Consider the following 144,179-nt stretch of genomic DNA (forward strand, 5'->3'; position numbering starts at 1 on the left):
CCCTCTAAAAATCCATAGGAAACTAAACTTGCCCAAATGTCTGGCAGCTTCAGACATTTGCATGAGAATCCATGAAGAAAGAAAGAAAAAGACCCTTGCTAATGTGCTTTTTCCCTTAAACCAGGATTCATATTTGTGCCATTAACAAGCTATCAGCCTGCATGTGCAGTAAATATTTCTGCATCTGGATGTAGAAAGCCCAGTCTGCTGAAATGCTGGCTTTAATTATTTATTGGGCACAATGAAACTGATTTCAACCGGTGAGCAACTGTAGAACTCCATGTACTTTGGAAGCTCCTTCCAGACAGTCTGAGCTGAGTACATCCCATTGCCAGCACTCTTCAGAGAGCTTGGCCTGCCTTGTGGGGTCCACCATTGTCTTCCCTCTTGAATTGAATCAGTCATGCCTTGCCCCAGCCTTGAGCTATATTCTTAGACCTGATTAGCGCACTCAGACTTGCATCTTTAGGAATTTTTAACTTTCTTTCACTTCATTGGCACTTAATTTTTTTTTTCTTGTACAACTTTTTGGAGGTCATAAACAAAGACCATAAACTGATATCCTGGTATGTTTCGTGTGTGTGTGTGTGTGTGTGTGTGTGTGTGTGTGTGTGTGTGTAACATTCCAAATGCTTTTTTCTTTTCCACTGTTTGAAAGTGCAAGTTAATATTTCAAAGGACTTTTTTTTAATAGTTCCTTAAAATCAATTTTAAATTACTTCTGTGCAATCCTACACAGTACCAACATTAGAAACTTGATATTTCTTACTCTTATCTTCCATCCTACTCTGGCTGCTTTTTGCTGCTAGTTTCAAATTGCCAGTATTTTTCCCTTTTTTTTAATTCTTAAGCAGTTACAATAGCTTTCATTATAGCCACAGTAGTGCCACAGTTTATTATAATAAAGGGGTTTTAATTTGATTTAGAGCATTCAAAGTGTTTTCCATCACTTTTGTGTTTATATTATAATCTTTGTGTGTATGTTGTGTGTATGCGTGCATGGGTGGTTAATACGTGTGTTTATAGGTTAATGCCTTCCTGGGACTGTGTTAATGTTCTCTCAGTTTATTCTGCCATCCAAATGGTGAATGAGAACACTACAACTGCAGTTAACTCACAATGTTTAAATAAAGGATACCACAGTGCATGGTGTGTGTTCCATCTTCGTACGCTCCTCTTCTTTCCATACTAATTGTAGAGTCTGTGGATTCATCTTGTAATTACAGCCAAACATTGTGCTGCATAATTATGAAGAATTGGCTTCTAGAGCTGGGGAGATGGCTCAGATGGTAAAGTGCTTGCAGCCCAAACACGAGGAACTGAGATTGGATCTTCAGCATCGGTTTTAAAGCCAGGCTCAGCAATGGGCGCGTGTCACCCAGCCTGTGAGGGCAGAGACAGGCAGACCCCAGGAAGCTTGATGGTTTGCCAGCCTAGCCAATCAGTGAGCTCCAGGTTCGATGAGCAACTATCTTAAAAAACAAACAAACCAAAACAGAACGGAGAGCAACTGAAGTAAACAATGCATGTCAACATCTGTCTGACATACAAATATGAACATGCACACACAAGCAAACCTTGCTTGACCTAGTACCAAAATGAATTAAGATAGCTCTCGTTTTTTTCACAAGTGATCTGATTTACCTTTTTACAGGTGATCTGTTATTTCTAAGTCTCTCTCAAGGATCAGTTTAGTATCATTACATTAGGAAGGATTTTTAGAGTTTTAGGACCTTATTACTGTTGCTGCTTCGAGATGTTAAGAGTAGATCTCACCTACATTATAAATCCTTTCACATTGCAGAAGAGTCTCCATAGTAGAGGCTATAGTCCTGTGAGTTTCTGTTAGTGACCACTGATAAATTTACACCATTTGACTATTGAACTAGATTTTTCTCTTTCATTGGCCATAAGTAAAGAAGGGAGCTACAAATTTAGTCATCTTGGTCATTCACATTTATTGATGTCTGTTAGGCAGACATCTTGATCTCCAATTAGGAGGTAGGTTGCTCTAGGGCAGTAATTCTCAAACTTTCTAATGCTGGGACCCTTTCCTCATGTGGTGCATAAAATTATTTTTGTTGCTACTTCATAACTGGAATTTCCCTGCTGTTATGAATCATAATGTAAATATCTGGTATGCAGGATATCTGATATGCAATCCCTGTGAAAGGGGTCACAACCCACAGGTTGAGAACCACTGTTCTAGGGCTTTTCTACAGACTTGCTTCAGGAGTATGTTAGCAAAAGATATTCTCAGATCAAGTTCATCAAACATTTATTATCAAATAATCATACTGTCAGCATGGTGGCACACACCTTTATTCCCAGCACTCAGAAGGCAGAGGCAGGCAGATCTCTGTGAGTTTGAGGCCAGCCTGATATATACATGGTGAATTCCAGTCCAGCCAGGGCTACATGTGAGACCATGTCTCAAAAAACTAATAATCATATGGTCTCTAGAAAGAGTCTTGCATGTTCACTAAAGCCAAATGCTTGTAATACACTATGTAGGATTTATCTGGTCAGTCAGCCAAGTGGAACTATTTTCCACATGGACTATCCTTAGAACTTAGGCGTCTGACTCACCCACGCATTCTATTCATTCTATAAAAGCTGCTACTTACTATAGCTGGTAGCTTGTACCTCAGTTTCACCATCTAGTAAATTAACATAATAATATCTCCTCATTCATAGGCTGAGTCTGTGAAACCTCTGCTCTGGCACACAGGTACTGAGTTTATGCCAGAAACCCTCTCCACCCTAAGGGAACTGCTTGTAGACTTGCAGAAACAAAATGGATATCTGAAAAGGTTATAAGCTATGAAAGATGCGAAGAATTACTTAAATTCTGCTCCAAAGAAGGATCTTTGACATTCAAATCCCGAAAGAAGCGTCATTGACATTACCTATTGTGCTGGCGAGTTTTATGTCAACTTAACACAAACTGGAGTCATCAGAGAGGAGGGAGCCTCAATTGAGAAAATGTCCTTAAGACCCAACTGTAGACAAGTAAAGAAGTTAAATTAGTGATTGATGGAGAAGGCCCAGCTCATCGTGAGTGGTGAACCCCTGGCTAGGTAGTTCCGGGTTCTAAAAGAAAGCAGGCTAAGCAAGCCAGTTAGCTGCATTTCTCCATGGCTTCTGCTCCTGCCTCCAGGTTCCTGCCCTGCTTGAGTTCCTGCCCTCACTGCTTTTGATGATGAACTGTGATGAACTTTGATGATATGGAACTGTGAGTGAAATAATCCGATCTTCCCCAAGCTGTTTTTGGTCAATTTTTTTTTTTTTTTTTTTTTTTTTTGGTTTTTCAAGACAGGGTTTCTCTGTGTAGCTTTGCGCCTTTTCCTGGAACTCAGTTGGTAGTCCAGGCTGACCTCGAACTCACAGAGATCGCCTGCCTCTGCCTCCCGAGTGCTGGGATTAAAGGCGTGTGCCACCACCGCCCGGCATGTTTTTTCCATCATAGAAATAGTAACCTTAACTAAGACATTTACGCAATTGTATAGAAACAAAATAATTCCTAGAAGAAGCAATGCTACAATTTCCCTATTAAAGAAAAGTCTTAACTTCCTGTCTCAAAGCACTTACTTCTTCTTCGCTGAAGGATTAGCGCATGTCTGACCTTAGGAGTCTTACTTTCCAATCAGTGGTTTTCTCAACCTAACTTTTTGTTTAAAGATTTATTTATTATGTACATAGTGTTCTGCCTGCATGTATGCCTGTGCACCAGAAGAGGGCACCAGATCTCATTACGGATAGTTGTGAGCCACCATGTGGTTGCTGGGAATTGAACCTCTGGAAGAGCAGCCAGTGCTCTTAACCTCTGAGCCATCTCTCCAGCCCTCAGCTTAACTTTAATCACATTTAACCTTTCTCCCAAAAAGTTCCCTGTTTTAATCGCTATTTACAAATGCAAATTCACATTCATTTTCCTCTGTCTGCATATTAACCACAGAACAAACAGCTTACTGGACAGAGGAAAAGGCTAAATGCATATCTTTTCAAAGTTGTCTAGAAAGCTCAAAACAGAGACCTCTGTTTTCTAGGGCACTGGAAGATGAAGAGTTTCAGAAATAGGAAGTCACCAGAGTAGGGAGAAGGCCAGACATGAGCTGCTAAATATAAGCAGTTACTCTATACTTCCCAGAACTTCTGATTGTCAAGCTAGAATCCCTTGAGATATGAAATCCATCAGGAGTCTGGAAGGTGAAAGTAACTTTGTGCAGAGAAAGAAGCCATGCTAACGAAAATGAGTTCACCAAGCATTTCATCCCCTCTCACCTCTCCCAAGCCAGGCAAGTAAATTTGTCCTGAAGAGTTCACAAAGGGCAAGAGGCTGGTGGAGCCAGGTACCTGTGAAGGGAGGCTCAAGGGAATGGACAGTGCAAAGCCAAGCCTCCAAAATCAAAGCCAAAGATCCAATGAGAAGATCAAGTCAGAGGAAAGGATTTCTGGGAGTTGGGGCAGACATGGTAGAGAATCTGGGTACACAGCTTGAACACTTTAACAGCATCCATGTGAAGGACAGGAAAGCGCTTCGACCTAGAATCATGGCAATTGCTTGATGATGGAATTTTTTTATCATTTATTTTATTTTATGTGCATTGCTGTGAGAGTGTCAGATCCCTGAAAATGAAGTTACAGACAGTTGTGAGCTGCCACGTCGCTGCTGGGAATTGAACTCAGGTCCTCTGGAAGAGCACCCAGTGCTCTTAACCTCAGAGCCAGATGATATTTTTAAGACAGGTTGACTTCAATAACTTGGACGTTCCAGAAGCAGAATCAGGTATTCATAACAACAGACGAATGTCATATTCATGTACCTAAAGCAGAGGCTGTTGGTCTCCATTTACCATAACTTGCTGTCTTAAGTGTGATCTTGATTCTCCCTGTACAGTGGATCAGTGAAGGGCCGCGTACTTCTGTTCCCATTAAGTTACATGTATACCAAAAGTCAATAGGTTTGTTCATTGACTTCTTACGCCATTTGTACATGCCAGTGTAGTTACATAATTTGATTATTGCATAAAGCAACAACAACTGTGCTGCTGAGGAGGAGGGCAGTTGTTTCTGTGGGAGCTAAAATGAGATGACTGTTGCCGCCTGACACAGGAATGCCTGTGTGGAATACCCTTTCAGACCTCCCAACACCTTATAAAACGAAAGCAAAGGCACAAAGGGCAGAAACCCACAGGGCAAAGGATGAAAGGCGTGATGACTGTTAAATAAAAATCACAGGTCATTGGTTTGGACTAAGTTCCAGCACTGGGTCTCTCACAGGCCAAGCTAAAGAGCAGACTGGGGTCATTCACCCCCAAATGCAACCATACCTCAACAAATCTATTTAACTGAGAAGTTGAGCTGGGGATGTAGCCCCACGGTAGAGCACTTACCTAACATGTGCAAGGTTCTGGGTTCAAACCCCAGAACAATTAATTAAAATGTACCTAAAGTAAACCGATGTTAAACAACCCATTAATTTCTGTTGCTCAGTCTTCTTCTCCCTAAGTTTTTTTTTTTTAAGTACATTTTGCTTCTGTTTCTACTTTCTTCAGCCTTTTTCCATCTATAAACCAGTCTCCTCTGCCCAGCCTTGCTCAACTTTAGACCTAAAGGTAAAGCCGGTGGAGAGCCATAAACTAACCTAGAATTCTGTACACATAGAAATTCATACATATGTGTGTGTACCTATGTGTATGGAGGCCAGAGGTTGATGTTATGTGTCTCCTTCAAATGGCTCTCCACCTTATTTGGAGGGCAGAATCGCTCACTGAATCTGGAGTTCACTGACTGGCTAGACCTGTTGGTCAGCAATCTATGGGCTCCTCCTGTCTCCACTTCCTCAGAGCTGGGATGATAAGTCCACATCACTACATCCTGCTTTTTGTGTGAATGGTAGTATTCAAGACTCAGGTTCTCTTGCTTGTGGAGCGAGCACTTTACTGACTGAACCCTCTCTCCAGCTTCCTGAATTGTAGGTTTCTATCGTTAACACAATTACAGGATAGACAGACTGGGAATTAGTACTAAATTTCTGCCCTGCATTGTCTACAGAGAAAAAAACCATTCCAGAAAGCAAAGTGATTCCAACCACAGAATTATAAAAGTAGGGACAGTGGACATCACCACCTCTTGCTCATATGGCAGATGGCAGTGCCTTCCCCAACTGTGGCAGAAAAGGGGACAGAGAAAGGCAGTGGACTGGCAGACAATAGTCACTGAAGGGGCAAAGGGACCACAGAGGAAGCATGGGGGTTGGGGAAAGGTTGCATACCGAAATTTTGAACTGTAGCCCTCTCCCACTGGGTGCCTTCTAGAACTCTGACTACCATGCAGGACTGGATACAGAACATGTAGGCTCGTGTACAAAATGAAAACATGGGGCCCTTGATGGTTTTATTTTGTTTTCAAATTTCAAGACGGGGCTAAGGAGATAGTTCAGTCAGCAAAGTCCCTGCTTTGAAAGCATGAGAACTTAAATTCAAACCCCCAAACCCACATTTAAAAAGCCAAGTGAGGTACCTGGGAGAACTGTCACAAACGGTCTTACTCAGCCCTCGGCCCTGTGAGCAACAACTCCATGCAGCCAGGCAAGATGAGCCCACTGCTGGTACAATAGTAACAAGAAAACTGCTTGTTATAAGCTGCAGTGATTTTCTGTACAGCCAGCTTTCTGCTCTTACAAAAGCATAATAGTTTAATTGGGTCAAAAAAACTTGTGATATTTTTCTATTATCATCCCTCAACATGTAAGTATTAAATTAGTATATTTTTAGAATGTATTCTGTTAGAAAGCTTGATTTTTAAAATTGCTATTTGAGTTGCTAACTTGCATTTCCTCTTTTAAAATGAATCATTAAATGAATTTTAGCTGAAGATTAGGACAGGATATTCAACAACACTTGAAATGACCCTAAGCATGCTTCTGCAGTTTTTTACTATGCATTGATAAAATGCAGCATTGGCTGCACTGATGGTTACAAAATCAAAATATCAAGCAACCCTAAAAAACTGTGTTAATGCTCTATATCAGCAGTTCTCAACCTGTGGGCCACAACCCCTTGGGGGTCAAATGACCCTTCACAGGGGTCAACCTATGACCATCAGAAAACACAGATATTTACATTGTAATTCATAACAGTAGCAAAGTTACAGCTATGAAGTAGCAACACAAATAATTTTATGATTGGGGTCATCACAACATGAAGAACTATATTAAAAGGTCACAGCATTAGGAAGGAAGGTTGAGAAACACTGGTCTAGAGAGGGAGTCCTTATCTTTTTATGTAAATATTTCAGGAGATTGAAACATTTGAAATGTGTTGTTTCTCTCCTGTAACACACCATGTGTGTGTGTGTGTGTGTGTGTGTGTGTGTGTGCGCGTGTGTGCGTGCGCACGCGCGTGTGTGTGTGTGCACATACACGTGCATGAACTCAAGGTAAGGGGATTTTCTGTGCTGTAACTAAATATCCTCATACAATTTAGAGTTTCTTTTGGCTTATGGTTGCAGAGAGATATAGTCTATCATGGTAAGGAAGACACGGCAGCTATAACAGAATATCAAACTGGGTAGTTTGTATAAAAGAAAGGAGCTTATTTGGTTCATGGTTCTGAGCATCTTCTTGGAGGAAGTGGGAGGACAAGTAGGCATGTGTGGAAGAAAACTGGGATCTCTTTGAAAACCTCTGCTCTCTGAAAGTGAACCCAATTCTTCTAAAAAGTCATTAATCTCCCAACAACCTAATTAGCTCACCGATACAGTGACAATCATGTACATGAGTTTCAGAGAGGACAAACCAGATTCAAACCATAACAAAGGACTAGCTCACTGGAAGTTTAGGGTGAACTTTGGAGCCAACCCGGTTGTCATTCCTCCTTCCCCTAAGGTTTTAGAGAAGCCAGATCTCCAACCAACTGGAAGTCTAAATGGTAGCTGTCTTCGTGGTTGACCAGGCAACCCAAAACACACCACTGTAGACCCTCTCCTGATACTCAGGTGGAAAGTGACACTGGGGTCCTTTCCTAGCCTCTTGGATGGACAATAGCTGCCTGTCCCATACCACAGGATTCCTCTCCCTCGCTGTCCTCATCACAGCCAAAGATAACTGGACAGGAGCAAGAACGGTGCTCTGCCAAGCAGAAGAGGGAGCAGCCCAAGCTCCCTCTCACTTCAGTGACTGCCCAACCTTGTGTTCCAAGCAAAGACAAGGTCCAGTGACTCCTCCAGATCTTAAGGAATTATATTGCCCAGTTCTCTTCCCCTTGGATAGGCAGGAGCCAGATATGCTTAATTTTGATCTGCCCCATGATGCTCTGTTTATTTTATCGGGGCCAGCTTACCACACTTGCTATTTGGAGCGTGTGCCCATAACGAGCCTCCAGTGTAGCCAAACAGTCATTTCCCTGATTCCTTCATCTGTAGCATTTGGATATATGATCTTCCAGTCAGCTGATACTACTACGTAAGGCCTTGACACTGGAGTAACACAGAGGAGAAAATGGCAGTCTGGAATCTTCCAGGGTGACAGGAGAAGCAGTTCAGTAAGGGCAGCATCCAATGTCCAGTGATGGCTGTACCAGTGACAGAAACATGGACACCAACCACATTCTTCCTGTGCATTGATTTGGTCTCTATTTAAGGCTGCTTCATTTCCCTGTGGTTCCTGTCCATGTCCCAAACCTCATCCTTCAGCTTTCCCACCAACTCTATGAGCTAGCCACTGTCCTTTTGATAAAGTCTTTCTCTCTAACTAAGCAGAGTTAGCCCCCATTGTTTAGAAACCTGGAAAATGGGTTAGGGATTTAGCTCAGTGGTAGAGCGCCAGCCTGGCAAGCAAGGCCCTGGGTTCGCTCCTCAACTCAAAGAAAAAAAAAAGAAACCTGGAAATCTACCTTGCACATGACAACTTTCATGCAGAAACTTGCCCTTTTGGGGGAAGGAAAAAAGATAAAGAAGAGGGTTCTCTGCTTTGTTTGGAGTCTTTTTTAAAGTTGTTGTTTTTTTTTAAGATTTTATTTATTATGTACACAGAAGAGGGCACCAGATCTCATTACAGATGGTTGTGAACCACCATGTGGTTGCTGGGAATTGAACTCAGGACCTCTTAAAGAGCAGTCGGTGCTCTTAACCTCTGAGCCATCTCTCTAGCCCCTGTTTGGAGTCTTACTACATCTATGTAATATGCAGTCAGAATGATGACCATATGACACAAAACACAGGGTAAGTTGGAGAAGGCTACATATAGTATGACTTCAAGTATATCATATCTGAAAGAAACTAATATTGCTGTGGTTTGACTGTCTTCTTCAAAGTTCAGGTTGAAATGATATTGTCATTGTCACAGTGCTAAAAGGTGAGACTTTGGGAGCTGGAGAGATGGTTCAGTGGTTAAGTCTGTGTACCCCAGCCAAGCAGTGATGCTTTAATCCTAGCACTCAGGGGGAAGGCAGAGGCAGGCAGATCTCTGTGAGTTCAAAACCAGCCTGGTCTATAGAGCAAGTTCCAGGACAGCCAAGGCTACATAAAGACCCTGTCTTGAAAAACAAAACAAAACAAGAGACTTGTGTACTCCTTCAGCAGAAGATCAGAATTCAGTTTGCAGCACCTATGTTGGGCAGCTCACATTGCCTGTAACTTAAGCGCCAACAGAAATGATGCCTCTGATGTCCACAAACCTTGCACTCTCCTATACATACCACATACATACATATATACATACATACATACATACATACATACATACATACATACATATTTTTTTAAAGAGGCAAGGCATTTAAAAGGTGATTAGGTCATAAAAGTTCTTCTAATGAAATGATGGGTTAGTTATTATGAGAATGGGTTTTTGCGAGTTGGGGTCTTACTCTTCCATACTTCTCTACATCACATGTACTTTCTTATCCTTCTACCATGTTGTGCAGCAAGACATTTCTCATTAGGTACAGCCCCTCAGTCTTGGAATTCCTAGACTCCAGAAGTATGAACAATATAAACTTCTATTGTTTATAATTTACTTTTCTTTCTGTGGTACTGGGCATCAAGTCCAGGGCCTTGGCTATGATAGGTCAGTGTATTATCACTAAACTATATCCCCAGTCCAAGTTGGTATATTGAAGGACTCAGTATGGTAGAGATGATGATATGCAATGCTAATAAAAATCATCATTTTTTTTTGTTGTTTGTTTTTGTAGAACTTGACAAATAGATTAAACTTTATATGGAAATATAAAGATCCAAAAATTGTCAAGGCACTGGGAGAACTTGCTTTATAATATATCAAGATTTATTATAAACTTTAGTAATTAAGACACTGTGATATTGATGTAGTAATGGCAAGAGAACATTGGGACAGAATAGAGAGCCCAGAAACAGACCCACATTATACTGAGGTATGAGAGAGATTCAGTAGGGAAAACATGAGCTTTTTAATAATCACTGCTGGGGTGGTTGGGTATCCATATTGGAAAAAAAAATCACAGAATACCTGAGACTGAGCAATTTATAGAGAATAGAGATGTATTTCTTTTTTTCAAGTTTTGTTATTATTATGTTTAATTATGTATATTTATGTGTCATTGTGTGGGTATGTGCCCATGAATACAGGTGCCTGTGTAGGCCACCCTTGGGGTGAAGTTATAGGTCATGAGCTGCCCAGCATGGGTGTTGGGAACCTAACTCAGGTCATCTACAAGAGCAGGGCTCACTCTTAAATGCTGAGCTATCATTCCTGCCCCAAGATGTGTTTCTTACAGTTCTTGAGTCTGAAAAGCTCAAGGATGTGAGACCTGCATCTGGGGAGGGCATTCTTGCTGTGACATCCTGTTGCAGAAATGGGGAGGGCCAGAGATCTCACTCAAGAGAGGTGGGGAGGCAGCCCCTCTCACTAGGAACACATTCTCTTAGCCCACCTCTGAGATGATCGTGTTGACCCCTGAGTCTTCATGGCTCTACCACCTTATGAGACTTCCATCTCACCTGTGTTACACTGGGAATTAAATTTCTAGTGTAGGAAAGCTGGAACGCATTCAAACCATAGCACACATTTCACAAAAATCATCGTCCTATTTCAACATGGAAACAACATTTCTAAAAGATAACTTTTAGAAACTGGTTTAGGAGAGTAACTTTACCATCTCAAAGATAAAAGAATTTTAAGATTAGATATCAAAGTTATCCACCAGGAGTGGAAAGATAGTTCTGTTTTCAGTAACAACAATGAAGTTTTGTTATCTAAAAGATAAAATAAAACAAACAAAACCAAGATACAGAAGGCATTTGCCACATGTAAAATAAAAGATTAATATGCAGGGTATGAAGATCCCTTCATTAAGTAAGAATACTCATATTAAAAGCATGAGCAAGACTTAGCAAAGCAGGACTGGAAAGACAGCTCTGTGGAGTGAGAAACCAAGAGGACCTAAGTTCAAATCTCCAACATCCACGTAAGAGCCAGGGATGGTGTGTGTGAATTTCAAGGGTCTACAGTAGAGATGATTCCCTACAGAGGATGTTTATATGTCTGTGCTAGGAACCAACCAGCATCTAGACCACCAGGACACCTTTAGGGATCCTGGAGGTCCAACTTCCTCTGGTTACCATGGCCTCCAGGCCTTAGTTCCCCAGTCTCACTGATATTAACATTTGTCCTCAGACTGATCTTGACTTTTTCTTTTCCTAATTGATAATTATTCTAGCATCAGCTTACCATTCTTTACTACTACAAACTCTTATCCCACTTTCATCCTTCATCTTGGATATATCTCTTATGGTACAGAAATGGTTTAAATACTTGTCATTTTTCCAATCTTCAGGGTTTTGGTTTTCTGGTAATAAAATGTGATAGGCATAATAATGTATTCCTCCTAAACGTGCCCATTTCTGTTTCCCCACCCTATGGTGGCTTACTGTAATCATGAAAGTCATTATGAGAGACAGGCTAATGGATTAAAATCAGAGAATAGGTAACAGCTGAAGTAGAGATTGGAGCAAGGTAGCCATGAGCCAATGAATGCTAGCATTCTTAGAAGCTGCAACAGGCAAGAAATGGATTCTCTCCTGGAACCTCCAGAAGGAACTACCCTTGCTGACGCTTTAGTTTTGTTCCGTATTAATCATTTTGTGCTTCTGACCTCCAGAACTTTAAGGGAGTAAGTCATACTGTTTAGCCCACTAAATGTGAAGTAATCTGTTACAAAGGCAATAGAAAGTAATATGTGAAGCACATTTTTCTTTTGGGATAATACTTCCAATAACTATTTAAACTTATAGTATTTTTGTTATCATGTTTTAGTTCAAATTTAAATTCCCCAGCCTAGCACTCAAGCCCCTGCTATTTACTAAAAATCATTTTTGTCATCTCATTCTGGTTAGCTTTCTATAGACACAGCTGTAGGCGGAGTTTCCCCATCCCATTCTCCTGCTCCACATCCAGGCAGCTGCTTCCAAATTACCACACAGAGATTTAGTGTAATTTATAAATGATCAGCTGATAGCTCAGGCTTACTACTAACTAGCTCTTATATTTAAATTAAGCCATTTCTATTACTCTATGTTTTGCCACATGGCTCGTGGCTTTACCTGTCCTCTAGCACATCTTGTTTCCCCGGCAGCTGGCTGGCATCTCCCCCAACTCCACCCTCCTTCTTCCCATCATTCTCAGTTTGGCTTTCCTGCCTAACTTCTTGCCCAGCAACCAGCCTGTCAGCTTGTTATTAACCAGTGAGAGTAATACATATTCACAGTGTACAGAGGATTATTTCACAGCACACACCACTTACCCTGTAGCTCCTCTCACTACCTTCTTATAACACTTCATCCCCCTCTTTATCACTGTGTTCAATACCTTGTCTGCAAGCTTTTTATGACTTATCTTTCCTCACAGTAAGTAATAACTGCTTCGTCGTCCTCAAAATATTTACATAGATCTCCCAAATGTGCTTATCTTCTGTTGTACTGTCACATAGCACCAGACATAGTGCTCAAGATATAATGCTTTCCCTGCTGAATTTATATGTTATGTTGGCCCAGTCCTCCAGGCTATCCTCCCATTCCTCTCTTTGAAGGTATGTAACTTTTAAATCTTATTTTATAAGGGTTATAGTCAAGAGTTTGCCTTGAGTCCCAGAAGAGACTCTGGAATTTTGGACAGTGTGTTAATTTGGGACTCTTATAGTTAGACTAAATAAAATTTATACCATGATGTGGTACATGGCCATGAGCCTATGGGCATCAGGAGAAGAATGTTATGGTTTTAGTTTGAAATGTCCCCCATAAGTTTATGTTTTGAATACTTGTCCCTGCCTAGGTCTGATGTTTTGGGGGGTTGTTGAGCCTTTAGGAGGTGTGGCCTAGAAGCTAAAGGAGGTTTCTAGAGGTGGGTCTTTGAAGGTTATGGCCCTGCCTTTAGTTCCAGGTCCACACTGCTTCCTGGTCCCTTATAAGATGAGAAATTTTTACCATATGCTCCCATTACCATGGAACCTGCCATATCTTCCCTGCCATTGTGGACTAAGACCCTCTGAAATTGGGGGCCAAAATAAATCTTTCCTCATATAGTTGTTAGCTGTTTTGTCACAACAACATAAAAAATAACTAATACAACCATGTCTGTTTGCTTTTTTTTCTAGTAACAGTATCTGTACACATAGAAGAGAGGGTAGTTACCAAAACACTCAAGACTGCATCATTTTTAGCTATCCAAGCAAAAACTACAAACACTATCTAAGCATCTATAAGTCAATTTCATATTAGGGCCATGATCATAGTCCTAAGTCTTCAAGTAATTACTTTGATTAGTAAAATCAAGATTAAACCAGACTATATCATCTTGACAGGTTGGTGTGTTGAGCAACAAAAGAGAAACATAGAAAAACTCAAGTGAGCTCCCACCAACAAAATATACCACTGTTTTTGTCTTCTAAAACATGTAGTGTAGTGGGAGAGTGTATTCATATGAATAAGTGTGATATTGCTTTGGTATATATCATGAGACGTAGGTAGACACCACAGCTGGGAGATTAATTCATTCCAGAAGTTCAAGGAAATGTCTCTTCAGAGTGTTACTGAAGAATTTAGCTATGCAGACAGGGACAAAGGCCATTGTAGGCAGATGGAATAGCATGAGAGAAGTCATCTTGGCAAAAAGGAAGCTGGCTCACTAGAGGAACTAAGATAAAGATGCAATGGCTAGGCAGAGCAGGGTGTGAAGTAGACATTCAACAAAAACTGCTTTTGCTAAAAAGCTTCCCACATGGGGCCACGAGGTAACTAAAAGCAAGATAAAACCCCAGCATGTCTGCCTTCATTTTTCTTATCTGTTTCCTTTACTTTGGGTCAGTTACCTGCTTCATTTTGCTCATGGGCAGATTAATCAATCAAAGAATGTCTAGCTAAATAATGCTGTGGGGGTTTGAATAAGAATACCTCCCCTACTCAAATATTTGGATGCTTAGTCACCAGGGAGCGATATTATTTAAAAGGATTAGAAGGATTAAGAGATATGGCCTTGTTGAAGGAAGTGTGTCACTGGGGGTGGGATTTTTAAAAAAAGATTTATTTAGTATGTATACAGAAGAGGGTGCCAAATCTTATTACAGATGGTTATGAGCCACCATGTGGGTGCTGGGGATTGAACTCAGGACCTCTGAAAGAGCAGTTGGTGCTCTTAACCTCTGAGCCTTCTCTCCAGCCCCTGGGGGTGGGATTTCAAAAGCCTATGCCAAGTCCAGAGTCAGTCTCTCTCTCTCTCTCTCTCTCTCTCTCTCTCTCTCTCTCTCCCATGGACCAGGATCTAGCTCTCAGCTAAGCAAGCCCCAATTAAATGATTTCTTCCATTACAGTTGCCTTGGTCATTGTCATGTCTCTTCAATGCAATAGGACAGTGATTAAGACACATAGGAATACCTGTCTCAGTATCCTTTAAAACTAAAGTGGCAATAAGAATGGTAACTGTGTTATTCTACTGTCAGCATTTTACAATATCATGTTCCAGAAATCCTCAAAGTACCTGAAAGTCTCCAGTCATTGTCCTAACACTGTAGTCACTGTGGATCCAGGAACAGCAGAGCCTTGAAGATCATCCTACCACAAGAGTACCCTCAACCAGGAACAACTTTCTCATAGGAACCAGCTTATCCTCTAAAAAGACGAGACTTCTTCCAGCAACTTTACAGAACTAGAACTGAGATAACAATCACACATTGGCCAAGACTGCTTACCCATGAATACTTCTTGCCCCATGTTCCAGTTCTTCTTCTGTTTATACCTAAGGCTTGTGTCTGTGCTCCAAAAATGAACTTGGATTCACTGCACCCATTGATCTGTATTTCCCAATGTAGTCACACTGATTAAATCTCTTTTCTCTGCTCTTCATAATTATTCATTATCATTATGTGTGTATTGGAATGAGTGGCTGTGAATAGAAGATTGGCACTTGGATCCAAGGCTTATTACCTAAGGCTCCAGTAACAAGGCCAAAGGGGCAGGTTGAGAATAAACAGATTATTCAGATTATTGAAGATCACATTGAACTTTTTACACTGTATCTTAACTGTCATTAGAAAGCATTTAAATGTCACAAGGGAACAGGATGAGAAAAGTAGTAGATGTGAACAAATTTGTACTTAGAAAAGATCACTATACTTTGCAGAACTGATGGGGTTGGATACAAATGACTACAAGAAGATACACTGAGTTTTAAATTGATTTCCAATTTTATACATTTGTAACTCCTACTTCCCCATTAAGTATATTATATTGGAAAGAGAATCAATTAAATGAATGAGAGAAGCTTTTAGGTGAATGATTATTTTGCAAAATAGTTTATTCCTTTATGAGAAAGGGGGAAAAGATTTTGTTGCAATTTTGATCTTCCTATTTGTTTTTGTTACTGCTGTTTTTGTTTTAGGATTTATTTATTTTAGGAGTATTTTGCCTGCACGTATGTGTATGTTCCAGGTGTGTGCTTGGTACTTTCAGAGGTCAGATGAGGGCAATGGATCCCCTGAAACTAGAGTTAGAAATGGTTGTGAACCACCATGTGTTTGCTGAAAACCAAACCTGCTCCCTCCTCTCTGACTTGTTCTTTAAGGAAGTCAGAAAAAACAAGGCCATAGGATGTCTATACCATCGTGGAGGGCAGTAAGGGATGAACATTCAACAATTGCTCAGTTTCTACCTCTCAGTTTTTGGGGGCTTCGTGATTTTAAATCTTATAATCATCTGGATGCTCTCAAATCTCTCTCTCTAGCCTTCCAGTCTTCCTGAACCTCAGGGCCTAAATTTAACTGTTTATTCAATATCTCCACTTGGACTTCTAAAAAGGATTTCAAACTGAATATATAACTCATGGCTTCTACCTTCAAAATAACTTCTTTCTTTACAACTTGTTCTTCCAAGATGTCCCAATGTCTCTCTTGCCTTCCATTAAAATCTAATGCTCTATCTAAACATTTTATGAACTCTATAATATATTCTGAGAATTCAGCATTCAACACTTCAATTATCATCACACTGGCCTAAATCACTATCATCATGACCTGGGCTATTGTAATAATTTTCTAATTGATAACACTTTTCACCAACTAATGCATATTTATTCATGTCTGGCTCCTTATGTGTAATCTCTAGGAGATTGAAGACTTTTGTCTCTTTCTGTTAGTGTGATAAACTCCAATACAACCTTGTAGATGCTCCATAAATACTTAATGGAATCAATACTTATTTTTATTGCATTACATAAATAGTAACTTATTTACGGAGATGCCTGGTTTCATGAACAGTGACAGCAAGGTACTTTTATGAAGAAACTCCTAGAAAAAGTAGTGAGTGGGGTCAGCAGATAAAAGCAGCTTCCAGAAGTTGTTTCTGTTTTAACTCGGTAGGAGGATTTCCCTGTAGGTACAAACACCACTTTACACTACCTATGGCCATCAACTAAGCATTGAACCACCTCTTCCTTCACAAAAATCAGGCCCATGAATGGAGAGAAACTGCCCAACTCTCAACAACTGTTGGGAGTCTCTATAGAACAGTGCAGGTTAATTAAAAATCAAAAGACAAGGAAGAAACTGTTGAAGGCTGGTTCCCTAACTTGGCTACAGTTTGAAGAAAAAGACGAGTGCTGCAAAAATGCTGTTTCTTGACAGGATGGGAAGCTTAACTGACATCAATCGCCCTCATCTACAACGACAAGCTGCTTGGGCAGTTGTGTACAGGGGTGAAGACATGGCCCCTGGGAGAGGCTAGGAGAAACAGGCACTCGGACGTATCATTTGGATCCCGCAGGAAAAGATGGTTATAAGACACAGAATGGCCAGACCCAAGTCATCCCCCTAGGTGGAAGAACAGGCCTGACATGTGAGGCCCCAGGTTCCCATTAACCTAATCAAACTTGGGGCTGGACGCCGAGACGGGCCGCGTGCCGGAAGTGGGGAAGGAATGGACCCTCCCTCCCCCCAACCAAGATGGCGGCGGCGACCCAGACCAGCGCAGAGGCCGGGAGCGCCTGGAGCGTCTTTGCCCTCATCCAAGATGGCGGCGCCCGTGGGCGCTGTCCCGGCTCCGCCCCGTGCCGCGGCCCCGCCTCTCCTCCGTCCCTCCCTCCGCCCCCTCGCAGTACCCAGTCGGGGCTGCGGTGTGTGCACTAGCCGAGGAGAGCGGGCTGCGGGCGCTTGACATGGCGGCAGTGGCGGCGACTGCAGCGACCAAGGGGAACGCGGGCGGCGGTGGCGGCCGAGCCGGGGCTGGCGAAGGCAGCGGCCCGCGGAAGAAGAAGGGCCCCGGGCCTGTGGCCACGGCGTACCTGGTCATCTACAATGTGGTGATGACGGCCGGGTGAGCCTGGGGCAGGCACGGGGAGGCGGGGAGCGAGCCTCTGCGGCCGGGCGCCGTGCAGCCGGCGCGGCCGAGGCTGGGCAAGCCGCAGCCCGGGTGGCCGCGGTGCGGGCTCGGCGGAGCGCGGGGAGGAAGGCTGGCCCGGCGCTGCCCGGCCCGGGGCCTCCTCGGCGGGGCGGGTGGGCTGGCCACAGGTGCGGGGAAGGGCGGAGGGGAGCGGAGCCCAGGCCAGCCCGGGCGGGCGGACGGGCGGACGGGCGGACGGTCACGAGCGCTGGCTACGGAGACCATTCATTTCAGCGGTCGTTTTCAAAATCCCGGGCAGAGCTTTCCTCTCCGCGGGAGTGGGAACGCGTTCAAAGTTTGTGGCCGGCCACCCGAGTCGGAGCTGGGCGACAGGCGGGATTTGGACTTGGTAGCGAGGACTGGGGCGAGGTGGGGTTGGGGGAGAATCGACCCTCCAAGACGGTTTTTACCTCTGTTCAGTCTGTCCCTTGATAGCAGAGTTGTAGTTCTTACACAAGTTGCTGTGTGACTTCGAATAAATCCGCTGCTTTCTCTGGGCCTCTGGTTTTTTTTTTTTTTTTTTCCCAGTCGAATTGGGCTAGGTGAATCCTGTTTCGCAATCCGGTGGTTTGGGGGAGGTGAATCACAATATAATTTGTTAGGAAAGTTCTAAGCTGTGAAACACGTTTTCTTACTTTCCTTTTTTCCCGTTCCCCTTTCTCTTTCTTTCTTGTTTTTTTCAGACTAGAGCTCATTACGTAGTTTTGCCTGGCCCAGAACTTGTGATCCTCCTGCCTCAGTCTGCTGACTGCTACAATTAGGGACCTGTGCCGCCGCTCTTGACTCCCTAGCATTCATTCCTTTGTTTATTTACTGGTCCTGGAACTGAACCTAGGGCCTTAACACTTGCATGCACTCTACTTAAGCTACATCCCTAGCACTGTAGCCTTTTTCTCCAGCTATTGTTTTTTTAAGGTAAAGCTTTCAAATATACAGAAAAAAAAAATTAAGGAATGTATATTGAAAATCCAGTTTTAATTATTTTATAGAGTTCAAACTTTAAAACATACACAAAGACATGCATACAGTGCTCCACCCAGATCACCTTACTTGAGTCAGCTAATTTTGTATATCCTTCAGATGCTGATATTAGCACATGCTAGTATAAACCTACACAAATGCTATAGATTTATAGTTAGTATGTAGATTTGTAATGAAGAAATAGGCTGGAAGGATGGTAGGCTTATTGCTAGTATTAGAAGTAACAGGTGTTGAAACATAGGCTCAGGCTGGGCATGTTAGTTCTGAGTTCAAGGACAACCAGAGCTACACAGAAAAACCCTGTCTCAAAAAAAAAAAAGAAAGAAAGAAAGAAACCTAGGCTTAAGAAGTAACTTGCATAAGATCATACAAGTTCTCAGAGTCCCTGGATCTAAACTCAGGTCAGTGAAAACTATTGCAGATACAAATTGTCTTTCACACAAATAGCCCCAGATCGATTTTTTAGGAGAACATTTAGGGATCTCTATATCCTCATATGTAAAATTCCTGTACTAGCAAAGGTGTTGGTAGAAGCATTGAATTGCAGAGGCAACTCAGAGTTCTCTGAGGAAGAAGGAACAGTCGTCTTTTTCTGGGTGGTGAGCATGAAATAAGGGTGAGAGGAGTGATATCTTAAGCCAGAAAGAGAAGCTGGATTTCTGAGAGGGACGATATGCTCTGATGAACTGATAATAAACTTGAGCATTAATTTATAAACTCTTATTTAATGTCTTTCTATGATAGTTTGTGGGTATAGCGCACATATCCCATTGCCTGGTTGTAAATTTAGTTAAATCAACTGCTCTCTCTGTGATGTGCCTTAATAACTGAGTTCCATTTGCTTCATTATGGGATCTAACAGGGAATCCCAGGGCCTAATATTTATTTTTGAGAAGGAAAGTAGAGCAGAAAGGTAATGTTCACAACTGTATGATCCTGCACATTCTTGTTTCATGTTTTTCTAATCAATAAGCCTATTGATCTCTCTTCTCATTTGGTTTTGGGAAATTTAAAACTGTTCTTTTTCAAAGCCAACTTTTTATTCATATTTCATATGTAATTTCGATAAGAAAGATGGACATGCCCCACTGAGACACTTGTAAGAAAAGTTTAAAATATTTTTCCAGTCTTAATATTATTAGAGACACTTTAACAGCACAAACAATTAAAATTGAACCCTTTGTTCCCCTTAGACTTTCTAGGATCTGATTTACCTGCACATAGACCACATTAGCTTACTCGGTTTGTATTGTTCTCAGCAGACACGTGTACCGAAGAGCCAAGTTCCAGACGAGTGAGGTGCCACTGTACAATTTTATTTTAACAGGATGCTGTAGGGGGGTAACACTTACTTGTGCTGGAACTCGGCCTTTGTGAGCTATAGTCAGTGTGCCCGTCACTTTTGTACCACACTTGGAATAATCCACTTGCAAATGAGGAAGGTTTTTTTGGTGCACAGTTCTGGAAGTTTTGTCCTATATAGCTGAAGGACCTCCTTGTTGTTCAGTCTAGTGACAAATCAGGAAAAAAACTGTTTACCTCATAACCAGTCCACAAAAAGAGAGAGAAAGAGAGAGAGAAAGAGGGTTGGTATCTCAGAGTCCTCTTTGAGGGCATGTCCCCAGTGACTTGAAGACTTCTCACTAGGTCTCATGTCTTAAAGGTTCCACCACCTCCCAATAGTGTCACTCTGGGGACTATGCCCTTCATGTAGGTGTGGGCGGGGTAGTGGCATTAGAACAATGGTCTCAACCTTCCCAATGCTGCGACCCTTTAATACAGCTCCTCAAGTGGTGACCCCACAACCATAAAATTATTTTGTTGCTACTTCATAACTGTAATTTGTTACTGTTATTAATTATAATGTATATATTATACCTGTGTTTTCCAGTGGTCTTAGATGACCTCTGTGAATGGGTTGTTTGACCCCCAAAAGGTGTCACAACCCACAGGTTGAGAACCACTGTTAGAGTCACACCATAGCATTTGGTAAATCTAGGTGTTATTATTATTATTATTATTATTATTATTATTATTATTATTTTTAAACAAGCTGTTCTTTTACTATATCTTTTTATTAATGTAAGTCCAACTTACTTTTTGTTCTCTCTCCTAATTGTACTTTCTCTTTCTTACTAGGTGGCTGGTGATAGCGGTTGGGTTTGTGAGAGCATACCTGGCTAAGGGTAGCTATCACAGTCTTTATTACTCAATAGAAAAGCCTTTGAAATTCTTCCAAACAGGAGCCTTACTGGAGGTATGTTTGAGATTTTTGTCACTAATTTTAAATGTTATAAAATAGAAAACATGCTGTTGTGATAAAATATTGCTGGGAGCCATCTTTGGTGGTAGACAGGCCCAGCAGAGGGTGGAAGGAGTTGGTGAGGGAAGGAAGTGAGCCAGGTCATGGTGGTGGTGAGAATCTTTCATGACTGATTAGCAGCTAGGGTGCTTCTTTATTTATACAGAATTTAGTAAGAAGGGATAGATTCGTGTTGTTCCAAAACATAGATCATATAATTTTTGTCTTTGGACATGTGTTTCACTTCCTTTTGCTCATCTTTTAGTTATCATTAATAAACTATGACAGAACAGTTATCCTTTCCAATCATTTTCCCTCAAGTTTGACATCATTAATAAACAGGAGTTATCATTTTCATTTTTTACTCATTAACCCTACAACCCAATTTTTAAGAATCTAGAGGCATATGACAGACTGTTTTTAGGCCAGTAGCTTTTGTGACTACAAGGACACTAGACAAAACAAAATCTTTAAGCCAGCCTGTGCATGTTGCCATGTCCCAAGCAGTGTATTATTAACTCTTAATGGTAGAGTGCCCAGGAAAAACACTCAGGCCAAAGCAGCTGCAGTTATTATTTAAATTCTGGCTTAATACAATGTTTACATTTTATATCTTTATAGAATTTGTCTATATGTCTAATTCTGGCATTCTGTTGTTCCTTGGTCATATGATACCACAGTGGCTCTGCATGTGCTAACTTTTCTAAGAAAGGGAGGTTCTGAAATCTCATTTTTTTAAAATCATCTTTCCATTCCATACTTTGCTCATCAATATAAGTCGCTGTGTAGGGCAGAGGTAACTTCAGCTAATCTAACTTTGTTGCTGTATATGCCATGTAATTGCCTGAGTGTATAGTGGGAGGAGGCTTGCAATCTGAACTGTGATCAACTCCTCTAGCCCACTGAATCTTGTTGACCTTTTTGAGTTTACTTTGTTTGGAATATCTTGTTCTTGAGTAAGTACAGGGACAGATGTTTCAAGAATGTCTCATAGCCTCATGAAGAGACCTCTGGCTTCTTCTTTATGTGTCACAACCTCCAAGGTGTGAGGAAGATCTTCAGGTAGATAAGGATATCTCTGTAAAAGCTGGAGGGGTAATATATTTAGGATTTTACTGGGGAGGCTTAGACGTAATACTCCTGGGAGAAGGCATAAATGATTCATAAGAAATTTCTCATCAATCCAACATCCACGAATAATAGAAATATTAAAAGTCCCCCAAGTGTGCAACAGGTGGAGATGATAACCACAGGTAGCACAGCGGTCATCGTGCGGCTGCGGCTGGATCTTTGTCAAGCAGCTGTGCTGGCTTTATGACTTCTGCTGTTCCCATCAGATATGGCCGTGCCAAAATATATTGAAATTGCCTTATCCTTGTTGGATTTGCTTTAAATTTGGAAATGTTGCTTTATGAAATCAAAGCCTCAACTGTCTTTGAAATTCTAAAAAAATTAAAATTCTACTTAATATATTGCTTGGAATATATTGTCTATCCAGTTTTTATAGGAAATCAAATGATGCAAGCCTATGTTAAGATTTTGAGAAATTCTAGGAATGCCCTAGTGAAGTGTTGACAGACTCATACTTTCAGGGCCCATATAACAGGGATTGTTATAACGGGAATGGTGAGTGTCAGTGGACATAGCGTATTAGTGATAGATAGGAGACACAGCAGAACCTGTCCAGAAGTATTCCAAATTTAAAATAATTAACAAAGACTTGGAAGGACAGTAGAGATTCTCAGTGAGGCTGGTGGTTCTGTGCTTATCTTGGTCCTCTTTGCTGATCAATGTAGTTCGGGTTCTAGTATAATTGGATTTTTGAGTTATGTCTGACAGAAAAAAAAAATCAAAGAATTGTAAGAGTAAAGAAGTTTTCCAGTCTGAAGCTGATAAAGATACAAAGTTATGGCCTAAAGGGATGGTCCAGCGATTAAGAGCCCTGGCTGCTCTCCCAGAAGACTTGGGTTTGATCCCAGCACCTGCATGGTGGATCACAGCTGTCTGTAATTCTAGTTCCAGGGAGTCCGGCGCTGTCTTTTGACCCCCAAGGGCACCAGGAATACATCTAGAAAAATACTCATAAAAATAAGTTAGTAAAATAGCGTTTTAAAAAGATAAAAGGTCAATTTACAAGATTTAAGGAACCAGCTCAGGATTGAGAACCAGTGGCTTGATATTAGAGCTCTTTCTCCTCGGCTCTTCTATTGTAGACATCCTTTACATGGTGGGAGGGGTCTGTTTTTCTGAGCATCTGTGTCAGACATAGGTCTAGGAAGGATTTGGGTTGGCCCTGTTAGACCAATTTGATCAGCATTGTGTGCCTGTTCTTCTGTCCTGTGTTCTACAGATTTTGGTAGTGGAAAGTGGCTGAGGTTATTTAGGGTCATACAAAATCAAAAGCTACATAGTTGTAATGAAAAACTTTTGGGTGGTATAGAAGATACGATGCTCTGTTTTATTTCCCTCATTCTCCAGGGCAAACCCAACAGAACATTTGTGTCTCAGTGGCAATTTAAAACCTGAACTAGGGACTAATGTTTAAGATCTCCAGTTCTCACCCTCACTTTTAAAAGCAGAAAGTTGTAGCTTTTGTTTCTGCTTTTTTTCTGTTAGAAAGTAAGCACTCTCCACTCTTAGGACTCGTTGGGAGTGCTGTGGTGACTTGAGTATCCCCCGAGCACCTATTCCAGCTGTGTTGCATTTACCAGCTTAGCCTGTGGATTGGTCTTTTATCACCTTGTCCACCTTTGTGATTTGGAAAAGAATTAGGCTAAAGCCAATTCCTAGTTTCTTCCTGCCCAAATAGTTTGAGTCCTCAAAAACCAGTAGATTCTTTTAGCAGGCTTTCTTGGACTGCCAGCCCCTAAATCATGACACAGAGACTTACTAATTATGAATGCTCAACCTTAGCTTAGGCTTGTTTCTAGCTAGCTTTTTTTTAAAAAAAACTTAAATTAACCCATTTCTGTTACTCTATGTGCTGTCTCGAGGCTCATTTACCTCATCTCATACTGTCCATCCTGCTTTCCTGCTTCCTGTGTGTCTGGCTGGCTCCCCTTTTCTCTCTGCCTGCCAACCACGCCTGTCCTTCCTCTGCTTAGCTATTGGCTGTTCAGGTTTTTATTAGACCAATCAGGTGCCTTAGACAGGCACGGTGAAACAGCAACACATCTTTACATAGTTAAACAATTATTCTGCAACACAAACAAATGTAACATATCTTTACATAGTTAAGCTACTATCCTATTCCACAACAGATTCTAGTGTGAATTGTTTTTTAAGCTTAGAGCGGGGGTTTCCTGAAGCGGGGAAGAAAGAAGTAAGTAGCACTTGTCACTTTGTCACACACAGTCCCCTCAGCTACAGAGAAGCACATCTGAGATCAGGGCCATCAGAAACTGCCTCCATGCTGGATGTAGGAGGGGTTACTCAGGGTTGGAACAATCAGTGATTTTAAGGGGATTTCCTTGCAGATTTTGTAATATAGAAATATAATTTTAAAAATTTAAGTATGTCTTAGTGAAGGTAAGTAAATTAAACAGTGTATTACAGAATTCATTCCAGAGACTTTGAAGGATGATTGCCCTGTTTATCTCTGTTGAATTTTTAATAGGGATTTAAGAAATTAATTTAAGGCTGGGCGGTGATGGCGCACACCTTTAATCCCTGCACTCGGAGGCAGGCGGATCTCTGTGAGTTTGAGGCCAGCCTAGGCTACAGAGTGAGTTTCAGGAAAGGCACCAAAACTACACAGAGAAACCCTGTCTCGAGAAAAAAAAAAAGAGAGAAATTAATTTAAAAAGTTTTGCTTTATCTTTGTCAATCTCCCTAAAAAAATTAGTGCGTGACAAATCCTGGATTTAGTTTTAGGAAAAAGCTGTGCCCCCAAATGGAAAAGTCTTTCAGCCACCCACCCCTAAGAGAGAAAGACAATCAAAAGGACTATGTGTAACGAAGCTATGACTCCTGAAGACAAGCAGATGGATATTGCAGAGGTCCATGGTGGCTGCCTGCCAAGACACTCTTCTGTGCAGTGCTTAAGAAAGGTTCCATCACCTGCACAGCAACTTTGTGTAATCATTAGATGTGTGCGGATTGGTTAATTACAGTGTATCCCCTTAACAGGATGAGAAAACTAATCTAGATAAGTAGCCTGTAGACGAATTTCTAAAAAGTCTTGTTAAGAAACACAGCCAAATACAGAGGTGAGAGCCGTAGAGATCAGAGCAGTAGTGATAGCCACCAGCTAACCTTAGCCCACCATGCCACCATAGCTGCCCCAGCAAGAGAGCTTCTTCCTGTCTAAACTGCCCCTTTACTGCCTTGCTGTTCTTCTGCCTTCCCATTGGCTCTTAGCCCAGCTACCTCACTTCCTTGTCATTGCTTGTCTGTACAGACCTCCAGGTCTCTATGGTTGGTACTGGGACTAAAGGAGTGTGTCACCACACCTGGCTATTTCCTAGTGTGTCCTTCAACACACAGAGACCCTGCCTGCCATGTGATCAGAATAAGGGCCTGTGCTACCACTGCCTGACTTTTGTTTATGGCTCGCTGTGTCCTCTGATCTCCAGGCAAACTTTATTAACATACAAATAAAATATCACCACATTAGCCTCTCATTTACCTGTGTGCTGACCAGTGTTCTTTAGTGGGGCCTTTTGGGAATTGGCTTAAAAAGGAAGTTGAAGTTAGTTGTTCCCAAGAAATTTCAAATCTTCTTAGGAATATATAAAAGAATATATATATATATAAAATATTATAAAAACATTTACTAAGTAAGCCCAAATGTTTATGTAGTGATATGATAAGAAAATGAAACAAAACTCAAAGTAATCTACTTTCTGAAGAAATGTATTTATTTCTGCAGAATGGACACATTGAGTTGATGGTACTTGATATTGGTCTTTTTGTGTATGTGTCTAGGAGCTATTGGGCGTTGAACCCAGGACCTTCCACATACCAGGCTAATACTCTTAACACTGAACTATGTTGCCAGCCTAGTGGTAAGGGATTTTAGTATGATTGACAGAAAAATTAACTTTACTCTGCCTAGTTATCCAAAAACATATTGAGTATTTTTTTAAAAGATTTATTTATTTATTATGTGTACAGAAGAGGGCGCCAGATCTCATTATAGATGGTGGTGAGCCACCATGTGGTTGCTAGAAGAGCAGTCAGTGCTCTTAACCTCTGAGCCACCTCTCCAGCCCCATATTGAGTATTTTTAAATGGATAAATTTCCAAATTATTCTACAGGTATTAATTTAATTGGTTAATGAATATTGTGAAAATTGAGTCCTTCTAAAAAGAAACTAACTTACAGCCTGGGGAGGGGCTCTGTGGCACTTCACTCACCTAGCATACACAAGGCCCGGGTGTCACTCTACAGAAAAGAAAAGATAAGGAGCCTTTAGTCTTGTTGGGTAGCTGATAGTATCAGGGCTGCTGGCTGGAGATCATGGAAACCTCCTCACATAACCATCAAGAGGGACTTCTTAGAAGTAGAGTAGTCCATAAAGCCCAAAGACAGGAATGTAGCTGGGCCGTAGGAATGGCCAGAGTCAGGAGCTGAAGCAATGTAAGTGTACTCGGAAGTTGGTGCTCCATCACTTAGGGCTGCTCTTCTCTGTGTGCGGTCTGAACCATTCTCTCCCTGCAGACTGGTTTTCTGCTTTGTGTGCCAGTGACAGTAGCAGTTAGTCTCCTGATGTAGCTCTCCCAGCCAGGATGAGAACGGCTAGTTAGGAGCAGAATCTTATTTCTGTCTTCCTAGTAAGGAGCTAATAGATCCAGCTTGAATTAGTTGTGTTTCCTGGACTGGGCACTTCTAGACAGGGGTCAAAGCTGCAGTGATGATCTAGAAAGATAGGAGGGAAGGGACAGCTTTTAGAGTCAGATACTAGATAAAGCCAAGAAGTACTTTACTTAAGTTTTTACAAGACACACAGCAAAATGAAAATGTGTTGTATTTTATTATTATATATAATAATGTTATATATAATATTATGTATTACATATAATATTTAATATTTTATCTATGAAGTTTTGCTTTATGATTTTTTTTTAAGTGGAGGAGTATCCCCATATTTTCCAGGCTGGTCTCCCCATCATGGGTTTAACCAATCCTTTGCGTCAGCCTTCCAAAACACTGAGCCTACAAACATATACCACCATATCTAGCTATAATATGATTTATAAATTGAACTATGTAAAATGTTGGTAATCAGTATTAGAGGCCAAAAGATCAGCGTGCAAATAATACGTTGTACCTTGAGTCAAATCTTGAATAATTCTGTACCAATTAACATAAGCAGACAAACATACTTTTTAAAATGCCCTTCATAGGTAACAAAGTGTATGTGTTCATACCAAAAACATGAATTATTGGTGGCATGTCCAACCTGGATGAACCATAAATACACACTATGTAAAAAGAAGGCAGACACAAAACATCAACAGATAATGTGACGCCTTTGGCATGAAATGTCCAGGACACAAGCCTGTAGAGGCAGGGGAGTGACTGTTAATGAGTACAAGGTTTCCTTTTCAAGGGATGAAAATGTTCTAATGTAAATAGTAATGCTGACTGTACAACTTTGTAACTATACTGAGTAGAATCACTGAAGTGTATACTTCTAAGAGGTGGATTTTGTAGTCTTGTAAATTATATCTTGGTTTAAAAATGCTATTTGTCTAAAATGTGTGTGGGTAAGTTCTTTCTCATTTTTGCTTTGGATTCATGATAAGGGAAAGTTTTTCTAGTTTGAGCAGAGATTGAACATTAGGCTGGGGATATAGCGTGTATGGTAGAGTCCTAGGTTCAATTCTTTGTACACACACACACACACACACACACACACACACACACATACACACATACTTGGTTGATGTTACAGTCATGGTAGTTTTGTTGTTGTTTTAAATCTTGTTTTGTTTTTTGGACTGGGGATGATCCTAGAGTCGCATGCATGCTAGGTAAACATTGTGCTACTATATTATATCCCTAGCCCTCCCTTAACAAACAAACAAAAGCCTTTTATTGGACAGGCAGGATGGCTCATTGGGTAAAGACATTTGCTGCACAAGCCTGGGGACCTGAGCTCATTTCCCTGGAACCTACATGACGGAAGAAGAGAGCAGACTCCACAAAGTTGTTCTCTGACCTCCATACATATGTACGCCCAACACACTTGAATAATACATAGTTTAAAAAAAAACTTTAGTGTCTTGTTAAGTTGCCCAGGCTGCCCTTTAACCCCTTTTATAGCCCAGCCATACTGTGAACTTGAGGCCCTCCTGTCTCATCCTCATGAGTAGTGAGGACCATAGACCTATACCTGTAGGCTGGGCCAGAATGGCAGTTTAAAGTGATTTCTGAGTACAGTTGGATTTCTGCATGCTTTGGGTTAAACTAGGAGTGCGTGTTGGCTGTGTCCCAGAGAGTGAGGTTTCCAACAGGTTGAGGTTATTTGCACAGACCTGTTGGGCTGGTACAAGCCATGTTGTAGTGGGTAGCCATCCCAGCCTTGGCCTGGAAGTTCCAACCCCCATTGAGGCTTTGGTAATGGTCACGCTCACAAGGCAGGGCTGAGGGAGGAAGCTGAAGACCCAGGATCGAGAGGAGAGGTTTCTGTTGGTTCTGGGACCCTGGACGCTGGAGGTAGACTGAGCAGAGTTCTCCAGAGAACACCACTAGACTGCGTCATACCTTTGCCAGACCCTGCAACCTATCCCTTCAATTGTAAGTTACGCCACAAAATAAACCTCCCTTTTAACTACGTGGAGTGGCCTTAATAATTTCACCAATATCTGGCGCCCAATGTGGGGCCCGAACCCATGACCCTGGGATTAAGAGTCCCATGCTCTACCGACTGAGCTATCATGTAGCTTGCTATGTACCTCATTTGTCTACCTCTGTCCTTCTGTCCTCATGGCCCACAGCAGCTCTTTCACGTCCTGTAGTTAGAGTTTTTCTGCCTGGCCCACAGTCAGGACAAATCTCTCTTACCCGCCAGTCCCACAGTCGCTCAGACCCAACCAAGAAAGCACACAGAGACTTACATTGTTTACAAACTGTATGGCCGTGGCAGGCTTCTTGTTATCTACTTTTTCTATCTTAAATTAACCCATTTCTATTAGTCTATACTTTGCCACATGGCTTGCGGCTTACCAGTGTCTTTACATGCTGCTTCTCATGGCGGCGGCTGGCGGTGTCTCCCCAGCCTTCTACTTCCCAGAATTCTCTTCTCTCTTGTCCCGCCTATACTTCCTGCCTGGCCACTGGCCAATCAGAACTTTGTTTACACAGAGCGATATCCACAGCACTTCCCCTTTTCTTTTTTTTTTTTAAGGAAGGTTTTAACTTTTACATAGTACAATTGCATATAACAAAACAATTATCAAGCAAGAATTACAGTTAAATATTAAAAAAGATATCCTATCTATCTTATATTTGTGAGTCTAAGGTTTTATATCTAACTTATCTTTTATCATAACTGAGGAAATTATAACTATCTAGTCTTCAACCACATCAAAGACCTCAGAAGGATATAATATTACCCGAGAACCGGGAGAAGGATGCAAGCATTTTTCGGGAGTCTTGCAAGAGTAGACAGAGACAGCTGGCAGCCTGGACAGTCACCTAATGTTCCTTTGTAAAATTGGGGCATTTGTCTTCAGCCCACAGGGCTAGAGTCTCTTGGTCACTTCTCTCAGTGTCCTGTAGAATGTCTGGCAGTTTCCTCTGCAAAGCAGGAACCTGAAGGACCATTTTGTCAAACAAAGTTTAGTGGTCACCTTTCTATGGGTCCTGCATGTCTAGTTGATCAAGCAGTCCAGACAAGAACAGTTTCTTGCCCAAATGGCTATTTTTGCAAAGGTGAAGATAAGATATGACGTGTCTTGAATGCCCATTCTCCTCTCTGAAGTAAATCGGTGTTCCAGGAGCAGACATGTCTCACTGTCCAGAAAGTCTAAATTTTAAAAATATTTTAAATGCCATATTCTGTAGACCTTTGAAGTGTTTGAAGAGTACCTGTCTATCTGAATTATCTCTGTGTATACCTAGAAGACTTAACTAACATGGCTATGAGTATGATTATCATAGATGACCAGTTATTAATCTATTTTTAATTATCCATTACAATTTTAAATGAGCTATATAAACATAATACCTTAAACACGAGTAGAAATATATACATAGTATAACAAAATTAACTTTAAGTTTGTATCAATAGACTAAAATCTAAACCAATGTAAAACATTTTAAACAAGTTGTTGCTCTTTAGAAGTAAGTTCCTTCCTTAATCTACCCTTTCATCCTATTATATCTATATCATATCCCCTTTTCTTCTTTAGAAAGAGATCACATTTATAATCAAACTGCTTTAAAGAAAAATATTGTTTTTTTTTTCTGTCCCACACCAGAGGGCTCTTCTGATTTGGGACACAAGAATCTCTTAACCTTTTCTTTTAGCAATATGTCTGGGTTTAGAGAAGGAGTGAGCCAATTCCATCTCCAAAGCCAGCTGGGAATTTGGGCGTAGTTTCTCTTACTACCTCCTGCTGGAGGGGGGCGCTGTATCTTATGGGGACACAAAGAAAATTTTAGGATTATGGAGTAGTCCATTAGGGTGAACCTATGAGCCAGTTGCCTTGAAACCATTCTGGATGTCGGATCATCTGGGCCATGGTGTCATTGGAGACCTTTCAGGTGGTCTTGGCTGATCAAACCTGATGTATCTTAATCTGGAACAAATCCATAGCTTCTGGCTTTCTGTGGAAACAAAAGCAGAGACTCCTTTCCAAAGCAACATATCCTTATATCCAAATTTTGAAGTCAAGGTACCTTTAAAATTTACATATTTGTTTAACTCAACAGCTTTTATGATCAAATCTATTTCTGCAGTTAAAAATCCCAAAGACAACATAAACCAGATTCTCTGTGTAATATCCATCTTTGTAAGACAGAAACGCTGCTGTGGCTGCTGACTCCGCCCACCTCTGCTTCCCAACATGGCGGCAGTTACAGTACCGCCAGCTCTGGGTCTGGAGCCATGTGTACCATCAACTATCAGAAGTAGTTCTATCAAAGTAGTGCATAGCCGAGAAACTTTTTTTTTTTTTTTTTTTTTTTTAACTCGCAAAGGCTAAATCTACCATGCAGCAGAGTAAAGTGCCGCTTGTAGATTCCTCATTCCCGCCACACTGCAGGTCAGACGCACACGCCAGGAACCCGCCATAGTAGCTCAAACCGGCACGCTGCCGCTAACTTGAGAGAGACAATTAGGAAACTGTTTTTACCTCCGTCTTAGAATCTTTTTTCTCAGATTTTAGGTGGAAACTCTTGCCAACACGTTGGACGCCATTTGTAGTTAGAGTTTTTCTGTCTGGCCCACAGTCAGGACAAATCTCTCTCACCCGCCAGTCCCACAGTTGCTCAGACCCAACCAAGAAAGCACACAGAGACTTACATTGTTTACAAACTGTATGGCTGTGGCAGGCTTCTTGTTATCTACTTTTTCTATCTTAAATTAACCCATTTCTATTAGTCTATACTTTGCCACATGGCTTGCGGCTTACCAGTGTCTTTACATGTTGCTTCTCATGGCGGCGGCTGGCGGTGTCTCCCCAGCCTTCTACTTCCCAGAATTCTCTTCTCTCTTGTCCCGCCTATACTTCCTGCCTGGCCACTGGCCAATCAGAACTTTATTTACACAGAGCGATATCCACAGAACGTCCCACTTCCCTCCAGATGGACTGTGTAGAGAGAACCCTTATCTACGCTATCCACTAGCACCGTCTTGGCCCTCCCTATGTGTTCTCGTCAGAGTCTTCATTCCTGCTCCATCCCTCAGATCCCTGATGGGTAGGAGGTGCTTTTTAAGTAGAGGGCAGTCTAACCCACATGTCTTTAAGAAAAAGGCTCCCAGCTTATGCCCCTGAGCGTTTCTGGCCCTTGGCTCAAACCTTGACTACTTCCCGTGTTAGTGTCCAAGGCATTACTAGTAGAGCCGCATGCTCTAGGCACATTACCAGTCCAGTTTGCTTCTGTGAATGGTGTGGGGAGAGTTGACAAGAGGCCAGTTTCTCCTCCTTTGGGAACCTATATATTTTCTAATAACAGTGTTATGTCTTAAGGGACTTTTGAAACAATCTACATGCACTTGTTAGACTCCCTTTATTCTGAAGATTGCTCTTGAGAGAACAGAGTTTGGAAAGGCTAGCAGAGCCAGTCATGTGGAGACATCTAGTACAAACTCGATGAACGACAAAGCCCAGAAAAACCAGCTTCAGGAACTGTGTGAGAACTGGATGGGAGAAAACGAACCTGGATGTAAGAAGTGTCACAACATTTGACAGGAACAGGGAGTCTGTAGGAAACAGGAACCCGCCCACACAGGTGTCACTGCTTGACAACTCAAGCAAATAGAAGTTAAATAATACAGTGCTCAAAGAGGTGAGAGAGCTAATGATTTTAGAACAGAATGTGCTAAAATTAAAAAACAAGTCCCACACCCCCCAAACTAAATCTATTGGTAGTGACTGTAGGGCAGGAAAGGGACCTTCGTGACACAGGCAATGACCCAGAAGGCTGAGGAGACAGCTGCTCAGTCAGAGAGCATCTCAGGGAAAGCAGATGTGGAGCAGAAGCCATTGAGAGAGCCTTGCAGAGTTTGCCATTTAAGACAGAAAAGGAGCTACCTGGCACAGCGGAGGTGCAGGATGCTGGAGCGGCTAGTGGCTGCTGCAGGTACTGGAGCAGGGAGGCCCAGTCTGTGGAGAACGGAGCTCACTGGGCTGACCAACCGTTAGTGTTAAAGCCAGTGCGTCCACAGAAATGAATGCAGGCATAAAACCTTTCAAGGAATAATAAGGCTGTCCAAGGAAATAGAAAATCTGGAATGTGTAATTCAAAGTAATCATGAAGAAAAAAAATACAGAGACTTTTTCTGAACTGAAAGGCTGGTTATTGACAGTTTATGGCACACCACAGAGGAGCTTTTCTGCCAGCAAAAAAATTCTTCCTCCTTTGGATTTCTCTTTAAGTTCTTAAACTTAGAGCAAAGATCTTAATTCCTAGAAGAAAAGAAACTTGGAAATGAAACAGTAAAAGCAACATAGGGCCTTAGACTCAGACCTTCGGAGGAAACAAAATCCACATGGAGCTGGGTGAAAGCATTAGGCTACTGAGGAAACAGCACCGTCTCCTCCAGCTAGGGGCATTCCAACACCCCCAGAAGCAGCAGAACTTGGGAAGAGAACCAAAGTGCATTTAGCTGTTCCATAAATGATAAAGTCTTTATCTCAGTGTGATTAAACTGTCTGCTTAATAATGTCCCAGATCTGTGCTGTCCAGGACAGTAGACACTAATCACATGGTCGTGGAGCCCTTGAGACATGGCTGGTGGGCCTGAGAAACTACATTTTCAATTTCATTTCCATTTTGGTAGGTACACAGGACTAATGGCGTCTGCACAGCCCAGGATAGATAGACAATGATCCAGATTGCAAAGTGCCCACCTGGAATTCCACAAGGTGGTTCAGATTCTGCCAGAAGAGAGTGAGTAAGAAGGGTGGTGGGTGAGTCAGGCGAGGCTGACATGCTGTAAATGTTCTATCACTTGGGGTTTGGGAGCTTCTTAATTCGTAAGTTTAGAACAATGAGACTAGTTACTAAGATAATAGGTGCTTTCAGATCAGGGAAATGTGTAGACCAAAGCAAAGCCTATGGATGTTGGAAAAGGGCTCAGAGGGCATTGCCACTGCCAGTGCTGTGCATGGGGAGTGCAGGGGTGCTGGGTAAGAGCTATCTGCTTCCACTTCCTTTGCTTTAGTATACATTAGTGTAACCCTTATATGAGTCTTGAAAGACACAGCAAATTATATGTAATAGCATGTGATAAAAAGCAGGATGGGTGAGGAAAATAGGATTAAAACTGTTTTAAATAAGGAAAAGGATAACTTCTGGCAGAAGCCTCAGCTAGAGAGCCTGGAAACATACCTGAGCTCTGTATTTGCTGTGCAGAGCCTGTCCAAGTGGAAAATGAGAGCGGCGGGGGCTGCAGAGATGGCTTAGGTCTCCTCCAGAGGACCCAGGCTCCCAGCACCCATGACCCACCTAGCTCACAACTGTCTAACTTCAGTTCCAGGTGATCTGATGCCTCTCTGGCATCTGTGGGCACCAGACATGCACATGGTAGACATACATACATGGAGGCAAAACACTCATATGCAGAAAATAAAAATAAATAAACCTTAAAAAACAGTGTGTGACAGGAGAGTTACTAGAACTTACAAGATGTAGACAAACAACATAAATAAATGCTCTTGCGTAGCATATGTGAGGTCCTGGTTTCAACTCCCAGTGCCACAAAAAGTGAGTAGAGAGAAAAAGAGTATAGAAAAACTGGCTGAGACTAGATGAGCATGGTGGTACATAACTGTAATCCCAGCTGAGGCTGGAAGACCCGGAGTTTGAGACCAGCCTTGGCTAGTCTTAGTAGTAAGACTGGGCCAAAAGTGGAGCAGGAAGAGGGGGAGGTAGAGAGATCGAAATATAAGATAAAGCTGATTTCACAAAGCAGACTCAGGAGTTCAGTGTGTCTGTAGCAGGAACATGGGAGTTGATTTGATAAGTAAATGTTTGTCTGAACAGAGAAACAAAATGTGTAGAAAGGCTGGCAGAAACACTTGAGAGGCGAAACTGGAGTGCTTAAGGTTCATCATCGTACTGTATATGAAAACACTGCAGACAAGAAGTTTGGGTCCTAAGACAGTTTTTGTCATTGATTAGCACGGTGACCCTGCTCTCTCTTGGGCCTTCATTGATTGTGAGCGGTGAACACACTGGATTAAATTACTTCCCATGGTAAGTTCTGTGAGGCTTTAGCACTTCACTCTTAGAAAATGAAGCATGCTGTAAGAAAATAGTGCTGTAGGAGAGTGAAAAAAAAGTAACAATGAGAAGATACTGGTAATTAGGGAAATTCCACGTGTTTTCTCCTTCAAGGATGTAAAAGGATTTTATAGAAACATTTGGTGTCTCTGAAGGTCATCAGTAAATGGGCTTTTTTGTTTTGTTTTGTCTTTTGCTTAAGTTCTAAACATTTGGAAAGGAGTTGGATAAGAATGTTAGAAATAGTCTATGTAGTGAAGGCTAGCCTGGAAAACATGCTTTGGTTCCTCTCTGAACCCCAGAAGCGGTTTCACACACCCCATCACAGCTGGTAGCAGCCAGGATGGCCTGGAAGAATCCATGAGAACTTAGGGTTCTTTTTTCAAGAACATTTATAAACACATTCATTGTACAAGATAGTAGGTTTCACTATACATTGTCACATATGTGTATCACATATGGTGGTCACATATACCCCACTTGCTCTCTCCCTGCCCCACTGGTCCCCTTCCACATAAGGTAATTTATGGAAATTGTGGGTTAGACCTAGTTCAGCACACCCTATTTATTCCTTCCAAGTTTGACACCAGGATGAGTCATCCTCTTTTCCTGAGGTAAATCAATTAAAAGGTGGAGAGAGACCAGCAGGGTTTGCCAGATACCCTGCTCTTGGCCACCCGACGAGAGAGAAGTTCTTCCCTCTAACAGTAAATGCCCGGTGTCTTCACTGTTTGAACTGCAGATGATGAAGTAGGTGATGCATATTGCTCATAAGTGCCGTGCCTCCGAGTTGCCCTGTTACATTTTGGTGTCTGTCCCTCAAGACTACATGCTAAGGCTGGGTGTACTCAGTGGTAGAGCATCTACTTAGCATCTGTTGAGACCCCGGATTTGGTCCTCAGCACTGGAAGAAAAAGTTACATGTTAATAGGCATGGATTTTAAGCAAAATGGGCTTCTCTGTGTATGGTATTTTCTCAATTGAATCAGGTTTTGGTTAATGTACACGGTTAATTATGAGCCACTATGGGTCCGCACAGTGCCAGCAGCTGTAGTAGACATGACTTGAGCTGCCCAGCTCTGATCTTCACCCTCTCTGGAAGTTCTTGCTGTTCCTGAGACTGAAGCCACAGCATCTGCATCTTTTACCAATGTTTCACCTTCTTGAGCCATAGCCAGTTGAAGCAGGGTGCATACCTGACCTGTACTGGGCTGGTCAGGCTTTTTCCTCCCACGGGGGTTCCTGTTCATCTGGAGACTTGTTAAAGTCTGTGTGGGTGCTTTGCTGTTATTTCCTTACCTTAGATCAAAAACAAAATTGGAGGAACTGGAGGGATGGCTCAGTGGTTAGGAGCAGTGCTAATCTTCCAGAGGACCTGGGTTTGATTCCCAGCACCCATGTGGTGCCTGATAATCCTTTGTGACTAGAGTTGCCGGGAATCTGGGGCCCACTTTTGGCACCAGGCATGCACATGGTATACAGACATGTCTTCAGGCAAAACATCCTTACACATTAAATAACAAAATTTTTAATGAAATTGGAAAGGTTTGTTGATAACTCACTCAGTTTCCTCAGTTTAAATCATGGAAGCTTTTTCAAAAAGGGTGTTTCTAAATAGCCATTGTACAAGATGGCATTTGACACTGAGGTTAAAATTTAAAACCAAAATCAGTGTACTTCTGGTAGATAGATGTAGCATTGGGATCCACTGGGCAAGATCAGAGACTTAGACTCCACTCAAATTTAGATTAAATGAGTTTATTCTTACTGCTAGCAGAAAGATGATGGCCTTAGAGTCAAGCAGCATGCCATGCCAAAGGGGGCTGAAGGCAGGGTTTATAAAGGTGGATAGCAAGGTGTACATTACAGTCATCTATGGAACCAGAGCTGGGCAAGAACATTGTTTTACTTCCCCGGTTCCTTCTCTTTCCTGTTGTATAGTAATACAAAGACCACTTCATCCCCAGTCCCACAGTGATAAGTGGTTTCCAAAAACAGAAAGCAGGAATGCTATTACCCTATTCTTATCTCATCTTCAGGCCACTGGGGTCTTGCAGGCATTCCAGGGCAAAGGGCAAAGGCCCTTAGGGCGTGTCTGGTACCATATTAGTTTCTTTGGCCATCACAGAGGAATTACGTGTAAATTATTGCACAGGTCTGAGCACTCTGGGGGAAGTGTCAGTGGAGTAGAGCAGGCAATAAATAACACAGTGCCATCAAGTTAGGGCTGGCTGTCACATCCCCAGAATGTCAAGGGCTCTCGAGGGAAGGATGTATGGTGTTTTTGCAGGTGGTTTGGATATGGCAAGTTCGCACTGTTTTTCCTATCAGGTATGCTGTTCTAGTCCAGTGATTTTATTCTATGGATCCCAGAGTACTGGCACTCTTACGACAGCGGTTCTCAACCTATGGGTCGCAACGCCTTGGGGGTTGAATGACCCTTTCACAGGGGTCACCTAAAACCATCAAAAAACACAGATATTTACACTACAATTCATAGCAGAAGCAAAATTAGTTATGAAATAGCAACAAAAATAATTCTGTGGTTGGGGGTCACAAGATGAGGAACTATATTAAAGGGCCGCAGCATTAAGAAGGTTGAGAACCTCTGTCCTAGAGTAGGGAACTTATAAGGGTGTTTTCATTGTACAGTCACTAGGGACACCACTCACTTGATGCCCCATAGTGCATGAAAGTGTCCAACTCAAAAAGAAGTCCAACTCAATGAAGATCTGTCCGTCCCACTCCCCTCGCCTCCCCAGGCTAGCCTTTTGTAGTCTGTACTAATACTAAAACCTTCGTAAGGTGTTAGAGAAAAGGCTTAGAGGGTTGCCGTCGGCTTGGCTGCTGCACCGCGTAGTCAGCAGCTAGCAGTGGCACTCTCCTGGTTACCAGCTCTGGATGTTAGAAACTAGAGCCCCTGGGTTCTCTGCGCGGGGACTCACAAGACTGATCAAGGCGCCAGCATCAGGTGACAGGAGGCCGGTGGGTGTCCTTGCGGTTCTTGTTACCTAGCTAGCTGTTGGCCAGCGGCCTTTCGTCACTCAGGGACTGTTCTGCTGTCCTTGCACACAGCCAGCCCCTCCAGCCTCCAAGCATGCTATGTTGAATCCTTGTTCTTTGAGTGTCTCTGGCTTCCCTGCTGCTACAAGAAGACTCTTGTTCTCTTTCCAGGTCTGAGACTCAAACCCAAGGTCACATGCATGCTAGAAAACTCTTAAAGTGTGCTCATGATTGGGTCGTGTCTACCCACACCATCTTTGTACCTTTAAATCAGTTGGCTTAACCAAGGTATGGTGGCCCGTGCCTGTAGTCACAACTAGGGAGCTGAAACAGGAGGATTGCTGTTAGTTTGAGACCAGGTTGGCTATATTGTGAATTCCTACAATATCTAGACCAATATTTGGATGCACAGATAGCTATAACCTTGGGGATTGCCTGTAGAATTCTGTGTGCTAATACCATCAATGTGAAGAAAAGAGCTAATATAAAATAAAGATATTATCTCAAAATAGTTTGTTCCCTCTCACATTGTGTTCTGGAAGTGCTATGACACTACTGGCCTGCATACTTGGCTGAGAAGGTTTCAGAGTGCTAAATGTTGTTACTGAAAGAGTCATGAGACAGCCCAGAAATATGGGCAGGAGACTGAAGGTTTCTACTCAGACTAGGTGTTAAATTAGTGGATCACTCTGGGTGGGCAGTGCACACTTTTAAACCCAGCATGCAGGAAGAGCTCTGTGAGTTGAAGGCCAACTCGGTCTACGTAGCAAGCTCTTGGGATGCAGAGGCAGGCGGATCTCTGTGAGTTTGAGCCCTGGTCTACAGAGTGAGTTCCAGGGCAGCCAAGGCTACACAGAGACAGACACCCTGTCTCAAGAAACCAAAAAAAAAAAAAGAAAGAAATTTTAGTTGTGAAATAGTTTTATTTTGAGACAGCTTTGGTTTTTAAATTATTGTTATTATTTGTCTGGTTGTGTATGTGTATACAAGTCTACAAGGAAGCTGGAAGCCAGGGAACGCCTTGAGTATCCACCTTGCTTTGTATGGTTTTTGTTGTTGTTTGATTCAGGCTTTTTCATTGGTTTGGAACTTGGCATGTAGGTGAGGCTTTCTCCTCAGCAGTACTAGATACCAGCATATGCCACCAGGCCTGGTTGGTTGGTTTGTTTGTTTATGTGTGGTTCTGGGGACTGAACTCAGGTCTTTTGTGAGCACTTTACTGACTGAGCTGTTTTCCCTGCTCTGGTTTTTAACTTTGTCTGAACGTGTCCCCAATCTAGTACGCAACTGCATTGTTGCCTCTTGAAGTGCCACAGGTCAGTTTTTCATTTATCTTTTGGTCCTTCTTTCACTGTTTAAAGAATATGGCAGCCGGGGGGTGGTGCACGCCTGTAATCCCAGCACTCGGGAGGCGGAGCCAGGTGGATCTCTGTGAGTTTGAGGCCAGCCTGGGCTACAGAGCGAGATCCAGGAAAGGCTTCAAAACTACACAGAGAAACCCTATCTCAAAAAACAACAAAAAATATGGTGTGTAAGGAAATTTTGCACACTAGGCTCAGGATTTCAGGACAGAAGGATAAGTTTTTTGTACTTTCTTATTTGACCCCTAGGAATAACTACAAGATTACTTTTGTGCTATTCTTTATAAGTAAATAAGATCTAGTTAATACAAAATACAATCCCATTTGTCTACTCTGCTTTTTCTGTTCCTACTTATGTTCATGATGGTTTTGTTTCTCTTGTTAGTCTGGACCATTCTGTCTGTATTTGCTAGAGCTTATTCAGGGTAGTGTCTGAAATTCTTATTTTTTTTTTTTTAATTTTATTTTTTATTATGTGGTGTGGGCACAGGAGTCATGGTGCACATGGTGGAAGTCAGTCCCTCCATCTACCTTTCCATGGGCTCCTCACAAACTAGATTGCCTGGTTTATGCAGCAGGGCCTTCACCTGCTAAACCATCTCCCTGGCCCCTGAAAATTTTATTTTTAAATCCAAATTTATTTATTATGAGATAATATTGTATCTGGTTGTTGTTGGTTTCCTCTGTGTAGCTGCTCCTTTCCTGGAACTTGCTTTGGAGACCAGGCTGGCCTTGAACATACAGAGATCTGCCTGGCTCTGCCTCCTGAGTGCTGGGATTAAAGGCATGCGCCACCACCGCCTGGCAAGGTTGTTGTTATATCTTTATGTCCAAAAGCATTTACATACTGAAATATCTTTTAAATTCATTTTCTTTTCATTTCTTCTTTGTGAATCAGTTCGTATAGTTTTTCAGAATTTTGTGTAAGTGGGTCATATCATCGGGGAGGTGAAGGGGGCGCTATAAAATATGTGTGATGACAAAGGAGAGGCTCTGGCTCGTAGGACGGAGACCTAGAAAACAGGGTAGCATGGATTGCTGTCAGTTTTCCCCTGCCGTTCCTGTCCTTAATGAGCAGTCGGGCTGTCTTGTCACCTAATGGAGAGAATGCATGCTGCTTTCTGTCTTCCCAAGGGATGCTCTTCATTCATGTCCTTCATTTCATCCCTCATTTGAGTCTAGATACGGTCTCTAGCTTTGCTGAGCTGTGCAGCAGGAGATTCAGCTTCTCTTGTAAGAGTCACACATTTGAGATTTTCAGGGGTGTCTTTTGAAAGGGATAACATGACTGGCTGGATGAAGTCTTCTCTTCCCTTCTCAGGTAGCGGCAAAGTTTACATAGCTCAGGGTTTTTTTTTTGTTGTTGTTGTTGTTTGTTTGTTTGTTTGTTTGTTTTTAAATCCAGGCTCTCTCCTCCTACTCTGCTCTCTTCACCCCAAATGGAGGTGGGGGTGTTAGTGAAATATGGAGTCTTTAAGCACAGAGCTGATCAGGGATATTTTAGCTAAAATCCGTCTTGTGATGTTCTGGTCTCTGGGTCTCATAACTCAGAAATAGTGGTAGAAAACAGAGAAGACAGAAAACCAAGGCGTGGGTTATTGCCCAGGCCATTGCTGACCACTGTGGGCAAGCTGTGCAGTTTTCTGTGTCCTGGTGTTCCCACCCACTGACCTAACTGCCCTGTCTACCTGCCAGGGTGACTAGCAGGGTCAACTAACTAACTGATAGAAAGAGATGTTTTGTAAAAGTGATAAAAGGAACTCCAACAGATTTTATCCTTCTTGCCCAGAAGAACTCTGTTCGTGAGCTCAGTCCTATAGGTGCTTCAAGACAATCATAACCAGTGTTAAATCAACAGGGATTTGGAAGGACACAATTGACCAGTTGGGAGGCCATTGAGATAGGGTGGAAATGGCATTCTCACTCCAGGTGCTAGAAGGGAAAACAAGATGTAACAGCAAAAATAGGAGCCAGGTGAGACTTGGGGGTGAGGGCATGTTAGTCCAACAGACCAGGAGCCCAATGGTCTCAGATGTCACATAGGGAGGAAGGAAGTGATGTGCTTCCCAGTGAGGGAACCATTTTGAGATGCTGATGTAGTGCATGCAGACGTCCAAGGTAGTTTGGAAAGTGGACCTGGAGCTGGGAGACATATCTAGAAATTAGACCAGGGGAGAAGAACTCTGCAGCAAGATCATTGAGCAAGGCAAGATAGGGACGAAGAGTGGAGCTTTGAAGAAGAATGCATATCTGTATTGAAGGGTCTGCTGGGCAAGAACAACCAACAAAGGCGCTGCTGATGCCACGTTGTGTGCCCTGTGACAGTTCTGTTCTGCAGATTATGGGACATAGGAGATGCTGTGCTTTGGTGTACTTGGGAGCTGATAAGTTATAAAAGAGGTCATTGACATCTAACCAGCTGCTGTGTGACCATTAAGTCTTTAGGAGCTCTCCCAGAGATACACAAACTAAAATGAGCAGACAGAACTACTAACAGGTTTTATTTTGTTAAATAGTCTGTAGCAAAGTTTAAAAGTGGAATGTTTGTTTTTCAGGTTAAGAATGGCTGGCCGCCGCTACTCTATTCTTAACTGAAAGGGCAGTTTATGTGAAATAAAGCTGTAATATTGGTCCTCACTAATTTTCTTTCTCCCCTTTTTTTTTCCTCTCTAGATTTTACATTGTGCTATAGGTAAGTAAAACTTCCCCCACCTTCTGAATGCATTGAATTGTGCCTTTTAAAGTCATAGATACTTTAAAGATAGATACTGGGCTTGGTTTGACCCTTAAAACTGAGACCATTTAATCCTTGTGTCTGTAACTGCTTGTTAAAGGAGTTTTGTTTTCTGACATAGTAAGTATTGTTTAGATGTTGTCATCACGCACCATTATCTGTTGCAGCTCCTTTTCTGTCAGTTCAGGAGGTGCCCCGCCATCTCAGCACAATAGGAATACATAAGGATGCTCCCCCACATTTCTAAGCATGGCTCAGGTTCTGGGCTGTGCTTTGTTGGAGAATTTCCCTGTGATCCATCCATGGATGTTCCCTGTGTGTATTGTAAAGCAAAACAGATTTAACACTTATGTCCAGGAGTTTTAATAAAAGCAGACAGTGTGTGTGGTTGGTTGGTTGGTTTCTTTTTGTTGGGAGAGTCGTCACATTTTGTTCTGGAACTCTGAGGCATAGCTTCTAGTATGGGGTGGATAATAGACACCTGTAATTAAACAAAAGTCAATCTTGGAAAGTGGACAGGCCCTGTACAGCAAGCCCATGGCGCTCTAGGTTTGTCTGACAGAGGGACAGTATGAAGATGAGATTCATTGAAACGTTCTGAAAGTCTGAAAACTTAAGAACTGTGACTCTGAGCTAGTTTAATTGGTCAGTAACTCACAGCTGAAGTAGGTGTGCATACTGCTGTGTGTATAGTATTATTTTTATGAATGTTTGACTGTTTTAATCTCCCTAATTACTTTGCTTATTTTAAAATATGTTCTTATACATCTTTAAAATGTTTGTCCCTGGGAGTAATTATCAATGGCTGCATTTGCTCATTCATACAAAACAAACAAAAAAGCCTCATCAAATTCCTGGTGGGGCTGGGTCCCAGCTGCTGCATGAGCCAGCAGGAATGGAGAATGAGCACTTACAGACCTGGCTCAGGTAAACCATGCCAGCTGATCCTCCATTCTGTGACATACTGTGCCCAGAGGACTGGGGTCTGTGTCACTCTCTTGTTTGTTGACATGCTTTCCCATCAGACTGTGGGCTCCTAGGAGGCCCCTGATACATGGACGGTACTTGCAAAGCCCTTCTTCTTCCTCAAGGACCCTGTTCTGTCTACATCATCATTGTTCTTCGCCATCCTCGGCGTTTTTCTTCACAGTTCACAGAATGATCAGAGTTCTTTATCTTACAAATAAGCATCCCCAGCACTTGACAGACAGAGGTAAGAGGATCTCTGTGAGTTCCAGGCCAGCCACGGTTACATAATGAGACCCTGTCTAAACAAAAAAACCAAAACAATAAATGTTGACCCTAACCTTTGAGTCCTCAATTTCTTCCTCCTCCTAGATAATTCCTCCTTGTCCCTTCACCCAGAAGTACGGCAGATTCTTTCCCCCTCCTCACTACTGTTAAAGCCATGTGTGTGCAAGTGCACACACATGGCTTGGTATGCATCTGGAGGTCAAAGGACCCGCTTGACTGAGTCCCGGTCTTCTACTTTGCTTGAGACAGGGTCTCCCGTTGTCGCCACTACGTGTATCAGCTAGCTGGCCCTCAGGCTTTCAGGGGTTTTTCTGTGTCCTCCTTCCATCTCCCCATAGAAGAGCTGAGATTATGTTAGCTTCCTTTGCTGATGCTGTGACAAAACACACTGACAAAAGCAACTTAAGGAGAAAGGATTTATTTGGGCACAGTTACATGGGGATCAGAGCAGAGGAACTTGAAGCATCTGGTCACAGTGTGTCTACAGTTGAGGGAGGGCGAGAGATATACCCATACATACGTACATACGTACTTACATACATAATACATACATACATACATACACGTGCACACACATCAGTGGATCCTGTGCTTAGCAGACTTTCTTCCTTTAATACCACCATAGTGAGTTGCTGGATAGTCCCCTTACAGGCAGGCCATCTCTTGAGGTCTTGTCACATTGATAGCATTCACCATCATAACTGTTGTACTCCCTTGCATTTGACTGCTTCATGAATTCCTGGGGTCTGAACTCCAAGCACCTTTAATCCCAGCACCCTGGAAGCAGAGGCAGGCTGATCCTTGTGAGTTTCAGGCCAGCCTGGGCTACACAGTGAGTTCCAAGACAGCCAGGGCTACATAGACAGAACTGATTTCAAAACTCCAACATTTTAAATTGAAATATAATTTTATCATTGCCTCCTCCTCCCATGCCCTCCCCCACTCCTTTTCAAATTCATGACCTCTCATTCTTTAATTTATCATACACATATATGAAAGTAAATATGTAAATACAACTGCTGAGTCTGTTTAGTGATGCTTATATGTGTTTTTCGGGCTGACCACTTGGGGTTGGATAACAATTTAAGGGGCTCATCTGGGGAAGACTAATTTTCCTCTCAGCAGTCTTTAGTTGCCTGTAGCTCTTCATCTGGGCATGGGGTCCCAGGAGATCTCCCTAACCTTGCTCAGCTCTCGTTTAAACAGCCGTCATACTGGGATTCCATGGGCACAGCTTCCCTGCCACATCTAGAAGCCAATCTTGCAGTAGCCTCTGGTCCTCTGGCTCTTACAGTCTCTCTTCCCTCTTGTTAATGGTCCTGGGCCTCAGGGGTAAGGGTTGTGTTGTGGTGGTACAGATCCATCAGTTGGGGCGGAGTGCCCTGAGCCAGTTGTTCACTGTCTTTTGACTAGTTGTGGCTTTCTGCGGTTTCCATCTGCTTGAAGAAGATCCTTTGATGAAGTGTGAGAGATACACTTACGTAGGTATGAGGTGAGCTCCAGATTGACACTGTGATGGCTGGTACTTCAGCCACTGAACTGTGCTTCAGTTCACTTTGTATTCTTTTCTCCCATGGCTGCCACTCTCTCCTTGTCCTTAGTCAGTGTTCTCAGGTTCTGTCCTAGCTCATTGAGCTTCCAACTGAACATGCCCTCTCTGGTCAGTACCTTCCCTTCTCATGGTGTGAGATGCCCATAACTCCCTCTTGTCTTAATTCCAAGCCACACCTCGTCCCCACACCCCAGACTTGCCCATTGACCATTAGATCTCCACTCCTAGATGCACATGAGGATCTGCTCCTCGGCAAGACCCCCATTCCCAGACTCACTCTGCTTCCATATTCTGTCAGGAGCCACCAGCCACACCCCTCCAGTCACCCATCCTAGACTTAAAGTCCATCACAAACACCTTCTTCTCTCACACTCTACCCCTGGGCTGTCACTTAAGTATGCCAATTTCATCCCCGAAGTATTTTTCAGATTGTCTTGTTGACAGTCTAAAAAATTGAGAGCTGCTTCTCCTAGGAAAGATTTCAGTGTATCTCATCAGACTCCCATATGGATTTTCCTGAAGCTGTAGATGCACTGTGTTAATACCGACAGCTGCCATTTATTACTTGCTCTGTTCCACTACTTCAGTTTGTTACGTCTCACTCTACTGTCCATTAACAGTTGGCAAGACCCAGGCATAGATCTCATCTCTGTTCTCACCACAAATAAATACGGGAGGTAACACATAGGTTAATCTTCCATAATGTATGTCTCCAACCATGTAGTATATTGTGGTGCGTGCGTGTGTGTGTGTGTGTGTGTGTGTGTGTGTGTGTGTGTGTGTTTTAAAAGGGGGAGTTAAATAAAAGGTTTTGTCTGTGGTGGTCTGAATGAAAATGGCCCCCTTAGGCCCATAGGGAGTGGCACTATCAGGAGGTGTGGCTTTGTTAAAGTAGTTGTGGCCTTGTTGGAGGGAAGTGTGTCACTGGGGGTGGACTTGAGGTTTCAGAAGCTCAAGCTAGGTCCAGTGTCACTCTGTTCCTGCTTCCTGCCATGTCAATAATGGACTAAACCTCTGAACTGTAAGACAGCCCCAATTAAATGTTTTCCTTCAAAGAGCTGCTGTGGTCTACACAGCAGTAAAAACCCTGACTAAACAGTCTTGTGTAAAAGTTCTCAGCCAAGTGTTGAACCCATTTCTGTGTTGCCCACACTCTTGCTGCTCCACTCTGTCCCCAAAGGCTTTAATTAAAGGATGGCTTTGACCATGTTGCTTCCTGCTTAAAACTTTTACTGGTTTTCATTTCTTCATGGTCTGGAGCCTGCCTTCCAGTCCACATTAGGGCAGCTCTGGCTTTCCGCTTCTGCACCTGTGCCTGGGCTTTGCCCTCTCCTGGAATGAGCAGAGCACATGGCCAGCTGACTGACTTGTCTCCCCTTCCTTCACTACCCCCCCCCCCCCGACTCCCCTCTGAGTGTATGAAGCACTGCTGGTCACTTTCCTGTAAGACACGGTGCTGCATCCTATCATTGCATTCTATTTGGAGAATGTATGATTTGTCACTGTGTTTCATGCTCTCAACTAACTATTTGGAAATCAAAAACTTCCTTACTGGTCCCTGTGTTCCAGCACATAACAGTACACACCTGTCATCATACCTAGTGTAGCCTCGTGAACAGTGATCATGGGCTTACCAAACCCTGGTGGATTTCCAAAATATTTTCAATTTCTGTAAATAATTAGTGAAAACAATAGAAATGGTCTATTTTAGTATATGCCTAAAGGCAGCCTTTCAGTTTTTCACTCATAAAACTGCAGTTTATTTTTGGAATAACGATTGATTTTCTTGCCATTCTGGAAGTTTACTACAAGCACTTAGTCTTTTAGAAACTTAAAGTCTTAAAATATTTTTGTTTGCTTCTAAATTGACAACTCTGGACCTCAAACAGACTGAGGGTGCTTGTGAGTCGATGGCTCCCAGAAGTAATGCAGACCTTCTACAGCATCATTTCTATCTAAGTAAAGGGAGCTAATGACCCTGCTTGACTAGGTTGTGAAAGTCAAACTGGACAGTACCTGAAGAACATGGTGCACCGTGTCTGCAGCTGTTATTATTAATGAGAAAATATATCATTGAGTATTATAGTTTTATTCTGAAGCTAGAATATTGGTCAGTCAGATTTATATAAATGTTATGGTGATGGCTCAGTGGGTGAAGCATTGCTGTAAAAGTGTGAGAATCTGAGTTCAAACACCCTGCACCCATGTATAAATCCGGGCACTTCTGTGCATGCCTGTAACTCCAGTATTGGGAGGCAGAGACAGGCAGATCCTGAGTGCGCACATCATAATACACACACCACCACCACCACCACCACCACCACCACCACCACCACCACCACCACCACCACCAGCAGCAGTAACGAAAACCTCTTAAGGGCTAGTAAGATGGTTCAGTGGATAAAAATACTTTCCAGGTAAGCCTGAAGTCTGTTTGATCCCTGGGACCCAGCAAGAAGGACCCAGCGAGAGAACCAGTTCCTGTAAGTTGTCCTCTGACTGCCCACATGTGCCAAGATATACACACAGCTGCGCTCACATGTACCAACCCCCTCTCTTTCTCTCTCTTAGTTACTTTTCTGTTGATATGATGAAACTCCATGACCAAAAGCAACTTACAGAAACAAGAGTTTGCCAGGCAGTGGTAGCACACACTTTTAATCTCAACACTCGGGAGGCAGAGGCAGGCGGATCTCTGTGAGTTCAAGGCCAGCCTGGTTTACAGAGCTAGTTCCAGGACAGCTAGCGCTGTTACACAGAGAAACCCTGTCTCAAAAAAAAAAAAAAAAAAAAACCAAAAAAGAGGCAAGAGTTTATATTGGCTTAAAGTTCCAGAGGGAGAGTCTGTGGTGGAGAGGGAGGCATTGCAACAAGCTCAGGAAGTCGGCTGATCACATTTTATCCACATCCAGGAAGCAGAAGGAGAGCAAGAAGTGGAGTGGCCTATTAACCCTGAGAGCCCACTTCTTTTTTTTTTTTTTTTTCATTTTTTTCTTTATTATTATGTGTTTTAAATTTTATACATCAGCCATGGGTTCCCCTGTCCTTCCCACTCCCGTCCCCACCCCCACCTTCCCCCCAGCCCCTCCCCTCCATTCCCATGTCCTCCAGGATCAAGGCACCCCTGGGGATTCATTTAAACCTGGTGGATTCAGTACAGGCAGGTCCTGTCACCTCCTTCCAGACTGAGCAAAGTGTCCCTGTGTAAGCCCAAGGTTTCAGACAGCCAGCTCATGCACTAAGGACAGATCCTGGTCCCACTGCCTGGGTGCCTCCCAAACAGATGAAGCTATTCAATTGTCTCACTTATCCAGAGGGCCTGATCCAGCTGGGGGCTCCACAGCCTTTGGTTCATAATTCATGTGCTTCCATTCGTTTGGCTATTTGTCCCTGTGCTTTTTGCAATCTTGGATTCAACAATTCATGCTCTTGCAGACCCTCCTCTTTCTCAACAGTTGGACACCTGGAGCTCCTCCTGGGGCCTGGCTGAGGATCTCTGCATCCACTTCCATCAGTTATTGGATGAGAGTTCCAAGATGACTGTTAGGGTGTTTGGCCATCTGATCACCAGACTAGTTCAGATCAGGCTTTCTCTCTACCATTGCCAGCAGACTACAGAGGATATGTCATTGTGGATTTCTGGGGACCTCTCAGGCACTCTGCCTATTCCTGTTCTCATGTGGTCTTCATTTATCATGGTCTGTTATTCCTCATTCTCCCTTTCTGTTCTTGATCCAGCTGGGATCTCCTGCTCCCCTAAGCTTTCTTTCCCTCAGATCTTGCCCTTCTTTACTCCCACTGTCATCCAGGTTGTTCATGTAGATCTTATCCATTTCTCTGTCATTGGGTGATCCTTGGGTCTTTCCTAGGGTCCCGTTTTCTAGGTAGCCTCCCTGGAGTTGTGTAACAGTCTAGTCATCTTTGTTTTACATTTAGTATCCTCCTATGAGTGAGTACATACCGTGTTTGTCCTTCTGAGTCTGGGTTACCTCACTCAGGATGATTTTTTCCAGATCTATCCATTTGCCTGCAAACCTCATGATGTCATTGTTTTTCTCTGCTGAGTAGTACTCCATTGTGTATATGTACCATATTTTCTTTATCCAATCTTCAGTTGAAGGGCATCTAGGTTGTTTCTAGGTTCTGGCGATTACAAACAAAGCTGATAAGAACATAGCTGAGCAAATGCCCTTGTGGTATGATTGAGCATTCCTTGGGTATATGCCCAAGAGTGCTATAGCTGCGTCTTCGGGGAGATGGATTCCCAATTTTCTAAGGAAGTGCCATATTGATTTCCAAAGTGGCTGTACAAGCTTGCATTCCCACCAGCAGTGGACTAGAGTTCCCCTTGCTCCACATCCTCTCCAGCATAAGCTGTCTTCTGTGCTTTTGATCTTAGCCATTCTGACAGGTGTAAGGTGGTATCTCAGAGTCGTTTTGATTTGCATTTCCCGGATAATTAGGGATGTTGAGCAATTCCTTAAGTGTCTTTCAGCCATTTGAACTTCCTCTGTGGAGAATTCTCTGTTTATTTCTATAGCCCATTTCTTAATTGGACTGTTGGGCATTTTGATGTCTAATTTCTTGAGTTCTTTATATATTCTGGATATCAGCCCTCTGTCAGATGTGGGGTTGGTGAAGACTTTTTCTTGTTGCTTTGTCTTGTTGACCGTGTCCTTTGCTCTACAAAAGTTTCTCAGTTTCAACAGGTCCCATTGATTGATTGTTTCTCTCAGTGTCTGTGCTACTGGTGTTATATTTAGAAAGTGATCTCCAGTGCCAATGCGTTCAAGAGTACTTCCTACTTTCTCTACTATCATGATGGTTCAGAGTAGCTGGATTTGTGTTGAGGTCTTTGATCCACTTGGATTTAAGTTTTGTGCACAGTGACAGATATGGATCTATTTGCAGCCTTCTACACATTGACATCCAGTTATGCCAGCACCATTTGTTGAAGATGCTTTCTTTTTTCCATTGTACATTTTTGGCTTCTTTGTCAAAAATTATATGTTCATAGGTGTGCGGTTTAATGTCAGGGTCTTCAGTTCGATTCCATTGGTCCACATGTCAGTTTTTGTGCCAGTACCAAGCTGTTTTTATTACAGTAGCTCTATAGTAGAGATTGAGGTCGGGGATTGTGATGCCTCCAGAGGTTGTTTTATTGTACTGGATTCTTTTGGCTATCCTGGGTTTTTTGTTTTTCCATATGAAGTTGAGTATTATTCTTTCCAGATCTGTGAAGAATTGTGTTGGTAATTTGATGGGAATTGCGTTGAATCTGTAGATTGCTTTTGGTAAGATCGCCATTTTTACTATGTTAATCCTGCCTATCCTTTCCATTTTCTGACATCTTCAATTTCTTTTTTCAGGGACTTAAAGTTCTTGTCATATAGGTCCTTCACATGCTTAGTTAGCGTAACCCCAAGGTATTTTATATCATTTGTGGCTATTGTAAAGGGTGATGTATCTCTGATTTCCTTCTCAGCCTATTTGTCTACTGTATATAGAAGGACTACTGATTTTTTTGAGTTGATCTTGTATCCTGCAATGTTGCTGAAGGTTTTTATTAGCTGTATCAGTTCCTTGGTTGAATTTTTGGGGTCACTCATGTATACTAACATGTCATCTGCAAATAGGGAGAACTTGACTTCTTCCTTTCCAGTTTGTATCCCCTTAATCTCTTTATGTTATCTTATAGCTCTGGCTAGAACTTCAAGTACTATATTGAATAAGTATGGGGAGAGGGGACAGCCTTGCCTTGTTCCTGATTTTAGTGGTATTGCTTTGAGTTTCTCTCCATTTAATTTAATGTTGGCTGTTGGCTTGCTGTAGATTGCCTTTATTATGTTTAGGTATGTTCCCTGTATTTCTGATCGCTCCAAGACCTTTATCATGAAGGGGTGTTGGATTTTGTCAAATGCCTTTTCTGCATCTAGTGAGATGATCATGTGGTTTTTTTCCTTGAGTTTGTTTATATGGTGTATTACATTGACGGACTTTTGTATGTTGAACCACCCTTGCATCCCTGGGATGAAGCCTACTTGATCATGGTGGATAATTGTTTTGATGTGTTCTTGGAGTCTGTTTGCCAGAATTTTATTGAGTATTTTTGCATCAATGTTCATGAGGGAGATCGGTCTGTAGTTCTCTTTCTTTGTTGCATCTTTGTTTGGTTTAGGAATCAGGGTAATTGTAGCCTCATAGAAGGAGTTTGGTAATATTCCTTCTGCTGCTATTGTGTGGAACAATTTAAAGAGTATTGGTATTAAGTCTTCTTTGAAGATCTGGTAGAATTCTGCAGTGAAACCATCAGGTCCAGGGCTTTTTTTGGTTGGGAGACTTTTAATGACTGATTCTATTTCCTTAGGGGTTATTGGACTATTTAAATGGTTTATCTGGTCTTGATTTAACTTAGGTATGTGGTACCTATCCAGAAAATTATCCATTTCTTTTAGATTTTCCAGTTTTGTGGAATAGAGGTTTTTGAAGTATGACCTGATGATTCTCTGGATTTCCTCATTGTCTGTTGTTATGTCCCCCTTTTCATTTCTGATTTTGTTAATTTGGATGCTCTCTCTCCGTCTTTTGGTTAGTTTGGATAAGGGCTTGTCTGTCTTGTTGATCTTCTCAAAGAACCAACTCTTTGTTTCATTAATCCTTTGTATTGTTCTCTTTATTTCTATTTTATTGATTTTAGCTCTCAATTTGATAATTTCCTGGCGTCTGTTCCTCCTGGCAGACTTTGCTTCTTCCTGTTCAAGGGCTTTCAGGTGTGCTGTCAAGTGACTAGTGTGAGATTTCTCCAGCTTCTTTATGTGGGCATTCAGTGCTATGAATTTCCCTCTTAGCACTGCTTTCATAGTATCCCATAAGTTTGGGTATGTGGTGTATTCATTTTCATTGATCTCTAGGAAGTCTTTAATTTCTTTCTTTATTTCTTCCTTAACCCATTGATGATTCAGTTGAGCACTATTCAGTTTCCATGAGATTGTAGGATTTCTGTAGTTTTTTCTGTTGTTTTAATCTAACTTTAAACTCTGGTGGTCTGATAGAACACAAGAGGTTATTCCAATTGTTTTATATCTGTTGAGATTTGCTTTGTGGCCAAGTATGTGGTCGATGTTAGAGAAGGTTCCATGGGGTGCTGAGAAGAAGGTATATTCTTTTTTGTTTGGGTGGAATGTTCTGTAGATATCGATTTGAGCCATAACATCAGTTAAGTCCATTATGTCTCTGTTAAGTTTCAATTTGGCCGATCTGTTCAGAGGTGAAAGTGGGGTGTTGAAGTCTCCCACTATTAATGTGTGGGGTTTTATATGTGATTTAAGTTTTAGTAATGTTTCTTTTACATTTGTGGGTACCCTTGTGTTTGGGGCATAAATGTTCAGAATTGAGACTTCATCTTGGTGGATCTTTCCTGTGATGAGTATGTAATGTCCTTCATCATCTCTTTTGATTGATTTTAGTTTGAACTCTATTTTGCTGGATATTATGATGGCTACACCAGCTTGCTTCTTAAGACCATTTGATTGGAAAGTCTTTTCCCAGCCTTTTATTCTTAGGAGGTGTCTGTCTTTGAATTTGAGGTGTGTTTCTTGTATGCAGCAGAAAGATGGGTCCTGTTTTCGTATCCATTCTGTTAGTCTGTGTCTTTTTATAGGTGAATTAAGTCCATTGATATTAAGGGATATTAATGACCAGTGATTGTTCGTTCCTGTTGTTATTTTTATTTTTTGGTGGTAGTGTGTGTGTACTTCTCTTCTTTGGGGTTTACTGCTGAGGTGTTATCTATTGCCTGTGTTTTCATGGGTGTATCTGCCTTCCTTAGGTTGGAATTTTCCTTCTAGTGCTTTCTGTAGGGCTGGGTTTGTGGATAAGTATTGTTTAAATCTGGTTTTGTCTTGGAAGGTCTTGTTCATTCCATCTATGATGATTGAAAGTTTTGCTAGGTATATTAGTCTAGGCTGGCATCCATGGTCTCTTAGTGTCTGCATTATATCTGTCCAGGTCCTTCTAGCTTTCGAAGTCTCCATCAAGAAATCGGGTGTTTTTTTGATGGGTTTGCCTTTATAAGTCACTTGGCCTTTTTCCTTTGCTGCCCTTAATATTCTTTCTTTATTCTGTGCGTTTAGTTGTTTAATTATGTGGCAAGGGGACTTTTTTGGGGGGTCTAGTCTGTTTGGTGTTCTATAGGCTTCTTGTATCTTCATAGGCATTTCCTTCTTTAAGTTGGGAAAGTTTTCTTCTATGATCTTGTTAAATATATTTTCTGTGCCTTTGAGTTGGTATTCTTCTCCTTCCTCTATCCCTATTATTCGTAGGTTTGGTCTTTTCATGGTGTCCCAAATTTCTTGGACATTTTGGGTCATGACTTTGTTGGTTTTAGTGTTTTCTTTGACTGATGAATCTATTTCTTCTAACATATCTTCAACACCAGAGATCCTCTCTTCCATCTCTTGCATTCTGTTGGTTATACTTGCCTCTGAAGTTCCTGTTAGTTTACTCAGATTTTCTATTTCCAACATTCCTTCCGCTAGTGTCTTCTTCATTTTTTCTATTTCCCTCTTCAGGTCTTGGATTGTCTCCCTTGCTTTTTCATGATTTTCATTCAAGGATTTATTGTTTTCTTCTGCTTTAATTGTCCTTTTCTCTCGTTTTTTATAGCGTTCTTCCCATTTTTTGTTTGTCTGTTCCTCTACTTTATTTTTGATTTCTTCTATATAAGGCTCTAGCCTCTTCATGATGTTACTTATAAGGTTGTTTTCTTCTTCTTCTTCCATTCCGTGATGTTCAGTTCTAACTGTTGGAGAAGGGCTAGGTTCTGGTGATGCTGTATTGCTCTTTATTTTGTTGTATGTACTTCTGCCTTGACGTCTGCCCATCTCCTCTTGTGTTTGTTCTTGGTCTTATCAGTGTACTTGGTCCAGAGAGAGTTGACAGATTTAGGGAGCCTCTCTCTGGTCCAGATGGAAGCTCTGGGCCAGATGGGAGCTCTGGTCCAGATGAGAGTGCTGGCTGGATAGGAGCTGGGAGGCTGGACTTTGAGTCTCGGGAAGTCCCTGATGTCTCCTTATTTTGTCCAGATGGGAGCTCCTCTTGTCCAGATGGGAGTTCCTCTAGTCTCTGGTCCAGATGGGAGTTCCAGGGCAGGATGGAAGCTTGGGGCTGGTCTCTGATTCTCAGGAAGTGGCTGGGGTCTCCAGCAGACGGGTGTGGGGGCAGGGTGTGGAGACTGCACTGTCTGCCTTCAGTCTTGGAAAAGGGGAGCCTTCCCGCAGGGCCAATTGGCAGGAAACTGGGGCCAAGTTGGTCAGGTCCTCCCGGAGTGGCCTGTGTCCAGCGGTGGGACCCAGGCGCAATTGCCTCTCTGATTATTACCCAGGTACTCACCTCTGGTCCAGATGGGAGTCGAGAGCCCACTTCTTGTGACTCACTTCATTCATCTAGCAAGGCTGTATCTCCTAAAAAGGTTCTGTGCTTCCCTGAACAGTGCAGCTGCGCAGCTGGGACTAAGTATGGGAGACATTTTCATCCAAACCACCCAACATGCACACACACGTGCACATAGAATCCAAATGTAATTATTTTCTTAAGTTTGATTTTCCCATGAGCAGTTCAGAGCCACCTACTTCTAGCCTGAGCTGGAATTGTACCCCCCCTCCCCCCTTTTAAGACTAGCTGTGTAGCTCTGGCTGGCCTGGAACTCCCTCTATAGACCAGACTGGCCTGGAATTCAGAGATCTACCTGCCTCTGCCTTCTGGATGCTGAGTTTAACAGCACAGATGTGCCACCATTCCCCAGCTGGAGTTATATTTTGTCTGTGCTGTGACAAAAGTGAGCTTAGATATAGAAGCTAAGATCCAATCAGTGGACTGCCTCTGTGAGAGCTCTCACTTGTTCTTATAAATGAATCCCTCGGCACTTTCAAAGTAGTTTGTCTTCTTGAATTCCAGTAGGAATTCAGCCTTTGATCTAAGGCTTCAAGTGCCTTGTCTAAAAAACATACAAGCAAACAAACAAACAAACAAACAAAAAAAACAACTTGGGGGCTGGGGATATAGCTTAATAGTAAAGTGCTTGACTAGTGTGAGTGAGGCCCCAGAGTCAGGCCTCAGGACTACCAGACTACAACACAATTTTAAATACATTTTCTGTGTTTTCTAAATTGCTATCATATTAATAATAATTGATAGCGTGTGGCTCCAGACTGATCTTAGGTGACAGTACCAGGAAGGAACTAGAGCAAAGGCTGAAGAGAGGCAAGGGAGTGACCAGTTTGGCTATTAGATGCCTTCTCTCATCATAGAGCTAAGGAAACCCTCTCTTGAACTGCGGCTTGCGCTCCATTAGTCCCCCATTCTGAGAGATGGCGCATTCATAAGTCACTGGCCCTACAGTATTGAAAAGAACTATCTCCATGGTTCAGCAGACAAGAACGCTGGAAAGAAATGGCCAGATCTTACAACACTCTTGCCCGGTGTTGGAATACTAGTTCCCCACTTGGTGGTACTGTTTAGAAAGGCTGTGGAATTGGTGGGAGCCAGTTGTTGGGGACAGGTCTTAGGAATTATTGCCCAGCACCAGTTCCGGCCCAATCTCACAAGCAGTTTGCTTGGCTAGAGAGATGGCTCAGTCGTTAAGAGCCATCTGGCTGCCCCTGCGGAGGATCCTTGCCCAGCACCCACATAGTATCTGGCCTCTGCAGGCACTTCACACATGGTACACAGACATACATGCAGGTAAAACACCTATGCACATAGAAGATCAATAAATCTGTTTTTTAAAAAGGCAATAAAACCCCAGGAGCTGCCACATGTTGTTGCTGCTGTGGGGCTACCCATGCCATGTCTTACATCATAGACCATATATGTCCTGACACTGAGCCCAACTAAAGCCCAAGTTGCTTGTTAGTTTATGTGCTGAGAAAAGTAGCTGATACCTCTGACGTTCTGTGTTCAGCTTGTGCCCAGCCTTCAGGGTAGCAGGGCACACAAACACAACTGCTGTCTTCGAACCCAAACTGCTTTATTTGGTTCTACTTATGTGGGCGACATTTTAAAACCAAACTTCACAAAAGTAGGAAGGGAGGAAGGAAGGAAGGAAAGGGGAATACTTATCTAAAATATAAACAGCACATCACCAAAGATCAAGCGTTAGGTCCTGATGCGGAACTCGCGCTTAGTCCCTGGGGGCTGGCACAGCCTCACACCTTTCTTTAAGTCTTTAAGATTCAGAGGAACCCTGACCCTGTCCAACCCCACGTTTCCATCCTCCTTACAGGTAAGAATAAAGAACATTTTCCACTCAGGTTTAGGTGCTGCTCTTTGTCTGGACTGTAGTGGTGACGGGTGGAGGTAGGTGAGAAGAATGGAGAATCGTGCTCAGCAGGCCGGCTGTGCTCCATTTTTAGGCTTCTAAGGCTCAGTTTTGGACAGCCACATGGGTGGTAGTTTGCCAAAGCCAGCCTTCCCCATTCCTTTCTGGTGTTACCTTTGCCTTTTACTCAAATACACTAGTTTCCCATCATCCACACTGCAGACATTCCATGTTGGGATGGTACTAACCAAACTGAAACCTTTGCCAACTCAGTTGCTTCCTTCAGACTAAATTGGCTCAGCCTCCCTGTCTTTGTTACAGTTCATTCTGTTGCTTACTGATATATTTTCCTTCCATGCTCCACAAAAGAAAGAAGAAAAAGAGGGTGTTGGAACCTGCGTGCTCTGCTCCTGATGCACAAGATTTCCACTCTTGTTCTCTGACTAAACTGCTTCTTCACACGTCTAGTTCTGCACACACAGCTACTTTGCCAGGAACACCCAGCTCTGTTACCTGTTCCCTGCTTGGCACAAACATATGAGACAAGGGAAATGGGAGAGAAGTGGAGTGTGCCCTTTAGGATCCCAAGGCACCTACCTGGAGCTGTGTAGACTGCCTGGTACCTCACAAGCACTGGGTAGATGGAACCCAAGGCTAGTGCAAAACATCACCAGGGTTTATGTGCCCACTTGTGGTTCAGAAGGGAACATGTGAAAAGAGCCCAGAGGCTGCCCTCTGCTGCCCTTGAAGGAGAAGCCAGGGCCTCATCATTGGAAACATCTTTAAAGGTATTGAAAATGCCATCATCATAAACCATTAGCTGGTGTGGGTGAACTGTTTTAAGTATTGTAGGTGCCTGAGTAACTTGTCAGGCATCTACCCTCTGGGCTGAGATCTAAGAAGCTAGGATGTTGACTAGATAATCATAATACCAAGTTTTCAGAGTTCCATGAAACTAAAAGATGCCATATCCCAAATGATTAGTGATCTGAGCAGTGATATAAGCAGGGTATGCTAGAAATTTCAATACGCGTGCGTGCGTGCGTGCGTGCGTGCGTGCGTGTGTGTGTGTGTGTGTGTGTGTGTGTGTGTTAGGAAGCTTGTTTCAAGCATAGTGATATTGCTACCACTTTTGGTGCATTTTAAGTCATTTCAGAAAGCTGAACTGGGATAAAATAAACACAATTTTTTTTTTCCTGTGTGCATGTGATTAGTCTCAGCAATCAACTTGACATGGTCTGGAATCACCTGAGAGGTGGGCATCTGGGCATTCTTATCTTAAGTTCAATACTTACTTCAATAAGTAGGAAGAGCTACCCACTGTACGCTGTACCACCATCTCTGACTGGGATCCTGGACTATATATAAAAGGAGAAAGTGAGCTGTGTACAGCATTCATTGCTTCCTTACCTTAACTGCAGACACGGTGTAACCAGCACTTTTCTTAACTTCCCCACCATGGTGGACTATACTTTGAACTTGGACAAAGTAAAGCCTTCCTTAAATTGCTTCTGTTAGTATTTTTAACAACAGAAAAGTAACTAAGACAGTATATATATGCTTGCACACAGGCAGGTGCACATACATGGATATAGAGGCCAGAGTTGACATCAGGCGTTTCCTCCCTCCACCTTAATTTTTGCAGCAGGGTCTCCCACTAAATCTGGAGCTCACCAACTCAGCCAAACTGGCTGTTTATCAAGCGCCAGGGAAATGCCTGCCTTCCCCCACTGAGATTGTCTGTCCCTAAACCCAGCCTTCATGTGGGTCCTAAGTCTGCGGGACAAGCACCGTGGACTGATGCAGTTTTCTAGAACCTATTTCCACAGTTGTCACTAGATGGCAACCTTGTGTTAATAAGAAAATTCCTCTTCCTGGTCTATCGAAGGTCTTTTCTAATAAAGATGTATAGGAGTGAGCCACTAGCTGAAGCTGAGACGTGAGTTAGCCAGAGGAAGGAGGCATTGTTGCTTTTCTTGAGTTAATCGTTATGATAGAGCTAATGAAAAACTGGGACTTGATGTGTTATCTGGGAGTTCATTATTCAGTATTTCTTAACTGCATCTTTAAGTTGAACATGAGTTTATTTTGTCTGTGAAAGCAGATGTTCCACTTCAGAAATTCCCAGTGAGACAAGTTTGTGGTGGTCAAGAAAATGTTCCATTTATAGTCTTAGCTTCAAGAGCCAGATCAGACCAGTGAAGGTGGAGACACTGTGTAGTCACCAAAACGAGACGTGTAACATCTGTTGAACTTCACAGAGAAGGTGTGAATCATCTTTCAGAAAAAGAATTATTCGGGGTCAGCAAGATGGTTTAGTGAGTAAAGGCCCTTGCCACAAAGCCTGACCTAGGTTCAGTCCGTGGAACTCACAGACTTCCACAAGTTGTCCCCTGACTTCCACATGGGTGCTATGGCATGCACCCCCTCATCTCAAAAGAAATTGTTGTTTAATTTGTTTATTTAGTTATTTGTTTGTTTGTTTGGTTGGTTGGTTGGTTTTTCGAAACAGGGTTTCCCAGTGTAGTTTTGGTACCTGTCCCAGATCTCACTCTGTAGACCAGGCTGGCCTCGAACTCACAGAGATCCGTCTAGCTCTGCCTCCTGAGTGCTGGGATTAAAGGTGTGCACCACCACCGCCCAGCAGAAATTGTTAAATTGTTTAAATTGTTAAATTGTTTAAGTTATTTTTTGTGTAGTTCTGTGGCAGTTGACTGGATAAATAATGAAGTGAAGGGAGTATATTATTTCAGCGCCACCAGGGATGTGCCTGTCTTTGCTACACTGACCTGACCTGGATTATGATGATAATTATATTCTTGACACTTTGGCTGTGAGCCTTGCCTTTAGCCGCTGCGCCGTCTCTCCAGCCTACTTCATTATAATTCTTCACTTGATATGATAAACCTTTTCTCAACTCAGTTTTACTGCCCCAATAATTTTGAATAATATACACTTCTTCATTTATACTATCTGGTTATAAAATTCAGTATATATTCTCTTTTTTTTAAAGCTGTTCTGTTTCATTGCTTGTAGTCTTTGTCCCTTTGGCCTGTTAAAATTTCCTAGGATTATCAGTATATATCTTCCGTACGATCCTGTGGCTTTTGTTTTAGCAAAAATGGTTGCTATGTGTCATGTAGGTTTCTCTTGCCTGCAGCAGTCTCAGCATTCAGTGGCCAAGGGAGGAGGATTGCCAGGAGTTTGAGGCCAGCCAGGACTTCATGTCTAAAAACAAAACAGAAGTGTCTAGTAACAGTTGTTGCATAGATATTTCTAATTGCTATACCTTTGATGTGAAGTATGGCTTTTTGCAATTAAATCAGTGTGTTCTGGGTCTGAAGAGATAGATGGCTCAGAGGTTAAGAGTGCTTGCTGCTCATTTGAGGACTGGATTTCAGATCCCAGGACCCATGCTTGATGACTCACAAACACCTGTAACTCTGGCTCCAAGGAATCCAGTGTCTCTTCTTGCTTCTGTGGGTAACAATGCACACATGTACATACAGCCTCTGTCCTGATTATCTTCTGTCAACTTGACACAAGCTAGAGTTACCTGGGAAGTGGAACCTCAGTTGAGAAAATGCCTCCGTCAGGTTGGAATGTAGTTACTCTGTGAGGCATTTTCTTGGTTAGTGATTGATATGGAAAGGCTAGCCAGGTGGTCCTGGGTGGTGAGGAAGCAGACTGAGCAAGCCAATAAGTAGCATTCCTCTGAAGTCTCATCTTCAGTTCCCTCCTCCAGGTTCCTGCCCTCTTTGAATTCCTACCGATTCCCTCTGTGATGCACTATGATCTGGGGATCTTTTCTCCCAAGTTTCTTTTGATTGTAGGGTTTTGTCACAATAGATACTAAAGTAGAACATACATAGATAAACACATATATAATAAAATGTATCTAAATACCATCTGTCTGGTCTCTTGTCTCTGTCTCTGTCTCACACACACACACACACACACACACACACACACACACACACACGCGCGTGTGCGCGCGCGCGCGCGGATTTAACCCAAGGCTTCACACATGTAAGCAAGTGCTCTACAATGGACTATATCCCCAGAATCCTTTATACTTTCATTTTTAGCAGGCTCTTTCTAAACTGTTCTGCCTGGCCTTCAACATGTGATCATCCTGGCTCAGCATCCAGTTTAGAGTGGAGGCATGTACCACCACAGATAGTGAAATTAACTGCTGCTTTCCCCCTCATTCTACTTTGTCTGATATTAGGATCTTGACCTACACTTTGTTTGTATTTGCCCATTATCCTTGTTCATTCTTGTGCCCCTTTGAGTCACTTTTATATTAATACAAGGTTGAGTCTACTTTTGTAAGTCAGTTAAAACCTCTTGATAAATAAAGTGAGCCCATTTATAATTGCTGATATGACAAGTGCAGTTTTGTTTTTGTTTGTCTTGCTCTGTCAGTTTTTAAAATATCTTTTATTTTTTCTTTGGCAATTTCATACATGTATACTATGTATCTTTATCATATCCACTCCCAACTCCACCAGGGTCCCCCTGGTGTCCCCCTCCACTTCATGTCATCTCCTGTTGTTTTGTTTGTAACCCAGTTTGTTCCATACTGAAATGTTCACTGCTGTTGTTGGCTTGTTCTCATTCAGGTCTTGTACAGGTGAGAATGCAGTGAGTCCATGAGTGCAATAGCCATGTCATGTCCAGAGACAGCATTGCATGCTGCTGTTTCTCATCTTCCAGCTCTTAGATTCTTTCCGCCCCCTCTTCCTTGACATTCCCCGAGGCTTATCAGAGTTGATGTAGAGGTCCAGTTTTCTTAGCACTTTGGCCAGTTAGATGTGAGTCAACTGCTGCCCCTTGCAGAAGTTGCTTCTCTGACCAAGTTGAGAGCAGTGCTAATCTGTGGATGTAAACATAAATATTTAGAAGACAGTTTGACAACATGACCGTGTAACAAAGCAACAGTAATAGGATCCTTCCTAGAGCCTGTGAGTTTTTCATCAGGTTTACACTAGGCATGAATTCTCTCCTGTGGAACAGGCCTCAGACCCAAAAAGTAATTTGTTACTCTGATAACCTTCATGCCCTACTGCACCAGTGGACACATCATGCCTGGCGTGATGATATGGTAGCATTCAGGGTTAACTATTAGGTGATATCATTGGTGACCTTTCTGCCCATATGTAGGTCCTTCCTACAGTAGGAAGGCTAGCCAGCAGTGGGGAAGTTTTCAGGTCAGTTCCAGTTGGATTTCTCTACATCCTGCAGCCCAGGTGTGGTGTGTCTTCAGCAATAGGGTCTTACCATCTTACGGTGAGCAGCTAAGGGCAGTGGCAATAGCCTGTATTCTTTTGGAGGTCTCTGTCAGGTTTTGTTAATTTCCGCATCAACTCCACTCTATTTCTGTGTTTACTAACCTGATATGTTTTCTTACTCATTTAGGAATTTAGACTTTTTTCCTTTTCCTAGTGATGATCTTTGGATTTGTGCCCTTTTCAGTGTCCTCAGCCCTCCATTGTCTTAGTCCATCTTTCACTGTCTAGCTTGTCACCTTTAGAGCTGTCTGCCATCTCCACTTGTTGCCTACACAATCCTTAGGATGCTTTCCTGTTTCCCTTCACCCTCTCCCATTTTCAGAATTGCACTGTTTACTTTCTGAGGACATATGCACATTTGTATGTTCTTCTGCCCTAAGTGTTAGTCTTTATTCTACACACGTTAAATGCCCACTGTCCGTCCTTTGCTCCAATCTGCCCATCAGCTTCTAGTGGAGTAGAGCTTCCTTGGTAGTGTTGGGAGTTTTGACATACTGAAGCTCTTCTTCCCTTACTTCCCAGCTGATAGAATTGCTTATTACTGTTTTCTGGATGCTGGCGAAGACAAGACTCTCTCACCAGGGACAAAAGACTGTATTCCTTATGAAAAAAGCAGTAGCCAAAGCTCCGTGTTCATTTGCAGTGTTCTTTATGCTTCTCACACCCCATGTAAGTCCATATGAATGTCTGTATGACAGTGGTTTGTGTCCTAAAGAAAGGAGAACTTAGAAATCTTCTGCATTTAGTAGATGGAAGCTCTTTAGGGGGAGTGCTCCCGCATCTCCCAAGGTTGCTTCCTGAAAACAAACCACCAGGAAATCACCTGGGTAAGAGTGAGGCTGTCTCAAATGAATAAAACAGTGAGTCTGGCTCTGCAGTACAAGGATATTCGGGGGTCTGCCTGATTGTCTTTCCTAGAAAGCTTTTCAAAAAGGACTTGAGGCAGTTTCCCCTGAGTTCAGACTTGTAATGGGCATTCCTCCTAGCCTTTTGTAGATCAAATACTCCACGCTGTCTTCCTTTGAATTTGTTGAAAAGGCAACTGTGTGTGGGAGTGTGTGCGCACACGTACATGAATGCAGGTATCCATGGAGGCCAGAAAAGGACACTGGATCCCTGGAGTTGGAGTTGGAGGCAGTTGTGAGCCACCAGACAGGGGTGCTGGGAACTGAACTCAGGTCCTCTGCAAGAGCATTTAGCACTCTTAACCCCTGAGCCATCTTTCCAGTCCTGTCTTTTAAAATCATAAAACATTGTGGTTGTGTGTGTGTGTGTGTGTGTGTGTGTGTGTGTGTGTGAGAGAGAGAGAGAGAGAGAGAGAGAGAGAGAGAGAGAGAGAGAGAGAGAGAGAGAGAGATAGATAGATAGATGGGGGGCACGGGTAAGACTGTTTTCCTAGAATGTGGCTCAGAGTTGAGAATACTAGCACAGTTTTTTTGTTTGTTTCGAGACAGGCTCTCATGTATGCCAGGCTGGCCTTGAACTCCCTACCTAGTCTAGGATGACCCTTAACTTCTGGTCCCCTTGCCTGTATCTCCAGAATGGTAGTATACCAGGCACACAGCAGCAAGCCCTGTTAACTATAGTTAAAGCGTTGTACTTTTGTTTTGCAGGATTCTTTTTCAGTGACTTCAAATACATGTGTGCTGCTCAACTTCACCTGCCTGCTCTTTCAGTTCTCCCTTTTACCCTTTGATCTGTTCTTTTCAATCTCCTGCGTGTCCTTTCTTAAGTGTTCATTTGAACTGTTCTCCTTTGGGCATGTTGACACTTAAGACTTCATCTCCACAGCTCAGTTTTTCCTTACTCAGTTTTTATTGCACTTCTGGTCGCTTTTGTCTGTTTTTAATCTCGGCTTTTGAAATTCTGATTTAACAGTTTTTAGGTCCCAAATGTTTATCTAAAGGTCCTCGGTTTTGTTTGGAATACTGTTAGTCTCCTTTTGGTTGTTTTTGGGGGCATTTTTGATTGACTTGTGGGGTTAGAGTGTGGGTGGGTGGCCTCTTGCTAGGGGTGGGGGTTAAGTCCTGATTGTTTAGGCCTCCCTTGTGTTACAGGCTCCGACACTTGCTGCCTCCTCTCCTTTACCTGTCGCTAGAGGGCGCCTCAGGCTTCCTTTTGCCCATCACTTCCCAGTGGTGTGGTTCTCTTCAGACTACAGATTGCTGCTGGGGGGAGGGGTGCTGACACCGTCCCTGTGGTTGGTTCTGCAGTTAAGAGGTGTTCTTCTACAAAGGGTATATTATTGTCTCCTTCAGAGGTGACGATGGTCCGGTTCCGGCCCTCTGCACTGCTCCTCCCTCCTCCATACCATTTCCAAGTTCTCTTTTACAGAGATTTGCACTGGAAGCTAGGGGGATGGGCTTTGTATGGTTTTATTGGCTGGTGATCTTTGTGCGTTGAGAAGATTTATGGTATTCAGTTGTATAGATGTGTTGTGTTTATTGACTCTGTAGGTAGGTTTTCTTGGTCTTTTTGTTTTGTGGTACTGGGGATTAGAACCAGGATCTTGCCCATTGTAGATTATAACTATAGCTGTGGTTGTATCTTTGCACAGCTGTATCAATCTCTGTTGATAGCTCCTAGACACAGGTCAAGAGTAATGCCATTTTGAGGCTTTTCCTAGTTCACACTCTCCAGTGGTCCTCCAGCAGACCCGTCAGTAGCTAGAGTTTGTGCTGGTGATGGGAGCTGTGCTGACAGTCAGCTGAAGAGGCACAAAGAAGAGCCCAGCTCACTCCTAAATCTAGGAGACATGTGCAACAGACACATGCAGTGGGCACAGAAAGGGGCCCCGGAGCTGCGTGGGACATTTTCCACTGTCAAGTTTCCTCTCCCAACACTACTCCTTGCAAGCTTCAGTGGAGACTGTGCTCTCATCTGAGGTGTGGCCACTCACTCGTGTACCCACCCAGTTCTCATCATATGGCTTCAGCCACCTGCTCTTGTCCGAGACTCTCTCCCTGAGGTTCTCAAATGTTGGTGTTCCCCAGACTTCGGTCCTCAGTCGTCGTCTTCTGATGTAGTCTCCCAGCGTGACCTCACCATTCCTTCTCTGTGGATCAGTGGTTCCATGTAATCACTTCCGGGTCACATCTTGCTTCTGCTCTTGCTCATTCTGCAGACACCATAAACTCATCTTGCCTAGAACCTCCCTCATTCATTTTACCCTGACCTGTCTTTCTCCTGTTCTCTGAGTCTACTGTGGCCCTACCCATTTCTAACTAGTCCTCAGTAAGTGAGCTTGAGTCAATCTTTGCCTTCCCCACCATCTGCCCCCTGCTTTTCTCTCTGCCTCTTTCCTTCAGAGAGCTTTGTTTCTTTGTCCATATTTTTATCCTTTTTAAATAATTCTTTTGGGGAACTGGTGAGAGGGCTTGCTACACAGTCTGGTGACCTGAGTTGGATGTTCAGAGCCAACATAAAGGTAGTAGGAAAGAACCAACTCCACTGAGTCAACATTGTTCTTTTTGTGTGTTATGGCACGTGTGAGCGTGCACAAACCCATTAATAACAACTTTTAAGAATCCTGTTTAATCTCATGTCTGCTTTAACAAAAAACCAAAACTCTATACTTTTTCTTCCTTGCCTTTTTCTTTCTCTCTTTAGTCTTGCATATTTTTTTCTGCTTGCATCCTCATGTGTCTAGTCCATATTTCCTGCCCTCAGACTTTCTCCTCCTGGCACCAATGTGCTTGTGACCTGTTCTAGAAAGAGCTTGAGTTCAGAGGGGCCGCCAAACTCAAAAGCCTGGCTCAGAGAGGATGGGAACATCAGATGTAGGATGCTTTAGTGGAGAACAACACACTGCCTCCCTTTCTTTCTCAACCTGATAGACCAGCCGGTCTCTGGAGGATGTAGGAGTTCCCAGGTGACAGTTCTGAGACACTTTGAAGACATCTGTAACTTCGGGACAGAGAACCCTCCCAGGAAGAGGGAACCTAAACACTGATAGAAGATTCCTGAATGATTAGGAATGGGGGCTTCAAAGGAATGTCAGTCAGTGAGCAGCAGTTAATCTTGCTGTTTTTCATGGCAGCTCTTCACAGCCTTCCAAAGATGTGGCTTGTCTTTAGTTCTTACACAGTTGTAGGTTTGAGAAACATGACTAATATTCCAGGAGGCAGTTGAGTTGAATAATGTGTTTTGAATTCCTAAGTTGTTCTATTAATGACAGCTGCTCAGAAAGGAGCCAAGGGTCTATAAATAATGGCAGATTAGCACCTTGAATAGACTGTCGGAAATCAAGTAGACAGCTTATTCTTATAGATCTTTGGAGGTAGACTACATTGCTTCTTTATTGACTTAGGTGAAAAGAAAAAAGGGGTATGTGAAATTTTAGAGCAAAATAATCATTCAATTTTTTATATATTCCTGGTGTTTTGTTTTGCTTTGCTTTGTTTTCTGTTACAGATTGAATCCAGGGCCTTTGTGCATGCTGACTACATGGTCTACCACTGAGCTATACCCTGCAGCCCTTGTTTAATTTTTAATAGAGTAGAATTTCATAAATTAATTAGTTCAGTTCATTATGCTTTTGAAGGGGCATAAGGGGTTTGTTGTTCCTTCTGAATTGATCAAAATGGATATAGCTTCCACGGAATGGGCAGACACACGAAGTCATTAATTACACAATTGACAACTAATCTGAAGGACTTCTAAAAATCAGGAAGAGAGTTCCGATGGAAGTGTGTGTAGTAGTCTTTTTGTTCAGTAGTTGTTTTCTATTCGTGTGTTCACAGATAACCCTTGAATCATCACTTACAGTATGTGCTTGCAACCAGCAGCACCTCGGCTGGGTGTTCTAGCTGTGTCCTGTCATTGCAGTCAAGGTTTTGCTGAGAGTGGCGGTCATTTGGATCTTGGGCCAGAACGGAAGGGTGGCAGATAGCAGGAAGTCTTTCTTTCACTGCTTGGCCTCTCCAGAGAGGACTCCTGGAATCTCAAGACCTGATAGTTGGCTTCCTCTAGAGTGCGGGAGCCACAGTGGCCTCTGTGATGTAGGCTATCAAATCACATACTGTTGGTTCTGCTTTTCTCTTTGATAAAAGCATGTTACCAAGTGCACACTACAGTCGAGGGGGGAATTAAGTTCTACATCTGAAGGAGAGAGGTATCAAAGAATTTGTGGACATATTTTAATATCGGTTTTGACTTGTGTTTTTCATCCCTATGCTGGAGTTGAGCTTGAGGCATAGAGTGCCCTTAGTAAATGATGGTTTCTGGTGGTGCTAGTGTAAGCAGCAGTGTGGCCTGCTTGTGACTTTTTCTCTTTCTCCTTGTATGCTCTAAAGTCATGCTTGGGCTACACTTCTCACCCAGTGCAGTCTTCTGTGGTTTATCTTGAAAGGTCTTTTAGGAACACATGGCAGAAGCTAAATGCAGTGATGACTTGCCACAGAGTCCATCTGGAATGGGCACACATGAGAGCTTAGGAGCATGCGCTGAACACTGCTCTTGGCTGTGCTTATTGCTCTTCAGATTGATTCCCATACTCAGAACACACATTTATTAAACACCTTTGAGTTCAAAGCGTGCTTTTAGCTCTGGTGCTTATTTCCTGTCCTGTTTTTGTTGTTGTTAGATTTGTGTCTGACTTGCTTAGGTAATAAAGTATAGTCCTTATGAGTAGAATGTTTTTCCTTAAAATAATCTGTGCATAAGGAGGGACACCTCACACTTGCAAAGAAAACGATATTAAAGGCAAGCCCCTTGAGCAGCTCAGTTCTTTGACTCAGTACCGCATTTCTATCATCTGGATCTTGGCGTGGAACTGGGCTGCCACATTCTTGGCTCCAGAAAGATGTTTCTTAGTGCTCCTTGTGAATTCCACATGTCAGGACTGTAAAAGGAAGTGGGTTTCGGTCTTTTGGGATATAAAATATTAGTGATCTTTTAAAGATAATGAACTCTTTTATAGATGGTTTTGAAAAGTATTTATCTGAAAGAAAGAAAAATCCACTAGATTTCCTGTGTTCTTTCCTGGTGATGCTATTTGCTTTGTGTGCAGAGAGTATAACTGAAGTAGCCTCTGGTGGAAAGCCACTGTTGACTCTGGTCTAGTTTGACCTTTTGAATCCCTCAGTTCCTTGGAGCTCATTTCCCAGCTGTACGTGGATAGGGGCATTGCATTTATCTATGCTAGCCAGAATTGTGACCACTGTGGGTTTAACCAAACAGGGATTTGTTTTGCCTAGGTAGAAAGTCTGTCTTTCTACTCTCTCATCCTCAGTGTGCGGCTTCTGTCTTTGTGCCATGGTCCTGTAGTTACAACAGTGGTAATGTCTATCACAGGCAGAGAGTGCCTGTACAAGCAGAGCTTTACATGGCTTCCTCAAGGCCCAGGGCTTCCAAGGGAGCTAGTATGTCAGCAGCGCCCCAAACCAGTGTTCTGTTGTGGGGAAGGGGAGGCACAAAGGGTAAGCAATCAGAATTTCCTGCTGCAAAGGGTTTGGATTATTACTAAAGGTGTGAGTTCACAGCAATACAGCAGTCATGTGGTCATAGAATATAGTGGTGCGGTAATACTTGATATGAATGATTAATCTTTTTATTTGCTAAGCTTTAATTGAAAAGCAAAGAACCCTGATTTGCCTTTAGGCAGCATACATGGTTATAAATCACAGTAATGACCTGTGTACAATCTAATCTTCCTCCCAGCAAAGTCCTCATTTAGTATAAGGAGCCGTTAATAAAGTCTTTCATATTTTTTATATGTGTTTGAGGTTTTTTTGTGGTTGTTAAAATGAGTGTAAATCAGTTTGTTAGAACTGGTTTCATAGAAATTGTACCCATTTTAATTTAATGGCTTTTAAATCAAGTTGTAACATTCTTAAAGGAATAGGCTTTCTTTCTAATATAAAGTTAACATATACACATTGTTTTAAAAAAGTAAGCTAATTCCGAAAAATGTGAAGAATGTGAAAATCACCTTTCAGGGTGGCCAGCAAGCTGGCTCAGTAGATAATAGCCTGGAAGCCTGGTGAGCCAAGTGCAAACCCTGGAAGCCATGTAAAGGTGGAGGAAAAGAAGAGTTGTCCTCTGCTCTCTCCTGAAGGGCTGTGGTACACCCCTCCTAATGATAAGAATCATCCGTGAGCCCATTAGTAAGAAATGGTTGTCACTGTTATCTCTGCATTTTGTAATCACAGGAAACATTTAAAATTATTTGTGAACATAATCCAATATGAATAAATATATTAGCTGTACTAGCTCTTGACTCAAAAAGTTAAGGAAACTTTGGCTAAATAACTCCATTTAAAAGTAAATATAAGTTAATATTTGATTTCCATTATTCATAGCTGAGAAATGTTAAAGTGGCATTTCTGCCAAGTTTGACATTAATAAAGTCTTACTGACTTTGATTTATCTTGTAACAAAAAGTTAGAGCTTCTGCTCTGAGCCTGGGATTTTTTGTTCCTCCCTAAGGCCATTTATTTATTTTGGAGGAGCCACCACTGAAGTATTATCAGAACCAGGGCAGGTGATTGATGGGCAATACACTCTTTCTTGCAGTGACCATTTCAGGCTCTGTGTAGGTGGGTCTTTTGTACCTGAACACTCGTTTGCCTATCGTTTTCAAGCTGCAGATACATTCCACCTCTCCAGTTAAAATTAGCCAAGGAATTGTTAGGTTCAGGTTATAATTGCTTTCTCTTCTCTTCACTTCCCAGCCTCTGCAGTACTTTGACAAGCTTCACTCCCCTGCAAGCCATGTTTGCAGTGTGTGTCTTTTCTGTGCTGCCGACAGGCTCCTTCCATGTTCTGTTGGCCTCCTACTCAGTGAACAGCCTCCACCCCGCCCCAGGAGTGCAGCCAGGGGAAACAGAGCCGCCAAAGGCATGTGAACTGTGCGTGTCTGCTGTGAATAGCCCTCAGGAGACCCTTTCTCTTGTTCCTCTTGCCTGTGCAGGCAAGTTAACCCCAAATTGTTCTCAGAACATTGGTGTGGGTTCAAGGTTCATATAACCTGCCTTCTGCATTGATACAATCTAGAAATGATATAGTCTAGGGGTCTTGATTGGGTTTTTTTTTTTTTTTTCTGCCAGTTAAGAATTAAAAGTCAGGAAAAATCTGATGCACAACAGGTAGCAGCAGAGAAATCTCAGGACCACAGGTAGAATCAGCAGTTAAAGAATGGTGGTGGTGGTGGTGTTGTGAGGAGGGGGCGAGGAAATGTGCACACCACATAGGGAGAAAAAGGCTCCCTGCAGAACAGGTGGGGTGGGATGGGGAAGACAGACGAGGACACAGACAACTGCCACAGAGACCATGACACAAAGCTCCAGCCTCTTTTCCAGGCCTGGTGTTTTAAAGCCTCTGAAGGGTTTTCCTCCCCTAATTTGGGGTTGGTCAATTTGAAAAAAGCTAGGATGATTGGCCCAGAATGTGTGACACGTCCTGAGCAGCCTTGAACTTGTTGAGCCAGCCCATCAGCAGGGTCCTGCCGGTGGGAGATAAAAACTGACAAGGCCTTCCGTTTAAGCTGTCAGGCTTTGTCTCAAGTCAAGAAGGTGAGGAAGAAGCTGGCCATCTTGGAAATTTCAACACCTTTATTACCTAGCCATGGCCTCTGTCCCTGTCTATCTGTCTACCAGGGAGTCTGCCTAACTTTTAGTCTTTAGACTTCATAATACTAAAATTCATTTTGATAAAAAGAAAAAAAAATGACCATAAATTCTGGATCCGGTCCTTAGTGTATGTCATTGTTATAACTACACTGACTGCCGAGTGAATTCATTTACATGGCACAAAATTCAAAAGTTTTAAGAGGACATGCAGGGAAGAGTCTCTCCCCTGCCAGTGCCACACCCACCCACCCCCCTTTTTTCCTTGTGACATAACAAATGGAGTAGATCAAAACAGAGCTCAGGGCTGTTTATGTAATGTTACTTACATAATAGTTCAACTGTCAATTTTATTTGGCTCTGACAGATTTTTTTTTTTTTTTTTTTTTGAGACAAGGTTTCTCTGTGTAGCTTTGCACCTTTCCTGGATCTCACTCTATAGACCAGGTTGGCCTCAAACTCACAGAGATCCGCCTGCCTCTGCCTCCTGAGTGCTGGGATTAAAGGTGTGCGCCAACACTGTCCGCCTTGACAGTTTTATTTTTTAAAAAATGAAGTGGTCTTGCTAGCAAAAATATATGAACCATCGCAAAAATATATGAACCATCCATATAGCAAAACTGTAGTACTCAATAGTCTGGTATAAACCCTTGTGTGCTGCACACCATAAAGATATTCAGATGGGAATGTGTTGGAATGCTGACTTTAATGAAGATTTGAGTGAGCCACCGGGACTTATCACTGGCTTTCTGTGTACTCCTAGTATGTTTATGGCTTCACCTTTTTCAGAATGGCATTCTGTTCTGTTATGTTCAGAAACATTGGAGACTCGTCATAGGTTTCACGTCTGTGATTTGCTCTTATTCCGAGGTTAGACAGTGATTGCAGAGACCCCCAAAGTAAACAAGTGGGTGAGAAGCTGCAGTTTGACAGAACCTTCAAAGGCCCCTTCCTTTCAGAAGACACTGAGCCTTGTACTAAAACCAGTTGAGTGGGGGTGTTCTACATACAGGAAGCTCAGGTAAATGGAAGAGGAAGCTGCTAGTCACAGGCGCATTGACAGCTGCTGTCTGAAGCAGGAAACAGCTCTGAAACGTCAGCAACCTAAAACCAGTGCAGCAGTCAGCTGTTCAGTATATGAGAACATGCCAACCTCCTGGCTCCTTGTCCGTTACAGGCAATTGTTTTGTATTGTTATGCTGGCTAGAAAAAGAGCTCGGGGCCAACACCCCACTCCACACAAGTGTGCTAGCTTCTGTGTCCACATAGATGTTGCCTCCTCTTTGGTTGTATGGTAGTTTTGTTTTGTTTTGTTTTTTAAAGATTTATTTATTTATTATGTATACAGAAGAGGGCACCAGATCTCATTACAGATGGTTGTGAGCCACCATGTGGTTGCTGGGAATTGAACTCAGGACCTCTGGAAGAGCAGTTGGTGCTCTTAACCTCTGAGCCATCTCTCCAGCCCCCATATGGTAGTTTCTATGGTGATATATTGTGTACCCTAATAAACGTGCCTGAGGATCAGAGGACAGAGCCAGCCACTAGATAGACATAGAGGTCAGGCAGTGGTGGCACACACTTTTAATCCCAGCACCTGAGATCTCATGCCTTTGCTTGGGAAGCACATACACCTTTAATCCCAGGAAGTGATATGGTAGGGCAGAGAAAGTTGTACAAGGCGTGAGGAAATAGGAACTCACTCTCTTTAGGCTGAGGATGGCTGCTCTGCTTCTCTGATCTTTCAGCTTTCACCCTATCTGGCCTCGAGTGTTTTATTAGAAGACCATCTAATTTCAAACAACTTTCCTTGCCATTTTCCCTCAACCCAACCGCCTCCTGCATTTTGTTTCTGTGTTCTAGTGCTTTTCCCGAGTTTCCCTAAGAGCAGGTGGAATCTACTACTCCAAGAAGTTTGAGAATGGAGGCAGCCAGCCTGTGGAAAGAGTCACTTTTAATATTAATGTGAAAATAGATCTGCCCTGAAAATCCCAGGGAAAATTAGTATTCCAAGATGCACCACGTATCCTGTGGCTATGTTCCCTAAGGCAGAATTGCTTCTGTGAGAGAAAATGTCTTAGGTTACTCTTGGCTCACCGTGTGACTTAGTGACCAAACGCCCTCTTCTTCCGTCTTTTGAATGCCACATGAAGTGATTACATTTAGGGCTCTTGTGTGGAAATCTGACTTGGAGAGGTAGACTTTGGGTGAGATGAGGTCCCTCACTCTGGTGTACACAGTCATACAGTGAACAGCTCTGTGGAGTTGCCGCTGGCTTGAGTTTGAACAGTTTGAATGCTACATTTGGATTCTTCTTCACATCTTGAAGGTACACATGTCCCATTTGCACCTCTACGATTGCAGTGACTGATCCAGTTTTTGAAGTGACAACCTCCAGTAAACCCCAAAGGGTACATGAATGCCATACTTGTGCTGGTGATTTCTGCCTAAGATTTCACCAAATTTCCTTGGTCAGAACTCAGTGGCATAAGTGTGGTTGTGTAAACTATACAGCGATTGCTTTCTGGAGACTGTAGCCTCCATAGTTGCTGGGTGCTATAGCCTCAAGAGGCATGTTCACTTTTCTGCTTTCTGGGAAAAGAACAGAGAATGGCCCACTGTCTGTCTGGAGTAGCCTACATCATCACATTCAAGCCCAGTGATGCCAGTCTGTCAGTCTGCTCTGCCTGCTCGCTGACTTGTCTATCCATTCTTCATTCCACCAGAAATATTTTCTCTTTCATTGACATTAACTTGTATGCCAAGAGAAAGTATTGAAGAAAATTTCTCTGTTAAAATTAGAATTGGTTTAAATTCAGAATTATCTTTTTGTTAGTGCTAAATGTTTAATTTTAGTTAAGAATATTACTTTTAATTTTGAAATTTAAGTCATGTTCTGTTGTAGAATATTTTTTAAGATGTGTTACATTTGTTTGTGCTATGGAATGTGGTGATGTATTTGTAATCTAAGAAATAAAGCTTGGGGCTGGGGATTTAGCTCAGTGGTATAGCGCTTGATTAGCAAGCGCAAGGCTCTGGGTTCGGTCCTCAGCTCAGACAAAAAAAAAAAAAAGCAAAAAAAAAGAAATAAAGCTTGCCTGAAGATCAGGGGACAGAGCCAGCCACAGAGTTAGCCACAGAGGGCAGGCAGTGGTGGCACACACCTTTAATCCTAGCACCAGGAAGGTTGAGACAGGAAGTGATATGGCTAGGCAGAGAAAGGAATATAAGGCGGGAGGAGACAGAATTTGCTCTCTTTCTGAGAGGCTCTGTCAGGCTGAGGAGTTGGTGAGGTAAGCAGTGGTAGCTGTGGCCTGCTCTGCTTCTCTGATCTTTCAGCTTTTACCCTGATATTGGGCTGCAGGTTTTTATTATAAGACCATGTAGGAATCATGTAACAATGGAACATTTGTTTAATGATGCAAAGATGTGTTGCATTTGTTTAACTCTGTGAAGCTGTGTTACTTTGCCTTTCTAAAATACCTGATGTTCTAATAAAGAGCTGAATGGCCAATAGCTTGGCAGGAGAAAGGATAGGGAGGGCTGGCAGGCAGAGAGAATAAACAGGAGACATCTGGGAGGAAAAGAAGAAAGAGCAAAAGAGATGGAGAGGAAGATGCTAGGGGCCAGCCACCCAGCCAGCCATGGAGCAAGAGTGGAAGTGAGATACACAGAAGTAAGGTAAGGAAAAGCCCAGAGACAAAAGGTAGACAGGATAATATAAGTTAAGAAAAGCTGGAAAGAAGCCAAGCTAAGGCTGAGCATTTATAAATTAAGAATAAGGCTTCATAAGTGATTTCTTTGGGAGCTGGGTAGTGAGCCCCCAAGAACGAAGAGTAAACCGAACAACTACATTTTGGCACCCAACATGGGGCTAGAGTAAAAGCGAAGCCACACTAGTAGTCCTTATAAAGAGTGAGGGTAGTGTGGGAAGCTACATGACAGCTGAGAGTCAGATTAGAGTACAGCTCAGTGACAGCACACCTAACCAGTGTGGATGAAGGACCTGGGTTTTTTTGCTTTTTGTTTGTGTGATTTGAGACAGAGTCTCTGTGTAGCCTCAATGGCTTGGAACTCACTAGATAGATCAGACTGTCTTTGAACTCACAGAACCTTTTGCTCTGTGTGTGTGTGTGTGTGTGTGTGTGTGTGTGTGTGTGTGTGTCTCCCTGGATTTGACTGTCAGTACTGGTAGAAAAAAGAAAGAAAATAATTGTAAATTTTACTGGTGAGCCTCTATTGTGTGCTAGTGGGTCAAAGTGGGCGTGTCGGAGAGAAGCGGAAACCCAGGACGATGGGAAGGATATGGTCAAAATTAACTTTATTAACTTTAGATAATTATTCCAAAGAACATTCTTTTATCACATGGTAACATGGTGCAGGTGGTAGATAGATGGAATCTTCAAGATGGATAACCTTTATACTCTAACGAGAAATCCTGTGTGTTTGGGGTTTATCAAACTAAAGCTTTTTATCCCTTGAGAAGCTTACTAGAACATCCCTCTGAGGAAGAATTCTGAGTTCTCTGTTTTGATTTACTTCACTTGGATGGATTTCCAATAGCTTGTGTTTCTTCAAAAAGCTTACATTGAATCAGGATTGTGTACTGGGTTCTTTCTTGTTCTAGTGATGTCTTAACTTTTGCTTCTATACAGAATGACATCTTGGGTAGGCATAATACCCTTTTTTTTTTTTTTTTTTTTTGGTTTTGGTTTTTCAAGACAGAGTTTCTCTGTAGTTTTGGTACCTGTCCTGGATCTCTTTCTGTAGCCCAGGCTGGCCTCAAACTCACAGATATCCGCCTGCCTCTGCTTCCCGAGTGCTGGGATTACAGGCATGCGCCACCACCACCCAGTATAATACTCTTGAACGCGCTGCCCATTTAGTTGTGCCCATTCTCTTTGGTTGCTACTGATAGATACCTATGATTCAGTATGCAGGTATCTGGTGGGGAGGTTCTGTGATCTGGTTTCACCTGCTGGCATTTAGCTTATTCTCTGGTGCTAACTGCCATTTTTTTTTTTTTTTTTTTTAAATCCGTGCATTGGTTCGGTGTCCATTACCATGTCCTTATGTCTTGCTAATTGTCTCCTCCCTGGCTTCCATTCCACATAATCACTGCCTACTCTATTCCCAACCCTGCCTTACTTTTTTAGTATTTAGTCTTCTGTCTTGCCTTGCTCCTATGTGGCCAGACTACCAGCCTTCTCACCCAGTTTACCTGAGGGCCGCTCTGGGCAGGAGGATTTCCAGGACTTCTCCACCCTGCAGGACTAAATGACTCAGCCAATACTCATGTCTGCGTCAATGGGCAACTGATTGCCAGGTCCCCGGTGTACAGGTCACACACACACAGAGTGCATCTTGTATTTGCTAGTGTTACGCTTCACAAGTTCTTTGCCCTTCCAACAAAAATTTCTTTCATTATTTCTCAAATTATACCCTTGCCTTACTAAAGGATTGTGTTGCTGACAGTAACTTTTCTTTCTTTTCCTTTTTTCTTTGTTTTGTTTTGTTTTGTTTTGAGACAAGAGTCTCACTATTTGCTCTGGTTGTCCTGGAACTAGCTTTGTAAACCAGGCTGATCTTGAACTCAGAAATCTGTCTGCCTCTGCTTCTAAGTGCTGGAATTAAAGGTGTGTGCCACCAAACCTGGCCTGACAGTAGCTTTTTTTACCTGTGATGTGACCATACCATTCTCTTACTCACAAATGCCAAGCACCCTCCTTGCTTTCCTGGAAAAATCTCAGAATTAGAGGTGTTTTAAAGAATGTCCCTTAGATGCCGTGTTTAAGCGCATATAGGACTTTGTCTTCTGCTGTTGGAATCCCACCAAGAGAACAGAACCTGGCACAGAGGAGGTACCCTAGAAGTACTTGTTAAATGACGATAGGCTCCAGCAAATCTTTATTGAATGAATTTTAATATGGAATTTACTAACAAGATTGCAGGATCCCTACACCTAAAAATAACAATCTGTGGTTTGGAGTTTAAGATTCCATGCACAGTGGGATTGGGTACAGAAGTGGAAAAGAAAGGGCATCTAGAGGGCCTTATCTGTCCTTACTCTGACTGCACGGGATTCATGCTTTAGGTTTAACTTAAAGCTGTCTGGGTACCAAGGTGACTGAGTTATACAGTTCTTACCATAGGAAAGGAGCAAGCATAAGGGTCTAAAGCAGATTTCCCATCCAGAGTTTTATAGAAGAGTCACATAGAGTTAGGGTAAACATCACACTGTACAACATCCTTCCAGAAATGAGCACGGGGTTGACAGTTTCTTATGAAATGCACCTGATAACCGCCAGCCTCACTCTGATGCAGATGCTTCAGAGATAAGGTTTTGTGGACCATCTGTTTGTGTAGCTGGAATCCAGGGCTGCCTTGGGTCTGGCAGTATCAGCCGGTCTTCCTTATAGAAAGGCCCCTCTTCTTGCTTGTGTTGGGATGTGAACCAGTCCCGCCAGTGTGATTGCTCCTGGCTCCTCAGGCACAGTCAGTGAACTGATGCTTTTGACAGAGTCTCCCCAAGTCTGCTGCAGTTGCCCCACTCACCTCCCTCTCCCCACCTCTGTCCTGCACCCCAGCCTTCCTGGCCCACCAAGACGACCCTCCTCAGCTGAGGAGCAGCTGCGGAGAGTCATCTCTGTCTTACACGTCAACAAAAGGCTGGAATGTCAAGGTCAAAGAAAACTTTTAATTTCCCAAACTCCCAAAGGCAGTGCAGATAACCAGAAATGACAGTCTTGGCCCATCTCAAGCAAGACTATAGAAGGAGTTTTGGCAGTTAGATAAAATCCAGCACTCCTCAGGAACTTGTGACATGGGTTTTCTGTCCACCCAAAGGAGTCATTTCCTTTATTCTGGAGAAGGGGCATGTGGCTCCCCATTGACATACCTGTGGTACCTGTCATCATTTCAAAGTTCATGCTGGCCTCCAGGGCCTTTTCACAAGTACCAGTTACACATTTCAAAGTCCACGCTAGCATCCTGGACACACACACACACACACACACACACACACACACACACACACACACACACGGCCCACTTCTACCCTAAACTCTCAGGCCTGCTCCAGCCCCCAGGCTTCCCTCTCCCAGGTATTCATCTTCCTTAGAACCCTGCTACTCTCACTGGTCTCCCTCTTGTTATATTACTAGTCCTGCTTCCCTACCCTGGCCATGTCCAGTCTCTTTCTCTTTCTCTCTGCTCTGGACAGCCCCAGGTGCCTCTGGGTGTTCTCTCTGTCTTAGTCACAAGAAAAACCTTCCCCCACCAGGCAGTGGTGGCGCACACCTTTAATCCCAGCACTCAGAAGGCAGAGGCAGGTGGATCTCTGTGAGTTCGAGGCCAGCCTGGTCTACAGAGTGAGTTCCAGGACAGGCTCCAAAGCCACACAGAGAAACCCTGTCCTGAGAAACCATTAATTAATTAGTTAATTAGTTAATTGATTAATTAATTAAGAAATCCCCCAATGGAGGAACCATTCTAGCACTTTCTTTGCTATACCCCTTTACATATAGTTTTTGTGTTAGCTTGGCACAAGCTAGTATCAGGAATCTGAATTGAGAGAGTACCCCTATTTTAGCCTAGGCTGGCCTTGAACTTACAATCTTTATGCCTTGGACTTTGGACATGTGCCACCCTGCCTAGCTCCTGCTGGCCTATTTTGTTAGATGATTTCTTGTTTTGTTGTTGTTATACTGTGTTGGGATTGAACATTGTGCCCTAGGAGGATTATGCAATGAGCACCATCCCCAGAGCCTTCTTGGCATCTTAGCTGGACTAGAGGAGCAGGCATGTTGAGTGTGCGCTTAGATCAGGGCCTCAGCAACTGTTTGCTGGGTGTCGGTGAGATCAGTTGCAGTGGTTCTAAGAGCTGAACACGTGTGGGGAAGTGGGTGAGTCTAAGTAATCAGGCCCCTGGCTCCTGATGCAGGGGTGCCTAAAGCAGGCCAGTAGTCACTAGACAGCGTTAACTAGCTTCTGGTTTGGGAATACGCCATAGGCATGCACTCTTGGATATCGCTGATGAAGAATTCAAATTGATAGTAAACTGGAAAGTGATTTGGCAGTGTGTTTCAAGAGCTGTAAAAATGTTCATACCATTTGACTTACTACTTGTGCTCTTGAGAAACTGCCCCAAGAAAATAGTTCTTGAACAAATCTATGCTCAAAAATTCTAAGTTGTGCCAGGCAGTGGTGCACGCCTTTAATCCCAGCACTCAGAAGGCAGAAGTAGGCGGATCTTTATGAGTTCGAGGCCAGCCTGGTCTCCAAGGCGTGTTCCAGGAAAGGTGCAAAGCTACACAGAAAAACCCTGTCTCGAAAAACAAAAACAAACAAACAAAAATTCTAAGTTGTTTATAGTATTTTATTCCTTCACTTACTATAGCAAGGAATTTGTGGTAATGAAAATGGGTAAATATATTCACTCAAAGAAATAGTATCATTCAAAGTATTTTGAAGAATATAAAAGAAATATATGAGGGTAAACAGTACAAAGATCCCTAGCATTAGTATTCATATGTATTTTTAAATATACTCAGAGGGCTTTCAAGGTGGCTCAGCCTACTGGTAAAGTACATGCTGGGCAAGCCTAACGACCTGAGTTCAGTCCCTGGAACTCACATAAATGTTGAAGGAGAGACCCAAACTCCACAAATTGTCTTCTGACCTCCACATGAATGTTGTAGCACACACATCACATCATACCATACATACACAATAGTAATAAATACATTTTTAAAAATAAAGATAAAAAAGGAATAAATCATTGTTTTTGAATTTCAAATTTTGTTTCTAAGGAAAACTTTGATTTTTTTATTTAGCATCTTTGAAAGGAAAGCAAATATACTCTTATTATCTAGAAAAGTGTGCTTTGTGGTAAAGAAGGAGTGAGTAAGAATCCTTTGTTGGGCTGGGCATGGTGGAACATGCCTTTAATTTCAGCAGGCAGATAGATCTTCGAGAGTTTGGGGCCAGCCTAGTCTACATAACAAGTCCTAGGACAGGATTACATAGAAAGATCCTGTCTCCCAAAACACAGTCCCTTGTTGGAGACTGGAGAGATGACTTACCAGTTAAGAACACTTGTTCTTGCAAAAGGCCAAGCAAGGTTCAGTTCCCAAGTTCACCACCATCCGTACTTGTAGTTCTAGGGGATCCGCTCTTTTCACTCCCTCAGACTCCAGGCACACATGTGGTGCACACACAACAGATGTGCAGGCAAAATGTTCATACGCATTAAATAAATCTTAAAATATAAAATAAAAGAATCCCTTGTGGGTGTGGGATGTACCTTGGTGATAAAATGCCTGCCTAGCCTGCACCCCAGAGTCCATCGTTGTGTGTGTGTGGGGGGGGGGGGGTTCCAATGTTCAGTTTAGTTGCACTTTTCTTCCAGACTCTCCAAAGTCTATTTGAAGTCACACTTCTAAGCATTCTAATTTTGGCCACAGATAAGGATCTCTGCAATCCCTGTTTATTAGGAAGCTGTGCCACTATTACAGATGAATAAATAACCATTTGGATTATTACGGCATCTTGCATGGTTTGGTTATTATAAGTCAGTTTCCCAGCACTCGATTCCTGATGGGGAATGAGATAGAATCAGTTTTGAGCTTACAACTCTGAAGTCCGGACTGAACCTCATGAAGACACAACAGCATCCTGGAGCATTGTGAGAAACACCAGCAGCTCAGCGGCACGGCACACTGTTTAGTGGTCAAGGAAGTCGGACAGAAATTAAGGGCAAAGCCATAGTTTTATGTGATGAGCTGGTCTTTGAGTAAGAGCAGGAGGAAGCAGCAGCAGCTAGAAACTTTCATCTTAAAAAACAAATGCTTGCTGCTCATAAAAATCTAATTCTCCAGCTCTTTTGTAAAACTTACTCGAGGTATTATCTAAATGTTTGATTCACTAATTAGCTTCTTTAGCTGTGTTACATAATTATGTAACCAGGCTTTGCACTTCACTCATACTTATTTTTAATAACATCTCTTTATTCAGATATAATCCACCCATTTAGAGTGCATAATGAGTTGTGCAACCATTACCACAGTCAATTTTAGAACATTTTCATTACCCCAAAAGGAAATCCATTAACACTCACTTCCTATTTCCCCCAAAATTCCAGCCTTAGGTAACCACAGATCTTCTTTCTATCATACAAATTTGTGTGGCCTTTTACCATTGACTTCTTATAATTCAGTATAGTAGCTTGAAGATTCATCAATATTGTGGCATATATCAGTACTTCATTTCTTTTTACATTTGTTTCATTTTTAATATAATTTTAATTCTTTGAGAATTTCAAGCATGTATATCTCTATTTTATTCTATTTTTAATTTTTATTAATTAATTAATTAATTAATTTTTTATTTTATTTTTTCCGAGACGGTTTTTCTGTAGCTTTGGAGCCTGTCCTAGACTAGCTCTGTAGACCAGGCTAGCCTCGAACTCACAGAGATCCACCTGCCTCTGCCTCCCAAGTGCTGAGATTACAGGCATGCGCCATCACCGCCCAGCTCTATTTTTAATTTTTATTAATTTACTTTATGTGTATGGATGTTTCATTTGCCTGCGTATCTGTGTATCACTTGCATCCCTGGTGCCCACAGAAACCAGAAGAGGGTATCAGATCTCCTGGAACTGGAGTTACAGACAGCTGTGAGCAGACATATGGGTTCTAGGAATGGAACCTGGGTCCTCTAGAGAAACAACCAGGCTTTTTATTTCTGAGCCATCTCTCTAGCCCTGTATTTATATTAATCTTTGTTTTTAAGAGTATATCACATTTTGTTTACCATTCATCTGTTAATAGACACTTACCCCTACTTCTTGGTTCATATATACCACTATGAACATACATAAACATATTTTTGTGGAAACATAAATTGTGTGTGTGTGTGCGCGTGCACACTCATGGGTGCGCCTGTATAGGTGTGATGTGACTCGGTGTTTAATACTTTGAGGCACTGACCACTGTCCAGAGTGACTGTACCATTTCACAGTCTAAACAGATATGCTGTGCTGGCTGGTGTGGAGTAAATCTCATTTGATTTTGATTTGTGTCTCCTGAAGACTAATGATGTTTAGTGGCTTTTCACATCCCTCTCGAATATTTTTTTTTAATTTGGTTGTTTTTTTCATTATGGAATTGTAAATTTTTTTCATATGTCAGATAAGATTACAGATCTTTTCCTGTCTGTGGTATGCTAGAGTTCCATCATGGTGACTGAAGGGCTATTCTGGCTTACACTTTCATTCCATGGTCATTTGGCTGCATTACTGTGGGGCTGTGAAACAGTGTCACAGCAGAAGTAACATGGGACAAAGGGGCTATTTCTCTGATGATGGCAGGATGCAAGAAAAACACAAAAGCAAGACAAGATCCAGAGACAGTACGTACCCTCTCAAGGCATACCCCAGTGACCTATCTCCTTCAGTTAGGCCCTACCTCCTGAGGTCTTTCACTTGTCAAGGAACCCTTCAGTGGATTAGCTCATTGATGAGGTCACTTGGGCACTTTTAGCTCGTCTCTGAACATTGTTACATTGGGCACCAAGGTTCATATCCAAACTGGAACACAGCTGTGTTCACTTCCTTTTAGGTATCCTTTGAAGCACACAAGCTTTTGGGTTTTATGAGCCAATTGTATTTTTTTCCTTAGTGCCGTATCTCATAAACTGTTATGTGACTCAAACCTTCAAGATTTATACCTGTTTTCTGCTGAGTTTTAGGGTTTCAGCCAGCCCTGAAGGTTTTGATAGCGCCCCCCCCCTCCATGTGGGGTTGTGTGTGGATGTATTTGTGTCTGTGTTTGTTTGCACATGCATGACTAGGACTCAAACCTAGGACCTTGCTAGGCAAATGCTCTGACACTGAGTTGTACCTCAGCCTTGAGTTAATTTCTTTCTTAGTTTTTTAAAATAGTGTATGTGTCAGTGTGCTTGTGCCACATGTGTGCGGGTGCCCAAGGAGGTCAGAAGAGATATCAGGTTCCCTAGAGCTGAACTTACTGGACAACCCACTCAACACGGGAGCTAAGAATCCAGCTGGAAGAACAGGAAGCATTCTTAACCATTATGCCATCCCCTCAGTTCTTGAGTCAGGTTTTATATATAAGTCCTTTGTTTTCACCTGTAAGTACTCAGTTGTACCAGTTGTTGAAAATAAAATCCTTTTTCTATGGAATTGACTTGTATGTTTATTGAAAATCAACTGACTGTAAAAGTTCTTGTCTAGACTCAATATGTATTCCATTTACCTATCTCTGTATTTGTATTTCCTTCCATTCGTTCTACATGTCTCTATATTCCAAACATTGTGTTTGACATTCCCATGATATTTGCTTTGAGGAACCAAACTATTCCTCTTCAAAGCCCATGAATCTTTATAAAGATCCATTGTTTAGCATGATAGAACATCCCTTAAGTAGACACAAAGTGATTTCCTGTTTAGCCAACCCTGTGGTGACAGTTGTAGTTTCATCTGACTCGTACCTGGTCTTTGGCAAGTTGTTCTTTGTCCTGCTGTATAAATGTTCAGAGGACTGTATTTTAGGGAGCTTGAAGAATAGAAATGGTGTAGGCTAGCCAGTGAGTGTGCTGAAGAATAGAGATGGTGTAGGCTAGCCAGTGAGTGTGCTGAAGAATAGAGATGGTGTAGGCTAGCCAGTGAGTGTGCTGAAGAATAGAGATGGTGCAGGCTAGCCAGTGAGTGTGCTGAAGAATAGAGATGGTGCAGGCTAGCCAGTGAGTGTGCTGAAGAATAGAGACGGTGGAGGATAGAGATGGTCCACTGACTGTGCTGAAGATAAGGTTGACTTTAAAGTTAGAAAGACACTGCAGAATTTCCCATGTTCAACCTCAAGGGTCTAGCAAGTAAGAATAGGCCTTGGCAGTAGTGGGGTCAGACAGAATCAGAAGAGCTGCTGGCTTCCAAATCTTGTTTTAGAACAGTTCTATGCTAGTTTAAAGTCACAAAGAGAAAAGAATGTTTCCAGATGATGATTTATTTGGGGGTTTAAGGAGGCAAGAATGCTACATGTGGCTTGTGTCTAGGTAGGGGTCATGGTTCTAGCATTTGAAGCCAAAGAATTATAAGTTTAGCAGAATTTGATGGTTATTTAAAATAAAGATGTTCTCATATTATAAACTGAGTGCATTGGTAGGATAATTGGACTTATGTTTGCAGTGAACAAGGTGAGAAGAAATTGTTTTAAAATAATAAACTTTGCCGGGCGGTGGTGGCTCACACCTGTAATCCCAGCACTCCAGAGGCAGAGGCAGGTGGATCTCTGTGAGTTCGAGGCCAGCCTGGACTACAGAGTGAGTTCCAGGACAGGCTCCAAAGCTACACAGAGAAACCCTGCCTCTAAAAGCCAAAATAAATAAATAAATAAATAATAAAATTTTTGATTTTGCTGGGCTTGTTGGCCAAATATTCAAGTTTGATAGCCAGGAACTTTGAGCCTTAGACACAAGTAGGACTGATTTCCTGCGCAGTTGCTTAGTCATCATGAAAGCCATATTAGAAAATGAACCATCAGAGCCCCTGTTCAATGGTTGGGTGGTGCTTTTGTTTTGACTGTAAGTATCAGCAATGCTGTAGTTGGTCACTGACTCTGAAGACTTAAGAAAGGTGGCCAGCTTTCTCAGTTGTCACCAACAGTGTTACTGCTTTGAGGCAGGAAAAAAGGTTTTAGTGGCATTGCCAGAGTTAATCTGTAGCAGCATAGGTAAATTTCAGTTTCTACAGAGAGTGTTGACTGTAGACATTTCAATTGGGAAGTTTTGGAAAACATATTATGTGATAAAACTTAGTACAGTACATTAATTTATCATCCTAAATTTCTTTCAGGAATTGTGCCATCTTCTGTTGTCCTGACTTCTTTCCAGGTGATGTCAAGAGTTTTTCTAATATGGGCAGTAACACATAGTGTCAAAGAGGTAAGTAAAATAAATATTAGCAGTGAGCTTTTCTTGTACATGTTTGTTATGGCTGAAGATAGAACTCCAGATCATTTAAAACAGCCAAGTTAAAGTTTACGTATACTGCTGCAGTTGGGTTAGAAGGGAAAACATACCCCAGTCTTCATTGTTGCTCAAGAGCCAGTTGAATCCTAGTTGAAGACCTGCAGCCTCACTTCCCGTGGAGGTTTGGTGTGCAATTCAATTATCAGCAGCTCAGTTGGTGTCTGTCTATAGGCAGCATGTTGGTCCTGCATCATTTGGAGAGAATGGTACCAAGAGAAGCAAACTTGTTTCTAGCCCACCAGTCTGGGCTAATGGCATTTCTACATGTGCCAGGTATAGATGCTCATACAGGGCCTTGGGGTCCAGGAGCACTCACCACCAGAACTGGGGGAAGAAAACTGTCATTCCCTCGGGTGTGAATCCATAACCAAGCACTGGTTTATTTCACGTTGTTTTGAGGAGGGTTCTGCTGTTCTGTGTTAGTTTTTTCTCACTGATATTACCTGGAGGTGGGGTATTGGCAAGGACAAGGACTCATCTTTAGCTTACAGTTGCTTCAACCTGTTAGCATCATCATGGGATTCCCTGGGGTTCTAGTGATTGCTTATCTATTAACTTTAACCTTAAACTATCATTTTGTTATGTTCACATGGAATTAGCCTATCTATGGACTTTACTTACTAATCTCTCTCTCGTTCTTTCAAGATCTATCCAAACTTATCACGTAGGAAGAATGCAAAATGATTGTGTACCTACTCTTAGTAACTATAGTTTTAAAAGTTGAAACAGGAAAATAAATTCTAGTGTAGCATACAGCCCTTTGTTCTCATTCTTAATTGCTACATAGTTAGGAAAGTTGTGGTACTTATAATATACCATGTAATGTCTTCCTTACTTCAGAGTCCTTTTACACATTCCTTCCTTCCTTCCTTCCTTCCTTCCTTCCTTCCTTCCTTCCTTCCTTCCTTCCTTTTGTTATTGGTTTTGTTTTGTTTTGTTTTTTTCCCCCGACAGGGTTCCTCTGTGTAACCCTGGCTGTCCTGGAACTTGCTCTGTAGATTAGGCTGGCCTTGAACTCACAGATCTGCCTGCCTCTGCCTCCCTGGTGCTGGGATTAAAGACATGCGCCACTAAGGCCCAACTAAGGTTTTGTTTTTGTTTTTTTCCTGTAATTTTATGTGGTGTGCTGAGGCAGAGCTCAGAAACCTTTCAAGATCGGACTTTTATGTTGATGTAAGTCACTCCCTCTCTCCTCCCCTTTCCTCCCTTTCTTTTACAAAAAAAAACGGGCTCTTGTGCAGCCCAGGCTGACCTCAAACTTAATTCTCTAGAATCTCTGACCCTCCTGTTTCCACCTCCCAAATGTGCCACCACACCCAGCTTGAGGTGTTTTAGGGGACTGTATAGGATGTGTATCCTCTCTTGACATTTTAATTCTTTACCCATGGGATACCAGCGACACCAGTGCTCAGGATATGCTTGTGGACTAAAGGTGATCAGAGGGTTTTCTCTTACACCATAAGGACCCACTCTTCAGCTTGGGACACCTCAGTGGCATGGTTGTTGAGAAAGTATCTTAGGTGGGCCTGATGGTGCTCACCTGTAATCCCAGCACCTTCAATCCCAGGCAGAAAGCAGGCTGATCTCTGTTTAAAACCAGAGAGACCCTGTCTCAAGGGGAAAAAAATGTTTCTCTATACTAAAGCTTTTCCTTTCCCTAATGTAGTAAATATCCTCCTCCCTCCGTTTCCTTTTAAAGAGGTTATACACACAAACAAAGAAAAACTGTGGTACAGCAGTCAGCATGGAGGCGAGAGGGGCGTTACCACAGGCACTCCACAACTCTGGCTGACCTTGTCCTTCCCCAAGTTTCCTCCTGTCTGTCCCAGATCTCAGCTGCCTGCTTCCACATCTGGCTTCTGCTGGTACTTGCTTCCTCACTCTCTGCCTGGGTCTGAGTGTGAGTCTTCTCATTGAACTGAGACAGGGCCAGGATCTTTAAAATGAAGTGCAATGGGCAAGATTCACTTTCTGTTTCCCACCTTGACTCTCTTCAGAAACAAAAACCCACCTATCCTTGCTTGTTTTGAAACAGCTAAGCTTGGCCTCAGACTCCTAGACACCCAGCTTGATCACTGCTCTTTTCTGTCCTTGACCCAGCCCTCTGCAAAACCCACTCCAAATCCTCCTGGGTTTTTAGAGTAAGAGTGCTGTGGAGAATAGCTGGGGGAGATGTTCAAGGCCTCCAGCCAAGGGCAGTGGAGAAGCTCTGCACTCTGCTGGAGGTGACTGGCCTAAGATAAAACTAAACCCCAAAGAGAGAGAGAGCCTCAACTCCTTTCCTTACCATTTGTGCCCCACATTCTCTTTGACTCACTCCAGGCAACTCGTTTATTTGGCGCCCCTTTGTGGGAGCTCTGGGCTTCCTGACATTTACTTTACTATTCTTGCCATTCAACAAATATGTCGAAATCAGTATTTAAGGAAGTAGTGTCCGGTGCCTTATTACTGTATTAATTATTGTTTGATACATTATAATTTACAGAAAGTTTTCTTTTTTGATCTTGACCGCAGCCTCTGGAGGTAGCTTGGGCCCTCCGTTAGAGTTTGGAAGCTAGAGAGGCAAAATGACTTTCGCACCAGCAAAGTGCAGATTTGGAGGTAGACTTCTGAGTCCAGGGTCTTGACAGCGAATCAGTTACTTACCTTCCTCTTAGCTTTCTCCCTCCTTGTGGAGTAGAGGGCCCCTGCCAGAGATCCAGGCCCTGCTTCCTCTTCCACAGTTCATTTTCCCCTGTGCATATTGAGGTGTGACTCTGCCATTAAATCCCTTGGACACCGTGTGCCGATGGGCAGCGGCGGCGGTCAGGTTTTCTCTGCAGTGTATGTGTACGCTTTTGTTACATGGCATTCTACTTTCCTTTCTCTTGCTGTGATCAAAACACCTTGACAGAAGCAGCTTTAAGGAGAAAGAGCTTTTCCACTTACAGTTCCAGATTATAATCTGTCACTGTGGTAAGTCAAACAGGAACATGGAGGGGCTTGTCACATCTAATCAGGAACAGGAAGAGCACAGATGTATACATCTTCCTATTACTCAGCCCATTCTATACTGCTGTGATCCAGGACCCAGAAGAAGGAGATGGTGCCACCCACAGTGGGCTGCGCCCTCCCACATCAGAATCAATTGAGACAGACCCCCATAGGCATTCATCTAGACCAGTGCTCTCAACCTTCCTAATGCTGTGACCCTTCAATATAGTTCCTCATGTTGCGGTGACCCCCAGCTATAAGATTATTTTCATTGCTACTTCATAACTGTCATTCTGATTATATAACCGTAGTACTCATACTTCGAAACTGTAATTTTGCTACTGCTATGATCATAATATTTTTAGAGATTTCCCAAAGGTTGTGACCCACAGGTTGAGAACCTCTGATCTAGACAATCCTTCACTGAGACTCTTCTCGGGTCATGTCAAGTTAACAAGTTAAATTAACTATCACATAAAGTCCCATGGCTCCTAGGCTGGCCTTGAACTCCCTTGTAGCTGAGGATGCCCTTAAACGCTTATCCTTCCATCTCCACCTTTAGTCTGTGACCCCTGGCCTGTACTACCACGCCTGGTTTATACAGTGTTGGGGACTGAACCCAAGCTTTCACGAGCTCCCCAGCCCTACTTCTGAAGTTTTGCTCTCGTGGCTCTTGGGTGAATCTCTAATTCACTGACTTCTCTCATTAAAGTTCTAAGACGTTTACACTTAGGCCAGAATTACTAAGAATATTTATTTAAAATGCAGGTTTCACCGGGCGGTGGTGGCGCACGCCTTTAATCCCAGCACTCAGTAGGCAGAGGCAGGTGGATCTCTCTGAGTTCTAGGCCATCCTGGTCCACAGAGTGAGTTCCAGGAAAGGTGCCAAAGCTACACACAGAAAGCCTGTCCCAAAAAGCCAACAAATAAATAAACAAACAAACAAATAAATAAAATTTTTTAAAACGGCAGATTTCGGGTCCCACTCCGGATATAGAGGATGTCTGGGCCCAGGGCCAAGGAATGGCTGTTTTCAGATACCTTCTGAATTCTCAGCTCTGAGAAATGCCCTAAGGAGATCCGTGTCCTCTTGGTCTCACCTCCTTTCTGAGTCCTCATTCCCAAATCCAAGAGCCCTAAGCTCCTTCTTAGATGAGTTGTTCACATGTTGATCTGTAAGAAGGAGACGCAATTGAGTATACTGTAAGGGAGCAGCAGGCTAGACAGTGACTAGCACCCCCTGCAGTTTTTTAAAGCTTGTGTTCATGTGATATTTTTATCAACTAACAACAGATACTTTTGAAATGCTATATTTAAATCATACTAAACAAAGTTTTTATATTAAAACACTAGTGAGTTAGATGAGTATTTCTCACATTCTAATAGTGTGTACAAAAGTAAACTAGACATTTTGTTAGAATATATATTTGATTTATAGAGATCTAGGATTGGGTCTTTTCTGGGTATGTTCCTACCCATACACAGACACATACATACACATTTTTTAAAAATTTTTTAAAAGATTCATTTAGTTATTTTATGTGTATTTTATGTGTTTTGTCTGCACATATGTATGTATGTACCACATGTGTGCCTCATACCCTATGGAGGTCAAAAAAGGGGATTAGATCCCCTGAAACTATAGTTTGTGAACCACTGTGTAAGTGCTGGGAACTGAACCTGGGTCCTCCAAAATAAGTATTCTTAACCACTGAACCATCCCTCTAGCCCCACATACACATCTTTTTAAAAAAAATAAAATAAGAAAGTCACACACTTCCAATATATAGTGGCACAGAGAAGGGAGGACTTGGCATCCAAAGGGTTTGGGATCAGTGCAGTACTGGAACTTAGTAGGGCAAACATCCAGGGTGTGGAGGAGCTACAGCAGCCTTGAGCGACCCTGCTCTTGGGGTCTTCCCATTTGTAGCTCATGTGTTTTATTTCTCAGGCTAGCTCCACTGGGCTCCATTCCTGTTATGTCAGTTAACTTCTGTTCTACCGACAGAAATACCCAGGAATGCAGGGTTCTGTAATTCTCCCGTTATCACGTCTCTATACAAAGTCCAGGCATTCTAACTCCTTAGGAGGGAAGTCAGTGGCTGGAGCTGGGGATGTAGCTGGAGTGCTTGTCTAGCATTCAGTAAGCCCAGTTCATGAACAAGATGTGGCAGTTTATGCATGCAAAAGAATCAGAAGTTCAAAATGACCATCAGTTATACAGGGATTTGGAAGGTAACATGGGATATTTGAGGTCTTGTCTCAACAACAGTGAAAGGTCAGTAGTGGGCTGTACTAGCTACTGTTCCAGAGGACCTAGGTTCAGTTCCCAGCACCCACAAGATGGTGATGGCTCATAGCCATCTATAACCCCAGTTCTGGAGATTCTAATGCCCTCTTCTGACTTCTGAAGTCACTGCATCCACATGGTGCATGTACGTCCCAGCAAACCATAAACTAAAATAAATAAACTTTTAAAAAAAGAGTCTATTGCTACAGTTTTAAATGATAATAGTGTCCATCCCCTGGCTTCCAGGGTGTTGTGGTGGCCTCCCTAGGAATTTCCTTCTACCTCCACCCCCCCAGTACTGGAAAGTCACAGGATGGCAGAGGGTACACAGAGCCATATGGGATTCCTAATTGAGGGAGATAATGGATAGACAATCCTAAGATGGCAGGCTCCAGAGATCCCTATTTTATTCTTAAAGATCTAAGGAAATCCTTAGACCTTTAAACCACAGGAAAGAAGCATGGGAAGTCCAGCTGCTTCACACTATGGCCCTAGCTCCACGGTGCCCACAGCAGTCCTGGAGGTTGTGTAGGAGGTCTCCACCTGAGACAGTGCTGGACAGAAGCTCTCTTCCTGGGACTTCTCTAAAACTGTGCCTGCCATCGTACTATTTTTCAGGTAATAGAATTCAGCATTCTAGAACATGGAGGCTTAGTGCATGTTTATGTACGTGAGGCAGTTGGTGATTTGTCTGTGACACTTGCAATTTAGGACAGAACACTTCAGCTTCCTGAGGCCTTTCTTGTCTGTCCTGCTCCTCCCTCACAGTTGTAAAGTAAGACTGAAGCTAGAGATCCCAGGCAGCAGCAGCTAGGGAGCTCGGAAAAAGGCCACTGTAAGAAGAAGGGCTCATCCTCAGCAGTGGTCTCCTCCTTCCTTCCTGCCCTCTTCTCTTTCATTCTTCCATGTGGGCCCTCCGGCTAGCCTCATAGAGTTCACATGCTGCCCCTCCGGCCACTGGAGGTCTAATCGTGGTGTGCCACCCACCAGCATGTGAGCTGAGGCAGGAAGAGCAGCTCTGTACCCTTGGTGTTCAAGGGGGGATGAGATACTGTGTCTGGAGGGGTGTCATTGTCTTCTTGAATGCTGTGCTGCGCTATGGCGGTCTCTCTCATGCTTCCCACAGTGATACTTATCCATCTCATACTATTGAGACACAACTCAGTATCCTCTAGTCCCCTTGAAAGCTAGGCATCTAACATTCTCCCATCCCATCTATTTCTTTACTTTCTATTTTAAATACTCCTGTAGGTGGATGCACATCACCTTCACTTTTAAAATTAGCCCACTCCTAGAGGCAGAAACTTCATTATTTGATTGTTAACCAGGCACTGTCAAACTTTAGACAGCTCTTGGGGAAAGGCAGCACACTAGAACATCATTTCCACATCTGATAATTGTGGGCACTTAGTAATGTGCTTCTTATCGCTGCTAAATTGCTCTTTTGCCGTTGCCTGGCTTGGGTGATTGTGGCAGAACCAGAATGTCTGTTTTTCTCTCTATTTTCTGCTTGCTGATTTCTAATATTCTACTTCAAAATATTAAAAATACTTAGATTCATTAGGTTTGGCCCAGGCTCACTTCTGCCATTTCCTGCTGCCTCCTTCTCCCACAGTCTTAACCCCTCTCAGCTCTTATCAGACTCCCTGGGGCAAATTTGTCATTCAAATTAGCATGTCCTCTGGTGATATTTCCGTGGTTGTTTGTTTACAAACCACAACCATCTTTAAACTATTCAACATTATCACCACTCCATATAGAATGCAGCCAACCCCGCCGCTATCAGTTTATAGTCAGTTAAGTTCAAGCTCAGCCAGATCAGGAAGTTGATTGTTTCCCTTAGCATCAGACCTTTTCTGCTGTGATTCACACTGCACTCTGCATCGTCCTCAGCCTAGGAGTTCCCTACAAAGAACCTAGCCTGTGAAGCTTCTTGTGGTATTTCTTTTGCTTTCTCATCCCTGGGGCTCAAATCTGATACACAGCTTCCCTGGGTGTCAGATTCAGCATGAGAAGAAACAGCACCAGATCAATTGTCTAGAAGCCTATACATGTCTTCATTCGGAGAAATGCCATTCAGAGGAGGAAGGGCTGGGACTGGCAGGGAGTGTCCTGGTCACTTTACTGAGGCCCCTCAGGAGCTGGAGCCAGGCTTGCCTTAGCCTGCCCTGGCAGCTCCAGGCCTTTCAGGCTACAGAGAGACCTGCTTCTTTCTCTGCTTTAGATCCCAGATTTCAGAAGGTTTTGTGCATTTTGTATTTTAGTGTTTTAAAGTACTAATGTTTCTCACATTATAATAGATATTATGGATGCATCAGTGGAGTGCTCTACATCATTCCTATCTTTGATAATTCTGGCAAAGTAGCTTATTGGAATGCATCTTCTTCAAGCATATGTACCACTGGGCTGTCTTTAGTAGTGGGCAGTGTATTCAGGGCCAAATCTGGTCACTTGCACACAAATGCTTGGCTTTTGACATCAAGGGAGCAAGAGTGAAGAGAGAAAAGTGTTGCTTGAACTTAAAGTAATAGTTCCCCAAATAAACAGATGCAACTGGCTGGGAGCGACCTGAGCCATGACATGCAGGACAAAGCATGTGTCAGGAGCTATGCCCACAGTTGTGATGTCAGTGGAGGGTTGTTAGTGAGCTCCAACACTCATCTTCGGTTTTCATGTGAAGTGCCTTAAGATGCTGGTTTACACGCGCTGTGCATACAGAGTTCTGCTCCCTCCTTTATTTCATCCAGTTAGATTGTCATGTGTGCCTTTTCTCATGTTTAATGAATGACCATAATACTTTTTCAAAAAAGCAGCAGAAAACTTAGGAGTATTCGGTATGTTGTTCTTCCAATAAAGGATTGTTAATTTTAATCAAATCCTGATAGTGGGGGTAGCATTCCTGGCCCTCTCCCCATATGGTGCAGAGGTAGCAATTGTCGGTTCTAAAGGCCAGTCACAGGCCACAGGGGTCTCAGCCTTCATAGAGATTATTCTCTGTGACAGCGTGTCCCAGGCTCGCCCTTGTTGAGAAACCTATCACATGCTGTATTGAGTGAAATGGTGCCGGTGGAGTAGAGTGAGCACATTCTCTGGATGGGTTTAGAGATCCTTGTTTCCCACTGTGAAAGTTAATGATCGGCATACGTCGTCGTGAGCATTGCTAAGATATGTCACCTATACAGTGCTTTTAAGTAGGAGTGTTCTGCAGTATATTGAATGGCATTCTTACAACATTGATTACTATTCATTTAGAAACTTTAATTTTTGGGAAGAACTCTCTCTCTCTTATTACTTACTTCTTTGGCAGAGCAAGCAGTTTCTTATACACTGTAGCTTTTTTCAAAACATTTATTTTGAAGCCTGGATATGGAAAACATAAGAATCTTGGTGTTTTTTACCCACTGAGAGATGTCCTGCACAGTGAACGCAGTCAGGTGACTGTCCATTGGCAGTCCTACGGTTCACAGGAGAACCTGGAGAAGTTACTCCCATCCTTAGGCTTCTGGGAAAGACAATGTGTTCAGGAAAGAGTACTCAGTAACCATTTTTTACTTTATCTTAGCAGAACACTCATGTTCAAATTGTCACTATAAGCGGTGATGTACCATACAAGAAGTAAGGCATATTACTAAATTGTCTGCATTTTCCAGAGAGGACCCCTTTCAAGTCTGGCGTAAAACCCTGGTGCACTTCTGGATTTTGTAAGATGGACTTGATTCTTGTGTGGATGCCGTGTGTGCATGTGCAGGGCCTGCTTTGCCAAAACGGGGAGCTAATCACCAGTATCCTGGGCTTGATACTTGGCCAGGCTTAACTTTGGTTCTCTTCAGAGTGCTGCCATAAATGTTTGTTTGAAACAGGACAAATTCTGTCTGCTTCTCCCTTTGACCCCCTTTGCTCTGGCTCTACCAAAATAACCTGAATTTGAAAGTTGTCTCTTGCCTTCTGTGCTAGTGGCTGTCTTACTGGGTCAGCTGTAAAGGGTCTTCTCTTGAGTTCATGACTTCAAAAGAAGGTACAGGGGAACCCACATGGAGAAGCTGGTGAGACCTCAATAGCACTTTATAGATCTGGAGAGTTCAGAGCTTGTCAGACAGGCTCCATGCAATCACCTTACCATCTAGAGTCAAGGCACTCAGCTGGTGACAGGGACTGGTGAGAGCAGACCGTCTCATAAAAGCACTTACTGTATGCCTCAGCTAGTCATTGCCTGCCAGATCCAGTCTGAGTTTCTTACAAAAATGCAAAAATACAGATTTTTTATTAAAAAATGTGAAATCTCCCAATTTAAAAAACAAACAAACAAAACTAGTTCAAATATTTTTAAAGTGCTGTACAAGTCCAAACAGAACTTCTGTGGACAGAGAACACTGGGTACCATTCTCATCTTTGTTCCAAGAATTGGTACTTAATAGTTTTTATTTTTATTTCCTGTCTTTGAGACCTTTGTGCTCATTACATTGCACATAGCAGACCCTGTGGTATTCACAGTATGTATTGCCAGTGTGACGTCTTCCAGTGTCTAGTTGTTCCATGTCTGACAGTAATATCCCCCTCCCTGCCCCTGTATAGTTGGAAGTGTGAGTATACCCCAGCTCTTCCTTTAGGGTCACAGCAACCTGAGGCTGGGGACATTGTTCTCGAGCTGTAGTTGCTGTAACAGAAATAGTAGTTCATAGGATACTTACATTGGCTTAGGTATGTGGGACTACATACGGCCCCGTTCTGATGTAATCCCGTGCATGGGTTGTACTGATGGAAGTGGTAGCTGTGGGAAAACCTTTTAGTTAATAACACTCTTTGGAAGTGAGACTCGGCTAGGACTGAGGACAAATGTTGGTAAAGGCCAGCAGCTAGTACAAGCCCTGCAGCTGCACAAAGGCAAGCCTCCAGTTTCCATATGAGGAAACGAGGGTTCAGAGAAAAGAGTAACTTGCTCAAGGAGTGCATCTAAAAAGTCTGACGGTCTCTTTCCTTCCAGAGTTGCAGTAGGAGCTAGACAGAGTGACATGGTGATCAAGCTAGCCTATTTAAAGTACCCACGACCCTCTTTCATGCATTCTAGAAAATGGGCTGAATACACAGAAAGCCATAAAGCTAGACAAATGGAATAGTCAGACCTGCACGCTTGGCTATGTCGTAATGCAGAATTGGTTGTGCATTGCTTGTTGACTGCATGCTTATATGTTTTTCTTAGTGCATGTCAGAAAAGTTGATTTTGTACCTAAGAATTGTTTGTAGACCAAGATCATCATCCATATCAAAAGTAGTCCTCTGGGCTGGTAATACGGCTTAATGGGTAAAGGCCACCCACCATCAGGCCTGATAACCTGAGTCAGTCTCCAGGCCCCACATGGTATCAAGAGAGAACTGACACTTGGAAGTTCTCCTCTGACTTCTACACACACACACACACAAAATAAATAAACTCTTTTCTTTTCATTTTGTCTCTTTGTTTTCAAAGTACTCCTGGGGCCAGAGAGATTGGCTAGGTGGCTGAGAGCCCTGGCAGCTTTTCTAGAGGGTTCAAGTTCCATGCCCAGCACCCACATGTCCCCTCACAACTGTCTGTAACTCCAGTCTTGGGGGTCTGAAGCCCTCCTCTGGCCTCTGTAGATACTGCATACATGTGGTACACAGACATACATGCACACACCCACACATATAAAATAACAAATGTAATCCTGGGCTGACTGTGGTGGTGCATATCTGTAATCCCAACCAACATTTTGGAGGCTGAGACAGGAGGATTCTAAGTTTGAGACTAACCTGGGCTACATAGTGAGACTGTGTCTCAAGCTTCTGCCCCCACACAAAAGTCCTTAGTTACTGTTTTACAATGGTAAGGATTTTTTAATCAGTTTCCGTTGTCACTGTAGGCTAGAAAAATTTTGTGTTGATAACACATTTTTCTCACCTCTAAATGGGATAAATAGTGCTTTTTTCTTTGTATCACATAATTCATGTTGTCCATTAAAAATATTAGTATTTTAGCCAGACATGGTAGTGCAGGCATTTAACCCCAGCACTTGGAAGGCAAGGGCATGCTGATCTCTGTGAGCTCGAGGCCAGCCTGGTCTACAAAGTGAGTTCCAAGACAGCCAGGACTATGTAGAGAGACTCTATCAAAAAAAAAAGGTATTTTCTGGTTTATCATGTATCTTGTGACGGATTTAATCATAAGAGGTACTTTAATATGAAATTGTCATGTTAAAAGATAATTAATCCAAATGTCTTTTTTTAAACTACCAAATCTATATTTTTATATTTTACCAAAGATAAAATTCCCTTAAATAAATGACTAAAAGTTGCTTTTTTATTCAAGCTAAAGAAAGGACAGAGATTGTCCTGTCACAGTTTCCTGTCCTAGGCCCTCAGCCCGTGTGACTGGCTGGGTACCAGTGTAGGTCCCGTGTCCTCGAGGCTAAGTGCTGGGCTACAGGAGAAAAAAAAATGCAGTTGCTGCCCTCCGATTTCCAGCCTACACAGGTCAGGCCAAGTCAGGCGGCTGCAGACACTACCGTGGGCTGGATCATCAATAAAGCCAAGGGAAAAAGGGGTGCCCTGACCACTTGCCCTGCCTCACTTACCCCAACTGAATTATGTATCAGACTGTTAACACCACTTCTCAGAGGCCATGTCCACCTCCCACACTCATTTCTTTCCCTTTGTGGAGCGATCTAGAGGAAGTTCTCAGCACAGCCCTGGCGCTTAGAAGGGCTCAGTGAGTGTTCACTACATACTAGCCTTTACATAGACTGATCCTCTCAAGACAGTATAGTGATGACTTTCTGTGTAACCATTTCGAAGGCCTTTCTATATCCTGAGGTTCCTAACAGAGATATAATTGACTTTTCACATAGAAAGTAATATGTTCTTTATACTTATTAAAATAGTTTCACAGTAGCTGGTGAAAATTTCCACATAATTACTTTTATCCTACTTAAGGAATAATTATCCCTGCTAATGGGAACTATCATTATTATAATCATGATTATTATCCTAATCTAAAGCGTTTATTAAGAATTTGATTTTAGCTTCTAGCTAGGCTAGCCCTTCTTCAAAGCAAGTTTGTGGCCCACCCTTGGTGTTTTTATGCTCTAAGACAATAAAACGGCCAGCCCAGCTCAAGGCCAGCATCCAACCTGTTAGTCTTTCTCAAGGATCCTGATTGGTAAGTTTCTTTTATACACATTCATGTCTTTGCTAAGACTGTTTCATACCCTACCTCTTCCAGTGCGTCAGTTACATTTATTTGTAAATTGATTCCCAGGATAGTTGCTTCTTTTTTTGGTGGTTTTCTTTGTTTTTTGTTTTTATTCATTTATCTGTTATGTGTGTGGGTACAAGCAAAGTTTAGAGGACTAAATGTCCACTATGTAGAGTTCCAGTGGTCAAACTTGGGTCTTTGGACTTGGTGGCAAGTACCTTTACCCACTGAGCCATCTCACTGGACCTTCCTTTCAGTTTGAAAAAAGGTATCATTATGTAACACTGACTAGCCTGGGACTTACTGTAGATCAAGCTGTCCTCAGACTTGGAGCAATCTTCCTGCTTCTGCCCCCAAGTGCTGAGATTACAGGCATGAACACCACATCCAAATATAAGGGTTGTTTTCCATTTTTTTCTTATGTGTGTGGTGTGTGTATGTATATGTGTGCTTGCAGTATGTGTGGGCACACGTGAGTGTGCATATGTGTGCAGGTGCTCATGCATGTGGAGACCTCAGGTTGCTGTGTCTTTCTCAACCTCTGTCCACCTTGCTCTGTTGAGGGAGCATCTCTCAGTCAAACCCAGAGCTCTCTGCTATGGCTAGCCTCACTAGCCAGCTCACTCTAGGAGTCCTATCTGTGTCTTTTGTCCTCTTGCTTATGTGACAAGCGTTTGAACCACTGAGCCACCCTACAGCTTACAGCTAGATGATTTTTATCTTTTGGTTATTCATTTTATTTTTTGGAGACAGGGTCTCATTATGTAGCCCCGGCTGTCCTAGAGCTCACTATGTAGACTAGGCTAGCTTCACAAATATTCACTTGCCTCCTGAGTGCTGGGATTAAAGGCATGCACTACCATGCCTGGCCCCTAGATGATTCTTAAAAGATTATTTATGCTAGGGATGTGCTCCGGGATACCGTGCTTCCCAAGCACGCATGAGGCCTAAGGGTCAATCCTGATGTTGTAATTAGTTTTTCACATAGAAATTAATATGCTCTAGCAGGCAGCGGTGGCGCACACCTTTAATCCCAGCACTCAGGAGGCAGAGCCAGGCAGATCTCTGTGAGTTTGAGGCCAGCCTGGTCTACAGAGCGAAATCCAGGACAGGCTCCAAAACTACACAGAGAAACCTTGTCTTGAAAAAAAAAAAGAAAGGAAGGAATTAATGTACTCTTTGTGCTTATTAAAATGATTTCATAGTAGTTGATGAAAATTTCCACCTAGGAAAAAAGCAAGTTTATGCTGGGTGGTGGTGGCACGTGCCTTTAATCCCAGCACTCGGGAGGCAGAGCCAGGTGGATCTCTGTGAGTTCGAGGCAAGCCTGGGCTACCAAGTGAGTCCCAAGAAAGGCACAAAAAGCTACACAGAGAAACCCTGTCTCGAAAAACCAAAAAAAAGCAAGTTTACTTTGAAATAATTTCAAACTTACAGAAAATTTGCCCTAACAATATAATGAACTGTAAACCTGTAGCTCAGACCTTTCACCTATTGACATTTTACTACATCTATTCCAGTGCATATACATATGTGCATCACTGTTTACCTTCTTCTGAGAATAAGATGTGCATGGCATCCCGTAGCCCCAAGTACTTAGGTGTGGGATTCAGATACTTAGCACCTATATGTAGCACTCCAAATAAGGAAGTCAGTTTGGTACAACACTGCTACCTGTTTATTGGAACCCATGTACAACTCACTAACTTCCCAAACAATGTCCTTTTTAAAGTGGCAATACATATACATGCATGTACAAACAATATAGCTATATAAGAGCTTCTAGAAGTACGTGTGTGTGCATGTACACGTGTGTATATGCAGGGAGGGGTCCTGTCTGCCTTAGGTACTGTGCTAGGTACGAGACCACAGAGGGAGAGGAGAAAAGGTGATGGGGTGGCCCCTTGTCAGGCCTCTCCAACTCAGTCTGGAAAGTCCGTCAATCTTTCTCATGTGCACACCTGTGTTCACATCCTTGACAGTTTTAAAGAGCATATTTTCTGGTGGCCTCCAACCTAGATCCATCCAAAGTTTTCTCATAACATGCCAAGCCATGCATTCTTGTCAGGAAACTCACAGAAATGGCCCATCGCACTCCTTAGGAGATAGCATGGCCGCCTTCCTTCTCCGGTGGTGGCGACCCAAACACCACCTCCTCATAATGTTCGCTGGCTTTCTCAACCTTCGTTTGCTTTTCTTTCTTTTTTATTGATTAACATCTGGGGGAATGTTAATGCTAGGTCCTGTGAGCGCCCACTGCTGTTTCCTTCACTGTTGTTATACCAGAAGGAGTCACTTCTCCTTTTCCTATTTATTTATGCAGATCAAGTTTTACTAAGACGTTTTCAGAAAAATCAGTGAATTGTGATCTGTGGTTTATTTTGATGCCAAAACTGTCAGTGATTTTGCAGGAGAGGCCTTTCCCTGGTTCTTTCATCTTAGCTCCATCATTCCGGCATGCCTTATCTTAAGCAGTGAAAATACTTCCCCTGGCCCCGCCCTAGAATTGGCCACTTACTAAGGAGCCTAGGTTTCTCCTAGTGGAGAATTGTATTGTGAAGCATGGTCTGAAAAGCCCAGCATGGAGGAGAGTGGGCACAAAGCCCAGCTCTACCCAAGAAGATAGGTATCTGCAATTGATAACTGCAGGGAGAGGGAAATCCAGTGAAGTCACACTGGATCTATCAGCCGCACTCCAGGGCAGGCTCCATGTCAGAGATAGTTGACCAATATAGATCAGACCATGGCTTTTGTGAGGAGTTGGGGGGGGGGGGGGGGAGGAGCTGTCGTTGTTTGTTTGTCTTTTTGAGAAAGAAGGAAGTTGGATAGGTAAGAGGAGTATCTGGGAGGGAAAATAATATGATCAATATATATGAAAATTTTTAAATTTAAGATTGTATTTTAAGAATTGCAGTTTGAACAGTTGAGGGGCTTACAGCTCCAGAGATGCTGTTGATTGCTGATGGACTCTGGTAGAGAAACTAAGGCATACATGCACTCACACATGTCCATCTCAGAGTACTCCATAGCTAAGTTGTGTGTGCATGTGAGTTTCCGTGTATGTTATGAGGTCAGATTGATTCCTCCAATACACTAGTCTATCCTAGTGCTCCATTTCACATTTGCAAATATCTCCACTCACAGCAGGACGCCTAACGTGTGCTCATGTGTGTCTGTGTCCCCGACTCTCTGGGACCAAAAGAGAATATCTGAATTCCCTGTAACTAGAACACCATGTGGGTGCTGGGAGCTGAACTCCCATCCTCTGCAAGAGTAGCAAGTGCTCTTAACCACTGAGCCATCTCTCCAGCTAGAAGAAGCCTATTTTTCTTAATACATTGGTTTATTTGCTCAGTTGGTTTACTTCTTTGCTCCTGGTACCTAATTTCCCAACCATACTGGCCATTTATTTCATACCTGTGGGCCCAGAACCAAGAACACGAAATTAGAAATGTTCAAGGTTTGGATTTTCTCAGCTTTACTCTCCTTGTCTGTAGATGGGAATTCATGAAGAGGCAGTTTAGGTACAGAAGTGCTGGTGTATAGGAGCTCAGACACAGTCAGTGTAATAGCTTTATTGTTGCCTATACAGCTACTGAAAAGAAATAGCTCCCAAAAAGAAGAAGCCAAGAAGTGGAACAACACCAGCAAACACAGGAGAAGACACCTAGGACCACTAGTCAGGAGAGAGCATGCATTGACACTACAGCAGAGGGTCGTGTGCGACATTCTTAGGTAGCTGTTATTTAAACAAAACAAAAAGCCTACAGATGACTAGTGGAGAAACTGCATTGTTTGTAGGAATGTAAAAATGGTATAGTCACTATGGAAAGCAGTTTGCTAACTGCTGAAAGAGCTAAACATAGCATTACCACGTGATCTAGCAATTCCAAGTGTGTGTTACTAAGTATGCACTCCAGAGAAATGGGCAGAACATGATTGTATACTGTTCACAGCAGCATTGTTCACCATAGCAAAAAAGGCAGAAACAACCCAACAAGAGCCATCAACAGGTGAACTGATCAACAAAATGTGGTTTAAACACAATGAAATATTAAGTCCTAAAAAGGGAAGATACTTTGCTTGCAAGCATCTTGCTAAATAAAACAAGCCAGAGACACACAAGGACACATAATGAGTCTAACTGTATAGGTACCTAGAATAAACTGATTCTTGGAGACAGAAACTGAAGTAGTAATTACTAGAGGCTGGTGGAGAGGATGGGGAGTTATAATTTAGTAGGTACAGAGTTTTTGAGATGATAAAGTAGTCTGGAAGAGGTTAGAGAAGACCTCAGTGGCCTGCAACCCATCCCCCCCACTCCTGAATTAGTTCTGGCCAAAGTCAGAGGTAATGGTTACATCCCATGGCGAGTATATTAACTACCAATGAATGCATTTATAAATGGTTGGAAGTGTAGCATTTTGCTATGTATATTTTGATGTGCACAAAGATTACTGAGATCCTAAGATGCAGGAATGTGAATACTTCCTTTTTTACAGTGCCACTGGCTATAGACAGTCATGTATCATGGAACATCATTTCAGTCAGTACAGCAGAGATCACAAAATGGGGCTGAACCTCCTGTTGTCTAGTGACTCAAGTGTGGTGATTCTGATGTCAACCTTTCCACTTTATGAAAATGTGGCACATGCAGTGGTATACTCTAGCTGTTTGCACAAGGGAATGACCCCATGACACATTTCTCAAATTATATCCCTGCCATGAACAGAAAATCATATTGACTGCCCTCCTGTCCTTCAAATTCAGCCTTTAAAAGTAATACTGGAGAAATACCATCTGTGTGGTAAAGAGGAGTCATAGGAAGGGCACAGTTGGGAAGTTAAATGAACCTAGTATAAGGGTTGGCTGCTGGGACAAATCAAGCCTGTAGTGTTTAATTGTTTATGGTTTTTGTTTGTTTGTTTGTTTGTTTGGTTGGTTGGTTGGTTTTTTTTTTTGGACAGTCTCACTACATAGCCTTGTCTGGCGTGGAACTTACTATGTAGACCAGGTTAGTCTTGAACTCTCAGAGATCTACCTACCTTTCTGGGTGCTGAGATTAAAGACCTGTGCCACCGTACCTGGTTGTTTTGTTTTGTTTTGCATTTTTTAAGGGGTATAAAAAGCAACTAAGTTCTTTAAAAGTTTTCATGTCATGCACAACCCAAATTATTTACTGTATAGGACCTCTTACAGAAAAAAGTTTGTCAATACTTAGTTTAGACCATTGTTCTGGACTACAGAATTCCCCTTCTACTACACACAATGCAAATGCATTACCCAGATGCCTATGTTGAAAGACACAACCCTAATGTTGATACTATTTGGACAGGAGCCTTGGGGGACAGTTTCATTAGCTGAGTTCATGAAGAATTATTGTAGCATGAATTCTTAGAAGGTCTTATTAATAAAATCAAACCTGAGGCCACTTATTGGGGTGAAAGCTGGAAGATCAGAGAAGCAGAACAAGCCACAGCCACCTCGCCTTGCCAGTTCTTCAGCTGATCCTGTTTCCTCAGACTGGAAGCTTCTGAGTCCTCATCCAAATGGATCTCAGCTGAACTGTGCTGCTCAAAGCCTAAAAACTTAACCAGCCAAGTAATTAACCCTTTTAAGATACCAAAAAGCTCCCTCCACTCTTGTGTGAGGCTGCATCAGGAAGCCAGCTACCTGCAAGTCAGAAAAAGCTCTATCCCAGCCAACCATGCTGCCACCCTGATGGACATGAAGCTCCAGAGCTGTGAGAGAATTGGCTTCCATTGTCCGGGCGTGCAGTCTGCCTGGGCACACTGAGATCAGACACTCTTCATAGTGTTTCCGAGAACAGCCTCTAGACCCACCTGGCATCATCGTACTATAACCTTATCATTTCACTTCTCCCTCCTGTTTTCTCTCTTCCCAGGGAAAGGGGTAGTAAGAAGAGGAAAGAAGGCTTGCCATAAAGCTTGGTCTCAGGAGTTCTTTGAAATAAATGGAGTGATAAGTGGCAGCTTTCAAAGTACTAAGAAGAATGGGGTTTCTACAATAGAGGCTTTCTTATGTGCACCATCTGTTTTTCTTTGAGTGTAACAAAAGTGACAGCTTTCCATGCGCTGATAGTCCCCGTGCCTTTTAAAGTCAGACATACGATGCTATTTGTGTGTGAAAGGTTTTTCTCTTGTGCCCATTTGTTTCTCCAGCTTGAATTTCTATGTAAACTCCTATAGCTAAACTACACAAGCCACCTACTCGCTACCTCCTCCCTGGCTTCAGATCAGGGACAGGGCTCGAGCCTGTGGTGTGCAGTGGGATCTAGCCCATAGCACATTGTGCCAATGAGGTAGCTCTACCCTCTGTGTGCCCTCATAATGAACATGCATCTCTGAACACAGCTGTGAGACATTTGGGGAACCAGGAAATGTCTGTTAATAGATTGTTTGCCTAGTACATGCAAAGCTCTCAATTCAAACCCCAGTACTATATAAACCAGTAAGGTGATGCATGCCTGCAATGCGTGCAAACAGAAGGATCAGAAATTCAAGGTCATCTTCAGCCACCGAGGGAGTCTGAGGCCAGCCTAGGATACAGACCCTATGTTTAAGAAAAAAACATCTGGGGAAGCCTACCCTAGCCCTGCCCTCTGCCCTTTCTAAGCCTTTAGCTTAAATTATCCCAATTATCACCCTTTTCCCCCTTTTGCCCTGTGTGACCGCTTTCACCTTTAAAAGTCATTTTTTAAAGTTTATTTATTTATTTATTGAGCATCTTGCTTTGTTTTTTTTAAAAAACTTGATTCATTTTTAATATTGTAATTTTTTAAAGTTTACCATTTTAATTATTCACTACTTTTTGGCAAATTTAGCAAGTTGTGCACCAGCATACCTTACTGCAGTTTTCAAACATTTCTTCCACTCTAATATAATGCTTTATGCCCTTCTGTAGTTCCCAGTGCCCCCAAGCCTAGCCGCCACTAACCTACCTTCTGGACCATGGCCACTTCCACTTTGCTTCTTTTACACAGTGGAACACGTGTTTTGTTTCGTTTTTTAACTCATTTAACTTACCTGTGTTGTAGTACATACTGATTTCTTTATGTTGCTGATTCATACTCTGTTGTATGACTATATTATGGCACCAGTTAGTGAATATTTCAAATGTTTTAACTCTCATGGATTGTGATACTTCTACGAATATTTGAATACTATCCCCCCCTTTTTTTCCTGAAAAAGATCTTGCTGTGTAACTTAGGCATACCTCAAAGTCATAATCTTCCTGCCTCAGCCTTCTGAGTGCTAGGGTTATACTACCTTGCTCAGCTTTAAACCTTTTTTTTTTTTTTTTAAGAAAATACAATACATCCCAACCACAGTTTCCCCCCTCCACTCCTCCCAGCTCTCACCATCACCCCTCTCCCCCAGATCTATTTCCCCTCCATTTCCTCTCATAAAAGAGCAGGCCTCCTAGAGACAACAGCCAAACGTGAGACAAGGTACGATTGGACAAGGCAAAAGCCCTCATACCGACGCTGGACAAGGCAACCTAATAGGAGGAGAGGAGTCCCAAGAGCATAAAAGAGTAAGGCACACCAGCTCCCACTGTTAGGAGCCCACAGAAACACCAAGCTAACAAGCATAACACACACAGAGGATCTGGTGCAGACCCATGTAGGCCCCATGCTTGCTGCCGCAGTCTCTGTGAGCCCATGCGAGGCCTGCTTAGTTGACTCAGTGGGTTGTGTTCTCCTGGTGTCCTCCATCCCCTCTAGCTCCTGTAGTCTTTCCTCCCCCTCATGGGAGGGGTTCCCCAATGGAGACCTCCAGTTTAGACTCTCTCCATATACTGTGGAGACCACTGGCTGTGGGTCTCTGCACCTGCTCCCATCTGCTGCTAGAGGAATCCTCTCTGGTGAGACTGGACATGGCACCCATCTGTGAATAGCAGAATATCATTAGGAATCATTTCGTTTTGTTTTGTTTCCCAGTCAAGTTTGGTTTTACCCGAGGTCTCTGGGTATCCAGTCTCCAGCTCCTGACCATCCAGGCAGTGTAGAGCTGGGCTCCCTCTCGTGGTGTGGACCTTAAGTTAAAGCAGACGTTGGTTGGCCACTCCCACAAGTTTTATGCCACCACTGTCCCAGGACATTTTTCAGGCAGGACAGATTGTAGGTTAAAGGGGCTGGATTGATGTCCAGGACTCTCTTTTGGCAGCCTGCAGAGGTACCACACCAAAGAGACTAGAACCCAGGGGTGATGAAGGCTCCGTGCAAGCCCAGCTCAACCTCCCTACATTCAATGAACTCCTCTTATTCCTGATAACTAATAAAGCTGTATGTCTCTAGTTCTTAACCTGAAATACCTGAGTTGCCAATCATGGCTCATCCCTGTGCCCTCAGCACTTAGGAGGTAGAGGCAGGAGGACAATGACAGATCTGATAATCAGCCTGGCTATTTAGTGACTCCTAGACCAGCCAGGGTGGCACTGTCCCAAAACAAATAAACAAAGAACCGAGCTGAACTCTTTGAAATATTTGTCCTTTTCCTTTTCAAAACGCCTTCCTAAGCTGCACTAGCTTAAAAAATTTCTAAGCTATTAATCATTTCTGAATCTCTACCCTCTAATAGATAGGAGACTCCCTACTTGTTGGAATAATAGTCCAAACTCTTGCTTTCAAAAACAAAAACAAAATTAGTTTTCATCCAATGTAAGAGGCATTAATTCCACACAGCCTTGGGACCAGACCTGTACTGGAACTGAGAAACTGAATAAAGGGACAAGGTCTGCTGAAGACCTTTCCATCAAGGGAGAATTAAATATTCCTATCCCACCCACCCAGCCACCAGTAGATCTGTTCTTCCATGCTGCCGCCTCACCACCCCTGCCCTCTTGTCAGGACTGGGTCTCGCTGTGTTAGCCAGACTAGTGATTTTTCCAGACAAAGGTAATACCAGTCCTTTCCAAGGCACTGCACAGGACACCCTCATCAGCCCCCATTCAACTCACCGACCATCCTCTGTAGGACTCTTCCTTGTTCCTGGCCTCAGTTTGGATTTAAGTCCAAGGCCTAGAATCCTGCAGCTTTAGTGGGTAGCCGGTATTCTTAGCCAGCTGCTGTGTTATGTCAGTTTGTCTTTTTTTTTTTTTTTATTTCAGACCAGCATCGTAGGCCTTTTGCTTTTATCCACTAGTCTCATATTATTGGTGTCCTTTTTACATGCTCTAAGGTACATACCCTCTGTTTCCTATTGTAGGCTAAGCTCTGCTAGCTAGTTTAAGAATTCTTTTGACAGACTCTGCTCCCTAGCTAGGGTCTGATCTATTTAGAATATAGTCTTAGGGACAAGACTGCAGTAGTAAGTGACTGAATGCTGAGTGTGTGTTTTGTAATCCCTCATACTCTGTTGGCTCCCATCTCTGGGGTTCATAATCCAATGTTTTAGTTAGGGTTCTGTTATTGTACCATAGCAGCTCTTTTAATTGGGGCTGGCTTACAGTTGAGAGGCTTATTAGTCATCACAATAGGAAGCATGACAATACACAGGCATACATATATTGGAGAAGGTACTGGAGAAGGAGCTGAGAGTTCTACATCTGTATCCAAAGGTACCAGGAAGAGACTGAGGCACACTTCCTCCAACAGGGCCACACTTTCTAATAGTGCCATTTCCTATGAGCCTATGGAGTCATTTTCTTTCAAACCACCATGTTCCATTTCCAGGCCCCCATAGGCTTGTAGCCATATCATAATGCAGAAATGCATTCAGTCCAACTTCAAAAGTCCCCATAGTCTATAGTAGTCTCAACCCTGTAAAAGTCCAAAGTCTCTACTGAGACTCATGCAATCTCTTAACTGTAACCCTCTCTAAAATCAAAATGAAAAAGCAGGTCATATACTTCCAGCATATAATGGCACAGGATAAAAATTATCATTCCAAAAGGGTAGAAAAGGAGAATAGTGAAAAAATATTGGACAAAAGCAAGACCCAAAACCAGCTGGGCAAACTCCAAATTCTGAATCTCCATGTCTGATATCAAAGCACTCTTCAGATCTCCAACTCCTTTCAGCTTTGTTGATTGCAATACACTTATTTCTTTTGGGCTGGTTCCACTCCCTGTTAGCAGCTTTCCATGGCAGGTATCCCACATCTCTGGAGTCTCCAACATTTTGGGGTCTCCAAGGCAATCAAGGCTTCTCAGATTCACACATTGGCCTCTCTGGGCTTCCATCCAGGGACACTCCTGATACACGTCTGGCCTCCAATGGCTTTTCTTATTCACAGAGGGAGATTCCATAACCCTTTCCTTCTGTTCTTGACTCTAGAGGCAGAACCATGTGGTTCCAAGCTGCCAAGTTCTGCTGTTTGTTGGGGCTGGAACTTGGCCCCCTCGTTCAATTACATCTTTACCAGCCTTCTGTTTTTGATGGTTTTCTTCACTGCCTAAGCTTGGCTGTCCTGAAACTTACTCTGTAGACCAGGCTGTCCATGAATTCAGAGATCTGTCTGCTTCTGCCCTCCAAGTGCTGGGTTTGTACCACCACACCTGACTCTAAGCTTTCTTTAATTCTTTTTCACAAACTGAAAGCTTAGCTGGGTAGGATCTTGCCCTGAGGTCACCACTCCCTTTATTCCATTTAACATCAGGCCTTTCTCTAATCTGTTTATTTCCTTTAACACAGGCCTTAGTACCGTTCCACTTCCTGGTCCCCCTTTAAGCTCCTCAGATTGTACATTTTTTTATTTTCCTTGCTCAGCTTGCTCCTTTTCATTATAAACCTGATTAAGAGTGAACACTTAATAACCACACAGAGTCAATAGTAGGCTGTTTTGATATTTCCTCTGCTAATGAAATTAATCAAAAAAAAAATCTTTAATTTAGCCTCAGGCTGATTTTTTTTGGGCAAGGACGGAAAGCATCCACATTCTTCACCCAAATACCACAAGAACAGTCTCTAGGCCACATCTAAAATTCATCTCTTCTGGAACCTCTTGAGTTAGTCCCCACAGCCCCTCAGCACCACTGTCTTCCATGTTCTTACTAGGATGGCCCATTAAGTCCCACTTAAAGCGTTCAACTGCTTTTCTAATCCAAAGTCCACATTCCTTCAAGCAAAAGCATGACCAGGTCTATCATAGCAATACCTTAGTCCCTAGTACCAGCTTCTGAGTTACAGTTTTTATTGCCATGAAGAGACTCCATGACCATGGCAACTCTTATAAAGAAAACATTTAATTTGGGCTGACTTACAGTTCAGAGGCTTAGTCCATTTCATCATGCAGGTAGACATGGTGCTGGAGAGGTAGCTGGGAGTTTTATGTCTGGATCCAAAGGCAGCAGGAAGAGACTGAGGCACACTTCTCCAACAAGGCCACACCTACTTTCACAAGGCCACACCTCCTCCAACAAGGCCACACCTACTTTCACAAGGCCACACCTCCTAATGGTGCCATTCTCTGTAAGCCTATGGGGAGCCATTTTCTTTCAAACCACCACAGCCAGGAAATTCTTCAGTCTGTACTGAAGTCACTTTGTAGTTGAATTGTGGAAGACTTTACATTTCTTCTTGTTGATTTTGACATAATTAGGTTTTTTAACCTTATTTTTATCCTGGTGAAATACGTATGACATTTACCATTTTGATCATTTTTGAGTGTACAATTGAGTTTCTTTAAGTGCGTTCCCAAGATTGCTTCCATCTGCAGAATTGTCTTCAATTTCCCAAACTGAAACTCATACCAGTGAGATGGTAATTCCCCATTTTCATGGCCAGCTCTAGAAACCTCTGTCTTTACTTCTCTCAGAGTTTGACTACTCCTGACTTCATGTGAGTGGAATCATACAGTATTTGTCCTTTTGTGAGTGGCATGTTTAACTGAAAATAATCTTCAAGGTTCATTCATCCATGTGTTAGCATCTGTAAGAATTTTCTTAAGGCTTAGTAATATTTCTTACTATGTGTGTGCATACATGCATACAGTTGTTGATGTATCCATCCATTGATGTACTCTTGGGTTTCATCCACCTTTTGACTGTGTGACTAATACTGTTGTGACATGAGTTTCAGACACCAGTTTCCAGTCTTGTTGATTGTTGTCTTAGGGTTTCTATTACTGTGAAGAGACACCATGACCGCAGCAACTCTTAGCATTTAATTGGGGGTGCCTTACAGTTCCGAGGTTTAGAGGTCTATTACCATCATGGGAGGACAGGGTGGCATGGAGAATGAGCTGAGAGTCCTACATCTTGATGCACAGGCAACAGGAAGTGAACTGAGACACTGGGCCTGGCTTGAACATATATGAGACCACAAAGCCCTCCTCCTCAGTGACACACTTTCTCCAACAAGGCCACAGCTACTCCAACAAAGCCTAATAGTGCCATTCCCTATGAGCTTATGGGGACAGTTACATTCAAACTACCATAGTCGTCTTGTTGATTTCAACTCATTACATTTTCCCCTTGTTCCATGTTATTGAATAATTATCTGCAAATCAGAAAGATTTAGCCTCTTAACTTTATCGACATCTCTTCTTTTTTAATTTTGATTTTATTTTATGTTTTGGATGTTTTACCTACATGTATGTTTGTGTACCATGTGTGTGCCTGGTGCCCACAGAAAACAGAAGAGGGCACTGGATTCCCTGAAACTGGAGTTAAAAATGGTTGTGAACCAACATGTAGGTGCTTGGAATTGAACCTCTGGAAGTGCCCTTAACCTCTAGTCCATCTTTGTAGTTCCCCAAATCCTTCCTTGATATCAAGGATGAAGTTCTTATTGATCTGCAGTTATAATTGTACAACATGGCCATTCCCCTATCCCAGCCTTTAAAGATACTTAAGCAAAGCCAGACTGTATAAAAGCTGTCTGTTCCTTCAGACCACCTGCTTGGGTCAAAGTGAGAAGCTTGAGGTTCATCTGCTCATTTGTTATCTGCCTATGTGTGGACCACTAACACGACACAACCAATATTAGGTATTAAAAAGAAAGGAGCTGGGTCTAGTGAGCTGACTAGGCTGACTCCCTTTGCTCCACAGATAGTTGTGGAGCTTGTTGCTGGGAAAGCATCAGGTGCTTTGGGAAAACCAAAGATGAGTCAAAGCACATACTCTTTCAAGAAGATACAGAGTACGAAACACTGGAGAAGCTTCCTACTAGGGGTCTTTACACAAGGATTTAGCCTTAGCTGTAAAAAATAATAATAAAATCAATAAAAACCATACATCAGTGTCAGGTAAAGAGGGTTACAGAATCCGTGAAAAAGCAACACATCCTACAAACTTAGATTTTAGTATCAGTAGGCTTTACACAAAGCTTCATGGGCAGACCAAGGCCCTCAGCATGGGCTTTGATGGTACTTCACTCTGGCCTTACTGTGGCTAATAGAAAAGCACCAGGAAAGCAGAAAGTACTCCTGCTCTTGACAGTATAAAATTCTTATTATTTTTAGAGAATAGTAACCATGCATTTATGAAGTTCTTTGTCAGGGCAATTTAGTTAATAGCTATGTAAATGACTACTTATTTCATCGTGTAGGTGGATTGCTCCATGTACACTTTCTGAGAAAGAATGTAAGTGCTAAAAACTGTTGGCTCTGCAGATGGAAAGACGCAAAAGTGAAGGCTGGAATGCTGTACCTTGGTGTTGGGATGAGGCAGAGAAAGCAGAGTGCATAGTAGTCTGCTCAGTTTCCTGAGTAGGATTTCTAACTCACATTCAACTCACCAACCACATAGGGTATAGGAAACTGTCTCTGTGGGTTATGCTCACCAAAAATCATAAACCTAGCTAGAGTGGGATGGGAGGGTGCTGCAGATCATATTACAGCCGTAAGTTCTCCTGCAGAGAGACAGCACCTATGAAACATGTAAGGGCGCTTTACCGGGTTATCCTTTTTCCAGCATGAAAACAGGCAGTGTCAAAGTTCTTTTGCTTCTAGCTGCCTCCTGTGAGCAGCAAGACAGCTTTTCTTCTCACAGAAGGTGTAAGCCTGGGCTCAGGGAAGAAGTCATCAGTGCCCCAACATAAATGCCTGCCTGGTGGATGGTCTACAGCTCTTCCTCCCATGAGTTCATCCTACCCACCTGTGCTTTAATCCTCACATTCTCATTCTCGAAATGTGCTCAGACTCCCAGCTGTCACACCAGTTGCGTTCAGATTCTTGGTGATGGATCCTAAGCTTCCCACCAGCATGTCCTCCAAGCTTCCCTGCCCACCTGCTTTAGACTCTTACCTCTGTCAATCACCTTCCCTCCTCAGAGCAGCAAAGGAACCTGCTGTGGTTGTTCTTCCCGGGAGATCCAGCTCCTCCAGTTCCCATCCCAGCAGCTCCTCCTGGTCCATCAGCTGAGTCTCCTCTCACTGTCCCTGCAGGACACAGTAATGCTTGTGTTTGGGTCAGCAAGCCCTCTCTCTAAGCCATTGAGAACGGACACGCGCGGCTGCGGCTGGGCCGCCCTGCAGCCCTGCACACTGTGAAATGCCTCTTTGCACGCGTTCCTTTGTTTTGCTCTGACATCTTTTCTCTTTTCCTTCAGGTGCAGAGTGAAGACAGTGTCCTTCTGTTTGTTATTGCCTGGACAATCACGGAAATTATCCGTTACTCCTTTTACACCTTCAGTCTATTAAACCATTTGCCTTACATCATCAAATGGGCCAGGTAAAGAAGTGCATATAGCAGAGACTAACTTTGAAAGCAGCCATCACTGTATTTGCCTTTTATTGCCTGAATATTGCCTCCAACTTCCCCAAACTAAAATTGGATGAGATAGATGGATTTCACGAGAAGGGTCTTGACTTTGATCTCTAGAAACAGTGTTCTAAAGTCTTTATATTTTACTTAGATTATTTTTATTGAAATCAGTTCTTTTCAATTAAGTTATTTAGTAGAGATTTAGTATCTATTTTTTGTCCTTATTCAATTTAGCTGATGAATTTGTCCCATTATGTTGATTTCTGATCCATGTCTACATCTCCTAGACTTGTTTTGTCAAGAAACTATGATTCTTGAGGTCATTTTTACTTAGTAACAAAGATTACATAGTTATCTCAGCTAATGAGTTTTATTTTGCTTTGATCATTTTTACCAGCAACATTCAATTAACAGTTCCGACACAGTGGTTCACCCCTTTGTAATCCCAGAACTTGGGAGGCTGAGGCAGGAGAATTGCCACAAATTCTGGCCACAGAATGAGACTCTTGCCTCAGTAACAGTAACAAAATTCAGTTATGACTTGGACCAAAACTGATGGCACATCTGTTTGTCCAGTTGTAATTTTGTCCATGAAGGACTCTGGGTTGAGGAGGACAGAGCAGAAGCTGCAATTTCACTTTGGAGCTGAGACTCCTCATTTCCTGGAAGGAAGACAGCTGTTACTAGACAGTCTGAGAGCTCAGTGATTTCATTAGGAACAGCATCCGGTTTCCACATTTCAGGTATATGAGCCTCTTCGCTTTTATTATTAGTTTTTGAAAGAAACTATATTCAGGAAAAAAGAAGGGAAACTGAGAGCAGAAGGTTGTTGGCTGAGCCTTGGCTTTATTCTTGGAGAATTTTTTTTAAGATTGATTTATTTATTATGTATACAGTGTTCTGGCATGTATGTTTACATGCCAGAAAACACCAAATCTCATAAATGGTATGAGCCACCATGTGGGTGCTGGGAATTGAACTTAGGACCTCTGGAAGAACAGCCAGTGCTCCTAACCTCAGCCATCTCTCCAGCTCTCTTGGAGAATTCATTGTTTCATTTTTTTGTGTGGTCTATGGACAGTTCTTCCCACTACCCTGCCTAATGATCTAGGGTGGCAGCAGCGGAGAATATGGCTTCTCTCTCTGCACGTTCATCTTGAGCCATGAACAGGCACAGGTTTCTTTCTTTCTTTTTTTTTCTTTTTCTTTTGGTTTTTCGAGACAGGGTTTCTCTGTGTAATTTTGGTGCCTGTCCTGGACTAGCTCTGTAGACCAAGCTGGCCTCGAGCTCACAGAGATCCTCCTGGCTCTGGTCCCAAGTGCTAGGATTAAAGGCATGCACCACCACCGCCCAGCCAGACATAGGTTTCTTAAATCCAAGTTGACAGTGTCCACAGGGATGCTGATGCCTCATAATAGTTTGTAGACCCATCCTGTGCTAGTAGTACCTGCCCTCTGAATTCTTGTTTAATGTGTATGAATGTTTTGCCTGCAGGCCTGTATGTGTGCCACATGTGTGCCTGATGCCTGCAGAAGTCAGAGAGGGTTTTAGATCTCTTGAAACTGGATTGGATAGCTATGAGATACCATGTGGGCTGCGAGGAATTGAACCTTGGTCCTCTGTAGGAACAGCAAGTCCTCTTAACCACTGAGCCATCTCTCCAGCTCCTCTGAATTCTTTTAAAACAGATAAAACTTTTCAAAGTGAATTGTATGAACCTCTCATGCAGCAGTAATTGTAATTGTGTAGATTTATTTGTAAAATTCAAAGCTATTAGGAGTTTTTAGTGTTAAAATTAGTCAAGATTCTGTTTTCACAGTAGCATGTACAGGCCTTTGGGAAATAGCAGAAAGTGCTCGCGTAATGAGCTGTTTTCTTCAGTCCACATGCAGCATAGTGTGCTGTAGGCATTCCTAGGGAGCTGTTCCACCTCCTTCCTCTCCACCCCCATGGGGAAGGCCCTTGGTTATGGTTTAATGCCCCTACTCTACCTTCATCATGATTTAACACACCTGCTCCTCTACCTTCGTTATGCTTTAACACAACTAGTCTACCTTTGTTATTCTAAAGATGCATGTTCTGAAGAAGCCAAGGTTTGAGGCTGGCTGAACACATTTACTTTGCTTTAGAACATTTAGAAACATGTACCTACAATGGGCCCTTTTCAAATTGGCTTGCAAAGGCTGAATATAAACATGTGATCAGGAAATGTAGAGACAATAGCTTTCTGGCAGTGCTTCTGAACCTGGCTTTGAGCCACGCAATAAGGGTTCTGTCTTGTTCCAGGTACACACTCTTCATCGTCCTCTACCCGATGGGAGTGACAGGAGAATTGCTTACAATATACGCAGCCCTGCCCTTTGTCCGACAGGCTGGCCTGTACTCCATCAGCTTACCTAACAAGTACAACTTCTCCTTTGACTACTATGCATTCCTGATTCTGGTAATGATCTCCTACATTCCACGTGAGTATTTTCATGTGCTAAAAGTCAGCTCTGCCGTAACTAGAGTGGCGTCTTTGCTTTATATCTAATATAAATCTCATTGATGGGGACACTTTGGTTTTTATTGACCACTGACTATCACAAGGCATTTTCTCTGGTAGTAATTGAATAAAGATGAACCTTTCTCAATGTGTGGGTTTGAAACACTGAAGAGGAGGCTAGGTCAACCCTGTATTAGAAGTACTGAGGAGAAAGCAGAAAACCATTGAAGGCCTTACCTTGACTTTATTTTCCTGTCTCTTGAGAATTGCTTTATTATGGTTTGTGAAAAACATTGTAAAAAGATTTTTACATTGCTCACTGTATCAAAATAGGCAGCTTTACTTCATTTTAAGAGATCAGTAGCTGACTAGAAGAAACAAAATAAAAACAAATGTATTCTTTTTTACATCGCTCATTTTCTTGTTGAGTACAAAACCCTCAGAATAGGACACAGTGTCCCCTTCAGTGTGGCTTCCAGTTACTCTAATAGAACACTGATGGCTTCAGTGTACAGAAGATCCAATGTACTCTGAGCACATGGGGCAGGACAGAGAGGGCACGCTGCCCGGTGCTGGCCGGGAGGCCTTGTTGCTGATCATGACGGGTGTTCTTCTCAGGCTCTGCTCAGGTGGAGCTCCTCTGCTTGATTCCTGTATTCCAAAAGGACCTTGCTGGACTCGAGGACAACCCAAGCTAATTCATTTTCTCAGTTAGCTGTACTGTAGCCACAGCAACTCTGAATCTTCCCTAGACCCCACTAAGTTCAAACAGGGGCAGATTAGATTTCTTTAGGCCCCAGCATTATTTGACTGAGTCACCCTGACCATCACAAATGACATATTTGTATGCACTGTGGGGAGCAGGGAACAACTCCACTCGGATCTCATCTGAGCATCTGTCTGAAGAAATTCCTGGACACAGCAGTCCTGCTTCATGATTCGATCTCCACTCGATTCATTACCAAACCCTCCCTTTAGTGCCGGAACCTGGCAGCTAACAGCCACTTCTCTTCACATGGCAAAGTGCTGGATGTTGAAACGAAAGGCAAATCTGGAAGAGTGAAAATGTGCATTACGCAAATGCATGGTTTTTCACCTTTCCGAGTTTGCTTCCTGGAGCTTCTTTTTTTTTTTTTTCCCAGCTCCAAAGCAGCAAGGCAGAGCAGTGGTTTTACTGTTCTTCGAATAGCAACCCTGTGGACACCTGTTTGTTTCTGTTCTGATAAGGAGATATGGCCCACACTGTGTGACTTGGAAGGGCAGGAAAGGTGGCATGGACTCACAGCTCTGATGGTGATCCAAGGTCCAGCCTTGGGCTTGGACCAGAGTCACACTGCCGGCCAGGCCGCCTTCCTTCCAGAAGCTGTTCCCAAGGCGGCCTCACTCTTCTCTCCCTGGAAGCCAGCCTCGCCAAGCCTTCCCAATGACCTGTGGCTGGACTGCTTGCCCACGACACAGTGGGGTTTTCCGTCTCAGCCTTGAGGGAGAGGGGAGCAAGCACAGGCCTCAGAGCTGCAGTAGTTGTTGTGAGGGTGGGCTGCTGGAGATTGACGCAGGGCCTTTAGGCACGTACTCTACCACTAGCCTGTGTCTGCAGCCCCAGAACTCTGATTTTCCTTTGTTTCTATGTTTATTAAGGGAATGTAGGTATACACGTGCCACAGTGCGTACCTGGAAGTCAGGGGACAACTTTAAAGAGCTGTCGGTTCTCTTTCCATGTGAGCCAGAGATCAAAGAGCACTTTATCCACTAAGTCATCAAGATTTATTTTCAGTTGTGGGTGGGACGTGTGTATGTGCATATAAGTCCCTAAGGGGGCCAGAGGCATCAGATCCTCTGAAGCTAGAATTAGTTAAAGGTAGTTTTGACTGTCCTACATGGGTGTGGGGAACCAAACCCTGGTACTCTGTAAGAGAAATGTGTCCTTTTTATGGCTGACCCATCTCCAACCAGGGAACTCTGCTTTTCTAACCTTCTTCCCCTCCCTCGTTTCTGCTCTCCAGTTCAGAACCAACACAAGATGGTAGATTTCTCAGTTGCTTATTCAGGTTAATATTTTCTTCAAGGTTTTCATCAGCATGGCTGGATGTGGTTAAAGTAGCTGTGGGTCAGGAATTATTCATCCTGATCACAGTGGTATTCTGGCAGAGATAGTATCAGTGCTTTGGCTGCCGAGAAGTCACCACTGGAACTAGAAGACAGCCCAAGAGCATCCAGTGTCCAGCCCCACATACCTCTTCTCTCCCTAGAGCACGAGGGGCCTCTGCCGATTGTAACAGAATGGAAAGAGCCACATCTGGGCCAGCAAGATGTCTCTGGGTAAAGTGCCAAGCCTGGCAACCTGAGAGCCGTGTCTGGAACCCACACGGTGGAATGAAAGGGACGATACCTACACGGTGTCCTGTGACCTCCATACATGTGCCATGGCACATGCACACACACAGTGCACACATACTATTTTTTATTCAGAATTTAGAAAAAACCACATCTGTCCTCGTGTCTGTAGTATGACCCTGCTGATAGCCTCAAGCTCTTCTTTCCCAGGACTGAAGGAACCCATGACCATCTGCTTTTACTGCCAGTGACAGGCCTAATGAATAGCCTCTAGTACTACCCTCTGAAGTAGCCATTGGCACCCACTCTCTGTGAGTAATGCAATCCCCAATGCAGCCAGGGAAGGGCCTCCACATGCTCAGCTCAGTCCCTTTCCTAAGGGAAAGCTAGCGATGTGGCTGGCCCCGCATTTTTAAATGATTACAATTAGCACTCCCTATGGCTTAATTATATCCTTCCTTCCAGTTTTTAGATTATAGAGCTTGTCAAATTTTCTGCTTTTTGTACTAAAATAGTTCTGTCACTGTTGAATTCTTTGCATAAGCTGAGCCTTTTCTGTGAGTAACTTTCTCCCTGGAAATAGCAAATGGAGTAGCAACCAGGCTTGGGCCTGTTGGCCACATCTCTGGATACCTCCTGACATCTTGAAGTTCTTTAAGAGGGAATTTAAAAGTTGATCAACTTGAAACCAGCACTTGGGAGGCAGAAGTGGGCGGATACTCTGGTTTACATAGTGAGTTTCAGGGTGGAATCCATTTGAAAAGAAAGAAACTGTCCCAAGGAGAATTTGCAATAGTAGAAGCCTCCTCCCCTCAAATACAGGCTCCTCTCTGGAGAACAGAGATGGGGCCACTGAGAAGGGACGGGAGGGCTGAGGTCCTCACGGTGTTTATATGGTGACTGAATGTCCCTGTTTGCAGTAGCCTTGTGAAAGGTGAAGGCCACGTTGCTCAGTTGGTACTTCTCCACTGAGCATTTGATTTGTGGTGAACAGATGTCAATTAGGAATATTTTGGCATCCCTAGTTTCATATCTAAATGCCAATAACCCCAACCCTCTTGCCAAGTATTCCCTAGGAAGGCAGTCCCTCTTCTAAGAACCAGTACCAAGGACTGAAGATACTGGCCCCCCTTCTCTACTGGCTTTTTTACCCCCGCAACCCTGCTGTGTTATGTTTTAAGTCAAAGTTTGTGGCCCTCCCCTTCCTCCTCATTCTGCCAATCATAGAACAGCCTTTCTCAGGACATACCCTGAGGTGATAGCTGTTGCCACCTCCCCAAACAGTTGGGAGTCCAGAACCCGATCCCAGGTTCTCTGTGAGACCCTAGGCATGTTGTTTACCCTCTCTGGAGCCTTAATTCCTCCTCTGAGATAGGGATGACTCCATCACAGGTCTCTCTGGTGGTTCTGGAATTAGCTAGAATAAATGGGCACATTAGTGGAGCATAACCAGGGTTTGGGTCCATTGCTCAGTGGGAGAAACTTGCCTCAGATGATACTGTCTCCAGCACAGATGAGACTAACTCTTGGGTCGCCTGTGGCATCTTGACTCCTATGGTAGTGTTGGGTGTCTGCCATTGGGCTCCACAGTGCTTTCTTTCCCTGCAGCTGAAGCAGGAGACTCTCCATGTTGCCCTACCCCAAGCCTGTTTTATTACTCCCATTGGTGATGGATGGAAAAGCAGTCGCCGTCTGGACCCTGCTTTGGGGACAGAGCTTCTGAAGGTTCTAACCTGGTGTCCTTTTCTTGTCTTGCAGTGTTCCCCCAGCTCTACTTCCACATGATCCACCAGAGAAGAAAGGTCCTTTCCCGCACTGAAGAACACAAGAAGTTTGACTAGCCCTCCACACCACTACCCCAAACCAAACTTTTCAATGATCAAAACATGCTGCAGACTTTTTGAGTTCCCAGTACATTTCATAGAAAATAAGTAAGAACTATTTTTAAAATATTAAAAACAAAACAAAATAAAAACCAAAATCCAGTGTCACATGGGCCTGGGATTTTATAAAAAATAAAAATAAAGATAAAAATGCAAAAAGCTGTTACATAAAGCATCCCAGCTGGTCCTTTGAGCATGCTCTACCCAGAAGTTCCCAGTATCTATGATGGCGCTCGAAGGGATTGGTATTTTATCTCCTCCGTGTCCTTCCTGTTCCTGACATATAACGAGCTGTACCACAAGCCCTTGAGAGTTACAGTCCGAGCAGCGCCCTCACGCCAACCGACTGCCCAGCTTGCGGTAGACATGCTCTTGCAGTCTGCAGTGTGTTTAGCATTTCTTTCTCAAAGTGCTTGACTGCATGCTGGAAACTGTCATTATGAAGCGGCAATTTGTCCTCTGGAATGCTCTGAAGTTTTGCTGGGACCTAGCCCCTCATATCTAGTGAATGAGTTCCAAGATGTACATGTAATTAGAAGCTTTGGGTAGTGCCTGTAACCAGAAAACCACTACAAGCCTTCATTTGTTTTTAAGTGAGTCATTACTGCCTGCCACTAAGAACCGTGCTCGGATTTAGTAAGTCTGTGTATCCTGTGGAGACCCTTACCTGGGTTAGCCTCTGTCAGAATGTAACAGGCTGAGGTGTGAGAGGGGAGGCTTGGTCCCTAGTAAACGTCGAGCACCTCCCTTGTAGCTAGCTCAGAGCACAGATGTGTGTAGTCCAGAGCTGTTCTTGTTGGCAGACGCAAAGGCCATCTCATTACACAGGAGGAGGAAAGCTGTAATTAAAGACACTTGGAAGGTGTGGCTTCACCACCATAGTCCAGAAAAGCATTCAGAAACAGACTTATTGTATTTTAATTTCTTACTCTTCTGTTTAGATACTTTTCCTGATTGTGGCCCTGTGTTAATTCCCACCAAGTTGTAAGTTCAGCTAGAACACATGTTCTAGGAGGAGCTAAAAGCAGTATCGTCCCACAGTCAGAGCAGCCACCAGCTGGCTTGTGACTGTGGACATCATCGTATAGTGTCTTCCTAGCACTTATTGCCTACCCATCTATCTAGTCCCTTTAGGAAAGGTCTGGAGGAGACAGGCAGAACTCAAGTTACTGCCCTGCCCACTGCCCTCACGGAGCACTCAGCAAACTGACCTTTTACAAATAGAAAATATGGTTCTGATGGCAATGCGAAGCCCACGTTCAGCTGCGCTCTTGATCATCAACAGCACATTAATAGCATCTCTTCCCTTGTCTTATCTTTTAAGACTTTAAAAGTCCATTGTCATTTAGAATATAATAGTTACAATCAGAAGATTGAAATGAGAACTACATTTTCAGATGCATGTTGTCATAGGAGCTTGAAAGTGAATGCTGGCAGGTGTGTAGGAAGTCACTGTCAGAGGGGACACTAGAACTCTGCCTCCAGCCAGCTCTCTGGACTTGGCTGTGTTTGATAGACAAACAAGTGGAAAGATTTTCTTCAGCTTTTAATTCCTCCACACTGTACTTGTGTAACGCAGAATCAACATGGGTTTATCAGCCCCGTTACAGTGGCTGACTGGTAGAGCTGCCTTGGAATGGCTGTAGGTGGTGTGAGACGCATCTCCAGCCCAAGGTCAGGAGTCCTCCTTGGCCTTCTGCATCGGCTAAACTGCATCACACTGAACTTGGGTGCTGAGGACAGTCACCGGTTCCCTTCAAAAAGGGTCTCAGTCCAGTGTCCTCTGGACATGAGCACTGAAGACAGCATGAGTGAAAGTGTCAGTCACCGCTCTTGAGAACTGGGTTTTAGGTTTTTGTCCTTTTTCATCCCTAACATGAATTAATTTTTCCTTTGAGGTAATCATGTTTCTATAAATTGAGACCATCCAGCCTTTCAAGTGTCAGGTCTGATAAGGTGTGAAGGAAGAAGGTACTTCTCAGTGGGTACTTTGTCAGACTTAGAGTCAGAGGCGTCCTCTTCCCACACCCTCTTGACTGTCTCAGATCTTCCTTCCCCAGGGCCCTCTTGAAGGGAAGGGTTCTTTGAGGTGCACAGCAGTTCGCTGTAGACTCCTGTTGTTAACATACATCGCGCTGAGGTGGGGACCATAATCAAAGGCCCCATGGAGTTAGTCATGGAATATAGCGCTGTCCTCCCGGTCAGGAAAGTCCCTCTAAAAGCAAACTGAACAAGAGGAGCAGCCAGTGCCAGGCCCAAGAGGCAGATGAGGGATCAATGGTGCCGCTGCTTTGCACTTCTAATAAAAGCCTGATGTTGCTGTGGTCCAACCTGAAAATCACATTCAGTTCTGAGTTTCAGATCAACCATTATAAAGCATCAAAGTCAGTACATACTGCTCCTTTGAAATTTGGGTAAAAAAATTATACAACCATATATATAGTCATTTTTGTATTTTTTCTATGTTGTGAAAACCAAAATTGTAATTTTATAAGTCTTTGATTCACTAAAATTATATAATTTAAATGTATTTTTTTGTATATTTAGAAATAAGGAGCTCAAAGACTATGCTTAACTTTCTATGCATGTATTTGAAAGCTGTTTTTATCTGATATTAATGTAGTAAGTTATATTCATAAAACACTGATCTGTGTTTCATTCAAAATAAACTGGTATGTGCTCTGCCTGGGTCTGATCTGGGGCCATGTTGCAAGAATGTGGAAATTCCCATTCCATTATGGACTCCAGCCTTTTCTTTGATGATTTTCAAATCTGTTTCTGATATTACCACTTCTATACTTACAGGAAAAAATACTTTATTAAGATGTTTCTGTCTGCCAGTTAGTCTTCAGGCTCACCAAGGCAGACTGCCAACAGGCTCCACAAGGGTGTGAGCAAACCCGCTTCTAAGGAACCAGGAAATCTAAAACATTAATCAGCAAAAAGTTAAGATTCTTTGTCCTAGAATGAGGTTTTTGTTTGTTTGGCGGGGGGGGGGGGGGGGGGGGGGGCTCTTAGGTAGTGGCTTCCTAATGCTAAGTTGAGCCCCCACTCAGCAGAGAACTGTTTACCAGCAGTCTCTGCCGGCCGTGAAGACTAGCCGTGGTGAACTTCAAGTACCTCACCCTGAAAATGACTCCACCTCCAGAACATTCCTGGGAGTGTTTCACGTGGTCAGACTCACCTAAGGAGTGTTGGAGGGACCTTGGTTAGGATGCCCTCCCACCGTGGATGCGCAGTTTCTTTCCCTAGAAAGGTCTTCACACACAGGCTCATCAAGTTGAGGGTGCTTGCGCTCCTGTGCTTGCAGTAGTACCCGTTCCCACCTAAGCCTGCAGTGTTTCCACAGTTAACACTGTCTGTCCAAGACTCTGCTGGTAGCCGGAGGAGAGCGTCTGCTTACTGTTCCCAGCACAAAGTTGAGGTGCCCCTCTGTGCAAGATCTTTTGTTTCTCACTTATGAAGAGTCAGTCCCTTCCAGTCTTAGGGGGTGGTGAGAACTGGGTCTTTCAGGTTGGCATTGTCTACTTTGTGGCAACTATGTATGCCGTGTCGACATAAGCCTTAGCCTGGAAGAATTGCCTGGTGTAATTAGGAAGTCTCCCGTTACACACAGCGTTCTGAAAGTGCTGCTGGCTTCTGTTCCTTTAATAGGAGCGAAAACTAGCATTGCAATTCATTGTATTGTTGTTTTTGTTAATCACAGCCTTACAAATAGCCTGGCTCATCGTCAAACCATTTGGTGGTGAAGAAACTGTTTAAGTAACTATAATCAAAAATAGCCATACCTATTAACATACCCCTTCTTGATCTAAGAGCCAGATCAAGGGAGAGCCATAAAGTTCTTTTGTGGTTTTTAGCCAATTTTTTCCATTTAGAGTGATACCCATGGTGTTACAAGAGCCAACCAATCTCCATACCAAATATGATCTTTCTCACAAAAGGCAAATTTGCCCCGTGACTCCCATTGGGTAACAAATCTAAAAGTGAGCAGCTTTGTATTAAAGCACCTAGTGTCCGTTTCATGAAACACTTTGTTTTCTGAGAGTTCCCTAATTCTAGAGCACAAACTCCTTTCCACAGCATCACTTTCACATCTGTATGGTGGATGGAATCCAGATGCACTGCAGCTGCAGCCTTGGTTGAAGTCTGGAACGCCATTTCTGCCTCCGTGTTGTAATGGCCAGCCCTTCCCACTGGGGGGCAGCACCTCACAGGCTATCTGGGTTTTGGGAGCATTGGAAGCATTGGAGAAACAGCTTCAGCTCAAGGATAAGGAGGGCAGAAAGGCACACAGATGAAAATTAGTCACGCATCTATTGTCCATATAAAGCAAAGACGGGTTTAGAGCACATTCTGGAGGCGTGCAGAGAAAATTTGCAGCTGGGGTGCATGCCTTGAGGGTCCTCCTATTTTGCACAGCCCAGAGCTCCGGGAGCTGGGACTGCAAGCAGGTGTTAGCACCGCTCGCTCTGCAGCACAGCCTGCATGTGATTATCTGAAATGCCCCGGGAGGTCCTTTCCCACTCTTGCTCTGTCTCTGGATATTTTTGGAGGGCAGTCTGGGCCATGAGAAAATGTCAGACCACCTTATAAGGCAGTGTCTGGACCCGAGAATGCTGTCTGCAGCTTGCTGGGTACACTGTGGACTTGAGTTAGCTCGACTCTTGAACTGTGGGTTTTCTCACAGATTCCAAATATTCTGCCCGTGCCATGAATTATTCTCTTTAAAAGACTGAACCACTTCCTCCAGAGAGCTGTTTAAAAGGCCACCACATTGAAAGAACCAAGCAGATAACTTCAGCCAGACTTTGTTTGTCATCCACAGTTATGGATGGCAGGAGTGTGGGTGGATATGTTGCGGGGAGGGGTGTCTGTGGTTCAAAACACCGAAACAACGTTTCCTCCTGTTCAGCTTTTCACTCAGAACGTATTTTGAATCTCCAAGAGGGGGTACTGTGTCAGATTTTCCAAACCTGTTTGGAACACTCCTGTTCCAACACTCCTTGAACACACCTTGAAAATTATGACTGTTGGTGGCTGCTTTCCAAGGGATACCTACCTGTTCTTGGGGATGGAGGGAGTGGAATTCAGTCTGGGATTTGTGAAGCCTGCTGCTTTGATTTCTAGGCCGACTGGGTTTTAGACAGACCACCCCATCAAGTAACTAAGTAAATGGATGCTTAGGTTAATGACACAGGTGTGCTTAGCCCCCAATGGAGTGTTCTGTTTTCCAGTGAGTGTAAAAGGTGTCACTAGAGCATGTGACTCTGTTACTAGTGTCCCAAGCCAAGATCAATCCTCTTGGGGCTCCCTGCCTGCCCAGCATGGTCTTAACCATCCTCCTTAAATCCATGGGTTATTATCCCTGATTTTACCAAAACAGCTACCTAGGCTAGACATGTTGCTCACACCTATAATCCCAGCATTTAGGAGGCTGAAACCATGGATTTCTTTGATGAAAATAACCTGAACTATAGAAAGAGATGCTGCCTTTCAAAAAAAAAAAAGTAGACAGATGGGGGTAGTGGCTACCAGCAGCAATTGCTCCAGTTTTTGATACCAAAATCCTAAACCTGTTTTAGGAACGCACTTTACCCAAGGTTCATCCCTCCCCTGTGCTCTGGACATTGAATCCAAGTCTCTTCCAGGCACTTCCTCTGGCTCTTCCCACCTTGGTGCCCTTAGCACAGCTCTCTGGCTTCCCCTGCTTTCCTCCTCCTGGGCTCCTCTCTTCCTCTTCTGACATGCTGACATGCCATGCTACTGACACGGGGTCCTTTCACGATCACTAGTGATCTCCATGTTACGGGATCCAGGGCACACTCTAGTCTTTATCTTGGGGCTGGGCACCCGGCAGTCTTAGACTCTGGGACCATGCTACAGTTTAGGAGTAGACCAAGAGGCTCAGCAATGCCCTAGTGCTAGCCCAGAACTCCCATTTCTCCACGCATTGCCCCAGAGAATCCATGCAGAGTAAACAGTGTCATGGCTAATCTTTCCAGAGTGGAATCTCTCTAGGCTGAGAAAAGAGCCTCAAAACATTCCTTTCTTGGGCCTGGAGAGATGGCTCAATGGTTAAGAGCACTGACTGCTCTTCCTTCCAGAGGACCTGGGTTCAATTCCCAGCATCCACATGGCAGTTCACAACTGTCTGTAACACCATTTCCAGGGGACCTGACATCTTACTCCAATGCACTTAGGAAATCATGAGACCTAAACACCCTTCAAATGCCATCCCATTCTTCATCCTAGCATGAGCACTGTGAGGAAAAGACACAGACAGAGCGCCTGTGCCACCTTGCCTGGCACCAAAGCTTGGCTGGTGGAGAGCTACACTGGGAAGGACAGGGCAGTTTCCAAGGATAGCTAGAGAGATCACCCCACTCCTCTCACTACTCAAGCCTGGAAGAGTCTGCAGAGATCATATCCCAGGGCACTGACCTCTTAAGGCCCATCAGCTGCACTCATTCCCTGTAGCAAATGTAACTTCTAATAATCTCAAGTCGAAACATTAAGATTAGCAGCCCTCTTCCTTGGGGAGAAACAAAGATGTGCTGTGGGAAGATAAAGGAAATCTTCCTGGGAGCCAGCATCCTCTCTTCTATCAACATCCTCCCTTCATCAGCATCCTCCCTTCCATCATCAGCATCCTCCCTTCCATCATCAGCATCCTCCCTTCCATCATCAGCATCCTCCCTTCCATCATCAGCATCCTCCCTTCCATCATCAGCATCCTCCCTTCCATCATCAGCATCCTCCCTTCCATCATCAGCATCCTTCCTTCCATCATCAGCTCTGCTGTGGATATCGCTCTGAATAAGTAAAACACTGATTGGCCAGTAGCCAGGCAGGAAGTATAGACAGGACAAGCAGAGAAGAGAATTCTGGGAACAGGAAGGCTGAGTCAGGAGACGCTGCCAGCCACCACCATGAGTACCAACATGTAAGATACTGGTAAGCCACGAGCCACGTGTCAAGGTATAGATTTATAGAAATGAGTTAATTTAAGATAGAAGAGCTAGATAACAAGAATCCTGCCACGGCCATACAGTTAGTAAGCAATATAAGTCTCTGTGTGTTTACTCAGTTGGGTCTGAGCAGCTGGGGGATGGGCGGGTGTGAGAGATTTGTCCTGACCGTGGGCCAGGCAGGACTGGAGAAACTCCAGCTACAAGGATCCTCCCACCATTAGCATCCTCCCGTCCATCAGCAGCTATCTTGCGGCATTATTTCCTCTTGTTTCTCTAGCCTGCACTTCTGATTTTCTAGGCCAAATTTTATTGTCTCCTAACTTGTTTTTTTTTTTTTTCATATACTTGATGTGCCCCCCAAGAACTCGTGGTACTAGTTAAAATCCTCCCTGGGCTGCCCCTAGACCCACTGAACTGGCAACACTGAAGCTTGGGGGTCCATGTTTTGCTAGCTCTTATGAGTGGTTCTACTTGAAGGGGCATATGGAGAAATTTTACTGTGTGTCTGTATCCACAGCATGCTTGTGGAAGTCAGAGGATAGCTGCGGTAATCATTTCTCTCCTTGCCCGATGTGGATTCTGGGGATGGAACTCGGGTTGTCCTCCTTGGCAGCAAGTGCCTTTACCTGATAAGCCAGCTCACTGGCCCTCTTACAGAGAATTTTTGAAGAACACTGGCTTCTCTTTTTTTTTCAAGTCGAATCAATTGCCAACAATTTAAAATTGAAAGATACCATGCAGTCCTCTAAAATAATAAGAGCTGGGCGGTGGTGGTGGTTCACACCTTTAATCCCAGCACTCGGGAGGTAGAGTCAGGTGGATCTCTGTGAGTTCTAGGCCAGCCTGGTCTATAGAGTTGAGATCCAGGACAGGCTCCAAAACTACACAGAGAAACCCTGTCTCGAACCCCCACCCCCATTAATAAATAAAATGTAATGTAATGTAATGTAAAAGGTAAGGCATTGAAAGTTCACATTCCCATCAGGCCTTGGTGACAACCAAGGAGGACTTCCCTTGTTAGATCTGGTGCAAGCTCAGGCTCCAGTGCTGGCTGTTCAAAGCCTGCAGCTCCCCCTGGCACTGCCCACCTGGGTCCTGGAGGCTCCTGGACCAGATGTTAGAGGAGGAGATCTCCTGGGACTGTTGAGCTCCACCAGGAGTCCAGAACCACCCAGTTCACCCAACCACATTGAAATCCCTCTGTCCTTCCCTCCCCTGCCACAAATCCTTGCCCTCCACAGGCCTCTCCCCTGCTGTCTTTCCTGCCTCTGAATGGCCTCAGTCCACCAGCCACACAAGGCAGGTCCTGGAGCCATCCTCACTTTCCTCACTTGCTCAATCCTGTTGATTTTAGCTCCTGGGGACCCACTGATGGATCTACCTGCTTCTCCCCTCTGCTCCCCACCCCCAGGAACCTCCTTGACCCGTGCCAGCACCTCCACTTCCTCCTTTACAGATGGATGCTGAGTACTGATGCGGTGCTTGGTTCTCACCTGGCCCTTGTTACCCACAGTCCCTCCATTTGGAGAGGTTCACTCCCTCCCCACCTAGATAATTCCTTCTGATCCTCAGCCATGGGCATGGCCTCGTCTCCATGAAGTACCTACCCAAGTCCCAAACCAGTGCTGGCATTTCTCCTGGGCACCCCCATAGTGGCAAAGTTGCCGGAACAAAACACGAAACAGAAGAGCAGGTTAATTTGAATATCAGATAACGGTGAGTGTTCTCGTATGTCTCCTGCAGGATGTTTAGTTTCCAGATTACGTGACCATACCTATTTCCCATCACTGACCTCACCACCATCTTTCCTTGTCTTTCTATGCAGACTGTGGGCCCCCTGACTACGGGCGGGCTCTCCAGGCCTCTTGCAATCATGATGCCCAGCCTGCCACTGCAGTTTGGTAGGCTAGCAGGAGATATGAAGATGTTTGGACTGAAATCAGGTTCTAGATTCTAGGAAGAAAAGCAGAGAAAGGTGGTGTGTTGGGAACTGCGGTGGGAGCAGGATTGGAGCCAGACTCAGCCCCAAAGCTCACTAGTCTTTTCCTCTGCTGTCCTGCTGCCCTCCCGGTTCCTGAGTGAAGGGATAAGCTTCATTCCAGATGAATGGCATGGGTAACCTCTTGGAGGTCCCAAAGCCCAGTGTGGTCACTTGGTCTGTAGTCCCAGATCATTTTAGCACAGAAATTCAACAGCCAGGCCATATAGTTGTCTTAGAAAAATAAAGAAGGTCCCGTCAGTGATGGTGCACGCCTTTAATTCCAGCACTCGGATGTGGTGATATTGTGTTCCCCAATATATTGTGTACCCTAATAAACTTACCTGGGGTCAGAGAACAGAACAGCCACTAGACAGACTTAGAGGCCAGAAAATGTTGGCACACACACACCTTTAATCCTAGCATTTCAGAGGCAGAGATCCATCTGGATCTCTGTGAGTTCAGTCACACTGGAAACAGCCAGGCATGGTGACACATGCCTTTAATCCCAGGAAGTGATGGTAGGAAGCAGAAAGGTATATAAGGTGTGAAAACCAAGAACTAGAGTCTTTTTAAGCTTTTAGCAGCAGTACAGCTAAGATCCATTCAGATGAGGACTCAGAGGCTTTGAGTTTGAGGAAACAGGATCTGATGAGGAACTCTGGAGATGAGGTGGCTATGGCTTGTTCTGCTTCTCTGATCTTTCAGAATCCACCCCAATACCTGGCTCCCAGGTTTGTTTTTATTGATAAGATTGTTTAAGATTTGTGCTACACTCAGGAGGCAGAGGCAGGCAGATCTCTGAGAGTTCAAGGCCAGCCTGGTCTACAGAGTGAGTTCCAGGATAGGCTCCAAAGCTACAGAGAAACCCTGTCTTGAGGGGAAAAAAAGAAGAAAAGAAAAAATAAATAAAGAGGGCAGGCTGGCAGGCTGGAGAGACGGCTTAGCAGTTCACAGCAAGGGCTGCTCTTACAGAGAACTGGGATTTGGCTCCCAGAACCCACATGGCAGCTTACAGCCTAATGTAACTCCGATCTCAGGAGACCCAATGTCCTCTTCTGGCCTCTGCCAGCACCAGGCACACATGTACTTACACATACACGTAGGCAAACACTCATACAAATAAAAGTAAACAACTTTAAAAAGAGGCTGGAGAGGTGACTTAATTGGTTAAGTGTTTGCATAGGAACCTGAGCTCAGTCCCCAGTACCCATTAAAATAACTATAAAAACAAAAAACTGGGCACAGTGGTGCTCCCCTATAATCCCAGCACTAGGGAGGCAGAGACAAGACTCCCTGGGGCTCACTAGCCAGTGAGTCTAACTAAATCAGAGACAGCTCCAGGTTCAATGAAAGACCCTATCTTTAAAGAGAGAGAGAGAGAGAGAGAGAGAGAGAGAGAGAGAGAGAGAGTTAGTTGGGGATTTAGCCCAGTAGTAGAGCACTTGCCTACAAGCACAAGGCCCTGGGTTTGATTCTCAGCTCAAAAAAGAGAGAGAGAGAGAGAGAGAGAGAGAGAGAGAGAGAGAGAGAGAGAGAGAAAGAGGAAGAAAGAAAGAGGAAGTGAAGGACAGTTAAGGAAAACATCTGATGTCGACCTCTGGCCTCTATACATTGCATATCACTCACGCGTATGTACAAAATAAAGTTAAAATAAGCTCATGGAAGCTGGCTTCTGAGAGACTTGCACTGGCTGCCCTTTGCCCTCGGGACACCTATCAATGAGTCCCAGAGAAACGCAGTGAGCTCCTTGGAAGGTGGAGGCCTGCGAGGGGGCACCTCCTGGATCCTGGGCTGCAGTGCCCTTCATGGCTGCCTTCAAGCTGAGCTCAAGCCTGTTCCCATTTGGCTTGTTCCTCAAGCAGTCATCATTAACAAAGCTGCTAGCAGCTGGGAGTCCCCCCCCCCAACAAAGATTCCCAGAGGCCTAGGGTCACCTCTCTGCAGTACCCCAAAAGCGGCACCCATCCTCAGGACTGGGTCCAGCCAACTGGAATGCCCAGGGGTGCAGAGGTACATGCCCAAAGTGAGATCTCTTTACACTTTGGAAGCCACATTTCTTTGGCATGTTTCTCTGTCCGAGGAGTTTGTCAGGCTCCAAGTGTTTCCCTGCCTCCCAGCAAAGTATGGATGGGCATTACCTGCCAGTGACTTGTGCGCTTCACCTCGTAGACAAAGGAGTCAAGAGTCCCATCCACTTCATGGAAGGTTGTCACGGCTCTCTCAGCCCCTAGCCCACCTTGGAGCTAAGAGAGCTATGACGTCAGAGCTGGAAAGTGCCTCCACCTGCTGTCACCTCCAGCTTCTGTTTCCATAGAAATGGAAATGGTGCCAAGGAGGGAAAAGGGTGTGGCTGGTTAGTGGCTGAACTGCTACGCTCTCCACCCTGCTCCCCACAGCCTGCAGAGCACATCTGGGTGTGCCAAGTGGACGTTTCCTGCTCCTCAGGCACCCAAGCATCTGACCAAGGCCGCAGAGCCACAGCTGCCTGGGGGTACTCCTTCCTGGAGCTTGTAGAATAGCTGTTCTCAACCTGTGGGTCGCGACCCCTTCAGGATCAAATGACCCTTTCACAGGCGTTGCGTTGCCTAAGACCATCAGAAAACACCGGTATTTACATTATGACTCACAACAGTTGCAAAATTACAGTTATGAAGTAACAACAAAAATAATTTTATGGTTGGGGGGGTTACCACACATGAGGAACTGCATTAAAGGGTTGTAGCATTAGGAATGTTGAGACCCACTGTTGTGGAAGGAAGCTACCCCTCCAGGTCCTGGGAAGAGGTTGTGTGCCCTCTCGGGCCTTATTGGCTGTACCTGTGGAGCAGTAACATCCTTCCATGGAGTAGATGGGGCTCTGGTCTCCTACTTTGTCTATGAGGTGAAATGCCCAAGCCACTGGCAGGTAATGCCCATTCCTACCCTTGCTGGGGAGAGAACAGTACTTGGAGCCTGATTACAATACCACTCACATCTGGAAGATCAGGGGAAACAACCACCTCTGTGCTCACCAGCCCTGGAAGGGCCGAGGGCGATGGCAAGAGGGGGGCCTGCTGTGACCCTCTCAGACCTTCCTGGAAACTTAATGGTTGTACAGCTTTCCCTGGACCCACGATGTGCTCCTGAGGCCCAGTCAGCACTTAGTCAGGGAAAGAAGTCCCCAGGCTCCTTCCTGAGTTAGTCTCAGCCTCCCTCCTCCCCCTCCCCCCACCCCCACCCCTCGCCATTGGAGAAGCAGAACATGGGGTGCTCAGCCTCTTGTCAGAAATCTCCATTCCAAGCCAGGCAGCTGTTTGGCTTGGCTGATATATTTAGAAAAGTCAGGCTCTGGTCGCTCCCTGCTCTCTTCCGAAGTGTGAACTGCACCCATCACATGGAAATGTGATTCACTTCTGAGCTGCTTCCCACCACCTCCGAGCATCCCTCCTCTCCCTCCCTCTGCTCCTCAGCTCCATGCGTGAAGCAGGTGCCTCTGCCTGGTCGAAAGCATCCCCGGCCAGTGGCAAAAATGGTCCTTTTGTGTTTGAAGGTGGCAAGGCATTGCTTTCCAAAGGCTGTTTCCACTCTAAAAATCTGAGAACCTCATGGCCCTCATTTTTCTACACACACACACACACACACACACACACACACACACACACACACACACACACACAGCCCTCCTACGGTCTTTCGGAGCCCTACATCAACTCCCAACTAGCCGTGAGACCCTCATAAGAACCAATATGCCAAAACTTGACTGTGCCTACTGGCAGCTTTTATTTTTTTCCTCTAAAATATTTTTTTTCATTTTAAAATTATGAGAGATCACATTTTTAAAAAATTAATTTCCTGCTTTTCTTGAAGAAAGATGTGGCTTTCCTGTCACTCCCTCCACAGTGCCTCCCTGGGGAACGGGTAGACACCTGTCGTTTTGAGAGAAGGGCCCACCTCATCAGACTTCAATGCTCATACGCGCCTTGTGGCTGACACTGAAGGTTCTGGGGACAGGCAGCCCACACATCCTGGGCCTTTTATGGTAGCAGGTAATGAGAGGCATAGGGACCTGCAGGAGGGCCTGATTTCCTCATGCCTTTTATTTCTCATTCTCTATGTCCTTCAGTCTTCTGAGATTCTCTCTTTCTGCTTCTCACTCCCTCTCCTGTGCCCTATATTATCACTTGTGCCAGTCTATTTTAGCTCAGCACCAACCTCCCCAACCCTGCCTGGTTCCTCGGGGGCAGAGCGGTGTGATGCCTTGGAGCCAGGCCTGGGTTGGGTTTCTTCTTCACTTCTGCTCTCACCACGTTCTTCCAGCCTCTTTTACACATGAAATAGGGACAAAAAAAAAAAATGCAGGATATCTGTGAGCGTTGGCTTGACATTACCTAGCTCATTGACAGCCAAGGATGCTTGCACTTGCCTCAGGGAGGAGCTAAGCAGAGTCTGCTGTCTCCCATGAAAGCCTGAAGGAAGCCCTGGGTGTCCTAACCCAGGTTCCAGACTGCCCCTCAGATGAGTCTAGAGGTGCCCATGCGTCTTTAGTCACCATTCCGCTGCCATGAAGACACCGTGACCAAGGCAACTCTTATGAAAACATTTCACTGGGGACTTGGCTTACAGTTTCAGAGGGTTAGTCCATTATCATCACTGTGGGGAGAGATGGACTGGTAGTTAAGAGTGTCTGCTGCTCTTGCAGAGAAAAGGATTCAATTCCCAGTGCCAATATGGCTGCTCACAACTGCCTGTAACTCCAGTCCCAGGGGATCCAACACCCTCTGCTTGACCTTCAGGTACCAGTCACACACATGGTGCACAAACATTCATGCAGAAATGGCACCCACACGTATTTTAAAAAACAACGCTACAGCCGGGCGCTGGTGGCGCACACCTTTAATCCCAGCACTCGGGAGGCAGAGCCAGGTGGATCTCTGTGAGTTCGAGGCCAGCCTGGTCTACAGAGTGAGATCCAGGACAGGCTCCAAAACTACACAGAGAGACCCTGTCTCGAAAAACAACAACAACAACAAAAAAAAAAACCCACTTCCACCAGGTCCCTCAAGGTGGACTGGATTAAGCAGGGCTCTGGTCCAAAGGACTCCTTCTCATCCCCAAATTTTATTCTTACTGTCAACTTGAGAAGGCCAGGAACAAAGGTAGATGACAGGATCCCTAGATTAATAGAAGAGATGGGTGAGGGCTGGGGATGTAGCTCAGTTGGTAGATTGCCTGCCTACCATGCACAAGTCCCTGGGTTCGATCCCCAGCATAAACTTGTCGTGGTAGCTCACACCTGTAATGGTAGAAGCACAAGGATTGGAAGTTCAAGGGCATCCTTAGCTATACAGTGAGCTTGAAAGCCAGCCTGAGCTACCTGAGACCCTATCCCCAAAACAAAAAAGGTCTCCTTCCTCAGGGAAGGCCTTGGTCACCTCGTTAAAGCTTGTTTCATGGGTCAAAGGAAGACCGAGGAGCCTCTTCTGTGGGCCCATATTCCAAAGGCAGAGGGACCCCCCACGTACCGCCCGTGCACAGAAAAGCCCAAGGAGCACCATGCTGCTGTTTAACCAACCCTTACAATGCCAAGCACTGCTCATGTTCCTCATGAACATTACCTCACCTACCTCTCCCAGCACTCTCCAAAGTCAGTCCTGTCAGACTCCCATTCTACAGATCAGGACACTGAGACACAGAAAGGAACCCACCCAAAGTTACCTGGCACATGAACGGCAGAGCCAGTTCTAGAACCTGCACCCTTTGTGAGTTCACTAACTGCATTGCCTTTACATGGCTACAAACCCCGGAGTGAGCTCCCAGCCCCGCTCTGACATCTTGAATGGTTTCTGGCTACAGTGAACCATTTGGTCACCAACAGTCACCACTGACAGCAAGGCCCAAACAAGGGGCCAGTGGCCTCTGTGAGCTTCAAGTGAAGCTCTGGATGACAGAGAAGGCAAGAATTTCAAGGATGAACTCTCCCTTCCTTTGTGACCGCTGAGAAACACAACACCCAAGTTCCCTGTCCCTTCTCTGTTTGGTCACCTAGTTCAGCCTTACCTGGAAGGAAGGGACTTGGCTTCCGGATGCAACTGCTTTTGTACTTGTACCTGGAGTACCAGTCCCTGGGTCTCCTGAGATCCACCACGATCAGCATATTTTAAGATGCTAAAATAACATTTCAGTCATTAGTGATATTTGTAGACCTCTGTGTTAGCTCTTGATCATTGTCAGCAGAATCTAGAATCACCTGGGAGATGGACTACTGGGCCTACCTGTGGAGGTGTCCTGGTTGTGTTCATTGACATGGGAATTGACCCATCTTCATTATAGGTGGGGCCAGCATGGCAGTGGTGGTACATACCTTTAATCCCAGCAAAGGCAGGCGAGTCTCTGTGATTCTGGTCTGCACAGTGAGCTCCAGGACAGCCAGGGCTACTGTATATATGGGAGACCATTCCCAGGTTAGGGCAATCTGGACTGCATGAAGTTGGAAAAAGCCAGCTGAGCCCCAGCATGCATACACTGTCCTTTGCTTCCTGATTGTGGATGTGATATGGCCAGCTGCTCCCAGCTCCTCCTGCCTTGATGTCCCCATTGGACCTTGAACTGTGAACCAAAATGAACCCTTTGTCCCTTAAGCTGCTTTTATGAGAGTACTACCACATTTCCAAATAGTCACCCCCTTTATTTATGGAAGATACATTTCAAGACCCCCACCCAGTAAGTACGTGACACCATGACCTTATATGTACTATTTTCCTGTAAATACATTCCTATAATAAAAGTTCATTTATAAATCAGACACATAAGAGCTCAACAAAAAATAACTAATAGAAAAAGAAAAACAATAGCAATGTACTATAGCAAAAGTGCCTTACTCTTATGCCCTGGGGCCACTGTTAAGTATAAAATTAGGACTATTCAAATCACTGTGGTTTCTTAAAAGTCTAGCTGGTAAGTTAGATGCCTACTGGTAAGGAATGGGAGGGTGGTCCAGATGCTGCACAGATCATTCATCATCTGGGCAGGACAGAGGAGGGGGGCGCAAGATTGCAACTTGCTATCATGAATAAAGTGCAGTATAAAATGTATGAATTGTAGCCAGGCCTGGAAGCACCAGCCTGCAATCCCAGTTATTCAGAAGCCAGAGGCAGGAGGATCAACATTTCAAAGACTGCCTGGCCTGCTTGGTGGCATCCTTCTCAAAATAGAAAGTGAAAACGGCTGTATCTCAGTGGTAGAGCGCTCACCTAACGTATGGAAGGCTCTTGGGTCTATCCCTCAGTGGAACAGCAGCTCTACACACACACACACACACACACACACACACACACACACACACACAGAGAGAGAGAGAGAGAGAGAGAGACAGACAGACAGACAGACAGACAGAGAGACAGAGACAGAGAGACAGAGACAGAGAGAGACTGAGACAGAGACAGAGAGAGACACACAGAGAGACAGAGAGAGAGAGAACGAGAACCAAACCTATAAATTGTTTATTTCTGGAATATTCTATTTATTACTTTTAGATTGCTGTTGACCACAGGTCAATGAAACCACAATGAAACACAGGGATCTAGAAAGTAAAACCTCTGCCAGGAAAGGCACAGAAGCCAATGGGCAGGTACTGATAGTTAGCACTAGGGTGATCTCCTCAGGTGGGACACAGCACAGACTCTCTCCTCAATGTTTCCTTCTACAAAATGGGCTCCTGAGCACCTGATGCACCATGTCAGTGAGGATTACATAATGGCCAACACACTACTCTCAGTGCCTGCCACGTAAGTGCTCAGCAAAGGTTAGTTCTTATCATTCCCTCCCCTCTCAACATGCAACTAACCAAAAATTGTTCAGAATAGTCTAGGCACACCCTCTGTCCTCACCCATGCAAAAGGGACTGCCCACACATCTGCTCCCACAACCTTTGAGCAATGCCGTCAAAGCCTTCCATCATTACCTGGTACTGTTGCAGTGAGCTACAAGGAGGTGTGTTCTTCTACCAGCCTGCTGGCTCCTATACATCAACAACAAAATCTTGTTTGTAGCAGACTTTTTCTTTTGAGCTACCAACCAGCTCCCAAATCATGACACAGAGACTGACTATCAGTTATGAATGCTTGGCCTAGCTTACACTCGTTCCTGGCTAGCTCTTTTAAGTTAAATTAACCTGTTTCTTTTTATCTACCTTTTGCCTCAGAGCTTTTCACCTTTTCTTTCTGAATGTTCTACTTTTGCTGCTTCTTCCTGGCTGGCTGGCCCCAGGGCATGTTCCCTCTTTCTCTCTCATTCTCTCCTCCCTTCTCTCATTCCTCTCTTGAGTCTGTTTCTCTTCCTATTTGCCCTCCAGCCCCGCCTATCCCTCTCCTGCCTAGCTATTGGCCCTTCAGCTTTTTATTAGACCAATCAGGTGCCTTAGGCAGGCAAGGTGAAACAGCAACACATCTTTACATAGTTAAACAAATGCAGCATAAACAAATCTAACACATCTTTACATTATTAACAAGTGCAACAGAAACAAATGTAACACATCTTTACACAGTTAAAGTAATATTCCACAACAGCATAAGCAAATGTAACACATCTTTACATAGTTAAACAATATTCCACAATGCTGATTTGTGTTATTCTTTCTTTAAGGTGCTTTTTAAAATATTTATTTTGTTTTTATTTATGCATGTGTGCCTGTGCGTGTGTGCCGCGTGTATGCAAGTGCCTGAGGACAGCAGAAGTGGATGACAGATTCACTGGAGTCACAGGCAGCTGTGAGCTATCCAGCAGCCAAACTCCAGTCTTGGGTAAGAGCAAAAGATGCTCTTTGCTGCCTAGCCATCTCTCTCTGGTCTCAAAATGGTTTTTGTGCCCTACAAAGGTATTTTGGTTATGAGCCATGACAGGTTTATGAGATCCTGGAGAAGATTTTCTTGTCCTCCTAAGTGGATGTTTTGGATAGCCCTTGACAGTTTAGCTGGCCATCGCCTCCCTCTCGCTGGCACTGGGTAAATGGCTGCTACATGGAGGAGGGCACAGATACTAACTGATAAATTGAGTGAAGGAGGCATCCTGAAGGACAGAGGAGACCCGATAGAATAGTTGGATGTCCCCTTGGGGACAGGGACAGATCCTGGGCTGCTCAGGGGCAATGGACAGCTAAGACACAAGAGGCAAGTGTCAGTAGTGTGGGACTGAATCCCACCTAATGATATCCAGATAAGCACTCACCCCAGTCCCCAGCATCCTGGAGGGCTGCCAAGACCATGAGGAACCGGCTTGGAGTCTCTCAGCATGGCTGAGTGAAAGGTGTCTGTCACCTTGGTTTGGGTAAGCTGTTTGCTGTTCATGGTCAGTTGCAACACACTGTAATAGCAGGTATGTCTATAATTACTTGGCAGATTAATTTAGTTGTTGCCTTCACTTAATGATACATCCAAATGGAAAACACCAAAGGCCCCCTCCTGGACTCTTCTCTCACAGTGGAGAAGGCAGGTGGGATCCTGGTCCAACCCCCACTAGAGAAACATGTCCCTGATCAGAAGTGGCTCTTGCCTCTGCTTCTGGTTAGGGCTATGTTGTCCCCAGCACCTGCTGGGCTGGGCTCAGTGTCTCACCATCTTCAGGACCACACGCAGACCCTGCTAAGTGCCATTTAACAGACTGTGTGCACACTTCCAGAAATCTCCCAAAGGATCATTCCCTCTCACAGTCTGGGGCAGAAGTCCCCTGGCTCTACAGATGGGGCTTGGCTGGAAGGCTTTCGGAGTCCCAGCCACGTGTCTGAATTTAGTCCAATAGGATGGTGTATCCTGCACCCCCACCTGCCTCCCTCCCGCAGCCACAGTGTGCTCATTAACCACGTGTTGGTCACCCTCACCTTCGTCATCTCTTGTCCTGCCTCTGTTGTCCTTGGTTTGTCCTACAGTGACAAACACCACAGGGACCTGAGAGGAGGCAGAAGCCATACTGTAAGGCTGACAGAGTGGGAAGAAGAGCCTGTGGGGCCCTTGAACTTCTGGAGGTCCAATCTGGTGCTAGTTGGTTTCTATGCACTCAACACAAGCAAGAATCGTCTTGGAAGAGGGCACCTCAGCTGAAAATTGCCTTCCTCAGATAGGCCATCTGTGGGGCATTTTCTTGATTCCTGATTGATGTGGGAGGGCCCAGCTCACGGTGGGTGGTGTCACGGCTGGGCAGGTGGTCTTAGGGTATAGAAGGAAGTAGGATGAGCAAGCCAGTGAATGGCCTTCCTCTCTGGCCTCCGATTCCGTTTCTGTCATGTTTGATTTCTCTTTGCAGTGGGCTGGACGCGGTAAGATGAAATTAACCCTTTCCTCCCCCAACTTGCTTTTGGTCACGTGTTCCTCACAGTGATAGAATCCTGACAAGAACAAGCCTCAGGCTTCTAATACACCCTTGTCCCCAGTAGTTAGCACACCCTCACCCAGTACTTCACTCTGTGGGCATTTTCTCCACTTACCGTAAGCTTGGGCTCCTAATATGTAACAGTTGCTAGCCTCCTTCCTTGGGAAGGCTACCCCACAGTGGTCAGACCCTCCAAGGAGGAAGCCCTTTGGAGACCGGGAATCCTTGACCCTTCCTCCCTACTACCCAACCAGCTCGCCACACACCAAAATTGTCTCCAGGCTTGGGTCCTTCAGTGATAGCATATTACCTGACAGCTCCCAAGCAGGGGCTTTGGCCACTCCCTGCTCACCCTCATTCCAGCCATTGCCTCTGGCAGCCATCCTGAGGCAGGAGCAACTGTGATAGGGTAGAGAGGGCCTGACACTGTGGCAGAGGATTTGGGAAGACTCGCAGCTGGTAAAGGGTAGTTCCTGTTTGAAACCTGCGCTGTCCTGCGCTAGCCTGTGTGTGAGACTGTCTGTCTTGTCAGTTGTGAGACAGACATCCCAAGCATCATTTGAAGCCAGTCTCTGGGTGCTGAGCAAGAAAGGCAGGTGACATTCGCGGAGCCTGCCATTTAGGCCCATCAGGGCTTTGTGCATTCTGTGGTCCCCGGGGCTTTGGGTGGAAAGGACAAAGCCTAAACTATTCCTGGCAGGTGGCACATTGTCCATGATGGCCAGCCTCACAGAGCTGCAGTGAGAGCTTCAGGTGAAGCCCTGGGCTGGGCCTCAGGGGAGTCCTCAGTCTTCCACACCCTGAGCTTAACCTCCTATGGCCTTCCTGTCGCTGGTGCCTTCCTCTCTTCTGTCTAATATTTCCTTCCGGGTCTTCTCAAGTCCTCTATCTCACGGAAGCCCAGCCCTGAACCTTCCAGGTTGAACTCCAAGTAACCACCCCTGTGAATCTATATTTTTTCTTTAGAGCTCACACAATGCCATTGAAGGTGCCTGTGAGGTTTGTGAGCCCCCTCACTGGTACAGGGGCTTGCCTTGTCCCCCTGCCTCCCAGCTGGGCTTGATGCGCCCTAGACAGAGCATTCAGTAAACAGCAAGGGTTGGAGGGCAGGGAGGAGTGCGTGCCAGGGGAAGGAAGAAACTGAGGACCAGCCTGCCTTGTCGCTTGCCAGGCCTTTCCCCATTTAGGAATTGCTCAGCTCTTGTAGGAATTTCACAGGCCGCTGGAATCCTCCAGCCACAGAAGAAGCCCTGTCCCGGCAGTGTCTCCCTCCTCCAAGCCTGTCTGCTCTTCTTAAAGGTCCCCACAGAGCAGAACTCCACAGCTTCCCTTCCAGTTGAGTGGTCGCAGTGATTCTCTGATGCTCTTTGTGGTCAGGGAAAGTCTGTGGGCCTGGCTCCTACAGCTCAGATGCCGCGTTAACCCTCACTCTCCTCTGAGTTAGGAACGTGATCTACTAGACAGGACCTTAGAGGTCATCCAGTAAAGGGGCTTTCAAAGCCGAGTGTGGTGGCATGCACCTGTAGAGCTAGCATTTCCAAGGCTGAGGCTGTCTTGAGTTGAAGGTTCATTTGAGCTAAGTAGTTAAAACCAGGCCAGCTGAGGCTACATAGTAATCTGTCTCAAAAAAAAAAAAAAAAAATGGTGTTGGGGAGCACTGGACATGAACTCAGGTTATTACTTTTTTCTAAGTAGCAAAATCCCTTTTCCAAAAAGTAAGACTCTGAACTGACAGGTTGTGTAATAACTATTTTAACTGGGCAAAGATGTGTTACATTTGTTGTTGCTGCAGACTATTACCTCACCTGTGTAAAGGTGTGTTACTGTCTTTATGCTGCATTTGTTTAACTATGTAAAGATGTGTTCCATTTGTTTCACCTTGCCTGCCTAAGACACCTGATTGGTCTAATAAAAAGCTGAATCGCCAATAGCTAGGCAGGAGAGAGATAGGTGGGGCTGGCAGGCAGAGAGAATAAATAGGAGGAGAAACAGGCTCAAGAGGAAAAAAAGAAGAGAAGAACAAGAGAGGAAGGAGAGAACAAGGGACATGCCTGGGGAAAGAAGCCAGGCAGATGCCAGCCAGAGAAGCAGGGGAAGTAAGATATACAGGAAGAAAGGTAATAAGCCCCTAGGCAAAAGGTAGATTTAAAAGAGCCAGAAACGAGCCTAAGCTAGGCCAAGCATTTATAACTAATAATAAGTCAGTGTCATGATTTGGGAGCGAGTTGGTGGCCTGAAAGAAAAAGCCTGGCACACTGGCCAAAGGGGAGCAGCTCCAATTGACATAAGAGGTGAGTGTTCCCACCTACCAGGGTACCCCCAGGAACCCAAATTGAAAAGCCCTGATCAGGTCAAATGGAACACTTTGTGGATAAAAAGGTGGCAGCCAAGGGACGTGGCTCCCCCCAGAAAAGGACCTCAGCCCACATCTTTCCCTACATGAAGTTCACTGGATCTCAATGGAAATGACTCGTATGTTCTGGAGAGACTCTACCGATTTGGTTGATTTAAAGATGCAGGGCTCACTGTGTCACCAAGCTAGTCTTGAACTGGTGAACACAATCCTCCTGTGTCAACCTCTGGAACAGCTGAGACCTCAAATGGCGCCACTGTGTCTGATTCAGAGATGTATTTTTATGGATGTCTTCCAGTCACATGGGTGGCTGTGAGGTCCTTATTTTTTTCTTTATGATATTTGGTACTTCACATGCCAAAACCACTCAAGGAGGAGTTGGCAAAGGGATTTGTACAAACATGTTCCGCAAATCTCCGAATCTTTGAACTAAAGATGGTCATCACATTTTCCCCAAACATTCCCACAGAGGGCCGTGGAGCCAGGCCCATCTTTTTCAAGTTATTTACTCATTTATTTCTTTTGGAGTGCAGTTGGAGCCCAAACAGTGCGATTGCAAGAAAGATCCAACTGGAAGGGGAAATGGCAGTGCCCTGTGTGCTGGGACTCATTAAGCCTCCCTGCCCCAGGGATCTGGGAGGCCCATGGAACAAATTCCCTTCCTGGGATTGTTAACATAGTCTTCTCTTTGGAGGGTTGAAGGTCCTGCTAGTGGCCAGTGCAGGGGGCCTGGGTGGGCTCTGCAGGACCACATTCTCCGGCACCAGGACCGGCCTCTCCTCAGATTTCCCACGGACCACAGCTCCTCCACCTTCCCCACCATAATCTGCAACTGGCTCCCAGACCCCAGAGCAGGGGGTTGAAGGAGTAAGGTCGGCAGAGTGTGCTAGGACAGCAGTTCCTGGCTACTCCCTTTCCTCCTGCCTCCTTGAAAGCATTAGTGTATATGTGTGTGTGTGTGTGTGTGTGTGTGTGTGTGTGTGTGTGTGTGTGTATTGAGTGGAGTGTTCCAGGTATGTATGTATATTTGTGTGTTGAGTAGTGTTCCAGGAACGGATGGATGGATGGTATGTGTACCAGGCACTGTGCGGCCATTTATTAAGGTTCTAGTACAAGCTGGACACCCTGGTCCTGTTCACGCTGACGGCAGTACCGTCATCACCACTGTACTGATCTGTCACGGGCTCGAGCCAATTTTAATTCACTTAATGTCTGTGGGCATCACTTCATCTAGTATTAAAAACAATTAACTTGGGGCTGGAGAGATGGCTCGGTGGTTACGAGTACTGGCTGCTCTTGCAGAGGCCCTGGGTTTGGTTCCCAGCTCCCACATGACAGCTCAAAAATGTCTAAAACTAGTTCCAGAGGATTTGATACCTTCTTCTGGCATCTATGGGCATCAGGCATGCACGTGGTACGAACACACACATACACACACAAAATAAAGATAAATCTTTAAAAACAAAAACAAACAATATTCCCCCCCCCCCCTGTTTATCTAGTTTTCTCTGTGTAACCGCTTAGGCTGGCCTTGAACTCAAGGTCTTTCTGCCTCAGCCTCCCAAAAGATTCAAGCGGCTGAGATTACAGACAGGCATTGTCACCATGTCTAGCTAACAGTTAATTCTTACTGAGTATTTATTATGTCCTAAGACCTTCGTGGGACTAAATGTGTTTCATCATCACAACCACCTTATGAATTTGGTTATTACCAGCATCAGCCAGTTTTGCATGTGAGGAAACTGAGGTAGAGCTGGCTACTTTGCCCTTAGTGTTATCTTCCCTTGGGATGGGCTGACCTTCTTTTACGTTTTCGGGGAAGCAGTGTGGTATAGGAACTAAACCGTGGACTTTGAAGGGCTGGCAGTGGAGCTCCACAGTGGCTCAGCATCTTGGTCTTGAGTTTGAGTCCAGCACCAAAGGACAAAAGCAGACGTGAACTTTGAAGTCAGGCCTGCCTGAGCTCCGATGCCAGCCTTATCACAGGCAGGCTGTGTGAGCATGGGCAAGTGTGTTAGCTGTCTCCTGCTAGCTCAGCACCACACACCTCAGGAAATCTGAGAGCAGTTTAGCTTAAGGGCGGGAGTCTCACAAGGTCATGGTCAACTCAGAGCTCAACTGGGAAGCTAATTCCAAGCTCTGTCACATGGAAATCTCATCTCCACAATTTGCTCTCATGATGTGGCAGCCGGCTGGCTTCCCCAACTGAATAGCCCAAGAGAGCACCCACAAGCAGGCCATGTATCTTTGTGACCCACTCTCCAAGCTTATATTTCATATACTTGTGCCTCGTTCTATCCATCCCAATTGATTCCAAAAAAAAAAAAAAAAAAAAAAATCCAACCAGCACAGAAATAGTAAAGACAGGGGCTGGATGGCCCAGTGGTTAAGAGCACTGGCTGCTCTTCCAGAGGACCCGGGTTCAATTCCCAGCACCCACATGGCAGCTCATAGCTGCCTGTAACTCCAGTTGCAAGGGGTTGGACACCTTCACACAGAACACATGCAGGCAAGATATAAATGCACATGAAATAAACTTGCTTTTAAAAATGTGAAGACAAAGCCAGATGTGGCACTTAGGAGGCAGAGGCAGGAAAATGGATGCAATTTTGAAGTCAATCTTGTCTGCATAGTGAGTTCCAGGCCACTCAGTCCTATGTAGCAAGACCCGGTCTCAAACAAGAGCATGAAGACACAGAGGTGGATAGATGAAGTCCTCAAAGGCTGCCCGCGAGTCACTTCAGCTTCCTTTCCCTTGTGTGTAAGATCGTCTTCATGCACCCAGATCAGAGTTGACCTGAGGCCTCAGTGCGACAATGCCATGAAGTTGGAACAGAGTCTGCCAACACTGAACTCACTGATGGCCAGTTGTATCACGCAGGCTAGGAGCTGCTTGGGCATGGCTGCTGTCCGTCTTGATACTTTTGCTGCCTCCCTAGCTCAATGCCTGGCATTTCCTTTCCCTCCACTGACACCAAGCAGGGGCAGTGTCAGAGGGGCAGAAGGAGACATTGCCTGCTTTTCACAGAGCATGCCTGATACATACTCATGACATACCCTGGAGACGTCAGAGATGTTCTTCGGGGCCCATCCAGAATACAGGGTCTGGAGGACCCAGAGGCACTGACCCCTGCTGCCACCAACCTGCTCTGCTGACATGGTCTAGCAACACAAGTAACCCCAGGTTTCCCATCACTACCCTCCTGCTCTGCTCCCGTGGGTCAGAGATGGTCAGATTTCCCCCAAACATTTCCCCGCTGTTTCCCAGAGAGGCTGACCCAAGGGCCAGCACAAGTTTCAGAAATTTCAGCCACCTCCGTGTAGCTAACAATAACTGTGATTCCCTGAGGCTTGTCATCAAGGAGCACCGTGTTCCCCTCGGAGGGTGCTTGGTGGCTCTTCCCACTGTTTGGTTATCCAGGAGAGAGGAGCAGAGGACCACTGATAGGCTGTGGACCAGGAAGAGATGGAGCACTGCAGAGGAGCAGGGCGCTATTAAAAGTGCCTGCTTACCTCCAGAGCTGGACTTGGACAGGGTTCAGGACTGGCCTCATACTCACTGCTCATGAACAGGGTCATATCTGCCCAGTGGGGGGAACACCCCACTGACCTGCCAGCTCTCCAGCTGCAAGCAACCTCTAAAAACTTAAACATTTCCAGGGCTGGAAAATGGCTCAGGAGCTAAGAGTACTAGCTACTCTTGCAGTGGGCCTGGGTTTGGTACCCACTCCCCACACAGCAGCTGACAACAGTCTATAATTTCAACTCTAGGGGATCCTACATCCTCTTCTGACCTCCATGAGCACTAGGCACCCGCATGACACATATGCATACGTGCAGGCAAAACACTCATATACATAAAACATTAATAAATCTTTGAAAAGAAGCACTTTCCTACTTGCAAGTTGATTAGCTGGAGTGTTTTGTTATAGCAATGGCAAGCTGACTAATACAGGAGGAATTCCGGGAAACCCAGCCTAACTGGGCAGCCAGGTCTCCCAGTGGCTGTGTGAAGTTGCTAAAACGGCTCAAGTGATGCTGTGCCTGCAGTCTAACCTCAGCTGATGCTATTGTAGGGTGCTGGCCCCACCATGTCATGACAGACAGAAACTCTAACAAAACAGAGGAAAAAACAGAATCCTGAAATAAAAGGCTGCTTTGTGAATTTTATTGAATCAGTCCTGTGGAAGCTCATTTTCCTTCCCTTGTTTTATTGTGTTGAAAACTTCACAATGAAGGAAGAGGCGAGTTCCTAAGAGAAGGAACACAGGAAGAAAGAAAGAACAGCCCTGAACTGGGGCAAGAGGACGCTGAGAGGAAGGAGAGGATGGGTGACTGTGCCCTTGACCTCAGCACCAGGAGGGCTGTCAGCCCGACACCCACCCTATGCGGAGCCTGGTTCAGATGCCGCAGATAATGGGACTGCTGGTTTTCACCCCGACCCAGGCTGGGAAGCAGCAAAGTTCTTGATGA

General features: G+C 43.9%; 2 protein-coding genes across 3 annotated transcripts in view; both read left to right on the forward strand.

Moving 5' to 3' along the window:
* The window catches only part of Mylk (myosin light chain kinase), a 250,871-nt gene extending 249,734 nt beyond the window's left edge, over window positions 1-1,137 (forward strand). For both annotated transcript variants that reach the window (XM_036203911.1, XM_036203910.1), the window contains one exon: window positions 1-1,137. This exon is cut by the window's left edge and continues 964 nt beyond it. The gene's annotated coding sequence lies outside the window, so the exon portion shown is untranslated.
* Window positions 1,138-17,597: 16,460 nt separating this feature from the next.
* On the forward strand, window positions 17,598-120,795 carry Hacd2 (3-hydroxyacyl-CoA dehydratase 2). The gene is made up of 7 exons (XM_036204006.1): window positions 17,598-17,838; window positions 21,025-21,142; window positions 42,125-42,143; window positions 84,040-84,128; window positions 111,203-111,324; window positions 113,645-113,823; window positions 117,936-120,795. Exons 1-7 carry the CDS (start codon window positions 17,681-17,683, stop codon window positions 118,016-118,018), a joined length of 768 nt encoding a protein of 255 aa, XP_036059899.1. The 5' UTR covers window positions 17,598-17,680; the 3' UTR covers window positions 118,019-120,795.
* The last annotated feature ends 23,384 nt before the right edge of the window (window positions 120,796-144,179 follow it).

This window comes from Onychomys torridus, chromosome 12, assembly GCF_903995425.1.
Source record: "Onychomys torridus chromosome 12, mOncTor1.1, whole genome shotgun sequence".
Taxonomy (NCBI): Eukaryota; Metazoa; Chordata; class Mammalia; order Rodentia; family Cricetidae; genus Onychomys; species Onychomys torridus.

What these genes read in the sequence shown, in the direction of transcription:
- Hacd2 (XM_036204006.1), top strand. Translation starts at nt 17,681, where the DNA reads ATGGCGGCAGTGGCGGCGACTGCAGCGACCAAGGGGAACGCGGGCGGC. An exon ending in AATGTGGTGATGACGGCCGG is followed by an intron (nt 17,839 to 21,024) that starts GTGAGCCTGGGG and finishes CTTTCTTACTAG; the next exon opens with GTGGCTGGTGATAGCGGTTG. An exon ending in TAACACATAGTGTCAAAGAG is followed by an intron (nt 84,129 to 111,202) that starts GTAAGTAAAATA and finishes CTTTTCCTTCAG; the next exon opens with GTGCAGAGTGAAGACAGTGT.